This window comes from Gopherus flavomarginatus, chromosome 1, assembly GCF_025201925.1.
Source record: "Gopherus flavomarginatus isolate rGopFla2 chromosome 1, rGopFla2.mat.asm, whole genome shotgun sequence".
Taxonomy (NCBI): domain Eukaryota; kingdom Metazoa; phylum Chordata; order Testudines; family Testudinidae; genus Gopherus; species Gopherus flavomarginatus.
In genome coordinates this window covers 69,256,034-69,377,161 of record NC_066617.1, presented here as the reverse complement: position 1 = coordinate 69,377,161, position 121,128 = coordinate 69,256,034, and the positions used below count along the sequence as shown (strand labels likewise).

Sequence of the window (121,128 nt, the reverse complement as noted above, 5' to 3'; positions counted from 1 at the left end):
AAAGCAGGCCCTAACTGGTTTTTCAGAGACAAAAAACACATTGAGACTCCAGGCAGTTATCAGCACAATCAAATGTTTGAGCATTGGCCTGCTAAACCCAAGGTTGTAAATTCAATCTTTGAGGGGCCATTTAGGGAACTGGACTAAAAATCTGTCTGGGGATGGGTCCTGCTTTGAGGGGTTGGACTAGATGACCTCCTGAGGTCCCTTCCAACCCTGATATTCTATGGGGGGAGGGAAGGACTATCATCTAGTTAAGCAGCCATTATTTGGCAGGGAAAAGGGTGTGAATGAGAACTTTACATATTGGTAATGGAACAGCTGGGGGTCTTCTATGTAAACAGACTGACTGTTGCTGAACCTCAGCTGAAGGTAATCCTCAAAGAGGGAAGAAGGGTATAAGAATGAGAAACAGAGGCTGCTAAACCACCTCTCTCCACTCACAACATCAAGAACATTTGAAAGACAAAGGAAGCATTATTGAACTAGAGGTGGTTCTGGCTGAAGCAATCCAGCCAGACTGCTGTAAGCTTATGCTGAGACTATTATGCTTTTAAGTACACTTAGCTTGTTAAGTTAGGTATGTTTGCCTTTTATTTTCTTTGAACCCAAATCTGATTTTTATGCCTCATTACGTGCAATCACTTAAAATCTATCTTTCTGTAGTTAATAAACTTTTTATCTAAATCAGTGTGTGTTTGGATCAAGTGTTTGAGAACCTCCACTTGAGATAACAGGGTTTTGCATGCTAGAGGCTGTGAATGAACTGGCCACAAGCGGTTGTTCTCACAGCAAAGCAGTGTAAAAGGCATCCCAGATTGGGGAATTGAGGGGACACAGCTGTTCAGCCATCCGCACATGGTTCTAACTAATTAGTTAAGGATTTTTAAACTGGGTTAAGAGCCATTGTCACCTAAAAGAAATTACTCTAAAGTAACCTCATGGGCGACATGACTCTTGCAGTTGAGGCTGAGTCCCAGGGCTGGAAGCTCCCTAGAAGGGTGGTAGGGGCACCAGTGCCAAATTCAGCCTCCTGCCCCCCCTGGGTCCCCCGCCCCCACCCACTGACTGTGCTTCTCTGTCCCCTCCCCCAAGGGCTCCTCTTCCTGTGCCACTTGTGCCTCGGGGGCAAAGAGATGTGAATGGGAGGGACCACAGGGGAGGAGGTTGAGGTATGAGAGGCTGGGGGCCTCAGGGGAAGAGGCAACGTGGGCAGGGCCACAGAGTAAGAGTGAGACACAGGAGCAGGGCCTCTGGACGAAGTGCGAGTCAGGCAATGGCCCAAGCACCCTTTCAGCATCCCTTGGCTATTATACCCACTGTCTATAAGTAACCTTCTTACCCAACAGCCTCTTAGATTACTAAAATGGAAACAGATTTCATTATTTTTGTAGCTTTCATTTGTTTCTCTCTCTCAACTTGGACAAGCCACTTTTGCTTCTAATCATTTTACTTTCCAGTTCTGATACAATCATACTATGCTGGTATATAGCAGTTGAAAACAATGCAAGGGTTTTTGTTTAAAAACTGTTTCCACTGCTTGCTACCCTCTAATGCCAGCTCTGGCTTTTACACATAAAAATGAATTAAAAAAACCAACCACAAAGTGATTGTGTTATATCTGATGTTATCAGTCCTCATCTGCAAAGGAAACCTCAACAATTTTCAAAAGATGAGCCTGGGAGCTTAAAATTCTTAACTCTGGTAGACACTAAGGGTATGGCTACACTTGAAATTTCAAAGCTCTCCCAGCGCTGCACGTAAACCACATCCCTTACGGGTGTAGCTTGCAGCAGCGCTGTGGCACTGATTACACTGAGGCTTTACAGCGCTGTAAAGTGCCAGTGTAGCCAAGCCCTAAAATTCATGGCCTGAACAGACACTGGATTTATGGTTCATTACAACAATCTGCAATCCACTAACCTCCTCTTTTTGTCTTATGACTACAAGGTGTTAACAGGCCACTCTACCTTGAATGTCCCTTAGATTAGACTATGTGCTAACTACTTGTAGTAAACAATCTGTTCCAGCTTGCATTTAGCTGTGACACTAGGAGTACCTGTCTCACACCTGAAGAAAAACTGTGTGGCTTGAAAGGTTGTGACTCACCCCAACAGAAGTTGGTCCAAGAAAAGATATTACTTCACCTACCTTGTCTCTCCAGGTACCCACTCCCCACCTCCACCCCCTCCCACTCAATAAATTAAAACCAGCAAACATTGCTAAGTTTCCAAAAATACAAGAATATTTACAAGCGATAATAAATTAAGAGTTAAAACTAACCTGACATTAAATTAGTAGAATTTCCGAGAGCTCACCATACAAGTAATATGGCTGTGAACTTTGTTTTGCATTGATTACTGCACAAACTAAAGTAACAAAGGTGCATTTGCCAATAATTTATGTATATTATAAATAAGAGATGTACTGAAGGTTGGTCACCATTAACTCTGCTTCGGGTTTAATTTGCCTAGTTTTAGAAGAACTGGAGTATAATTCATGATGAACTCTAGGTCTTCAACATATGGGTCAGATACTTGTAAAAAAGTGAGTCTGGTGTAGATTTCAACCTGGGACTTCAATATAGAAAAACTGGCATTTGATAGAATTACTGAGGTGCTCCAATATATTTTTAAGACATGTTTATGAATGCCATTCTCAGACTCTGAGGCTTATTAGCAAAGTACTGGAAAATTTAATTTGGGTACATGATTTCTCTACTTCCTTTTAAACTCTGAACCTTGAAAGAAAGCCTCAAGACTAGAATGTTCAGAGGATATGATAGCAAACCCTGATAACCTGATTTCTTAGGACAGCTGCCATGTCTTAGGAGCATCTGTGCTTTCATGTAAATAGCATACATTCTGGGGCAAATCTTGGATTTTTACCTTATGAGGAAAGTTTATAAATTTTTTTGGTGATAAAAACTACTTCATATGCAGCACTCAAGAATGCACACAGTACTCCCGAAAGACTTAATTCAGACAAATATATCAATTTTCCATGACACAGGAGGACATGGAAGCCCTGAAATATCCAGCTCCACAGTGCTGTGACGAGGGTAAATGATTTTACTGGCCCATTTTCACAATTTGCACAAAAAAATTCTCTCTTAACTGTCAGAAGATTTCCTAGTCATAAATTACAAAATCACTTTGGCTATGGGCAGGTTCATAGCATTCCAAGGCTTACACAGAATAGACTATATCAGGAATCCAACTTTGTGGACTGCTTGTTTTATTCCTTTGCTAAAGTTGACAACTAAGCAAAGGATACTCTACTCTCAGGGGAGGAAAATATTCTTTATAAAAGGAAATTACATAATTGACAATTTTCCAAAGCAGGGAATGATGAAAAATACGTACCCACTGTGCTAGCTAGAGGTGCAATTCTTTAGCAAGAGGCAGCAATATTTTGTTATGAGAGTAGAAGAGAAGAGTTAAAACCCTTAGTAGCAATTGTATTTACTGCCTCTTTCTGAACATATGACTTTACATTTTTGTTTCCTTCTTCTCAATAGCCCCCACTACTCTTAATAGCCCCCAGATCACTTTGCTGTTTGGTTCTGATCTTCTGCATCCAACACAGGAGTTGTCTGCAAGTTTTAGCATAGTTATGTTTATGAAGTAACACACCATAATAATAAGCAGAAGCTGTGCAAGGAGTTCTTTATAAAAAAAAAGTTGTGGGTTTAAAAGTAACCCTCAACTACAAAGAAGCATCTGCCTAAAGATGGAAAGGTGTTTCTCTACTGTGACAAAACCAGCACCACAGAAATCCTGCAACCATCGCTATAGACTATTCCAAAATTTTATAGGTTACTCCATCCCTATTTAAATGCCTGGGCCCTTCTTTCCAATATGCATTGATTAGAAAAAGCTGTACATGACAGAGAGACAACCAAATCCTTTTGGAGGAAGGAAGCCAGGTTGCTCTCTTGTAAGCACATTCATGGTGTTGTTCCTCAAGTGACTAAGAGAAGGGACAAAACCGAAGGGACTACATGTCCACAGTTTTATCAGAGACTAGCTTTATCCTTCCAGCTAGCAAACTGCTGAAATTTAAGTGATTAAAAATTTAAAAAGGAAACCACCACAAAATGGTTTTGTTCACTTATTTGACAACTATAGTACAATATGAATTATTTATGTCCATAATTAAAAAAGTACTAGAAAAATGTAAAAATAAGTAAGTCTTAGTAAAATGAAACCTCACTGCAGTCCTTGGCAATTCAATCTTTTTTCAGAAATGAGGCTAGAAGAATACTTAGTGTGCAAACTGCACACAAATCATTGTGTGGTTTATTAAGATTTGACTGTATCATTTCTGGCTCTGTTAGTTGCTCTGTAATATGCTTTTCTATATTCCTGTCTTTAGTGTCTCTCAGGCCTGGTCTACACATACCAGTATAACTATTACTGTTACAGATATGATCTTTTACCAAACAGTTATAGCAGTACAGCCCCAACTGCGGACACAGTTATACCCATTCCCACGAGGGAATAATTTATAAGTATTATAATACTGGTACTGCTGTGTTCAACTTAGAGGAGATGTACCCCTTAGCCATCAATTAGCATTCATGTCGCATACCCCATCAGTACCCAGTCCATGCTGGGGAAGCTACTGATCCAACCAGCAGACCAAATTGGGTGATGAGTCCTGGCCACTTGAGGCACTTTGCGCATATGTTAAAATGATGACTGATATACTTAAAATGGTTCAACTTTTGTGTTTACCCCAGGCCTCAGTATTTGACATCACTAAATGAACGGTGCTCCCATTTTCACCATTCTTTACTGGTTAAACTACTTTGGAATGCTGCCCTTGAAATCAGAAAGCCCCAAAATCTGCACCTCTCTTCTCAATATTACACTCTGCAAGAGGACCTCATTAGGGAAGAAAAGAAAGCCACATTTTTGTACAATATTCTCATCAAAATTATCGAAAACCTTACATTTTTAATCCTCAAAATACCAGTAGAACTAAGTAACTTAACGGCATTTAAAAAAAAATTATGTAAATACACACTTTCACAGCATTCTTGGAATTCACCACACAAACAAAACATTCAGCAACATGTAAAGTACAGAGAAGTTTCACAAGACAGTGAATTTGGGGGTAGTGGAGGGTGGAGAGGTCAAGTACTGAGAGATTTTTTAAAATTCATTACTGAAAAGTGAGTTACCAAGGAACTGGACACACTAGTTTTAAGGATATTTAATTTTACAGATTTTTTTCCAAAGAAATTTGATCAACATTTTATATTGAAGTCTGATTTCAATATATAACTGGCCAATCTACACCTCACAACTCTTCAATATTCAGAAAAACCTTACAAAACAAAGAATCACAGATTCAATTTAAAAAAACTACTGAACTAAAAAACAACTCTTATGCAAAATATCACTGTGCTGCTTTCACATCTTTGGGTGATCTGAAGTAGTCTCAGAAATATTTCCCCCAATTTACTTTGATAAATAAATTTAATTCTCAGCAATGACGTCAACATTTTATTTTTCAAAATAGAAATTTTCCTAGGAATTTCTTAAGGAGTTCTGATTTTCCCCAATGACTTGACTAAGAAACAGATACTGGAATTTGTAGAAAGATAGGAAGGTTGAAATTATAAAATCTATTAATTCTTACTGAGCAAAGAAAAACTGATTTTCACAATAATGAAACTTGAGATCGCTCTCATTTCTCAAAAACATTACATTCACTATTTTAAAATGGATATTCTATATAGTTGTACAAGTGTCATTACTGATCTGCTTGTGATGTACAAGTCTTGTTGCGACAGATTCCCTAACATGGAAATAAGTTTCAGGCATTTGGGTATTTTAAAATCTCCCCAAATGCCTAATGAAGAAAACTATCAATTTCAGTGCAATTTTTTTAAGATCCACTTTTCATTAAAACCAAACGAAAAAAATAATCACCCAAAATATTATGTCTTTAGTTAAACATAGAAAAATAGCTCCTTACTCTCTTAATTGTTCAAGTCTATGGAAGTTTTTAAGAAAGACTGTTGAGGCTTTGTTGCACAGTCAGGGGCGGCTCCAGGCCCCAGCGCGCGCTTGGGGCGACATGCCGCAGGGAGTGCTCTGCCGGTTGCCGGGAGGGCGGCAGGCGGCTCCAGTGGACTTCCCACAGGCGTCCCTGCGGAGGGTCCGCTGGTCCCGCGGCTCCAGTGGACCTCCCACAGGCGTGCCTGCAGGAGGTCCACTGGAGCCGCAGGACCAGCGGACCCTCCACAGGGACGCCTGCGAGAGGTCCACCAGAGCCGTGGGACCAACGAGCGGCAGAGCGCCCTCTGCGGCGTGCCGCCATGCTTGGGGCAGTGAAATGGCTAGAGCCGGCCCTGTGCACAGTTATGCTGAAGTTCCTTCTAACTAAAATAAGTTAGCACAATCATCTGAATTGGCTGTCTACAGACTGGACAGGGTTTATCCCGCTTTTTCAGTTTCCTTGCACAAGTAAAACACGACATAAGATGTCCTGTCTTGCCATGAACTATACAGCCATTTTTAGGTCTGCTCTGACATATGACACAGGGCTCTATGCTGGAAAGGGGCAGACTGCATTCCATACTTTCCTCTTTGTCTTCTGTCTCTTTTTTCTCAGGTTCTTTGCAATCCTCTTGACTGCTACAGAAGATACTGCTAGATGTAGATGGCTGAGAGTGTTCCTTACTTTCCTGGGATTCAGAAGTTTGCGCTGTTGTATCCTCACTTTCTTCAACACTTAGTTCTTTATCTTCATTCATTTTCATTTTCTTACAGTCAGGAACATCAAAACCCTCTACATGCTCTAGCTGCGTGGAACTTTCCAATTTTCTCTTTTCAGATTTGTCATTCTTTTCATCAGGAAGCCAGTCCTCACGAAGAGCCCAGCATCTGGGGCAATGCCGTGGAAGGGGAGGGTTCATTTCATTGCATTTAGTGCACTTCCAATAATCCTTTAGTGAATTAAAAGTTAAACATTTATTTGGCATTCCTACTATTATAGAAAAAAATTTGAAGGTGATTATAGTTTCTTTATGTTATGGCTAAAGTATTTACTCAATATTTGTAAACAAAATTGGTCAATCATCACATTTTAAGATGGAAAGAGTTTTAGGAAGAGGAAAGTTAAAATCAGTTACACCACAATTTCTCAATCTTGCTTTTTTTTCTCCTCGCAATTAAAAATTTGAGTGTAAAAAATTTCTCTCAAAACTGAAGTAAATAACAATGCCAAAGAAAATGTGTTACACAGGCAATGTAACAAAACTGTATACATTCAGCACTGTCATTAGAGCTAGACTCAAATCTATTCCATGATGTGGTTTAGAAATTGGTCTTCTACCTCTTTAATGTAAGTCTGCATATTGCACAGACTATCTGCATATGTATTTACAGAAAAATAAAACTATGTTAAAGTGAAATTATGGTTGCAAGTACTTATCAGTAATTTAGGAAAAATATGTTACAGGGATGCTGTAATTTTTCTACAACCAAGCATTATAAACGCAGGATATTCTGAGTTAAGGTTAAACATAAAAGAAATCCAAACATGTTAAGGTATAGAAATGTACATTTAGGGCACTCAAATAGCTTTAGGTCTGCCTTGTAACAACACCATATACTAAACTCATTTACAGATTTAAGATTCCATTTTAGTTTGTATATGGTAGTACATCATACTGGAACCTCTCTTACGCTGCCTTCATGATCCCAGAACCTACATTTCTTTAAATAAAAGTCTCTAGCTGTTAGGTTACTGAGCCTTGAAAATGTGAACAGAGTGCAACTGATGCAAATATGTCAGTCTCCATTTGCAGAACTTGAAACAACTCCGAGGGGTATGTGACCTGATTCATTTATCTTAGTGGGTGATAATAATCACCCAATTATAATACTTTAAAACGTCAACACTGTTAACTCATTATTCAAAGCATATACAAAAGAAGGAAAATCATACTGTGAAGATCTGTAATTTACTGTGAGTGACAGCTTATTCTGGTGCCACCAGTTAGTGGCCGTGGGACAGTATCCCATTGTTTTCTGTCTCCAGTCAAGGAAAAAAAAGACTAGCAGACCCCAGCGGAGCATCTGGGTTCCTCCAAAAAGCCAGTGGAGCATATGCACCTCACTGAATGGATCTATTTTGAGTATCTGCACAATCTACTGAGAGTGCCATATCATGTGGCAGAGTTTATTCTGTGTACAAAACTTGAGAAGTATCACTGCCATTTCCCCACTACTCCCTCTCCCCCATCTAACCTGTTTGTGATAAAGCCATTTGTGTGTTGTCGTCCCAGGTCAGATTAACCTGATTTTCCTACCACTCCCAATGGTATTAGGAAATGTTTAGGATTAATGATCATTTTCTGCCATTATTTTTCTTAACTGAAAGTTTACACCTGCAAGTAGAGGCTGGTGCACACAATCTTCTTTGGAGAAACTCACAAAGAATTGCCCTGTTTCAAAATGGCTGCCATTACCCATTGTTCTTAATGTAAATGAGATCATAGGTCAATATCTTTACAAATGGCTATAGCCTCCCATTGTTCCCAAGGAGACACCTAGCTGCCTTTAGCAGGTAGCCCTGTGAGATCACAAGGCAGAGAATAATATTTGGCTGTACTGAGAACAATTAGCTCTTCTCAAAATCACGAACTGAGGAAGCCTGTGGCTTCAGTACCACTGAAAACAACTGAAGGTGGCAGCTATTTTAAAAGAGCACCTTTTTCTGAAATCCTCTGAAGTCGAACATTATTCTCCAGTATTTGCTGAAGGAAAAAAAACTTTCAGTTATGAATACTGTGAAAAAATCATTAATCCTAAAAAAAGTTTTCATGTGTAGTCTACGCTCAAGATTTCAATGAGTTTAAACTATATGAAATGTGTACATTATTCAAGATCCTTCCTCAAAAACCTCAGTCTCACTAACACTGGATGCTCAACTCCTTAAAACATATATTTTAAAATTCATTCTCACACCTAAAGGTATTTAACAAATTTATATAAATTCCACTCTCAGAGTGTTGTAATTCTGGGGAATGCAAAACTTAACCTTAACTATGGAGCTGCAACTGGCAATACCATAATTAAAATGCTTGTTTTAGAAGCCTTTGTTCTACTCAGACATGAACAGTGAATGAAGAGCAATAATAAAGGTATATTGCCTATTTAAATCTAGAAGTAAATTTAAAAATATTCTGTTTGTTCCAACCAACCAACCCCTCACCCCCACCCCACCAAACCAACCAATCTCCTTATATTCCCAGAGATATCATTACAGCTGGCTACACAGTACAAGCATGATTAAGGTAGCTCAGCTAGTGACATGTTCTGTATGACTAATTTTCCTATGCACTTCTGTGTTCATAACGACAATTTGAAGAAATTGTTCCTTGTTTTAATATTTAGTTTTCAAGACATGTCAGAATGTCTGAATTCAGAATTTGACAAGCCAATGTGCTGAAATTTAAAAAACTTTACACACACACACACAAAAATAAACTGGTCTTTTCAATCCTCTAGACAATTTAAAAACAGTTCCTTTATCCTTAGTGAATTTTCAATATACATTTTTTTTCTATTTTCTTTATTTCACTCAGATTGGACACTGAAATTAAAGGGGCCAGTTTTATTTTGTTTTTTTGTAGACAGAACCAATGCTACCTATTGGTTTCCAAAAAATTTAAAAGTTTTTTTTTTTTTTTAAATCCTTCCCTTCTATTTTAAACAAAAAGTTAGGTCTAGGCTCTAAACTGTGTGCCCCTTTCTCTGAGCCAGTAAAATTTGAAATTCCTGTGTCCACAACTTTAAAATAGCATAGAGAAAGATTGATTTATAGGTCGGTAACTGAAAGACCTCAACCTATAATTTTCTTTTTAATGAAGAAAGTCAGATTTTACTTTTAAAATCGTCCACTCAATTCATATATGTTCTCAGTCCTGGTCTTTCATTTCACAAGACCTGTGATTTTTTTATGAACCAAGTATTTACTCACAGCTAGTGAAATTTCAGGATCTTCATCGAATGAATCAGCATCACTCTCTTCAGTCTGATATATTGTCACCTGATATACCTGATGGAAGAAAATATATTTTAAAACTTTCCTTTACTTGGTTTTTAATTTTAAATGTTTTACTAAAAACACAACCCTGAACAAGTAGCAAAGCATACAGAATACTTTTTTAAAAAGCTTTTTTACCAGATAGAAAATAGTACTTGCTAAAGTTCTAGATGATGTGGCTATACACTACACGCATTTTCTTGGCATACGGAATTAAGAGGGAGCACTACTACTTACGGATACAGACAATACTGTAATCAATTACCAGCTCTAGAAACTTTTGTTCTCATTTGGGAACAGCCTCTTGGAAGATTTACAATATAGACAGATAACAATGGGCCCCCCTCAAATGGATAATGTCAATTGTGAACAAAAGCTTTAGCAATACAAACATTTCACTAGTCAACATAGAAAATGAAAGACATTAATTCTAATACTCTGAACCATAGAGCTCAGCATTTGTAATTTTTAAGGCTACCTATGCTGTCTCTTAGTGATAGAAGACAGGAGTGGCCAAACTGTGGCTCACAACCTGCATGCAGCTCTTTTACTGTTAAAGTGTGGCTCACGGAGCCACCCACACTCCATATACCAGACTTGGGGAGGGGAGATTAGGACCTCTGCTTTGCAGCAGGGTGGTGAGGGGTAGTGGCTTCTGCCCAGCAGGGGAGAGGTGGAGCTTTTGGGTTTCAGCCTTGCCAGGCATGCCTGCCAGGGCTCGGGGCTTCAGTGGGAGCGGGGCTGAAACCCAAAGCCCCGGCAGGCACCTTCCACAAGACTGAAGCTCCAAGCCCCAGCAGGTGTGCCTTGGCGCTGAAGATTGTCGTGTACAACTGAGGGTCGGTAAGTTTGGCAATCCCCGATATAAGATCTTAAATAGTTTTTTTAAAATGTATTCTAAAAATACTTCTATTCACTTTTAACTTTATGTCGATAAATATCATATTTAATGTCTTGCCTTTCAAAAATTATGAGGTTTTCTTCCAGTAAAGTTCATATATATATTCCAAGCTAAGGCCTTTATCCCGCAAAAAAACATGCATAAGTGGACTCCTGACCCTGCACTGAAGGCCAGTGACTTCAACAGAGAGCCAGTGAATTTTACTGGATGAAATTCTATGGCCTATGTTATGGAGGAAGTCAGATTAAATTACTGTAATGGTCCCTTCAGGCCCTATAAATGACCCCAATGGCGCTCTGCCTACAGGGAGCTTCTTGCAGAATCATGACTAAATTTGTACAAAGAAAACTCAGTATAAAGAATGGCAGTACATATTTGCCATACAGCACATGCAGTCATGGAACAAGACTATGGAAATGTTTCATACTGGATTCCAACAAAATGCTTCTGCTATAACATTTCAGATTTTTTTTGGGGGGAGGAGGGGAAGGATGGGGAATATACATGCCTCATCATCTTCATCTGTGAGCTCTTGTCCTTCTTCATTATGGCTATAATCTTCTGAATAAATGGACTCAACTTCAAACTCAACACTGAACTGGTCTGAAACAGAATTCTGGTCAAACCAATCATCAGAGTTTTCGCTTAATGAACTGGCATGAAGATCCTGAATAAAAAGGGGAGGGGGGAATATATTTAAACATCATTAATACACACTTATGACTCATACTGCTACATGTGTATTTAAACATAATAGTAAAGAGAAACACTGTTTAATTGGCTGCCAGCCAGAGATAACAGTCATGTCTCAGCTAAATACCTCATATCACTCAAGATGTTGGGATTTCTGCTGCAGTTGCACAATTTAGAAATGTATTATTGGATCTATAAAACCTTTAAAAATTATTTTAAGTGAATTAAAAGAACATTGGAACTGTCTCCAAAACTAGTATGCTGAAATACAATACAAGTGACATTTAACTTACATTTGCTAACATTTAAAATATACAGAAAAGCAGATGATATACTGTGTGAATTTAGTAACAAAATATTTCACTTCTGTGTACTGAATACTCACAGCATCTTTTATCAAATCTCAAAATGCCTTAACAAAGGTGTGTAACTATTAACCCACATTTTACAGATGGGAAACTGAGACAAGTGTAAATAAGTTACTCTAAATCACTAAACACACACATTCGCTGGGAATACAGATATTAATACACAATTCAGGGGCACCACTTCTTTTTCTACTGTAGCAAGCGCTAAGAATTCATTTGTTTTGCTTCCTTTTCTGAATATTCATGATGAAGATTTAAGAAAATTCCATTCTTAAGTTTTGTGATCCAAGCCACATAAAAACACAACACTCAGGTTCTCTGACATCACTAGAAGCATTATTTGTTTCTAATATTAATATGATAACCCACATGCATGTCTGGGAAATTTGAGAACTCAACATAATTAAAAATACATCTTGCTTACAGGACTTGCAGAGTCTATTGAGTCACTGCTGTTGCTTCCTTCACAGCATAGCCCACTTACAACACACCAAGAAAGGCTTTCATCAAATGTGAGCGAAATGCTGTCTGACTTATGCCGTTTTCTTCTTTCACTAGGTTGTTCATCTGAAGAACTTTCTTCTGTGTCAGAGAGAAAAAGCTTATTAATCCAAAGGCATCTATGAAGTGCATGTTACAAGCATTTTAGTAGGTGTTTAAACTGGATTTTACTTATTTAGAACTTCAATATTAAAATTATTCAGTGTTTTTCAATGGAAAATTAAATAAAGGCACCTGACCTACTTTAAAAAGACAATGAAACACATTCTTGCCATATTCCTAAAAGAAAATGGTGTAAAATGGGCAAAATACTGACATTTCTGAAGCTGTTTTTCGCTGACCGCCCCATCATTAAGATGTATAAATGGAAATTTCCCCAGGCAATAGATACTATGATTAAGGAATCATATGAACGAACTCCTGGCCACCTCTGGAAATTGAGGATTTCATTTTAGCTTTGCGTGCAATGGTATATTTATTGGTATCAGGATTTCTACTATAACCCCAATTTGTGGGGGTATAAAAATCCACACTAAAAATTCCTTAAAGGCTAAAACGTGATGTTCAAGATGTCAACTGTGGAAACATTGTTTTAAGCTGAAGAACTCAAAAACACTGCTTTTTGGATGTTTCTGATGTTTTGGATTCTTGTAGCATGAAGGAGGGCAGGAGTACGGAGACAGTATTTTGGGGATAAATGTATCAAAATTCAACTCCACTGACCTTAAGAAAAGGCATTATAAAAGAATTTGACAAAGACTTAAAAAGCAGCTGCCAAGTCAGTGTGTAATAAATGCAGTGGAGTCAAATTCCCTACCAGGATTGACAAATTGGTTCAATGACCATTCAACAGAGCCTGCTGCCGCCTACAGGTGCCTTTCACAAACTCGCTCTATTGCCCAATCCTTTCTTTGCACTGCAAAAAAAAAAAAAAGTTTGAAAAATCCACCCAGGGCCTCTAAGCCTGGCATCTTTAGCTTTAAAAGAAAAAAAAGAAAAAAAACACTTGTACATACTTTGTGACTCCTCTTACTTTCCCTTGATGCTTCTTGGCTCAGAACCTCTCTTTTCTTTTTTTCGCCCTGAGAGCCCCAACCTTCAAACTTAGATGCCCCCAGGCCCAACCGTTGCTCCTGTCCATCGTTGTCCTCATTAAGTTGTCATCTCTCCATGAGGTACTGATAACATGCCAACACACGGTTTCTAAACATTTACAGTGAAATAGTAGCGGCTCCAAAGGAGCCGCTACCATCCCAATGTAATGAGCGTGGTGGTTTAAGGGGAAGATCTCCTACAAATTCAAAAAACAGTGTACATAAAAACAATATATTAAAAGAATTTTAAGGCTGTAATAAACTGACAAATGGATGCAAAAACAGAGTTAATGATTAAGCTTGCAATAAGCAGGCACAACAGAACACCCGATTACTCTGGGTTGTGTGTAAGTATTACAAGTTATAAACATTAACTGTGAATTTTCATCCTTTCACCAGTTTGAGTTACAACATTAAAGTGTTCTTTTAATATAGTGTGAATGGCAGTACAGTTTTACAATAGGCTAGGACAGGGGTCGGCAGCCTTTCAGAAGTGGTGTGCCGAGTCTTCATTTATTCACTCTAATGTAAGGTTTTGCGTGCCGGTAAAACATTTTAACGTTTTTGGAAGGTCTCTTTCTATAAATCTATAATATATAACTAAACTATTGTTGTATGTAAAGTAAACAAGGTTTTCGAAATGTTTAAGAAGCATCATTTAAAATTAAATTAAAATGCTGATCTTACGCCGCTAGCCTGCTCAGCTTGCTGCCAGCTTGGGGTTGTTCACCGAGGCTGGCAATGGGCTGAGCAGGGCCTGCGGCTGGGACCCCAGACCTGGGTGGGGAGGTTTATGGGGTCAGGACAGAGGGCTGGGGGAGGGGGTTCAGGGCAGAGGGCTGGGTGTGTGTGTGTGGGGGGGGGTCAAGGGTCAGTGCAAAGGCCTCGGTGTGTGTGGGGGTGCATGGCAGAAGGCTGAGTGTGGAGGGGCAGGGCAGAGGGCTGGGGGGTATGGGGGCTGCAGGGCAGAATGCTGAGTGTGTGTGGGGGGTCAGGGCAGAGGGCTGGGGTGCTCAGCTCGTAGGGGTGCTCCCAGCCCCCTGCCCTGAGAGGCTCAGGGCAGGGGACTGGACGGCATATGCCCTGTTCCACCCCTTTCCCCAAGGCTCCGTCCCTACCTCTCTGTCTCCTCTAGGGAGCTGCCTGCACAATGCTGCTCTTCCCTCCTCCCCCTCACTAGGGCCATCAGCTGATTGGCTCAGGGATGGAGAGGAGGCGCAGCAGGAAAGCACCATGCTGGGGGAAGAAGCGGAGGAGAGAGAAGCTTGGTTGCCGCAGAACCAAGCTTCTGCCTCTTGCCCCTGCTGGGGAGAGCAGTGGGGGGCTGAGTGGAGCTGGAGGCCAGGACTGCGGCAGGCGGCTGCGTGCTGCTCAAAATCGGCTCGCGTGCCATATTTGGCACGCGTGCCACAGGTTGCCAACCCCTGGGCTAGGATGACTGCCCTAAATACTACAGAGATCATCATATCAGAAATACCTTACATAGATCAAACAACTGCACAAAATATTACCAAACACAGGAAAACAAAATAAAATATTGCATGCTATGATTTTATGTGAAAGGTTATTGTTACTCATCACCACTATCAAGAATCACCAGATAAGTAGTGATAAAATGCAGATTGGTGTGGAAATTACCAGTGTGTATTACATATAATTGAAAGTTATGAAGTGTTACCACCAAGAGGTTGAAAGTTACACATAACAAAAAAAAAAAAAACCCACACACAAAAAAACACTCAAAAATCCCCATTAATTACAGCTACTAAATATCAGAATCAACACCTCAGATTTTAAAAAGATGCATTAACCAATAAATATGAAGTTGCCAGGTAGCAGGGCGAGGAAGAGAAAAGATTCAGAGGGCCTGTTTTCGCAGGTATTTAGGTGACTAAATACTTTTGAAAATCTGGACCAAGATAACTGGATAAAATAAAGCCGTTCACCCCGTGTCACTGACTTAAATCCAATACAAGTAGGTTACAAACAGCAACCAAAAGTTAAAATCTGGTGACTGTCTGAAGAGTTACCTGACATCAGTTTGATAGTCTCAGCGGAGTGTATGAAAAGATGTCCACATCACAAAGAAAACACCACTGATACCCTTGTTGGTGACATCAGTATAAAGGCAGAGAATTGAACAGGCATGGAGACTGAGTTACCCTATCACCCCGCTGGTAGTCCTTGCAGATCATGGCTGTACCATGCTGGTGAGGTTATTACATATATCATAGCACCTAGAAACCTTACTCATGGACCAGAGCCCCTCTGTGGTAGGACAGTGGTTTTCAATCTGTGGTCCACGGATCCCTAGGGGTATGCTGACTATGTCAAATATTCCCAAAGGGATCTGTACCTGCAGTCGAAATTTTTAAGGGATCCACAAATGAAAAGAAGATTGAAAACCGCTGTGCTAGGAGATGTACACACGTGGGGAAGTCTGTATTGTCATTAGTCACATTGTATCTATTCTATGGATAAGCAGGGAAGCTCATTCTCCAGGGCTGTCAATCTGGTACCTTTCACAATGGCTAAAAACATGAAAATGTGGACTCCCCAACAAAAAACGACATGAGCCAGTGATATACAAGTTTGGTCTAGATGTACATGCTCTTGAAAGGTATGCAGGATTTTCAATATTTTATTATAGATGTGCACATACCAGATTCACTGAGCATCCTCCTAGATGAGGTAGTTGGTCTAGCAGTCAAATTTGGGGATGTCTGTTTTTCGTCAACTAACTCCTGCATGGATTCCTGTTTAACAAAAATACTAAGTAAGCATAGTATGAATGTGGATAGCATGAAATTAATTTTAACTTTCAACTGCACCCAAATCTCAATGGCAAAGCAAATGAAGTTGTGAAACTTGAAAGAGTGTATATGTTAGAATGTATCAGGTAGATCAATCACCTTTAGAACACTGCCTTTTTCAAGTTGACACCTGGTCTCATTTTCAGATGTGTTTGCTTCCATAGACTCTGAAAAAGAAGAATACGTAATGCAATGCATCAGAAAGGAAATATCTGCAGGCTCAAGGGACTGCAGTGAAAGTTGTAAAAAAAATATACTGCAAATATTTTGTACATATTGTTTTAAATCTTAATTTAGAGTATACTTAACATTTACAAAAATCACTTCATACTCTTAAGAAACGTTCAAGGTTTTCTTTAACATTATATACATAATAAGAAAAAATGTAACAGTTTTGGAATTTTTCATAGATGAAAAGATATTGGGAGAAAATATTCTTATAAATAAAACACACTTTACTACACTATTTACAAGAGGACACATACAAGATCCACTGGTTTACAAAAGACGACATCAAGCTCTGCAAGAGATGTTTACAGTCATTAATATACTACTAAGACACACAAATAATTGTTCTAACTACATTGTCAGAATGAACCCTGAACTACACAATGCAACTGGTTATTTTCATGACAAAAAGGTATCCATTTAGAATAGATTTAAGTATAGTAAATACATATCCTCTTTATTTAACTAGATTTTATCTTTGAGATCTTCTATCCTTCTACTCTGCTGTTCTAGCCAAGATTTTCAAAAATAGGAGCCTTACATTAAGCCCCAAAGCCCATATTTAGGGACTTGACTGATTTTCCAGTGTTGAGCACCCAACTGCACCCACTGAAGCCAATGGGAGACGTTAAGTGCTCCATACTTGGGAAAATCAAGCAGATTACATGTAGATTTAAGAGTCTTTTTAAAAATTAAAATTAAAAATTCATCCCCATATTTAACTTTCATTTCACTCATTTCTTAAATTTAAGTTACATCACAGCTGCATTATCCATCCTTCTCTTGCAGATATGAATAAACTGAAATAGACCATAGCCTATTTTATGAAATTATATATGGATTTATTAAACTCATAAGAACAAAGTATATAGATTTTTTTCCTGTTACTTTTATTGTTTATCGTGTCAACTATTACAAGACAAATGTTAACTCAAATTAGACAAGGTAGTTAAGGATGAACCAATTTTCAAATATTTTGTTTTTTAAAATATATTCCTTAGCCCGAGTTGAGTATGTAAAGAAAGCGGAATCAAAGTCTGCACATAATGTCTTATCCTGTTTCCACTGAAGCCAATGAAAATTTTGCCAGTGACTTCACTATGAGCAAGTTCAAGCCCATTTTCTGTGCTAGACCCATAACCTTAAAACAGTTTATTTGTAAAAGATGCAATTCACCTCCAACAGGGCTACAAGAGAGTGACAATAATTACATCATCTATCAATGGCTGAAGTTAACTGAATATCACCTATAAAGTAAGTTAATAGAGCCTTCAGAACTTTTGCATTAATAAAGACCTCCCCCCGTCCCCGTGGAAAAAAAAGGCCTTTCAACATTAACTTACCTTGTTGACTGACTGCTATCAAGTTTCTGGAAATCATTGAGTATACTTTCCTTGCAGGGAGACAAAACAGACATTTCATAGATTTAAAAATTATAAAATTAGAAGTTCCTATTTACTGTGGTAAATTTAGCCAAACTAGAAGAAAGACCAAGCTGAAAATATTGATTATTTTGCAGTGTCATGATTAGAACTGGTTGAAAAAGAGGTAAGTGGATTTTATGAAAAATTCAAAAGAAATGAAAATGTTTCTGTTTTGCTCAAAACTTTTCACAGCATTTTTGGATGTTTTCATTTTATTTTGGTGGGGAAACCACCACCAACACTTTGAATTTGCCTTTTTAAGCTTTCCACTCCTCTTTCACCACCCTGTTATAAAAAGGGAAAATAGTACAAAAAGTGAAACTGTTTTCCCCCTACCAAAACAAACTGAAGAAACTTTAAATGCCTTTTTCTAAAAAGTTGGAAAAAATTCCATTTTGAATTTTTCTCAAAAAAAAAAAAATTTCAACAAGATCAGGAATTTTCTTCTGAAAGTTTCAATTTTGCCAAAATGCCATTTCTCACTTAACCAGCAGTTGGGCCACCTCTAGTCATGATTCACAACATTTTTAATGGAACTTGTACAGCATTATTTCAGGGTTTAATCCAGAGAAAAATTTCTTCAACTTTTAGGGCAGTGGCAAGACCCAGGTCATGCATATTGGCTTTGCAGCAATATAACCTATTTCAGAAGAAAGTGTAGCCTGTTGCAAAGAAAAATCTTCAGCCACCATCACTCTGCACTGAGGAGTTGTGTAGCTGCCTGGAGAAAAACAAAAGAGTATGCCTCTTCTCTGCAACTCCCTTTACTGGAGTTGGTCCCCCATGCATAAGGAGTTCATAACGGGAAGAGGACAGTCTGAAGTGCTAGTGTAACATCTAACTTATGTTGCTGTTACCTCAAGTGGTAGAGGGGAGAATCTCTCTTCAAAGTAGACAGAAGCCCCTAAGGCAGGGGTCGGCAATCTTTCAGAAGTGGTGTGCTGAGTCTTCATTTATTCACTCTGATTTAAGGTTTTGCTTGCCAGTAATACATTTTAATGTTTTTAGACAGTCTCTTTCTACAAGTCTATAATATATAACTAAACTATTGTTGTATATAAAGTAAATAAGTTTTTTAAAATGTTTAAAAAGCTTCATTTGAAATTAAATTAAAATGCAGAGCCCCCCGGACCAGTGCCCAGGACCTGAGCAGCATGAGTGCCATTGAAAATCAGCTCGCGTGTCACCTATGGTACAAGTGCCATAGGTTGCCTTCCCCTGCCCTAAGGTTACTAAACCTCAGAAGTTTGTGTTGCTTCTGAGGTCTGGCAGTTTAAATATAAATGTGGCTGAATCGTGCCTCCCTCTAAAAAAAATTGGACACCTGCCCAGGGGGCATACAATTATGAGAATTCTATCTGTCAAGACTTATCCAAATAAAATACGCAACAAATTGCAAACCAACAGATAAGTTCAGAGTGTTACATACATTTCATACTGATCTCTATCACAAAGAATATGAAATGTTACCTGTGTTCTTTTACCGAAAAGCTTGGTACCCCAAATAGATCTCCAAGAAGATCATCGCCACAGTGGACAATATGCTGCTGTTTTTCATCATATAATTGTTTAGACATAATATATTGGCCAAGATAGAATATTACCTACAATGCAAGTCAAATATATTTATAACTTTAAAGTATAAAACAAATATAAAATAACCTATTTCAACCCCCCTAAGAGTCTATTCTCTTTTCAATTATCAGCTACAACTGAATAAATAAATACTACTTTACATAGCAGTTTTCACCTGTAGTTCTCAAAGCTATATACAGTACTCCATTTTACAGACAGAAAAACTATGGTATAGATGTTAAGTGACTTGATCGAGGTCACAAAGCAGGACTATGGCAGAGCCAAGAACAGAACCATCTCCCAGCTTCCACACTAATGCCGTTTCCAGTAAGCCACATTATTTTTCTTTCATTATGGGGTAACTAGTAAGTATGGTAAACTTGTAAGAGTGAAACTTAAATTTATTGCTACTCATCATTGTTAGTGAGAAGTTCTGATAATTTACCTCTTTCATTGTAAAAGTGTCTTTTTGGGCACCTGCAAATTTTAACAACTTCAACAACAGTGGCTTCGGCTTAACCTGGGGGGGGAAAAAAAGCAAACAACATATTTCATTTTTATAGTGCATGTCCTCCCGAAAGAACCACAGATTACTTGTGTATTACGCCCACAAAAACTATGTTAAAAGAGTGTTAATTTCGTTGAAACGTCAAGCATCGCTAAGTTGGGACATGGCAGATTTTGGTTCCCTGTGCAATCTTAATTTTGTCATTCCCCACAGTGCATTTATCGGTCACATCAAATGAAATAGGAGTGCTGTGAAAATCTGTGTGTCATCACGTAATTAAAGACTGTGACAAAATACATATGCACATGGAGGCTAAAGTAAGATTCCAGAGGCAAAGACAGCCTTTGCAACCTAAATAAAATTTGTTTACATGCTTACATAATTTCCCAGGCTTTTCTTTTTAAGAAAAAAGATAAACAAATCCTATTACAAGCAAATGTAACAATCCTCCCTCCCCCAAATCATACATCATCACTTGGGTGCGAACCTTGAACTTTCAGCAGTGTAGCACAGACTGCTCCCCCTTGACTACAAGGCTTACTACATTAGCTGGTAAGTAGAAGGCTGTTATCCCAAGGCGGGACCCAGCCTAGCTCTCTCGCACCACCAGGAGGTGTGGCAGCTCCTACCCCACAGTGCCCTCAAAGTTAACTAGATGGCTCATTAGAGCTATTTGCTGGTTTGGGGCATAAGCCCCTGTGTCTCTCTCCCCACATCTTCTTGTGCTACAGCAGCTCTAACAGTTCTTAAGTGCTCCCAATATAGGGTGCAATGCTGCTGTTGCTGGTTCAGCAGCAGCACGAACCTGGTCCTAACATGTTCATGTTTAGTTATTTCAACGAGACAAAATATTTCTGAAGAATGGGTGAGAGAAGGGAAATAGCTTTTTTCAAAAACGCATCTCTCAGCAAAACCTGAACTGAATGTCATGGGACAAAATGGACAGCTCTTCAGTCCAAGGACTTCCCTTCCACCATATTTCAAAGGTTTGATGCAGTTAGAGCTTCTAAAAACAAAAGGGCCACAAGAAATTTTTTATATGGAAAGTGTTAGGCAACCTAATTACTTGCTCAACCCAACAATACAAACATACCACTGAAATGCAACAGATGGATAGATATACAGCAGAAAGGAACAAACTACATCAAATCAAGTGTAAAAGTATAATTAGGGAGAGCAAAAAAGAATTTGAAGAGCAACTCGCAAAAGACAAAAACTAACAGCAAATTTTTTAAAGCACATCAGAAGCAGGAAGTCTGCCAAAGAATCAGTGGGGCCACTAGAGATCGAGGTGGTAAAGGAGAACTCAGTGAAGTCAAGGCCACTGCATCAGTCTTCACTGCAGAGGATATGGGGGAGATTCCCACACCTTAGCCATTCTTTTCAGGTAACAAATCTGAGGAACCATCCCAGATTGAGGTGTCAGTAAAGGTGGTTTTGGAACAAACTGATGACTTACTATGCGTACATTTGTCAGGACCAGATTGGCATTCACCCAAGAGTTCTAAAGGAATTCGAACATGAAACGGCTGAGTAACAACTGTGGTATATAACCTATTGTTTAAATTAGCCTCTGCACTAGATGTCTGGCAAGTAGCTAACATAACACCAATTTTAAAAAGCCTCAAGGCAATGCTGGAAATTACAAGCTAGTAAGCCTAACATCAGTACCATGTAAACTGGCTGAAACTGTGTGTCTGATAATTGTGTTCTTTACTACAGATCAAGGGTAGTCTTTTTTGTGGGGGAGGGGTCAAGGTCCAACTATCTTGGTCAAGGGATAGGCAAAGTTCAGACTCCAGAGAAAATTATAAAATAAAGTACAGTAACAATAATTATAAGTAAATAAGATTTTGGGGTCCATTCAAAAGCATCTGGCAGTCCAGATTTGGCCCATGGTCCACCTATTGACTACCCATATGAACACGATATGTTGGGGAATAGTCAACATGGCTTTTGTAAAGGGAAATCATGCAGAATCCAATCTAGTAAAATTATTTGAAGGTGTCAACAAATATGTGGACAAAGGTGATTCAATAGATATACTTGTACTTTCAGAAGGCCTCTCACCAAAAGGCTCTTAAGCAAACTAAGCAGTCATGGGATAAGAAGGAAGGTCCTCTCATAGATCAGTATTAAAATATAGAAAACAAAGGGTAGAAATAAGTGGTCAGTTTTTAAAATGGAAAAAGGTAAATAGCGGTGTCCCTCAAGGATCTGTACTGGGACAAGTGCTGTTCAGTATATTCATAAATGATCTAGAAAAAGGGATAAACAGTGAGCAGCAAAGTTTGTAGACAATATAAAAATACTCAAGATTGTAAAATCTAAAGCTGACTGTGAAGAGTTACAGATGGATCTCACAAAACTGGGTGACTGGGCAACAAATGGCAGATGAAATCCAATCATAGAATTGTTGGACCGGAAGGAACCTCGAGAGGTCGTCTAGTCCAGTCGCCTGCACTCATGGCAGGACTAATTATTATCTGAACCATTTCTGACAGATGTTGGTCTAACCTGCTCTTAAAAATCTCCAATGATGGAGATTGCACAACCTCCTTACACATTTTATTTCAGTGCTTAACTACGCTGACAGGAAGTTTTTCCTAATGTCCAACCTAAACCACCCTTGCCGCAATTTAAGCCCATTGCTTCTTGTTCTATCTTCAGAGGGTAAGGAGAATAATTTTTCTAACTCCTTCTTGTAAATTGTTATGTCCCCTTCTCAGTCTTCTCTTCTCCAGATGAAATAAACCCACGTATTTCAATCTTCTCTCATAGGTCATGTTTTTTAGACCTTTAATCATTTTTGCTGCTCCTCTCTGGACTTTCTCCAATTTGTCTACATCTCTCCTGAAATGAGGCATCCACAACTGGACACAAAACTCCAGCTGAGGCTTATCAGCACGGAGAAGAGCAGAAGAATTACTTCTCGTGTCCTGCTTACAACACTCCTTGCTAATATATCCAAGAATGTTCGCTTTTTTTTTTGGCGCAAGAGTGTTACACTATTGACTCATATTTAGCTTGTGATAAAGGCAAAGTTGATAAATGCAAAGTAATGCACAATGGAAAAGGTAATTCCAACCATACATACAAAATGATGGAGTCTAAATTAGTTGTTACCACTCAAGAAAGATAATGGAGTCACTGCAGATAGTTCTCTGAAAATATCCATTCAATGTGCAGCAGCAGTCACAAAAGAGAACAGTACGTTAGGGACCATTAGGAAAGGGGTAGATAATAATACACTAAATATCATAATGCCTCTAGATAAATCCATAGTAAGCCCACACCTTGAATACTGCATGAAATTCTGGTTGTCCCCTTTCAAAACAAGATCTTAGAATAAACATAAATACAAAGAGGGGCAACAAAAAATGATTAGGGGATATAAAACAGCTTCCACATAAGGAGAGATTAACTAGACTGAGACTGTTCATCTTAGAAAAGAGATGACTTCAAGGGAACAGGACAGAGGACTATAAAATCATGAATGGTGTGGAGAAAATGGATAAGGAAGTATTATTTACCCCTTCACATAACATAAAACTAGGGGTCAGCCAATGAAATTAGTAGGCAGCAGGTTTAAACTAAACATAAGGATATACTTCTTCACATAATGCACAGACAACCTGTGGAACTTGGTGCCAGAGGATGTTGTGAAGGCCCAATGTATAAGTGGGTTAAAAAACTATTAGATAAGTTCATTAATGGGTAGTAGCCAAGATGATCATGGATGCAACCTCACGCTGTAGGTGTTCCTAAACTTTGACTGCTGAAAGCTGGGACTGGACAAAGGGGGATGGATGGCTCACTCAATAAATTGCCTGGTACCATTCATTCCCTCTGAAACATCTGGCACCAGCCATTGTCAGAAGACAGGATTCTGGGCTAAGTGGACCATTGGTCTGACCCAATATGGCCATTCGTATGTTTTTACAACGGATTCACAAAGGGAATGAACATCTCACTGAAACAGAGAGAATGTATCATAAGTAGACAGAACTTAGGGCTAGTCTACACGGGCAACACTAAACACTTTAACATGGTTTGTGCAGTCATGGTAAAGTGCTCGGATTGAGCTCTCCCATTGCTCAAAAACAAAACAAAAAAAAACCCTCACTGTCACGATGGCCATAGCTACCAGTGCGGCTCCCAGCAGTGGTGCACTGTCCATACTGGAGCTTTATAACGCTGAATCTTGCTGTGCTCAGAGGGGTGTTTTTCACACCCCTGAAGGAGAAAGTGGCAGTGCTATAAATTGCCAGTGTAGACAAGCCCTTAACTATTTAAGCTCCGATTCTGCAACTGGATAGGTGTGGAAGCTTGTGCCCAATGGGACTCTATACTAACACAAGGATCCACCCAGGCATTGTAGATCTGATCGCATTTCAAGGCCTTATAATCACTGCTTTGATTTCCATGACAAAACCTCTAACTTTTAAGGTATTTTGATTTTAAATGAATCACTGTATTTTTCCATCCTAAGCGGCACGGTATATTTTCATGAACATCTGGCTTTTGTCATGTTTTCCTACCTTTTTAGCCTTTTAAACTATTCGTAACTATTTAACTTTTCTAACAAAGTAAATTCACTTGCAATAGCATGCCATAACTTTTTTAATAACTTAAGTCACATCTGATGTGACAGAAACCATAGGATAGCAACTAACACCATTGCTGCAGCACTGGTACAGTACTCAGACAGAAGAGTGACACACTTAATGAATCACCACACCCCTGGGCTTTTCATTGTAAGGTCTATGTCTCTTACCCTTGCTTTTAAGTTCCAATGCAGCACAAGATGATATGGACACATACTGAAAACCTATAGTTAAATGAAAACAACGAGAAGTCCCTATGGCACCTTAGAGCCTAACAAATTTATTTGCCAAAAAAAAAAAAAAATTGGTGCCACAAGGACTCCTCATTGTTTTTGCTGATACAGACTAACACGGCTACCACTCTGAAACCTGTCACCATAGTTAAATAGAATCAGTTAAATTCACACTCTCTCAGAAACAATACAAACACCATGTAGTGCTAGAACATACACCTGTCCCAATGCTCTAACATGATTCTGTCAAGATTTCCATTTTAAATGCTATTTTTATAGGTTTTATATTCTGAATGGATCTAGTATCAGAGGGGTAGCCATGTTAGTCTGGCTCTGTAAAAGCGGCAAAGAGTTCTGTTGCACTTTACAGACTAACAAACGTATTGGAGCATGAGCTTTCATAGGTGAATACCCACTTCGTCGGATGCATGGATCTAGTAATCTGTTCAGGGCTCAAACTTGGCATTAAAATCAAACATCTGTTAAAACATTTCTTTAAGAACACATTTAAAAGCAACAAAATCCCAGAAACACAAAGTTTAGGTGACTGTGCCATCCTTCACTCCCAACCGTGAAACATGATTTATTACACAAGTGTGCCATTCAGGGCTGGCTCTAGGCACCAGCAAAACAAGCAGCTGCTTAGGGCGGCACATTTGCAAGGGGCAGCCTTTGGGCCATCCTTTTTAAAAAAAAAAAAAAAAAAAAAAAAAACTCACTTCCTCCCCTCTCACAACCCTGCAGAAGCAGAGCCAAGGAGCAGCTGGGGATCCAGCATGAGAACTGAGAACCCATGGGACCCTGGGAGCTGTAGTTCCTTGCCTAGCTCCCTGCCTATAGAGTCAGCCCTGGAGCAGAGAAAGAACTACATTTCCCAGCAATCCCTTGGGCGCTATCAACAGGAAAGGGAGGAGTAGGGAGTGAGGTAGCTAAGCCATGCTGCAACTTGCTGTGAGTTGAAAGGGGTGGCACCATGAATGGGAAACAATTAGCCCAAGGAGTAGAAGGCTTTGCCCCAGATATCCCCTTCAGAAGGCTTCTCTAGACTGGATTAGGGATATTGGTGTGACCTCACCTTGCAGCCCCCAAAGAAGGAATTGGGTGGACTAAATGGACAGTGCCCCTCTCTATCTGAAGCCTACCAAGGGAGGTACATGGATCCCACTAGAATTTAAAATGAAAAGTAAGGGAGGGGAGGCTCTGGACCTGGGCAGCTCTTTAGATACAGTACCAGGCACTTAGGAGAATTTCCTCTTCTGAGCCATGGAAGCAGAAATTGACTTTCCTTTTCCAGATACAGCTAATATTCAGAAAGGGAATCTACCCCCTACCTTCCAGATCTGAACACCCTCAAAATTCAGGAGTGCTCAAGCTCAATTTGGGCAGCTGTTACTTCATTTCTCCCAAATCAAATATGCTGATCCACTGTAACTTACTGTAGAAAAAGTACGATAAAACTGAGCAAGAAATGCTTCCCAGCGGTTTTTAGGACTGGAATTGCTATTTTCAACAGCCACTGCCTTTTTTTTTTTGGTTGTTTAAAAGGAAGACAGTGACATTGCATTGCTAAATTCCCCATAAAAAGAAAAAGAGTGAAACAAAAGAATAATAAAGGCATATAAAGATTTCCTCATTTATGTAGGACAGTCTTATAATATGCATCTAGATATCCTCCAATCACAGAGGCTGAAAATTGTTCCACTTTACTGCAGTTCTGTAACTATATGGAAACCTAACCTGTCTGTATTCTGTGCACAGCTAAAATTCCTGCTGTATGACCCGCCCTGGGAGCAAGTTACCAGTGACCCAGGGCTGAGACAGCAGGAGGGTGCAGATTGGGGGGAGAGCCCAAGGCTGGGGCATCAGGGGGAGGGCAATGGTGGAGGGGAAAGGGAGGCGGACAGTGCTGGGGCAGCAGGGGGTGTGGGTGGGGCAGCAGGGGGGCAGCCAAAAAAAATGGTTTTGCTTGGGGCAACAAAAAGACTACAGCCAGCCGTAGTGCCATTGAAGAGAATCCACCTGGCTTTAATCCAGTATGAACATCTAAGTTTCCTGGCACTGATATAGGCGCAGTCACCATCCACATTCTCCACACCTGTCTACCAGCAGGTCCATTGGAAGCAAGCCCCGTAGCCAGCAGGAAAACCGCGGTGCCCCTGAGCCGGGCCAGGGCTACTCACCAGTGCCTCCTGCTCGGCGGGGGGAAGGGCAGAGGCGCCCAGGCGGTCGTCCGACCCAGCTGACATCTTGGTGTTGCACATTTGCCTGGAACAAGGAGAGCCGGTGTGAGCGAAGCGGGGCGTCCGCACGGAGGAGCCGAGCCCAGCCCAGCCCAGCCCTGGGCGCTCCGGGCGGGCGCGCGGCTGAGCTGAAGCGCGGCAGTGGCATGAAGCGGCGGGGCCGGGCCGCCTTTAAATAGCGTCGCCAGGCGAAGGCAAGTCGGGGCTTAGCTCCTCCGCTGGCCGCAGCCCGGCATGTCCGAGCATGACCCGGGGGTGACGCTGCTGAGTCACCGCGGGGGCCGCGCGCGCCGCTGCTGAGTCAGCCAACGGCTGGAGCGGCCGCCTCAGTCCGGCCCCTCGCCCCAGCCCCGCGGCCGCCCGTTCCTCTTTAACGGGCGGGCCCCCCGCGGCCTCCCTCCGCGGCGCCTGCCCACCAGGAGTCGGCGAGGCGCCCGGCCTACCCCGCCCGAGCCCCTCCCTCCGCCAGCCAGGCCCAGCGCCCCGTCCCCACGCACCGCCAGCCGCTGGGGAGAGGGAGGTGCCGCTACCTCCCGCGAGCGGCCGCGGCCAGGCCCGCTCCGAGCGCCGCCATTTCCCCGACACAACGCCCACGGGCCGGCGGCTTCCTAGCTGCGCACCCGGCGGGCGGGCGCCCCCTCGCGGCCACGAGAGCCTGCCCGGCCCGAGCTGCATCCGGGTCTCCGGCCTGGGCCTCGCTGCGCGTAGCACGCAGGCTGCGGGGGGAGGGAAGCTGCTTAGCCCGGGCTTGTCCCCAGCCCCGGCAAGACCCTGCCTGCGCCCGGCCAGACTGAGTCCCGCTGTTCCCTGGCCTGACCCAGCGCTTTTCACACACTCCAGGAGCTGCATTTCCCCAGTGTCCAGAGCGCCGCCTTGCCTGCTGCCCGCGATCCGTCCGCATTGCCCCCACTGCCCTATTCCCCGGCCATGCAGGGGGCAGTTGTCTCCCCCCCAAGCCAGACGTCCACACCGGCCAGCAAACAAGGAGCAGGGAACCAAGCTGCGGGGCTGACCAGCACATGAGCCATGCTGAGCCTGCTTGGTGAACTGGTTTGTAAGTGGGGCAGAAACCCTCTTGGGAGCTGCCAAGACTACCTCTGCTCCTGCTTTCCCTGCCAGCTCAGGACTCCAGCACCCTGTCTTGCTGACCCAGACACTCCTGTCTACTCCAACAAAGAGCCAGGGTCTGAATTACCTGCCCCAAAACTACAGGTTTACCTGAAAACAGCTCACAAAAGGGTGCTTGTCTTTAGCACTCAGATGCCCAACTCCCAATGGGGTCCAAACCCAAATAAATCCACTTTACCCTTTATAAAGCTTATACTGTACAGAGTAAACACAAAAATTGTAACTCTGATAGGTATGCACAGCTGTTTGCCTCTCCCCAGGTATTAATACATACTCTGGGTCAATTAATAGGTAAAAAGTGATTCTATTAAATACAGAAAGTAGGATTTAAGTGGTTCCAAGTAGTTACAGACAGAACAAAGTAACTCACCAAGAAAAATAAAATGTGCAAATCTATATTTAATCAAACTAAATACAGATAATCTCACCCTCAAAGATGCTTCAATAAGTGTTTTCCTCAGACGACACTTTCCACACAATTCTTTCCCCTGATACAGCTCTTGTTCCAGCTCAGGTGGTAGCGAGGAGATTCTTCATGATGGCTACTCTCTCCTCCTTGTTTTGTTCTACTCATTTATATATCTTTTGCATAAGGTGGGAATCCTTTGTCCCTCTGGGTTTCCACCCCCCACACACACTGAAAAAGCACCAGGTTAAAGATGGATTCCAGTTCATGTGACATGATCACATGTCACTGTAAGACCCCAAGCCTTCATTCCTCCCAGCCTGACTCACAGGAAGGCTTGCTTGCAAACAGAGCCATCCAGTCAATTGTCCTGGCTGATGGGAGCCATTAAGATTCCAAACCACCATTAATGGCCCACACTTTGCATAATTACAATAGGCCCTCAGAGTTATATTTCATATTTCTTGTTTCAGATACAAGAGTGATTTATACAAATAAGATGACTACACTCAGTAGAGAATAAGCTTTGTAATGATACCTTACAAGAGACCTTTTGCATGAAGCATATTCCAGTTACATTATATTCACTCATCAATTTTTTATAAAATCATATAGATTTATAAAATCATCATCCTCTCCAGTTACTGTTCTATAGATTAGGCTTTAACCATGCATATATAACATACGCCTGGATTTCTGCAGACAGCAGGATTACACCCATAAGGAACATATCACAGGATCGAGGCCGTGGTCATCTGACAAAAAATCCCTGCCTGGCCTGAGGTTACTTGAATAACTGTTTGAATCAAGTTTAGCAGTTTCAACTGCAAAGAGAAAAACAGTGGCACAGGAAAGGGAAAAGTTGGATGTAGTGATAGGTATTTCTAGTCATTTCCTTTCCAGCTTATCAAGTATCAGAGGGTAGCCGTGTTAGTCTGGATCTGTAAAAGCAGCAAAGAGTCCTGTGGCACCTTATAGACTAACAGACGTTTTGGAGCATGAGCTTTCGTGGGTGAATACCCACTTCCTCAGATGCATGTGACATGCATCTGAGGAAGTGGGTATTCACCCACGAAAGCTCATGCTCCAAAACGTCTGTTAGTCTATAAGGTGCCACAGGACTCTTTGCTGCTTTTCCAGCTTATGTTCTCTTCTCCCTCTTGTCTCACAAAGTCTACATTTTTTAGTATTAGAGGGATAGCCGTGTTAGTCTGGATCTGTAAAAGCAGCGAAGAATCCTGTGGCACCTTATAGACTAACAGACGTTTTGGAGCTCCAAAACGTCTGTTAGTCTATAAGGTGCCACAGGATTCTTTGCTACTTTTACATTTTTTAATAAAACCCTCTGTAAAAACTACTATTATTTCATTCAAAACTTATTGGGTGTAGAGGTGAAGAGTTAAAGGCAGACAGAGGATTAAAATTAGGGCCCATCAATAATAGCAAGTCTACTATGTAACCCTGTTTTTTCCCTGCAAATCTTTATTTCACCTTTTTATTTATTAAGAACATAAAATTCTCTGTACTATATTAGGTCATCCAGTGTTTCCTGTATAGCTGCTTGCTTGCATCATACACCCTGACAGTTGTGCAATGCCATAGAGGTAGGCTGGGGGAAAGAGAATTTTTCTGACCTCTGTGTCAATTACCTTAAACACTGACGTATAAGGTTTGATTACATTTATTTTAGTAGCAATTACTACTATTGATGTTAAAGTTTTCTAATCCTTTAATAAATCCAGCTACAACATATTATTTATAGAACAGTTGATTGTGGTCTATGGCATTTCATCCAGGTGAATAAAAGCAGAGAGCCTTTCATATCATTCACATAACTAATTCAATGCCAGATTAAAATAAATTTTATTCGGTTTGGTACTAGATGAAGACACTCTTGCTTGCTAGTTTGATTTCCAAACTCCCCCATAATAGGCATATGTATTACTGATTTTTACTAATGTATGCAAATCAGTGGTTAAAGTAGATTGAAACAGGAGGGGAATGTGTGGAAAACAGCTGTTTACTCAGTCCAAGGAGAGATGGGGAAGCTACCCTCTCCTTTAATCCCTGATTCAAATATTTTATAAGTATAGGGTCTTCAAATTAAAAAGATAAAATGTAAATTAATTTTAGTAATAGAATTATTTGTTTCTAGCAATTGTATTTACTAATTATACTGTTAATTGTAGGTCAGTAGAGCTGGTCAAAATTTTGCATTCAAAATCTTTTTTTAACCCCCCCCCTTTTTTTTTTTTAAACTGAAGCATTTGGTTTTTAACGTTTTCCACTTTTCCGCTGAAACCTACAACTGCCAATTTTTTAAATTGAAATCTAGGAATGGAAAGAACAGACCTGAATTATTTGAGAGTGGAAGCAGAATAAAGGTAAGAACTGCACATGTTTAATTCTAATCTTAATCATTTTAATAGCGTAATATAGTACAGCCTTGCTTATCAGAACATCATGGAGAACACAAAGTAAGTTTGGATAATTATGTTTTTGGATATTGAGAGAATTTTCATTGTCGAACATGATCCTGTTTCAGGTAGCGTTTAGAGATGTACCAAAGCTCAACAAAGCTACTTACCCATTACAACTAACATAGGCCTGGTTTATACCTAAAAATTAGATTGAACTAGGTATATTGCTCAGGAAAAAAAAAAAGTTTGCTCCCTGTTTGATATAATTAGGTCGACCTAATCCTCACTGTAGATACAGCTAAATCGATGGAAGAATTCTTCCATCAACCTAGCTACCAGCCACCTCTCAGAGGCCTTGTCTACACCACAAAGTTGCAGCGCTGGTGAGGGGGTTACAGCGCTGCAACTTAGGAGGTGTACACATCTGCAGGGCATTACCAGCGCTGCAACTCCCTGTTTGCAGCGCTGGCCGTACACCCGGTCGAACCTCGGGTGTAGAGGATCCAGTGCTGGTGATCCAGCGCTGGTCATCAGGTGTAGACACTCACCAGCGTTTTTCTTGACCTCCGTGGAATAAGCAGGTATCCTTCCCCGCGGTTTGCTCTCGCGTTCCCCGAACCCCCCCGCAAGCAGGTCTCCTTCCCCGCGGTGTGCTCTCGCGTTCCCCGAACCCCCAAGACAAGCAGGTCTCCTTCCCCGTGGTTTGCAGGGGGGTTCGGGGAACGCGAGAGCAAACCGCGGGGAAGGAGACCTGCTTGCAGGGGGGTTAGGGGAACGCGAGAGCAAACCGCGGGGAAGGAGACCTGCTTGCGAGGGGGTTCGGGGAACACCGGAGCAAACCACGGGGGAGACCTGCTTGCGGGGGGGTTCGGGGAACACCGGAGCAAACCGCGGGGAAGGAGACCTGCTTGCGGGGGGGTTCGGGGAACGCGAGAGCAAACCGCAGGGAAGGAGACCTGCTTGCGGGGGGGTTCGGGGAACACCGGAGCAAACCGCGGGTTAGGAGACCTGCTTGCAGGGGGGTTCGGGGAACGCGAGAGCAAACCGCGGAGAAGGAGACCTGCTTGCGGGGGGGTTCGGGGAACACCAGAGCAAACCGCGGGGAAGGAGACCTGCTTCCCCGCGGTTTGCTCTCGTGTTCCCCGAACCCCCCTGCAAGCCGCCCAACAGCGCTGCAGTGTGGCCACATCTAACACCAGTTGCAGCGCTGGTTGCTGTAAGTGTGGCCACTCTGCAGCGCTGGCCCTATACAGCTGTACTAATACAGCTGTAACAACCAGCGCTGCAAAATTGTAGATGTAGACATACCCAGAGAGGTGAATTAATTACAGAGACAGAAAAACCTCTTCCATTGATGTAGGAAGCATCTATGCTATGAAACTACAGTGGCACAGCTGTAGCCATTATAATGTAGCTATGCCCTTGTCTGCACAAGAGATAGACAAAAGTCTAGAGCCCTGCGTGGATACAAATTTATATCCATGACTGCAAATCGGTACCCATCCTGCGAAAGGGGCAGAACATGGGGCTGCTGCTCCTAGGAGCCAGCACCTCATGCTGGCAGCTCCTCCGGCACGGCTGTACCGCCCACAGCCCTGCCCCCGTCCCTTTCACATAGCTGTCTGTCTCCTGTCTGGGGGTGTGCGTTCCCCTTTAACATAAGAGCGCAACCAGGGACAGCTGCTGGAAGCCTGGTGCCCACCCTGGTGGGCAGGACTGGGAGCGGTACAGCCATACTGGAGGAGCTGCTGGTGCGGGACACTGGCTTTTGGGAGTGGCAGCCCCGCCCCACGTTCTGTTTCTTTTGCCGCTGCGGTTCCTGGGAGAGCCTTGCGGTTCCGCAGGTAACGATTTATATCCATGGGTATAGATTTGTATCCGCGCAGGGCTATACAAATGTCTGGGCTTGTCCATTGGACAAATAGTTTTTCAACAGGACCATGTAAAAAATTCCAGTGATCATTAAATCTAGGTATTTGTGCGTAAAGTACTTAGATTTTCAAGACAGTCTTGTTATCCTTCTAAAACACAAAGCTCAAGGTCCAAGAAGTTACACAATGAGCGGCATTTAAACAATTGCCAGAATTTTTGAGATGTGTTTACATTCCATTATCCCGAGAATTTCAAAGTGCATAAAGATTGTTTTCATGAGGACAGAATGTCCTAGCCTACAGCTGACAAGGCAAGAATCCTCTCAGATTTATCCCTCCCTAACCAAATGTAGCCAGAACCTAACTTGATACTCATACAAAAAGTATTAAAGTGTGCAGAGCTGAACTGCTAGAAGTTTTACTGTTGGACTTAACATAAAACAGCAGTGACAGTTTTTACCCTACACTAGGAAATGATTGAATTAACACTATTTTATTCCTGTACAGAATGCAACTAGTGAACTTGGGCAAAACAATTAAAAGCACAGACAGAGAACACCTCTTACATCAACACAACAGCTATTACATTCAAAACAGAAAGATATCATTTGCTTAGTCTTTACAAATGTATGTCAAAGTATCAGGACTTGTAGCTGTATTTGTGGCATAGTTTTGCTCAGGCTGTATATAAGTGACATGCCTGTTTAAATCATCAGTAACTTTTACTGTGATTAATATAGCCCATGCTCTTAAAAAACAGGCAGTTATGTCTATCCTTTTCCACTCAGCCAGCGAGTGTCTTGCTGCGACCAATGAGCGTGAGAGTGTTCTTCAGCTGATAACTACTGTTCCCAGACCTATCAACAGGGGAAAAGTTTCTGACCATGATTTTTATTAGCTTTTGGGCACAAATCTTTTTTCAGGCAGAATTTATAGTAAGCCAGTGGGTGATTGATCTAGTTTAAAAATCTGCTGTTCTTTTTTCACATCTGCAGTGGTGCAGCTGTAGCAATACTATGCCTCTGGTATTGATAGTTTTTTATGACATGATGATAAAGCAAAAGAGTGTGCTTCTCTCTCTCCCCCTCCTTACAGTGCTTACACTGTTGCTTGCTGCCACTGGTGCAGTTGCACCATTGTTGGCAGTTGCTGTAATACAAGACTGTTTTTATTGTAAGACTATTTTTGCTAGTGTAGACAAAACCAGAGTGTGATATTTTTAGGTGGAATGGCAGCTTGTGCCCTTAAGACAGCAAATATTCTCATTGTTCCAATGGCCCAGAAACAAAAGGAGGCCACCACCACTTTAAAGCCCTGCCCGGTGACATGATTAGAGCCATAGCTAACATGTCTGTGGTTGCTCATTAAGGACCAATACAAATTTAAACTCTGCCTAAAGACATGATTCATAATTGCTTCATTTGTAAGCTAGAAATAGGTTTTCCCCATACCTCTTTAGAATATGGGTCTGTACTACAACAGACATTTCCCCTATGGAAAAGCCAGGTTGCTATACCATATGGATGAACTCTGTAAGGCTGCAGCTACACTATAAAAAGGATGCCACCTTCAAGGAGTGTAGGGACTTGTCTAGCCGTTGTAGTTAAGTCAGCTCCTGCTGCATAAAATGTTCTACAAAGTTTAGGCACTATTTTAGTGCCACTAAGGCCTGGCCTGCACTTAAAAGTTTTGCCGACCTAGTTATATCTGTTCAGAATACGGGGAAAAAATGCACCCCTAATTAGGGTGACCAGATATCCCATTTTTAAGCCCTGCTGCAGGTGACCTGACTTTTTCCTTAAAATGTGCAAATTGTCCTGTATTTTCTGCCTCCTCCCTCCATCAGTATTGGCGGCTCCGGCTGCTGGCTGGATCTCTGCTTGCCAGCTGCACACCCACCCAGTGGTGAGTGGGGTGGTCCAAAGGCCAAAGGTGGGGGTTGGTGTGCAAAGCTGGTGGCTGGGCAAAGCTGTAGCAAGTGCGAGGCCAGGCCTCTCCCACTGCTGGTCTGTCAGCGCAGCCCCCGCTGAATGCCAGCTCTGGAGTGTGTGGGGGAGTGATTTCCAGCCTGTTTCCCCCTTCCCTCCCCTGCCCCGCCAGCTCCACGGCAGCCACCCGGGAAGGGGATTAGCACCCTCTTCACTTGCCCATCGCCCCCCCACCACCACGATGTGTGGGGGGGAGAGGGGAAAGAGATGAGCTCTGCAGAGACATGGGCCAGGTCATCTCTTCCTCCCTCCCTCCTCCCCTGTGGCTGTAAGTAGCTCCCATCCCTTCCCTCCTGCACAGTGCCGATAGGCTGCTGCTGGCCACATTCTGGTGTGAACTCTGACAGAAATCTGTGGAGGGGGGTATGTGACCCTGTGTGCCCCCTCCACGTGTTGCCTCAGGAAGACATGGTACCAGGCACTGGGAGAGGGGGGCCTAGCCAGGCATGGAGGGTGGAGAGTGCTGGGCAGGGAGCACTGGTTGGTCACCCTCCCATGAGACAGAGGGGTATGTGTGTGTCACCTCTCCCCATGGGGGGGGAGGGAAGGGGTGTGTGTATCACCCCTCCCTCGGTGAACCTTAAAGCCTTAAAGATAAAGAAGGTAAATAAAAAGAATGCAACTACGCAGTATTACTTTTTACCGGGGGCTCAGTCAACTTAATGTAAATTTGAATGTTTGTACTACATAGTTCTGATTGATTGCTGTTTAACTTGCTTGAATTCACGTAATTTTACCTGGTGTCCCATATTCAGCATAGGGAAATATGGTCACCCTGCCCATAACTCACATAGGTGTGTTAGCAAATCCCTAGCGTAGACACATTTATACTAGCAAAAAAAGTCAGTTTGTCAGCAGACCTTATTTTGTTTGGGAAACCAATGAGCTATACCAGCAAAAGCACTCTTGGTAGTATAACCCATGTTTCTACAAAGAAACCATTTCTAATGTTGACAAGACATACATCTTATTGTGTGTAAATGGAAAGTATGAAGATTCTGTCACTTCATCCCTCAAAAGTGGCCATTTCTGACCAGACGACATTAATAGTAGCAACCTTGAGATGAGTCATAGCGATGCCAGAAACCTGTCTCTGAGGGAGTCGGATGGCACAGTTTCTGCCAGTTACCTTTTTTTTTTTTTTTTGCTGCCTTAAGAAGGGGTGGATGGTGTCTTCCATCCTGCATGCTACTGTAAAAGGTCTCCAGAGGTGATCCCAGCAATTACAGGCCAGTAAGCTTGACTTCAGTCCCACGCAAACTGGTTAAAACTATAACAAAGAAGAAAATTGTCAAACACATAGATTAACATAACTTGTTGAGGAAGAGTCAACATGTTTTTTGTAAAGGAAAATCATGCCTCACTAATCTACTAGAATTCTTTGAGGGGGGTCAACAAGTATGTGAACAAGGGGGATCCAGTGGATATACTGTACTCAGATTTTCAGAAAGCCTGTGACAAAATCCCTCACAAAAGGCTCTTGAGCAAAGTAAGCTGTCACAGGATAAGAGGGAAGGTCCTCTCATGGACTGGTAACTGATTAAAAGATAGGAAACAAAGGGTAGGAATAAATGGTCAGTTTTGAGAATGGAGAGGGATAAATAGTGGTGTCCCCCAAGAGTCTGTACTGGGACCAGTCCTATTCAACATATTCATAAATGATCTGGAAAAGGGGATAAAAAACGGGGTGGCAAAATTGGCAGATGATACCAAACTACTCAAGATAGTTAAATCCCCGGCAAACTGCGAAGAGCTACAAAAGGATCTCTCAAAACTGGGTGACTGGGCAATAAAATGGCAGATGAAATTCAGTGTTAATAAATGCAAAGTAATGCACTTTGCAAAGCATAATCCCAACTATACATATAAAATGATGGGGTCTAAATTAGCTGTTACCACTCAAGAAAGAGATTTTGTAATCATTGCGGATAGTTCTCTGAAAACATCCACTCAATGTGCAAAAAAGCAAACACAATGTTGGGCATCATTAAGAAAGGGATAGATAAGAAGACAGAAAATAGCATATTCCCCTCTATATAAATCCATGGTATGCCCACACCTTGAATACTACATGCAGATGGGGTCGCCCCATCTCAAAAAAGATGCATTGGAATTGGAAAAGGTTCAGAAAAGAGCAACAAAAATGATTAGGGGTATGGAATGGCTGCCGTATGAGGAGAGATTAATAAAACTGGGACTTTTCAACTTTGAAAAAAAGACAAATAAGGGGGGGATATTATAAAGGTCTATAAAATCATGACTAGTGTGGAGAAAGTAAACAAGGAAGTGTTATTTACGCCTCATAACACACGAATTAGGGGTCACCAAATGAAATGAATAGGCAGCAGGTTTAAAACAAACAAAAGGAAATACTTCTTTACACAACACAGTCAATCTGTGGAACTCTGCCAGAGGATATTGTGAAGGCCAAGACTAAAACAGGGTTCAAAAAAGAACTAGATAAATTCATGAAGGATAGGTCCATCAATGGCTATTAGCAAGGATGGACAGGGAGAGTATCCGTAGCCTCTGGGTATGGCTACGCTTACAGTTGTACAGCACTGGGAGTTACAGCTGTCTTCACACAGCTGTGTAGGGAAAGCACTGCAGTGTGGCCACACTGACAGCTACCAGCGCTGCAGTGTGGCCACATTTGCAGCATTTGCAGCACTGTTGGGAGTGGTGCATTGTGGGCAGCTATCCCAGCGTTCAAGTGGCTGCAACGTGCTTTTCAAAACGGGGGTGGGGTGGAGTGTGACAGGGAGCGTGGGGGAGACAGAGAGAGTGGATTTTTGGAGCTGACACTGTTCTCAGCTCCCTGCCTTGCAAGTTCTAAGGACTGGAAGATACACAGCACCTACCTTCAAATCATTTTAAAAGTTTTGACCCCTTCCCCTTTCTTATTCACTAAATGCAAATTATGCACTCCTAAATAGCCTTCAGACCACATAAGCAGCTGCTCAACAAGGACTCCCCTCTCTCCTCAAGCAAACAGCTGTGAACATTCCAAAGCAATTCCCCTGCCTCCACTCACTAGCTGGAGCAAAGAGCAGCTGTGTTTGTTTTTTAGATAAGTAGCTCTGGGGAGCTCGGAGTTCAGCCATTCTTCCAGTTTGTTGTGGACAGGAATTCTGGGATACCTCCTAATACCCTGGAGGCCAATAACAGTACTTTTGGTGGCCACACTTGATGAGCAGCGCTGCATCACCAGCGCTGCAATCGTTACACCCCAAGCAGACCAGGTGTACAGCCAGCGCTGCAGCCAGGGAGTTGCAGCGCTGGATGTGCCTTGCAGGTGTGGACAGTTACTAAGTTGCAGCGCTGTAAACCCACCACCAGCGCTGCAACTCTCCAGTGTAGCCAAGCCCTTAGTTTGCCAGGGACTGGAAATGGGTAACAGGGAGTGGATCACTTGATGATTACCTGTTCTGTTAATTCCCTCTGGGGCACCTGGCATTGGCCACTGTTGGAAGACAGGATACTGGCCTAGATGGATCTTTGGTCCCCATATGGCTGTTCTTATGTGTGACGTGCAGTCTAAAATATAAGTGAATATAATGTAACTGAGATATGCTTCATGCAGAAGGTCTCTTGTAAGGCATCGTTACAAAGTTTATAATCTACTGAGTGTGGTCATCTTATTTGTATAAATGTACCACTCTTGTACCTGAAACTAGAAATATGAAATATAACTCTGAGGGCCTATTGTAATTATGTAAAGTGTGGGCCATTAATGGTGGTTAGGAATCTTGATGACTCCCATTAACTAGGAAGATTGTCTGCAAATGGCTGTGTTTTACCTGTAAGTCTTCCTGTATGTGTGCTGGCAAGTGGGTAATGAAGTCTTGCAGTGACATGTGATCATGTCCCCTGAACTGGAATCCATCTTTAACCTGGTATCTTTCCATTGAGAAGAAGGGGGTGGGAACTCAGAGAGGGACAAAAGGATTCCCGCCTTATGCAAAAGATATATAAAGGCATGGAAGAGAACAAAGAGGGAGAAGAGCCATCGTGAAGAATCCCCTAGCTATCACCTGAGCTGGAACAAAAGCTGTACCAGGGGAAAGAATTGTGCCTGAAAGGTGTCCAGTCTGAGGAAAAAGCCTACTGAAGCATCTCTGAGGGTGAGATTATCTGTATTTAGTTTGCTTAGACATAGATTTGCGCATTTTATTTTATTTTTCTTGGTGACTTACTTTGTTCTGTCTGTTACTACTTGGAACCACTTAAATCCTACTTTCTGTATTTAATAAAATCCCTTTTTACTTATTAATTAACTCAGAGTATGTATTAATACCTGGGGAAGCAAACAACTGTGCATCTCTCTCTATCAGTGTTATAGAGAGTGAACAATTTATGAGTTTACCCTGCATACGCTTTATACAGGGTAAAACAAATTTATTTGGATTTAGACCCCATTGGGAGTTGGGCATCTGAGTGCTAAAGACAAGCACACTTTTGTGAGCTGTTTTCAGGTAAACCTGCAGCTTTGGGGCAGGTAATTCAGACCCTGGCTCTTTGTTGGAGCAGTCGGGAGTGTCTGGCTCAGCAAGACAGGGTGCTGGAGTCCTGAGCTGGCAGGGAAAACAGGAGCAGAGGTAGTCTTGGCACATCAGTTGACAACTCCCAGGGGGTCTTCTGTGATCCAACCCATCACATTACAGGCAAGTCTTATCTTACGCGAGGGTTCCGTTTCGCGGTTAGTGCACAAAGCAAAAACCGTGTATACTCAAAATTACATCCCCAAGCCCTTTAAATCCCGCCTGCAGCTCCAACGGCCAGGCCGGGATGACATTTAAAGGGCTCCTCCGGGCTCCCTGCAGTACAGAGTAAAGCTGAAATCGCGTATCTTAAATGCGCGTAAGTTGCAACAGACATGTATGTTCTTGTTAGGTCTCATAAAAGTCATGTCAGTCCCTAGTCCAGAAAGCACGAATGGTAACACTTACAGAAGAACTGGAATACTGGACTATATCTTGCCTGCCATGTTCTCAGCTTTGTTACCATTAGCTGGGGCTCTCACAGCAGGTCTGGGACAAACTGACAATTCTGGCTCCCAAACTAGTACTTGGTTGCTATGCAAGTCCACAGGAGGCTTGGTGGATACTTTGGGCCTGAGAATCCCATCGAGCTCATTTCAGAAGGGACAGAAATGCCTTTGAACTGCAATGATCCAGTCAGGCCTGGTCTACAACTAAAATAAACGTTGACCTAAGTCCGATCTACACTACAAAGTTAGGACAATGTACGTCGCCTTGCATTGCCTGTTTGTATGTATACACTTAAATTTGTTTCAAGCTTATGGAACCATCTCATTACAGCAGGCTCCCTGCCTGCCCTGGCCCCGCGCCACTCCTGGAAGCGGCCGGAACCATGTCCCTGTGGCCGGTGTGGGAAGGAGGAGGCAGAGGGCTCCGTGCCCTGCCCTCGCCTGCAGGCACTGTCCCCCGCAGCTCCCATCAGCCAGGAACGGGGAACCGCAGCCAATGCTTCAGGGGTGGTACCCACAGGCAAGGGCAGCACACGGAGGAGCCACCTGCCCCACCCTCAGGAACCACTGCCGGACATGCTAGCCACTTCTGGGAGCAGTGCGGGGCCAGGGAAGGCAGGGAGCCTGCTTTACCCCCACTGTGCATTGCTGCCACCCCAGAGCTGCTCAAGGTAAGCCGTGCCAGGCCAGAGCCCAACCCCTCCTGCACCCTAACCCCCTGCCCTGAGCCCTCTGCCACACCCTTACCCCCTGCCATGAGCCCCTTCCAACATTGCGCATCCCGTCGAGCCCCCAAACTCCTGCCCTGAGCCCCTTGCCACATCCCACACCCCTCCTGCACCCCAACCCCCTGCCAAGCCCCCTCCTGCACCCCAACCCCTTGCCCTGAGCCCCTTCCTGCACACCACACCCACTCCCACACCCCTTCTTGCACCCCAACACCCTGCCTCAGCCCTACATTCATGGCCCTGCATACAATTTCTCCACCCAGATGTGGCCCTCGGGCCAAAAAGTTTGCTCACCCCTGCGTTACAGCAACTCAGTAAAATCACCTCCCCAAACAGTTGACCTATTGAGGTCAATGCAGTACAAGTATAAGTATAGATGCTATATGACATGTGTTGACCCTAACATTCCTCCAGTAGCTGTTCCACAATGCCCTATTCTCTATGACATGATTGTTCTGATCACAACTGTAAACTCCACTGCCCAAGGGGTCGTGGAGACCAGAAGCCACCGCCCCACCCCTTAAAACCTCCTGTGCATTTTGAAATGCCTTTTCTTGATTTCCCACCTAGCACTCTTCACACTTGGCATTGACATGAATATGCACACCACCAACACAAGCAGCCAAGTATGCATGCGCCCAAGTGACATAAACAAACTTTTGCATCAACCAAAATTTGTAGTACAGACAGACATGGCCCTAGCAATGTCATTTGGGCTCACTGAGAGACATAGTTAAGCCAACTTAAGCCTTGGTGTGGAAACTGCCGACGGAATAATTCTTCCATTGACCTAGCTACTGCCTCTGGAAAGGTGGAGTAACTGCAGCAACAGAAAAACCCTTTCCATTGCTGTAGCAAGCATTCTACGCTACAGTAGCATAGCTGCAGTTCCAGGTGCCGAATTTTCATTGTGTTGGGGGGTGCTCAACCCCCGACTCTGCCCCAGGCCCCGGCCCCACTCCACTTCTACTCTCAGTGCCACACCCCACCCTGCCTCTTCCCGCCCCTACTACCCCTGCCCCTCTCCCGAGTGCACCATGTCCTCACTCCTTCCCGCCCCCCCCTCCCCGCATGCTGCAAAACAGCTGATTGCAGTGGGCAGGGAGGGAAGGGGAGGCACTGATCAGCAGAGCCCGCTAGTGGGAAGGAGGCACTGGGGGGGGTAGAGGGGACCTCATGGGGGGGCTGCCAGTGGATGCTCATCGCCCACCATTTTTTACCAGCTGTGCTGCTGTACCATGGACATACTCTCACTCTCTGAAACCTCACGCTGCTTCTTCACACCCTTAATTTTGTCACAACACTGTCTGGCATTCTGTTCAGTGCCAACTGAGCCAGAAGCTGGGCCATCTTTGGTATACATTGAAGTGTTCTAAATAATGGAATTAATCAGTAAGAATGAGGGTCTTTGGGTCTGGCTCAGGCTAGCTGTCAGCACAATCACATGATGGCCTTCCATAAGGCATTGTGGGAAGCACAGTAGGGCAGTTGTTTGCACAGAAATTCAGCCATCTTGCAGAAAGGCATGCTGTGATTTCCACTTAGCATAGTCTCAGTTCAGGTAACTTGAATATTTTTTTAGGGGATAGGGCCTCAGAGGGAAGAGTGCTGGTTACTGAATCAACACACACCTCTTCTTATGTTTTCCTCATCTGTACAAGACATGACCAGATCCAACCCTGTTTAATATCTAAAATCTGATGAAACCACAGCCTGAGGTACCATGGCTTCATAAACACAATGCTAGCATAGACCTAAAAAAAAGTTTTTCTAACAAACACTAGTCATGTGTTCTGGACTCTTAAAAGGCACTCAGTTCAACTGGGGCCTTACTGGTTAGAGCATTATTTTATAATTAAGCACAAGCTGCCTCAAAAACACTCTTGATGTTGGAACAATTCTGGGTCAGTACACACACTTCCTGTGCTTGTTTTTTAATTGATTTCCCATCATACATTTGGGAGCAGTTTTTAATTCAGTCCCTGCCTGCCCAATTCTGATTCATGCTGGCTCTTGGTAACAGCTGACTCAACCACAAGACCAGAGTTAACAAACTAATTTTGTGAATCTGCCACTAAGACTCTAACTGGCAAAGAAAAATTAAATAAATAAAACTAATCCCTCAAATTTGTGTTGAGATCACCAGCATCTAGCACGCAGCTGAGTGATGAAATTTAAGCCCCATCTATACCAGATTCCCCCATGTTAGGAAATTATTTTTAAACTGATAAGTTAAATATAAATGCCAAACAAAATTATTCTATCTGATGTGGAGTGGCCAGGGCATGTTTTTTTTTTAAATGGCTGTCTCAAGACAGGGCCAAGGAGTGTTTTTATGATGCTGCAGCAGAAAATCCCAGGAAAAGATTTTTCTGATGAGGTTCATTATAGCTTTGGCTAAGACATCACTGAGTGGGGAAATAGAATGTATTTCTTCCTCCTGAACTCTTCCCTCATTTTTTTTGTTGCTAAGAGAGATGGGTAAAGTCTGTAACTGTAGTAACAAGTTCTACTAATCAGCAACTGTGAAAATATATTTTTCCAGTGATCTCGCCTGCAGCGAAAAGTCGACTGCTTCATATCTGCTCATATATATCCGGTCTCAAATTTATGATGGGTTGTGTGCCTGAATTAAACAAAGTAGGATGATACTATTTGCTACCAGGATTGTTTTATTCAGTGCTTAGTTGTCTTCCCTCTAATGCACCACTTAAACTAGCACAAAGCATCTTTCTATGGCAGGGAGTGGCCTAGAAGGGAATAGTATCAACAAACTAACAGGATTAATGTAAGTGGCAGCAACACATTGTTTGAGATTTGGGACAATGAGCAATCTGAAGAGCCTAACTAACAAAAAAATCCAGCCTCCCGTGAGACACCTATTTAAAAACCAATGGGAAATGCTTTGAATGTATGCAAGGGGCAATATATCCCTTAGAATGACTGTGAACAGCCACCACAAAATTTGGATTCCCATCCTGTTGATGGTAGGGTTAGGCAGAGGTTCACTAGTAAATTCAGTCTGCAATTTGGAGGCAGGGGGGAGAAGACAGATAAGAGGTAGCCCTTAATTGAATGTCTGGAGTCTGCTTACATTTCCATTTGGTTTCAGCAACAAAACCCAGCAGGATTTTCTATTCAGTAAGGTCCTTCTCCATGTAGTGCCATCCTACTTATCTGTTCTTGTTGCCCCTGTGGTGCTCGCCTTTTTTGTCCAGCTCTCCTAGAAGTGCTTTTATGCTTCTTTCCATGTTTTCCCTTATGCATCCAACTAGTTCATAAAGCCACTACCCTATCCTCCCTTCTAGGTTCCCATCAGGTCCACTACGGTGCCAACTGATAATGACTAGGCAGGCAGCTTAGAGCAGGGGTGGGCAAACTTTTTGGCCTGAGAGCCACATTGGGGTTGCACAACTGTATGGAGGGTCAGGTAGCGAAGGTTGTGCCTCCTCAAACAGCCTGGCCCCCACCCCCTATCTGCTCCCTCCCACTTCCCGCCCCCTGACTGCCCCCCTCAAAACCCCCAATCCATCCACCCCCCCTGCTTTGTCCCCTGACTGCCCCCTCCCGGGACCCCCGCCCCCATCCAACCCCCCCGCTCCCTGTCCTCTGACCCCTACCCCCACCCCCGACAGCCTCCCTGGGACCCCCACCCCCTATCCAACCTCCCTCTGCTCCTTGTCCCCTGACCACTCCATCCCGGGACCCCCCCCACCCCTAACTGCCGCCTGGGATCCCACCCCCTTATCCATCCCCCTGCTCCCTGTCCCCTGACTGCCCTCCTGACCCCTATCCACATCCCTGCCCCAACAGGCCCCGTGGGACTCCCACTCCCAAGCCTCCCTGTTCCCCATTCCCTGACTGCCCCCCCAGAACCTCCGCTCCATCCAACCACCTTCTCCTCCCTGACTGCCCCCCAGGACTCCCCGCTCCCTTAGCAACCCCCCCGCCCTCCCCCCGCCCCCTTACCAGCAGCAGGAGCTCACACCCGCTCAGAGCGGTGGGCCAGAGTGTGGTCACCACAGCGGTGTGGCTGCGGGGGAGGAGGACTAGGCTCCCCAGCCGGGAGCTCAAGGGCTGGATGTGCAGTTCTTGGTTTTGTTCTAAGAAAAAATTCTTTCCACTTACTCTGAAATAGAGAAATCACAGGGGGAGGCCCAAATCTTGCTCTAAGCAGGTTTCAGCAGATTGGAAGTATTGTTGCAAGACTTATGAAACAGAGGTGGCTGGGGAGCAACTGAAGAAAAGGCAAGAAATAAGACTTCTGGGGGAAAGGACAGTACTAAAGGAAAGAGGTGGGGAGAAGGGGGGAAAGAGGTTGCAAACTGTGAGACTTCATAGTTACTAGAGAAGAGCATTGTGCTGCTGTTGCCAAGTGACTCCTTTAGGGTAAAATATGTTTAGAAAACCATTCAAGAGGTCTTTGTTGTAGAATCAGAATTAGCTCCATGCTCTGCAGCAAACTATCAGCAGAAAATTTGTTTGCCAGCAACAGTGCCATCTCGTGGCCAAAAAAAGCTTTTAAAAACCATGCAAAATAGGATCATAGAAGTTAAAAATATCATGTTTTTTGGATCATCTAGTCCATAGGTTCTCAACCTTTTTCTTGCTGAGGCCCCCCCTCAATATGCCATAAAAATGCCAGGGCGCAGTAAGGGTTGGGGGCTCCGGGCTGAGACCCTTGGGCATAGGCATAGTTTTCAGGACTGGGGCAAGGATATTTGCACCCTAGACGAAACTTCCACCTTGCGCCCCCCCGTAACATCGGTTCATTGAGGGGCAAATCTCAACGAGCCTTTATAGACCCCAGGGCCAGCTGTGCCCAGGGGCTGCTCCCCAGACCAGGTTCCCCCCCTCCCTGCCCCTGAACACCCCTGGAGGGTGCACAGCCCCCCTGTGAGCCCTCCCCACCCCAGCAGTGCCCACCTCGTGTCCACTCACTGGCTTTGCCAGGTTTGGGCTGCTGCAGCAGCTTGGCAGGGAGGAACTGCCTTCTGGGGGCTCCTGCAGAAGATGCATGTGAGCAGAGGCCCCTGTGCGCCGTCCCCCCCACCCCAGTTCCCCTCTTGCCACGCTCAGGCTCTGCGGTTCCTGGGAGTGTGAGCCACCGCCCCTCCAGGAGCAGGCTCAGGGTCCCACACCCCACCAGCAGCTCACAGGCCCAGGAGCCACAGAACCCGAGCGTGGCAAGGGGGAGCTTGGGGGCGCATTGAGGCCTCTGCCCGTATCCATCTGCTGCAGCCTGCAGGAGCCCCCTGGGGAGGTGCCAGGCCGCAGTCCGGACAGAAGGGGTGGGGGGAGAGGCTGCTCCCTGCTAGAGGCGCTGCTGCCGCCTTTGCAGGACTCCTGCCCCCCTGCGCCGTGCCGGTTCCTCCATGGCTGGGGCTCGCTGCCACCGCAAGCGGGACACTCTGGCTCTGGAAGGCAGCTCCTCCCTGCTGAGCCAGAGCACCACTTTTTGGCGCCCCCAGGGCCGTCCTTAGGATTTATGAGGCCCTATGCAGTATTATTAAACTGGTGCCCCTATTCCCAACAGCAGCCTGAGCTTGCAGCCAGGCAGAGGCGGAAGGACAAGGCAGAAAGAACAAGACACCTGGCCCACCTCACAGTGGCGGAGAGTCACAGTTCCCCGCAGAGGTCTCTGTACCCTCTCCCTCACACAGAATGGACATGCAGAAGGTACCTAATTAAAGGCACTAAACTTGGAAATAAAAAATGTCAGTCACAGGTTTTTTGATATACCCTGAAGTTTCTGAGATTTATTTGCAAAAACTTTGTAGTAAGGGTGAGTCAGCTGTCTTGCTAAATACAACATTAAATATTATGGAATACATGATGCAGCTCTTCTCTGTTTTACATTTTCATAATCAGTATTTCTAAGCTGATTTTATATTTTAAATGTACTCATAGACTCATAGGTCAGAAGGGACCAATATGATCATCTAGTCTGACCTCCTGCACAAGGCAGGCCACAGAACCCTACCCATCCACTTTTATAACAACCCCTAACCCAGGACTGAGTTATTGAAATCCTCAAAATTGGTTTGAAGACCTCAAGCTGCAGAGAATCCACCAGCAAGCGACCCATGCCCCACGCTGCAGGGGAAGGCGAAAAACCTCCAGGGCCCCTGCCAATCCGCCCTGGAGGAAAATTCCTTCCCGACCCCAAATATGGCGATCAGCTAAACCCTGAGCATGTACTCAAGCCTTCGTAAAGTAATCATTCCAGATTAATCAGTCACAGAGGTTTAGTGTGTTCATAACGTTAATTGCTTTTAGAAAAAGGGACACTAATCATACTACGTGTGATCTCCATAACAATTTCACCAACTTTAAAAAAATATGTTTCCAAAGATTTTAGGCATAACAAAGGATTTTATATCTTACTAAGGTACTGATTTTGCTTAAAACTAGTTCATCAGATAGTCAGAAGTAAAGAAAGGGAAACTCTTTGTCCAGCTATCTAGAAGCAAAGGGCTGTTGCTTCCTTCAAGGTGGTGCGGGTGTGTGTGTGTGAAGGGAGAAATGGATGGACAGAAAGGACAGGAAGACTTTGGAAGTAAGTTTTTTTACTATAGTAATTAAAATGTGTATTTTAGATAAGGGTGGTCTTTTGAAGAATTTATTTAAAAAACCATATGTCTGAAGATCCAAGCATTTAAGGCTAAAGATGATTGTGCATCTAAAAATCTGTGCAAGGATTTCTTAGAGATGTGATTTTATAATCTTCACCAACTCACTAATGAAATATGTTTAAAGCAAATTTTAAACTAAGGTCCTGTAGACTGACATGTTCTGAGTAAATATTTACAATCATGCACAACTGTTTTTGTCAGTACATTCAGAAACTGACAGTAGATACCTGGGGGTTGGCAAATGCCTGTTAAATGTCTTCATTACCCCTTGAATGGCTCTTTTTTAACAGTTTCAGTGTTGTGCTAATAGGTCTGGCAGGCTGGAGACTCCCTCTTTTAACTACTAGATCCCCTTCCCAGGAAGACTCAGCTTGTCTACATCACAAAGTTGCAGCGCTGGTGAGGGGGTTACAGCGCTGCAACTTAGGAGGTGTACACATCTGCAGGGCATCACCAGCGCTGCAACTCCCTGTTTGCAGCGCTGGCCGTACTCCCGTTGTGTCTCGGGTGTAGAGGATCCAGCGCTGGTGATCCAGCGCTGGTAATCAAGTGTAGACACTTACCAGCGCTTTTCTTGACCTCCGTGGAATAAGCAGGTATCCCAGCATACCTGAGGAAGCCTCTGGTAATCAAGCAGGTCTCCTCCCCGGTTTGTTCTCGTGTTCCCCGAACCCCCGAGCAAGCAGGTCTCCTTCCCCGGTTTGCTCTCGCGTTCCCCGAACCCCCGTGCAAGCAGGTCTCCTTCCCTGCGGTTTGCAGGGGGGTTCGGGGAACGCGAGAGCAAACCGCGGCGAAGCTGGTCTCCTTCCCCCGTTTGCTCTCGCGTTCCCCGAACCCCCGAGCAAGCAGGTCTCCTTCCCTGCGGTTTGCAGGGTGGTTCGGGGAACGCGAGAGCAAACCGCGGCGAAGCTGGTTTCCTTCCCCGGTTTGCTCTCGCGTTCCCCGAACCCTCCTTGAAGCCGCCCAACAGCGCTGCAGTGTGGCCACATCTAACACCACTTGCAGCGCTGGTTGCTGTAAGTGTGGCCACTCTGCAGCGCTGGCCCTATACAGCTGTACTAATACAGCTGTAACAACCAGCGCTGCAAAATTGTAGATGTAGACATACCCTCAGAGCCTGCAGGAACAGGGATAGGAAAACCAGGGGGTGGACATTAAGACCCAGTGGTGCCCCAAATTTTCAAGTGCCCTACCCAGCTGCCCATGCCTAAGGACAGCCCTAGGCACCCCCAACCACTTGCCGTCCTAGGCCACTGCCTATTTCGCCTAGTTCAAGGGTCGGCAACCTTTCAGAAGTAGTGTGCCGAGTCTTCATTTATTCACTCTAATTTAAGGTTTTGCATGCCAGTAATACATTTTAATGTTTTTAGAAGGTCTCTTTCTATAAGTCTATAATATATAACTAAACTATTGTTGTATGTAAAATAAATAAGGTTTTTAAAATGTTTAAGAAGCTTCATTTAAAATTAAATTAAAATGCAGAGCCCACCGGACCGGTGGCCAGGACCCCGACGGGCCCTGTGTAAACCCAGCTGGCCAAACAGTGCACAGAATACAGCTTCTTTTCAGAAAATTATGTTGACTCTGACAAGAGCCTTTGGGTTCTCATGTCATCCACAGAGGAAAAAAAATCAGATTCCAAGGATGGGTCCAGTTGGAAACCTGGGTACACCACCAGACACACGAGGGACATGCTCACACACCTGGGGTAGGGGGGGGGAAACCTGCACAAAACAGAGCAGTGGGAGGCAGCTGGTCTGGAAGGAACAGGGATACTTGGTGGGGCTGAGTAGTGGCGGGGAAGACGAGGAAGGGGGTAGGGTCAGAATCAGTTGTCCTCTTGGCCTGCATGCTATCTACAAATGATGCCACAACCACCAGTAATTCCTACCAACAAGTTTTCTTTCTGTTAAAAAAGGAAGTTAAATGGCAAAAAGCTTGATTAATGGAGAATTAAGAATTCCTGATGACAGCTCATCTTCTTCCAGAACGTCAGCTTCAGCAAAATTCAAATGTTAGAAAACCAGGAAAGACAGAGTTAAGGTATACACCCATGTAACCTTACCTTTGCCCTCTTTGTGCGACACCCATAACACCCTTACTTGCACTCTGCTTTTTCACTGTCAAGGAAAGGAGCTATATTTTAAAGAATATATTTTAAAGAGTCCTTATTGAGCTTGCAGGACCAAACCATCCCGATATGAAGAAAGAATAGTAAATATGGCAGGCCACCAGCTTGGCTTAACAGTGAAATCCTTGCTGATCTTAAACACAAAAAAGAGGCTTAAAAAAAGTGGAAGATTGGACAAATGACCAGGGAGGAGTCAGGCATGCAGGAGTGAAATCAGGAAGGCCAAATTATACTTGGAGTTGCAGCTAGCAAGAGATGTTAAGAGTAACAAGAAGGGTGTCTTCAGGTATGTTAGCAACAAGAAGAAAGTCAAGGAAAGCGTGGGCCCCTTACTGAATGAGGCAGTGCTGCCCAGGGGATTCAGGGGGCCTGGAGCAAAGCAATTTCGGTAGCCTCTTCCATAAAAAAAGTTGCAATACTATAGAATACTATATTCTCGTGGGGGCCCCTGTGGGGCCTGGGGCAAATTCCCCCACTTGCCCCATCCTCTGGGCAGCCCTGGAATGAGGGAGGCAACCTAGAGACAGAGCATGTGGAAAAAGCTAATGTACTAAATTCTTTTTTTGCCTTTGTCTTCACGAACAAGGTCAGTTCCCAGACTACTGCACTAGTCAGCATAGCATGAGGGGGAGGTGACCAGCCCTCTGTAGAGAAAGAAGCAGTTCAGGACTATTTAGAAAAGCTGGACAAGCACAAGTCCATGGGGCCGGATGTGCTACATCCGAGGGTACTAAAGGAGTTAGTGGATGTGATTGCAGAGCCATTGGCCATTATCTTTGAAAACTCATGGCGATTGGGGGAGGTCCTGGATGACTGGAAAAGGGCTAATGTAGTGCCCATCTTTAAAAAAGGGAAGGAGGATCCGGGGAACTACAGGCCAGTCAGTCTCACCTCAGTCCCTGGAAAAATCATAGAGCAGGTCCTCAAGGAATCAATTCTGATGCACTTAGAGGAGAGGAAAGTGATCAGAAACAATCAGCATGGATTCACCAAGGGCAAGTCATGCCTGACTAACTCAATTGCCTTCTATGATGAGATAATTGACTCTGTGGATGAGGGGAAAGCCGTGGACATGTTATTCCTTGACTTTAGCAAAGCTTTTGATACGGTCTCCCACAGTATTCTTGACGGCAAGTTAAAGAAGTATGGGCTGGATGAATGGACTATAAGGTGGACAGAGAGCTGGCTAGATCGTGAGGCTCAACGGGTAGTGATCAATAGCTCGATGTCTAGTTGGCAGCTGATATCAAGCGGAGTGCCCAGGGTTGGTCTTCGGGCCGGTTTTGTTCAATATCTTCATTAATGATCTGGAGGATGGCGTGGACTGCACCCTCAGCAAGTTTGCAGATGACACTAAACTGGCAGGAGTGGTAGATACGCTGGCGGGTAGGGATACAGAGGGATCTAGACAAATTAGAGGCCAAAAGCAATCTGATGAGGTTCAACAAGGACAAGTGCAGAGTCCTGCACTTAGGACAGAAGAATCCCATGCACTGCTACAGACTAGGGACCGAGTGGCTATGAAGCAGTTCTGCAGAAAAGGACCTAGGGTGACAGTGGACAAGAAGCTGGATATGAGTGAACAGTGTGCCCTTGTTGCCAAGACGGCTGCCGGCATTTTGGGCTGTATAAATAGGGGCATTGCCAGCAAACTGAGGGACATGGTGAGGCCTTATCTGGAGTACTGTGTCCAGTCTGGTGCCCCACACTACAAGAAGGATGTGGAAAAATTAGAAAGAGTCCAGCAGAAGGCAATAAAAATGATTAGGGGGCTGGAGCACATGACTTATGAGGAGAGGCTGAGGGAACTGGGAATGTTTAGTCTGGAGAAGAGAAGAATGAGGGGGGATTTGATAGCTGCTTTCAACTACCTGAAAGGGGATTCCAAAGAGGATGGATCTAGACCAGGGGTCGGCAGCTTTTCAGAAGTGGTGTGCCGAGTCGTCACTTATTCACTCTAATTTAAGGTTTTGCTTGCCAGTAATACATTTTAACATTTTTAGGTGGTCTCTTTCTAGAAGTCTGTAATATATAACTAAACTATTGTTGTATGTAAAGTAAATAAGGTTTTAAAAATGTTTAAGAAGCTTCATTTAAAATTAAATTAAAATGCAGAGCGCCCCCGACTAGTGACCAGGACCCGGGCAGTGTGAGTGCCACTGAAAATCAGTTTGCGTACCACCTTTGGCTCGCATGCCATAGGTTGCCTACCCATGATCTAGACTGTTCTCAGTGGTAGCAGATGACAGAACAAGGAGTAATGGTCTCAAGTTGCAGTAGGGGAGGTTTAGGTTGGATATTAGGAAAAACTTTTTCACTAGGAGGGTGGTAAAGCACTGGAATGGGTTACCTATAGAAATGGTGGAATCTCCTTTCTTAGAGGTTTTTAAGGTCAGGCTTGATGAAGCCCTGGCTGGGATGATTTAGTTGGGGATTGGCCCTGCTTTGATCAGGGGGTTGGACTAGATGACCTCCTGAGGTCCCTTCCAACCCTGATAGTCTATGATTCTATGTGCACTGCCCTATACTTGCCTTGCTCTTCCGGCAGAATACCACATTTGTGAAATTTAACAACCACTTCACACTCTCAGGATACCATCAAAACCTGCATTTTCCCTTACCCATCAGCAATGTTTCCACTAATTTTTTACATCCATGCACAGAATGAATTTTGTTATGTACAGCAATATGAAGGTGAGGGGGGGTGGGACCGAGGGGTTTGGAGTGTGAGAGGGGACTCAGGGTTGGGGGAGAGGGTTGGAGTGCAGGTGGGGTGAGGGCTATGGCTGGGGGTGCAGGCTCTGGGGTGGGACCGGGGATGAGGGGTTTGGGGTGCAGGCGGCCCTGGGGCTGCAGCGGGGAGAATGGACTCCCCCCAGCCCTCTCTCGCCACAGCATCCCAGGGCTGGGCGAAGAAGTGCCTCTTGCCGGTTGCGGCAGCTCCAGGGCCGGGGGAGAGGCACCTCTCCCCCCTACGTGCCTGCATGGCCCTTGATAGCCTGCTGCACGGCTGCACAGCTTAGAGGGAACTTAGCCCATCAGTAAACCCACAGACTGCTCTCATATTTCACCTCCCTACTGACAATTCCCATGTCAAAACCCTTCTAGTGCCTTGCTACTGAGACAACCTACACAATTTTGCAATAAAATGATGCAGGCTACATCCTCAAGGTACACATACTTCCCTTTCCTGTTTTCACAGGGTGGGCACAAATCCTGATCTAATATCACAATCACAGCTCTGTGATGCTCCTCAAACTAATCCTCATCTCCTCAGCTCACAAACACACCGCTGCCATTCAATACAGCTACAACTCATTAAACCCACAGACGCTTGATTTCCTGAAGTTTGAATTTTGCTGCACTCAACATTCTGGAAGAGCACAAGCTGTCATCTGGAAACCTTAACTCTGCATTAACCTAGTTTTTGCCACCTACCATAGGAAGACAGAATTGGATTTTTACACTCATGAGAGAGAAAATGAGTTGCTGTGGAAACCAACATTCACATTATCTCCAGCCCTCATTTTGTTTACTTACCATTTTTTTCCCTTCTCTCTCACTAAGATGACAGAGAGTGGGGGAATGTTCTGATCCGTAAATTTTAAAAAACCCTGACAATGTAAGCCGTAATTCTGCTCCCAGTAAAATCCCTGCTAACGCACCTATTGATTTCTGTGGGAGTAGGACACACTTTTGGAGAATGACTGCCTCGTGAAAGGTCACAATCTGCTGAAGAACAATGTTTAAGCTTCCTGCCTTGTTAGGTTCTCTATTAATGTCAATAATGCAATCCTAAGTTTGACTTGAACAACACTGAATTAAAAGCCCCCCTCCTTTCAGTGCTTAAAATGAGAGCCTTCACTTGCCTCTTTTCTGTCCTCCCAAACATGCTGACAAACTTCACTAGCACCTGTCTATATCGTTGTCAGAAGTATTACTACTAACTGGACAGTACCACAGCTATACACAGTACTTTATAACATATTAATCAAGAACAAAATCCCTGATCATTTACAACCCAAGCACATAGACACAGCACAGTTAAAACACAGATGTTGGGTGGAGAGGGTTTATTGCTAGTAGGTTTTATGAAAACAGATGTGCTAAACAAGTTCTTAGAACTAAGTTTTACTTCAATATGCTTTAAATATTTCTGCAGCTCCTACTGTCCATAAGTCACTATGAATTCAGTGATTTTTATCATTAGAGCTTTACAAATATTCCCTAGCTAAACAGAAAGGTTTTTTTCCTGTCCTTCCTGTAGAGTAAACCCCTTATCAAGGGTAATCTACCTGCCTACGACTATTTCAGAGAAATTTAATAAAACTACAGGCAGACTGAATAAGGCCTCAGTGTTCCTTTCGTCTTGTGCTACCATTGTGCATTCATTTAGTGTGAGCAGAGGCAGGATAAATTCCTGCTGAATGGAAGCTCTGTCTCGAAGGTAGACTTCCAAAAACAACCCCCCTTTTCATACATGGAACAGCAGCAAAGCACATCCCTTCAGCCTCCAGGCTGACAAGGAACTGTTTACCATCAGCAGAAAAAGCTCCCCTGGCACAGTGCTCCCAACCTTTGCCATAGTTTATCAAGTCGTAGAAGATCAGCAAGTACAAATACTGCCAAACATGCAGAGGTTTTATCAACGTTATTTCAGTGTTCTCATTTGCTACAAAAAACGTCTGTATAGTCTGTGTATAAAGGTGAAGCACAGTAAGAAGCAGGCCAGGACAACAGTAAAGGGTGGGAGAGATTGATGACAGCCACTTTATATAAGGCCCTGGCCTGGAACAGAGTGGGTGGGCTTGGGTTCCTCTACCAACTGGGCTTCTTAAGGGACTGAGCAAATGGGCCACACTCAAGGAGGCCTGGGTCTTCATGCCCTCAAGCTAGGGCAACTGACCTCCTGAGACGCTCAACCTTGTAGCACTCTGAAAGGGAAAAGGACTAACACCAACCCAGCTGGAGGGCTGAGGTCATGGGCGGAGGGGCAGTAAGCAAGCTCAACAGCAAGGCGTGCTGTGATGTTTAAATTTGTCACAAGAGAACACCAAAGACTGAAGCTGACCAATTAACACACACAACAGGAACCATACGTATTAAAAAAAAATTCTAATTCTCTGGTTTACTGTTAATGAAAAGCAAGATGACTTAGAATCTTAAATACAGGCAATTAGCAGGAATAAAGTATTAAAACAACATTTGAATGCATTAGAACCAGTTACTTCCTAATGAACAAGCATTTGGCAGAAGAGCATTAATTTGTAAGAAACCCTTTTAGTATATGTGGCAAAAGATGCTATTATTGCTTTTCCCTCAGGATTGGAGAGCTTGGCTACAAGTTTTATTGCTTTCCTGTCAGCACAGAGAACGAGAGAGAGAGAGATACACACACACACACACAGGCACAAATGAGGAAACATGCCAGATCCACCAAATCCACATAGTTTAGAAAAAGGAACAGAGACCTGTATTTTCTAGGGATTTTTTTTTATATGCCTCTCCCTCTCCTGTAATTACAGTTTAAAAGTAATCCTGTTATGTTTAGCTATGAGTTGTCCAGTGACCTCAGAAGAGATTGAGAGTGTGAGGGTAATAAGACTGGATCCTAAAATAGTGTAATTTTTCCTGGTCTGATTTGGATACAAAAGTGCTTAATATCCAGCTCTTACAAGCAACTTTCATTAGTAGATCTTAAAGCGTTTTACAAAGGAGGTCTTGATTGTTATCTCCATTTTACAGATGGGGAAAATGAGGCACTTCCCTCCTGTAACTCATCCGAGGTCAGAACCATAATTGGCTGAATGAAATTAGGCCCCATATTCAACACAACAGCCATTCGTTGTTTGGATCTAAACACAAAACCTTTTAAATGCTGTGGTCAGTCAATTCCAAAATTTCAGGGAATGCTGTATCTAGGCATCAGTGGGCAGAACTCTTCATTTTGGTGAAAACCAGAAGGTGGAAAAATGGGACACACATGGAGCTTTTTACAGCTCGTCGGCCTTCAGCTGTCAAGAGCTCAAAGAACCTGTTGATGGCTGCTATTAACATCTTCCAGTATATTAAGTCCCCTATCTCAACTCTGCCCACCTTCCCATACTCCAATTCAAAAGGTGGACACCCAGAATTACTTATCTACCAAAAAGAGAGAAAAGTAGTAATGGAAGGATGGCAGGGAGGATAAAGGGACACACAGACCTCGACGTAGCTGGGACAATAAAACAATAGGAGAGGGACATGGGAGCACAGACCACTGACATGTAGTGGAGAATGATGGACATTTATGTGGAGAAAGGGGAATGGAGGGAGAAGAGGCTAATGGGGGGGAGGGGAGAAGAGGAGTACAGAGAACCTTTAATGTAAGGGTGGGGTTGCAGTGAGTCCCTGAAATATAGAGGGATGGGAAAGTGGCACATGGGAAGTCTGGGGGTGGGGGAATGGATTCCAGGAGCCTTTGAATGCAGTGAGATTGCCCCACAAAAGCAATGAAGTGTGACACCTTGAGCATGTATATTAAGTTTATAAAACCACAAGTGGTGTTTGTCTTATATTGTAGATGCCACAGACATTTCATTCAAAATGCAGTCAATTCAATCAGAAAAAAAATCCAGCGACCCTTCTTCTGCACCTCTAGCTATTGTTATGTTTTGAGTACAGGTCACATAATTAAATTCAGTGTCCTCCCTAACTATGTATCAAGGAATCTCTTTAGACCATGATTACACAAGTCTTCCCTGTTTAATATTTTGAAACATTCGACAAAGAAAGACAAGAGAGAAGTTCAAGAATTATTTTATTTATCAGTCATACTAGGTAAAACCCAAAGTAGAACTGTTAAATATGTGAAAAAAATCCAGTCACTTCAGTGTCCTACAGGACTTGTACATTTTCCAGCAACAGATTATATTTATAATGTATCCTTTTCAGTCACCAATGCTTTTGAATTACTTTCTTAATTTACTTTTGCCATTTTGAAGATCAGATGCTGTGGTGAAAATCATTTGCATCATATGTTTTTATTCAGTTCTTTTCTCGTTATGTACATCAATCCCATCTCAGATTTTGTCATCACACAGGCTTTTCAGGCATCTTATTTCTAATCCTAAGAACGTCCTCATGGTCTATTTACATTTTAGGAGAGCTTGTGCACAGCACAAATCAATGCAAAATGTTTTTCCAGTGCATGTACTCAAGAATATGCACCTAAAGACTGCACTGTTCTTCACATATTTCTCAGCAGTCCGTATGTCTTTAAATTCTAAGAAATTATAGATTTATAAAAATGTATACAAAAGAATTTTTTCTTGCACCTGTACAATGCCTCAGATACCAGTGGTAAAGAAGTCAGCTGTTTAGAATACTGAAACAATACAGAGTAATCTGATGTAAATGTAAGCTACACAAGAGAAATTGTTTTTAAAAATTGAACTCCGAAAACTGAACAATGTACAAGCCTGAAAACAGGCCTCATTGTAAAAATAATTTGATTAAGATTGCTTTTTGCACATAAACATAAGGTTTCTAATCATTTCATCTGTAAAAAAAGCTAAGAATTAACTACCTAACCATTTATGTTGGTGGCTGTAAAACCTATACACATTTCTGTTCACATGATTTTCCTCTTTAAAGCGACTATAAGTAAATGAAGATAAAAACAACAAAATGCCAGTGAAGTAATGCAAATGAATTCTAATCACTTGCCAATTTGGCAAATGTATGTTTCTACCGCGTTTACTGAAAGTACAAAAATTGACATAACTTTCCATTTTTTACAACATGGCTCTCAAAACTGTCTTTCCAAATGGCCAAAAAACCACACAGCTCTGGCCTAAGGTAATCTTCAAAGCACCTCTAATTTACTGTAGAACCTGTGCCCGTCCCAAGGTCATCATCTGCTGCAGATTCCCCTGAAGAGATTGTCTTTCCAGCATATTATGGGCAGCATGAAAGAGATTAAATTTCTCAGCAACCCACTGGCGTTTCCCTATACGAACAGCAACAACAGTGGAACCTGTGAATATAGGATGCACCTTGCCCTTCTGAGAGAGCTACAGGGCAGAGGGCAGGAGGGAAGTGCACGTGCACATTAGAGAATGAATTAAAACAACAGGAGGTTCAACTCCCACATCCCACCTACTTAGTTTTGTTTTTGTTTTTTTAAACTTAAAGATGTCTTTGGACAGAGTCTTGGCATAGTTTATCTGCTGCCCCAAACAGGTGGGTGTTTGTGTTCTTACTTGCAAAACCATTTTCACTTGGCAATTAAAGCAACTATGTAGGTTTACTAAGCCCATACAGGTTCAAAAGGTCTTGTGAAAGTCCGTTTTTGACACTAGAAAATCATGAAGCAGAAACCGAACATTTTCCAAAACACTAGTGATTTACTAAATTTCCTGGCAGATCTACAGATGAACTTGAGCTGCAAAGTTCAGAGCTGGTTTCCAACTTTCCCAAAGTTTGGGGCATTCGGTTTTAGTTCAAATTGATAACTAGATAGATCAGTTGCCTGAGTCTCCACTCCACTAATAATTTTATCCGATCCGTTCTACTGAAAGTTATTTAGGTAGTTACCAGACTCGCAAGCAAGCACGTTGGAATCAGAATGTTTGACAGCTTTTTAAAAAAACATACCAACAAAAAAGCAATTTGCCTTTTCATCTACCAGACAAACAGGAAGCATGTGCTGTCATGTACCAGAATATCTGCATATAAGTGTCTCGAACAAGATTCTTTACAATAGTAACACGGGCATATCACTACAAAGGGCAAAATTAGTTCCTTCAGCATTTACTGTAACATTAACCAAGATAAGCTCATTTGATTTCAGTATGAAAGTCTAATCACTTCTACAGAATTTTCATTCTAATTTGACTTACACCAGCTGATCTTTTTTTTAAAATGTTACTATTTAAATATAGTCTAGAGTAAGATGGAAAATATGTTTTATGTAATGATTTGTTTTATTTTGTTTCAGCATGATGATCCTGGTGTTAATATTAATACAAATTTTATTTCAGCTAGTTTGCCCTTTCTACAATCAGTGCATATTTAATATCGGTTTTCATTCCGTCTGAAGGTTTATCATCTCCAGAAGATCTTGATTTATGGACGCTGAACCAGTTTACTCTTACTCCCTTCCTGCTCACTAAGTTTGAAATGAGTATAAGCTAAAATGCCTAACAAAGTACACAAAATCCCAAGGACCTGATTAAGCGACAGTGGATCTTTAAACAACAGGTACCCTCCCAACAGAGTGATGCAGAACTTGAAGTGTCCAAACATATTATATCTACACATCTCTGTTAAGGATCATAACAAATAATCAAAATATTAAAAACAAACAGTGAATCTCTTATGCATTCCTATATCTATCCCCAAAATGGACTACGGTCATTCACATCAATTTTTATTCACACAACTTTTCAATTTTATCTGTGCAATTATAATTAACTTGCATTTATGTAACACCTTTCGCACAAAATACTTTACAAATTAACTGATATTTGATATACAAACAGGAATCACTTTACGCATTTACTATAGTCACCAAAACATGTGTAAATGTTTTAATACTGTTAATATGGACATAAAGTTCTTACTACTAAATTAACCAGAACTGTCTATACATACTGTGAGAAAGAACACTGAGAAACTGGATTGTGCTTTTCCAGTTTCAACATTCACAATAAAGCAGGTAAATAGCAGCCTATTTGTCCAGTGGGCTTTTTTAATTGTGAAGTATACTTGACTGAATACTGCCATTCATCTGAAAACAATGGGAGTGGCCAATAATAAAAAGGATACGTGACAGGTGATGTGTTTCCAATGATCCAGTAAATGGACAAGTTTACCATAAAAGCTATTATACCAGACAGCAGCACCATTAACTGTGGATTAATGGACACAGTCAGTAATCTAACATATATTTCTGACCATCTCTAGTTACACCCCAAATTGTTTAATCAGGTTTCTTTACTGTCAAATGCAAATCAGCAAGATATCACACAAGAGAAGAGAGCAAACAGAACAAAAAAAGGCAAACATGAGTTCTAATTTAACGTAGACACTTAGGATTTAAGTAGCTCAGAGCACGGTCTCAGAATGTGAATTGTGCTACAAAATGCGCATCTTCTTTCTCTTTACTTGCTATGTCTGAGAAATGGCCCCAGATATTCAACTGCTCGCTCACAAAAATGATGTTCCATAACCATATTTAAGAGATCACAGCTTTTAGATGCAAAACTTAGTTAAGATTACAGAAATAATTACAAGATATCTGTCCCATTTGTTGTGACTATTCATTATTCCAGTCACTGATTTCAGTACCACTAGAGAGAGATCTTGCATCTATCATTGCCTGACATATCACTAACTGAGTAACTGGCACTTTCTAAACTAAAGATACCTTCCACCTTAGACAACAGTATGTAATGAATATATATTTGAGCCCTGATCCTGTTGAGGGACATCAAGAAGATGAGGATGAAGAAGGAGATTAGAGCCCTCCCAGTACAAAACAGCTACTGACTGCAGAAAGTAACCACTACCAGTTTTCCTCCGCCAGAAGTGAAGTCAGGGAGCAGTGAAAGCTTTTGTATCGTTCCCACGGTGGAGAGCGACTGCTAGCTCCAGGGTCATTTACATAATTTTACTTTAAAAAAAACTAGGACAAACTTCTAGATTTTGTAAAGTCTGTGCGGGGGCGGGGCAGAATAGAAAGGTTAATTTCTTTGTCAATTCGAATCTTTTGGCTTTTGACTTGTATTGTTAATCTATTTTAGATAGTCTAGAGGAGTGCTTTATTATTTGATTTACATATGAACTCATGGTTGGTGGCTCATCTGGGGGGTTATCTGTCACTATGTTTAAAATATTAGGTATCTAGTAACACTGGTGGACATTTATTACTAAACGATCCTTTGTTAATCCTGCTGGGGCTTCCTGTCAGAAATGGTCACACAAAAGGAAATGAAGAATTAATCTACCTCTCCTTGGGAAAAGAAAAATGGCCGAACTCTAGAGGAATGATTCACAAAATATGGGAGGCTGTCATGGAAATATTAACACACCAATTATGTACCCAGCAAAACACACAGAGGACAAGTAGACACTTAGATATTTGGTTACCATTTACTCAGTACTCAGACAAAGTGCATTCACCTGCAAATAATCAGCACAACTGTCCATTTTTTTTTAATATTAACATTTGACAGATATATGTCTGGTTTGTTAAATGTGTAATCAGAGATTTTACTGAATTTAATAAAATCACTAGAAATGACACGTAAAGGATGTTGTAATGATGCTCATTATGAAAGTAACACCCTGTAAGAGAGAGAAATCTGATGACTATATTACTATATATACACATTATACTCTAAACAAAAACTCACTGTTGTAATGATTGTTGCGTTTCTAATATTTACATGGCAACTAAAGCTTCCTAAATAGTTTAAAAAGTTGCTTATTCCTGAACTTTAGAGGGAGCCAATGTCTACTTTTTTCCTGTTACTAAAATGCCCTCTAACCAGAAACAAGACTAAGGAGAGAACATTCTTAGGCCACTTTTACACTACACAGACTACAATGACATAACTTGAGAGCATAGATGCAGACTACAAAAGAGGTTTCTCTGTCACTCCACCTCCCTGACAGCTAGGTTGAGGGAAACCATCACCCATCAATCTAGCTACATTTATGTTGGGCTTAGGATGGTGTAGATTTTCACACCCCCGAGTGCTGTAGCTATTTTGACCGAAGGGTAGACCAGGCCACAGGCAAACCTGTTGACAGAGATACTCCTCTCTCACACAGTGGGGCTTAAACAATTAAAGGGAGCAGGGACTGATTCTCTTTCCTCACAACCCGTCGCATTCACTGTCAATGACTGTGGGTGAAGTTGTTATATTAAGTGATAATGCCACTGGTGTTAAATTAAAGAAATAAAATATAAAATCTTACCACAGCAGAAGGTGTCCAGGGTCCAAATATCCCCCCTTCTCCAAATACTGGCTCAAAGAAGGGTACGATACACAACAACATGGCAGAGGACATTGGTGCCTGATAGTACAGCAACTGCATAGAGTTAACCTGCAACTCATGCTGCTTGGCTCCTACCCACTAAAACCAAGAGATAAAGTTGTTAAACATGAGGAAAATCAAGTCCTCATATAAAAGGAACTTGGTTACTAATAAGGAGAGAGACTCATATGGCCGGCACTACATAATAAATAGGTTGACTTGTGTTTTCCACTTCCATTTACTGAACACCAAATATTTTAACCAGATGAATGTGTGTTAGTCTTCCCGCCCTATACTGAGTAGACAGTGGTATGCCACTGGCTGCAGGCATATGAGGAAGGAAGAGAATTGGCTGAAAGAGCTTTTTCATTACAATGTCTGATGGCTAATGCTTGAATTTTCCTCCCTTTATCTTCTCTCTATTCTTCGTCTCCTCCCATACTCTATGAGAGGGTCTGCCACTTGAATAAGAACAGTTAAATAGTGGGGGGCTGGAAAAAGCTGGCTCCTTTCATTCTCGCACCAATTCTGGATCTACCCAAGTAAGGGTTCAGTACCTTATCCCATAAGGGCAAGCAGTATTACAGACACTACCGATCTTTTCAACTTTCTACTATTATGGGATGCCTGAGCATGATTATTAAAGCCATAGCTGACTGCATCAAGTTAACTTGCATGCCGTTACCACAAATGTGTGAGAAAGCATGCAACAACTGAACTGCATATTTTAGGCAGCTCTTTAAACCAGTGGCTCTCAACTTTCGCAGATTACTGTACCTCTTGCAGGAGTCTGATTCCTCTTTGGTACCATGCCTTACTTAAAAAGTGCTTGCTTACAAGATCAGGCATAAAAATACCAAAGTGTCACAGCACACTGTTACAGAAAAAAAATGCTTACTTGCTCATTTTTACCATACAATTATAAAATAAATCAATTGGAATGTAAATATTATACTTACATTTCAGTGTATAGTATACAGAGCAGTATAAAGTCATTGTATGAAATTTTAGTTTGTACTGACTTTGCCTGTGTTTTTTATGTAGTCTGTTGTAAAACTAGACAAATACCTAAATGAGTTGATGTACCCCCGGAAGACCTTTGCATCCCCCTGGTTGGGAACCACTGAAAAGTACATAATAGACAACAGCTCTGTAGAATATTCTTATGCCAGTCACAAAAAATAAATTCTAGTAGTACTTTAAAGCAGGCCTGCACAACATTCGGCCACCGGGCAGCATGTGGCCCATGTGGGCTCACTGTGCGGCCCACGGGGGGGGGGGGGGGGGTGAGTAGGCAAGCGGCAGGGTAGGGCAAGCCAATGGCTGACTGGCCGGCTGGTGGGTGGGGTGGTGAAGAGGCCAGTGGCAGGCTGGGGAGTGAGGGTGAACCAGTGGCAGGGGGCTGGGGCAGCAGCAGAAGGTATGAGGCCAGCGGGGGGCAGGCAAGTGAGCTGGCGGTGGGAGAAGACGGCAAGCTGGTGGTGGACAGGCAAGTGAGCTGGCAGCAGCGGGGGGGGGGGGGCGGGGGAGAGTAGGCTAGCCGGCGGGCAGTGGTGAGGGGGCAGGTGAGCCAGCGACAGGGGAGGTGGACTGAGGCAGCGAGCAGGGAGTGGGGGACTGAGGCGAGCTGGCGGGCAGTGGCGGGGGGCAGGTAAGGGGGGGACTGAGGAGGCAAGCAGGCAGTGGTGGAGGGGCTGAGGAAGCAAGCGGACGAGCAGTGGCGGGGTGGCTTTATACTGGGGGGGGGGTGAGGAGGCAAGCATCGAGTCGGTGGATGACCTGTTCTATTGATCTTGTCGCTCATAAAAATTGGTCCTTTTTGCTGCTTTTCTTTGAGGAGGGGGTTGTCCCAGTGCTGCAAAGAGGGTGTTCCCAAAGGAAAGTGCTTGCTTCTAACCCCCGAGGCCGTCAGTATGTCTGCTCTTCTCTAGTCCACTTGACAAGGGGTATGGCTACACTTGAAATTTCAAAGCGGCAGTGAGTGTGATCGGAGCGCCAGCGCTGCACGTAAACCACATCCCTTACGGGTGTAGCTTGCAGCGCTGGGAGCCGTGCTCCCAGCGCTGCGGCACTGATTACACTGAGGCTTTACAGTGCTGTATCTTGCAGCGCTCAGGGGGGTGTTTTTTCACACCCCTGAGCGCAAAAGCTGCAGCGCTGTAAAGTGCCAGTGTAGCCAAGCCCTAATTGTCCTTGGTCTGGCTCCCAGCCCCTCTCCAAGGGTTGCAGCTGTCTAGAGGTGCTGCCTTCCACGCCTTCCTCATTCACACCTCATTCATTCAACAGGGCAATTGATTACAAAGTTGGGGGAAGATCTTATTCTACTTCTAGCAAAAAGACATTTTTCTTTTACCTTAATTATACTACCTTAGGGGCCTATTGTAACATATTACAAAGGTTCAATACCACTGTTTCGGCAGGGTGGCGCTGGGGAAGGAGGGTTTGTTTCCGCAGGGTGGGTAGCGGTGGAGGGGGGTTGTTTCAGGGGGGCAGTGGGTTTCGGCCCTCAGCTGTTTTCTTTGGAGAAACATGGCCCTCGCTGCTTTACAAGTTTTGCAGGCCTGCTTTAAAGTATGTTTAAATAAAATCTACTCCTAACTGCTGTTACTTTCCCTATGCCCCCACCTCAGTTGGCATTACGATATATATGCTAACAAGCATGACTAACATTTTTATAATTCCAGGGTTTTCCTTCCTTTAATTATACATTTACTAAACTTCATTTTGATATTGATTACAACTGAGATTTTCAGCATGTATAATTTAATACAATTACTGTTATCTTTGCATCTATGATTAGTAAAATGAATGTTATAAATGAAAAACCTTAGACAAATTATTTTGAAGGCATTAACTTAATATTTTATTGCACTTAACTATAATAATGCTAACATTTAATAAAGAGCATTATTTTTAAGGTCAAAAAAGCCTATCGTCATCATCTAGCGTGAGTCAACAGAACCTCACCTAGTGATTCCTGCCTCAAGCCCATAACTTCTGTTTAAGTGATAGTGCATCTTTTAGAACAGTGGTTCCCCAACGTGGTGCCCATGGGCGCCATGGCACCCGCAGGGGCATATTAATGCGCCCGCGTCCTGGACCGTGGGAGAGCACCCGCCGAAATACTGCCGAATTTCAGCAGGGACACCTCTCGATGATGATGCTTGTCGCTGACAAGTGACATCATCGAGAGGTGTCGCTCCTGAATTTCGGCAGGGATGCCTCTCGATGACGCCGCTTGCCATCGACAAGCGACGTCACTGAGAGGTGGCACCACCGAAATGTCGCCGAAATTCGGTGGGTGCTCCACCTCCACAGTGGTCCTTCGTCTGGCACCCGACAGACGAAAAGGTTGGGGACCACTGTTTTAGAATGCTATCCAGTTTTGATTTAAAGACTTCAAGTGACAGAGATTCTACCACATTACTATGTAAGTTGTGCCAGTGGTTATTACACTCACTGTTACAAATGTGCGCCTTAAAATTCTAGTCTGAATTAGTCCAGCTTCAGCTTCCAACCACTGTATCTTGTTATGCCCTTTTCTGCTAAACAGCTATGTAGTACCAGAAATCTCTTCTCTACTACTTACAGCCCACAACTAACCTAAGGCAGACTATTTCGAGACCACTTACCTGCCTCTATTACTTTCTGAAATTTGAAACAAGGTGTCAAAAAGTTATTTCTGTTATGAAGCATGCACATAGAGAAGAACAAGTTACTAACCACTTGATAAAGGGATGTAACTAGAACACCAAAGGTAGCAAACACCATTCCAAGGAAGTTAAACTTCACGTCATAATAGGAATTTAGGAATACACCTACAGTTATGGGAATCTGTAAGGAAAGAAAATGTTGGCTATTATTTACATTTGCTGCAGATGGAACTCAATGGATCAAAACTTGTTCTCCCCCAATGTTTTGGAAAGATCTGCACACACAACCTCACCCTTTTATCCAGAGTTGATCTCAAGCTTTATAACTAGAGATTGTAAAGTTATATTCCGTGATTAAGACATGGCATGAGCTATACACAAATTGTATTTGGAAGTAATAACAACTAGCACGTGTCATCTTTATAGAATTTTACAAAGATTGACTTGCACTTTCTTCCCTGCTGTGCTGGTAAACAGGCCAGAAGCACCATATAACACTGTTACAATCCCTTGATGGTATGAAAAAAAAATCAAAATGACGTGAAGGCCATAACACTGACCCACAAAAATTAAAATTCCATTTGAGGCCCCTAGTAGCTAGAGATGGGGTGGCAGCATTTGGTGATCGTGGTGAAGTTTTGCTCATTACTGGCTATTTCAGAGGTTTCCCCGCAATCCACACAAACAGCACCTAGACCCCCGTCACCAGCACACGAGAGAAACATATCCACTAACCCACCGCTTCTGCCCAAGGAGCCACAGACCCATCGAAATCCTGGTGACTCAACTAACAGATTTACTAAGCCAGTGAGCGGTAACGTGCCTGGAAAGGGGGAAATAACCCTTTGGCAAGGGGCAAGCGGGAGAGGGGAAAGTCAGAGGGAGCTGCTGCCTCCCCCGGCCGGGGCCTCCCCGATCCGCCCTCCCCGCTTCGGGTGCCCAGCGGGGGCTCCCCGCTCCGGTCCCTCGGCGGCCAGGCTGAAAGCGGGGGCGCCGGGCGCTCACCAGGGTCAGTTTGATGCGCAGGGGGAAGCTCTTGCCGTAGAAGAGGCTCTGGATGGCCACGATGGCCGGCGTGGTCATGGCCTTGGCCAGCTGGTAGGTGCCGATGGTGTTGCTCTGCAGGGACAGGTTGGTGAACACCACGAAGCCGCAGAAGCTGAGCGCCAGGGGCAGCAGCTGGCGGGGCCGCAGGCTCTTGGGGGCGAAGACGCGCAGCGCCTGGCACAGGGCGAGGCCGAGCCAGGTGGCGGCGAAGTGCACCAGCGTGAGGCTCAGGTTGGGGAAGCCGAGCCGCACGTAAAGCCACTTGTTCAGGAACACGATGCAGATGGAGGCGGCCAGGTTCACCAGCAGCCCGGCCGCCAGCCACCCTCGCCCCGGCCCCGGCCCCATGGCGCCCGGCAGCCGCCTCCGCGCTCAGCGGGGCCGGCTGCCCGGCCGACGAGTACAGCGCCCGCGCGCGCAGGAGCCGCCAGCTCGCCACCTTTCCCCGCCCAGCACCACGCCACACGGGGGCGGGGCGAGGCGCGGGAGCTTCCGCTTGCGGAGCCAGAGGGCGGGAGGGGCCGGGCTAAGCTCACCCAGCGCGGTCCCGTGGCGGTCGCTAGCCAGTGCAGGGAGGCGAGCCAGCGAAGCGGGGATGTCGGGCCCGCCTAGGCAGGGATCGCTGGGAACTGGCCCCGGAGGAATGTGCCCAGCTGGGAATGAGGTTTCTGGCCCTCAGAGGACCGAGGGTCCGACGCAGCCTCCAATAGTGCTTGTGCCCCCAGTTTGCTTGGTTAAGGAACAGGCCCACACCATAGTGTTGCCTGGTATCACAGAGGCCAGACTTCATGACCCAAAAGGTTTCAGAGTAGCAGCCGTGTTAGTCTGTATCAGCAAAAAGAACGGGAGTACTGGTGGCAACTTAGAGACCGACTAAATTTATTTGGGCATAAGCTTTCATGGGCTAAAACCCACTTCATCAGGTGCATGCAGTGGAAAATGCAGCAGGAAGATGTATATACACAGAGAGCCCCAACTAAAACCTCTCCAGCAGCAGCATCAAAGATCTACAATCTATCCTGAAGGACGATCCATCACTCTCAGAGATCTTGGGAGACAGACCAGTCCTTGCTTACAGACAGCCCCTCACCAGGAGCCACACAACAAAAACACTAACCCAGGAACCTATCCTTGCAACAAAGCCTGTTGCCAACTTTGTCCACATAGCTATTCAAGGGACACCATCATAGGACCTGATCACATCAGCCGCACTATCAGAGTCTCAGTCAACTGCACATCTTATCAATGTGATATATGCCATCATGTGCCAGCAATGCCCCTCTGCCATGTAGATTGACCAAACCAGACAGTCTCTACACAAAATAATAAATGGACACAAGTCAGATGTCAAGAATTATAACATTCAAAAACCAGCTGGCGAACACTTCAGCCTCCCTGGTCACTCAATTACAGATCTAAAAGTTGCATTTTTCCAACAAAAAAATTTCAAAGGAAACTGCAGAATTGGAATTAATTTGCAAACTGGACACCATTAAATTAGGCTTGAATAAAGACTGGGAGTAGATGGGTCATTACACAAAGTAAAAGCTATTTCCCCATGCTAATTTTTCCTCTACTGTTACTCACACCTTCTTGTCAACTGTTTGAAATGTGCCATCCTGATTATCACTACAAAAGTTTTTTTTCCTTCTGCTGATAATAGCCCACCTTAATTGATTGGTCTCATTAGAGTTGGTGTGGCAACCCCCATTTCTTCATGTTCTCTGTGTATATATATCTTCCTACTGTATTTTCCACTGCATGCATCTGATGAAGTGGGTTTTAGTCCACAAAAGCTTATGCCCAAATAAATTTGTTAGTTTCTAAAGTGCCACAAGTACTCCTTGTTCTTTTTGATGACCCAAAATGTCCTTTCTAGTCCTATCACCATATTCAAACAAATTAACCCACAGCAAAATCCCACAGCCTCTCGAATCTGTGTCCCCACGATGAGATGCAAAAATGCCTCTAGACTACCTGATCTGCAGAGAACGGAGAGTAGCCCACTAACCCATATAGCAAACTCCTTTCCTGATAGAGAAACAGCTAGAAAATAAAATCTTCCTGAGGGACATTGGGCAGCAGAAGATCTGAAAGTAGCCTCGTGTTGGAGAGCTGAAGTTGGGTTCTATCACCCTAAACCATCAGTTCTCAAACTATGGGTCAGGCCCCAAAGTGAGTCGCAATCCCATTTTAACAAGAGTCACCAGGGCTGGCATTAGACTTGCTGGGGCTGGGAGCTGAAGCCCAAGCCCCATCGCCTGGGGCTGAAGTCAAAGCCCGATGGCTTCAGCCCTGGCTGGTGGGGATCAGGTTACAGGCTGCCTGCCTAGGGCTGAAGTCCTTGAGTCCCCTCTCCACGGGCAGTGGGGCTTGGGTTTGGGCCTTTTCCCCCTTCCCCACCCAGGGTGGTGGATCTCAGGCTTCAGTTCCCCATTGTGGGGTCCTGTAGTAATCTTTGTTGTCAGAAGGGAGTCGCGGTGCAGCAAAGTTTGAGAACCACTGCCCTAAACATTGTACAATCTCACTGACAAAAACAGGTTGTTAGTTTCCTTGTCCATAGAAGACAGTTAAATAATTATTTTGCCAATTCAAATACAGCTTCTTAAGGTGCCAAATGAGCAGCACTTTGAACAAAACCATCCAATACCTAGCCAATCAAAATGGAAAACAGCTTCAGACATTGTGAGGAGTGATACCTAGCACAGTTCCTCCCCACAGACACTAAGATGTTTCAGGTGTCCGCCCCCACACACACTCCATTACATCTTTTGGTAGGCATTTGTGCTTCAAAAACGAGTGCATTAAGAAAATGTTTAATAAGTTCCCGTCAATTACACCTGTACAAACTCATTCAAGGTACAGGTGTCACTAAGGACCTAATTAAGCCTGCAGAATTTTTATTATTAGTGGTAACATATGCTGTTCTGACATCTTTTTGTCTGTGAACTGAATATAGTCAATGCAAAAAATGGATATGTACACAAGCACCCAGAAGCAGTACCTCTTTTAGAAATTCGGTTTTTGTGGTTGTAGTGAAACTCCTTGTTAAATGGGGAAATCAGTTGATCTTAATAAAAAAGCAGAAGTATATAGGATTGGCCTGATGGTACTGTGATTAGTACTCAGAGCTGACATGCTTAGGTTCAGTTTCCCACCCATCTTTGTTTCAGCTGGCTCTACAGCATTCCCAACTCTGGGAAGGAGAGAGTATCTTGTTCCTCTATATCCACTGTTAGGAGCAGCAATGAATTTCAAAGGGAGTTCTATCTTGACCAGCCCATTAGAACAGCCTCTTGATACAAACAGAAAGGGTCTGTGGCATGGACACTGACAAGAGGCTTCCCTTTCAAACTCTGAGCTGTTGCTAGACCAGGAACTACGATGCTCGGGTTACTAAATCAAAACCTGTGTGTGCAATAGTCAGCTCTAGCCTCTTTGCTCTTCTCCATCTAGGAGAGAGGAAAAAATACGCTCCAGGTTTTAGTTAAATGTGTAATTAAAATGATGGCTATAAACATACTGAAAGTGGGGTTTCTAAAGGAAATGATGATTCTGGCACAAGAATTTTCAAACTTTTTCAAAACATGGACCATGTCTCCCCTTTTGAGATCACACCATCCCTGAAGCAACTACACTGATTGTTTACATGAAATGAGAGAGTAATATCAAGAATATATGCAGATATTTTAACTGCCTTTAAAGCAATAGTCTTTTTTAAAAAAGGGTTAGTAGTAACTCCTTTTTGTGTTCTTAATTTAATGTCCCTTCCTCCCACTTCTTTTCACACTTCCCTACACACATTTCCCTGCAGCCTCATTCCCTTCGTCACTGCACTTCTTAGCTTCCAAGACTAAAATGAACCATTGAGATCATGTAATCTGACATCCTGTATAATACAGGCCTTAGGACTTTCCCAAAATAATTCCATATCCATAGCATGTATTTTAGAAAGACATCCAATCTTGATGTAAAAAATTGTCAGTGGAGAATCCACTACCACCCTTGCTAAGTTGTTCCATTGGTTAATTATTCTCAGTTAAAAATTTACCTTATTTCCAATCTGAACTTCTAGCTTCCACTTTCAGCCATTGGGTTCTGTTATACCATTCTGTTAGAGTGAAGAGCCTATTATTAAATACTTGCTCCCCACAGAGATACTTATAGATTGTGATCAAGTTACTCCTTACCCTTCTCCTTGGTTAAGCAAAATAGATTGAGCTCCTTGAGTCTGTCCCTATAAGGTGTATGTTCTAATTCCTTTAATCATTATCATAGCTCTTCTCTGAACCCTCTCCTATTTAACATTCCTCTTGAATTGCAGGCACTAGAACGGATGCAGTATTCCAACAGTGATTGCACCATTGCCAAACAGGTAAAATAACCGCTCTACTCATTCAAGATTCCCATTTATGCATCCAAGGATTGTATTAGCCGTTTTAGTCACAGTATCACATACAGCTCACATTTAGCTGATTATCCACCTCAACCCCCAAATGTTCCTTCAGTCACTGCTTCCCAGCATAGAGTCCCCCATCCTGTAAGAATGACCTGCATTCTTTGTTACTAGAGGTATTCGTTTAGCCGTGTTAAAATGCATATTGTTTGCTTGAGCCCAGTTTATCAAGTGATACAGATCGCTCTGAACCACTAACTTCATTATTTACCACTCCCTCACTCTATGTGTCATTTGCAAACTTTCACTGATGATTTTTTCTTCCAGGTCATTGATTAAAAACATTAAATAGCATAGGACCAAGTACCAATTCCTAAGGGATCCAACTGGAAATACATCTGCTTGATGACGATTTCCCATTTACAATTACATTAATCAGGTTTTAATCCATATTGTTGTAGTGTTTTTTTTTAAATGAAAATCTCACATCACCAAGTCAAAGGCCGTACAGAAGTCTAAGTATATTACATCAGTGGTATTACCTTTATCAACCAAACTTGTAATCTCTTCAAAGATATCAAGTTAGTTGGCAGGATCTATTTTCCATAAACGCATCTTAATATGCATTAATTACATTACCCTTCTTTAATCCTTAATTAATTGAGCCACTCCATTATCTTGCCCAGAATTGATGTCAGGCTGACATGCTTATAGTTACCCGAGTCATCTCATTTCCCCTTTTTTTAAAATGGCACATCATTAGCTTTCTTCCCGTCTTCAGGAGCTTCCCCAGTGCTCCAAGACTTATTGAAAATCAACATGAACAGTCCTGCAAGCTCCTGAATGAGCTCTTTTAAAACTCTTGCAGGCAAGTTATCTGGACCGGATTTTAAAATGTCAAACTTCACAGCTTGAGTTTAACATTCTCCCAAGAGACTAGTGGAATGGAAAGAGTTATGACCATATGATAAGATCTTTTTTTCCTCAAATACAGAACAGAAATATGTATTGAACACTTCTGACTTTTCTGCATCATTACTGATAATTCTACCATTTCTATCTAGTAATGGACCAATACACCATTGTCAGGATTCTTTTTGTTCCCAATATATTTAAGAAACTTCTTTTGATTGTCCTTAACTATGCTGGTCACAAGTTTCTCCCTGTGTCCCTCTGCTTCTCTATCAGTTTTCTAGAATTCCTAACTTCTGATTTATACTCCCTACCATCAACTTCCCCATTATTCCATTTGTTTTAATCTATATTATGTTTATAGCTGCCTCCACTTAGTTTCTAACCCAGGTCAGTTTGTTAACCAGCACAGCCTTCTTCCTCAATTGAGGGATCATGGCTTCTGGACATTCTTCTTCTGCTGGCGGCTGACCGTTCCAGTCCACAAGTGGCTCCTGCGGAACTGCCTGATTAAGCAAGGTCAGGGGTCTGTTCACATATCTGGAGTCACTTGCAGCATTGGGGTCTTAATGTACACTTTTACGTTAGAATCAACAAACATTAGGGTTTCTGCTTACAAAGCAATTTTATTGGAAAAAACATTTTAAAAAAGACTGTATATGAACTTACATCAAGTATTTAGTCAGCATTTTTCATTACAGATATTCAAATCTGAGTTTAATTTTACAAAAGACATTATTACCCCAAAAGTTCATGTATTTTTCAAACAGAACAGGATGTCCAGACTTCCCATTCATAGTGCCATTCAAAAGTTCCTATCAATAACTAGAATGGCAGAACTATGACTGAATTTCATATCCCAGAGGATCAAGACCCTGGTCCAAAAGCATTAGAGAAGACTCTCTCAGCTTCTGTAGCAGCTTTCTGAGTTCTTCCTTAGAAAACACCTGAAAATAAAAGAGAGATATACATGAAGTCATATCTTCTTTACAGATGAGACAGATTTGCAAGTAAACAGTGGTTTAAGTACGCTGCTCAACTTATGTCTAGGCAGTCTCAACAGAACTCCATGATCAGGTGTCAGGATTGGAAGAGAGTGACTGAATACACAAAGTCATCCAGCCAACCTCAAAACCTACTCACTAACCCAGAACAGCCTGATGTTTCCACTAAAAAGATCAGCAGGGAAATAGGTAATATTAACATATATGTTTGTTGTCATTAGGCTTCAGAGTCAATGCCTCTTGAGTTGGGCAGGTCATAGCTCTTACATATGATGGTTTACCTGCAAACTCTGCAAGACAGTCCCTTACTGATTCACACTGGAAAAAGATTTTTTCACAGCCATAAGGACTAGAAACATAAAGGTATTCAATGTACAAATTGTATCAGCGAGTACTGCTCTATAAGCTCTCTACCAGCAATGAAATGTAATGGCAGGGCAATAAATCTCTTATTACAATTTAAAAAATAAAATAAAACCCCCAAACCACACCAATGGCACCATGCAGAAGAATGAGATACTGTTTATCTGAATATTTTCTGTGTAATTCTCATGGCCCTTATCAACTTTGAAATAAAGTATAGCAAAAAACTCGCATAAAAGGTTAACTGTGTCAAGAAATCCTTTACTACTGCAGTAACAAGATTAAACCATATGACCTAGTGTTTGTTTTTCTAACTGTAGCTTCATGTCTTCGTTTACAAAGACACACTCTGTAGTTTTAACTATACTAAGCAATTGTGGATTTCTTTACATTAGATTTAAAATGCAAATAAATAAGTGGTTTTGAGCTCTGTCTCACCACATAGAGCTTGTGTCGCTCTGAAGCAACCACATCAGCTAGTCTCAGGCATTCCTGGTACTGTCTGGTGCTGTGTAAAACCGTATGAAGTAGAAAGCAAATCATAGGCAGGCACAGTTTTCGCAACAAGATCATCTGATGTGTTCGTTCGGGGTCATCTTCAGCATCCTTACCATAGAAAAGTATGCATTAGTTACAAGTACATTCCTTTACTAGGTTTTATTATATTGTCCTCACAAAGCAACAGTACTTCTGCCCAATTCTAACTGTCAGGGGGAAAAAGTCATGCAGCAAAACATAGTGGAAACAGCTATAACACATATTTACAAGTTTGGAAGACTTAAAAACAATCTACAAATGGTTATTGTATTGCAAAGAAAATGATTTTCCTTAAAAAAATTAACACAAAAGGAAATAAGGTTTCATAATAGGGTATTTTTCCCTAAGTGCTGTCAGACTGGTTGCTAACTCCACATTTTGCCTATGTCCAGTTAAAGCAGTCCATGTTTTCCAACCATATTTAATGTAGTTTGTAAACTTCTTTCAGATAGATTTGTCCTGAAAATTCACATTTTGATCTCAAGCAGGGCAGAAGCCAGACACTAGCTGAAGAAGTTTGGAAGAAACTACTCCTGTCAGCACACTATTCTTTAGATGTCCACTACATGGTTTCTTATACCTCCTTTGATGAATCTGGTACTAAACACTGTCAGAGACAGGACTCTGGACTTGGTAGGGCAATTCTCATATTCCCAATCATGGTGGGAAAAAAATCCATGCATGGTGATAGTCAAGTCACCAGAGTGAATTGTAACTGAGCAGCAACAGCAAGTGAAACTTGGAAGTACTAATGTCTCTTATTATTGGGTAGAAACAGCTTTTTGGAGGCCTGTTCTGAGGTACAAGAGTGCATTTTACCTCTCTGACATCAACCATCCATCCTCCATCAACAAATAGCAAGACATTGTACATTTTCTCTTTCACATCAGCTGTTACAGCATCCAAAAGACCTTTCCAAATACCATAATCCATCTGAAGGAGAAAAACAGAGTAAATTGAATATCCAAGGCCTATTTTAACAGAACTGATATTTGAATCTAATGTATAGACATTGACAGATCTAATTCTAAATAAAAACATTAAATTTTAGCTGCTCGCTGAAATGCCAGCTGCTAATAGACACTGTCATGCATGTTTAATTACCTACATTAAGAGAGTTAAACAGATAGTTTCGAAGCAGACAGACACAGACAAGAGGAATATTCTGACAACTTATTTTACCATATCTCCGGAACAAGACTGCACGTTTCAATTAAACTACCTACAGTATATTTTGTACTTGCCAACATGTGAAGTCTATAAAGAGGGTCTTTAGGTGAGAAAAACCTGCAACATCTTTTATAAGAGGAGATAAGAGGGTAGTAAAATACAATAGATCATCACACAAAACATCAGTCTCCCTCACTGTCCAGTGAAGATTTATTAGCAGAATACAGTAGAGAGGTCTCGTATTACTAAGACCGAATATTTTTACAAAATTATACAAGAGAATATTTACTAGTATATTATGAAGTACTATAAATAAAGATTAAATACAGTTTTAAAATATAGGAGCACTTTATAATGCAGTAGCCTTACTATGTTTGATTTTTTTAAAATTTATTTTCAGTATTCAAAAAATGGATCTCCCAAATCAATGTGAATTAGTACATTTCTACTGTATTAAAAGTGGACTGTCCTGAACAGGGACTATTGGAATGTAGAGTATTTGTGTGATCATTTTTACATTTCAACATATTTTGTCAACAAACTTTGAGACTAACATCTACACATTCTGTATACCTCATACTTCTTCTCTTTATGTTCATGGGCCACTCTTTCAGTGAAGCTTGCTTGTGGCAGCAAAGTAGGCTTCTGTGGAGCTGAGTTCATGTGTTTAAACCACTCATTGAATGTTTCATGGGCTTCCTAAATTGCATTGGAAAAAAACATTTGCTAAAGATTCAGAGGGGTAACCGTGTTTGCTGCTTTTACAGATCCAGGCTAAGAGTCCTGTGGCACCTTACAGACTAACAGACGTTTTGGAGCATGAGCTTTCGTGGGTGAATACCCACTTCGTCGGATGCATGCAGTGGAAATTTCAGGGGAAGGTATATATATGCAAGCAAGAAGCAAGCTAGAGATAACATTGCTTCTTGCTTGCATATATATACCTGCCCCTGGAAATTTCCACTACATGCATCCGACGAAGTGGGTATTCATCCACGAAAGCTCATGCTCCAAAATGTGTTAGTCTACAAGGTGCCACAGGATTCTTTGCTTCTTTTGCTAAAGATTGCTACTCAGACTTTGATTGATCTGTGAATTGCTCTGTTACATTGATCTCGTTAAATTTTTACAATAGAAGAATTTAGCACATCTTGCTTCTCCAAAGTTATTCAAGAGAATCAACATTTGTCAACAGTGCAGAAAAACCACTACCACTTTGTAACATTTCAACTACAGTGCACATTTGCTCAAATATGTACATGCTTCTCCAGAGCCATTTCCAATCCTAATATAAGAGGCAAAAACTATAGTTACCCATAAGTGATTTCAAGTACCCAACGTTTAGTGCATTTGATTCTCACCAGGTATGCTCTGATACATAAATGCTCTCTTATAGCATTGTCATCTTCGGCTGGAAGCGGACTATCCATTCCTTGTTCCTCCCACTGATTGTATATTTCTGCTATGGAATCTTGTGGAATCTTCACAAACACATCTTTTGCTGCTTCATGTTTTTTGGATGCTGTGACAATTTGATTAAGAATTTCAGTACTTTTATAATGTTATTACAAAATTGGTTAATGCTGGTGACCAGCTTATGATACAATTTTGATAGAATTTCAAGATGGAGGATACTTGACCCTCTTCACTGTCCTAGTCATGTTCTTTAATGAGCTATACGATTTTAATCCAAATCTAATGTTCTTAGATTGCCAAGACTAATTGGCAATGAGACTATGTTAAAATCTACTACACAAATAAAATCTGTAAAATTATAGTACCCAAGAACTTCCTCATTATAGCATTGCTTTGCTTAAGTGCTTCAGCCCTTTGTGCAGGATCAAATACCAGCCAGTCAATCACATCAATCTTCAAGCGATCTTCCTGTAAAAGCATATTTATTAGACTTAAGTTCTTTTTCAAGGATAAAGCAAATGTTAAATACACTTGGTTCTAGGCATTAAATAGTGTCCTACCAAGAAGTCTCCACACAGCTTTATGGGACGCTTATGGTAGACTGGTTTAATCGCAGTTCTACTACCAAAAGATTTGGGAAAAACAAATATTCTCTGGTAGCCTAGTTCCACCCAAAATCTATTCCAGTAAAAGTTTCAGTTAATTACTATTCCTGTAGCTCCACTCGGCCAGTTGCTCACAAACCATACTTTGGGAAAGTGAGTTCACGGCTAATTACAGTATCATGATCGCCAAAGTACCGCTTAGCTGCTGTTGAGTGGTGTTGACAATGACCCTAAGGGAGGAGGCAAATTTTCATTTTCCACCTTAATTTGCTTGAAAACAGAAATATGGACACTGTCGGTAAAGAGAGTCTTGTTCCTGAATATTGCACACTGGAATCTTTGTACTGCTGGCTGAAATCTGTACATAGACATTTACCTCTGTTGTGCCTGTACCTAGTGCCAGGTCATGGTGAGTGAACTCGCCAGTATCTTTCTTGCGAATGTTTTCAACAACAGTTTTTGTTATGGTTGCAACATCCAGACCTAAGTTTAAGATAAAATTATATATCAATATTTAATCAATTTTTATAGGAAGTGTTGATCATTTTATTTTAGTGCTAGTCACTTATATGACTGTGCTCACTGCAAGACTGACCCATATGATTTTGAAATGCAAAACTGATTATCAGCATTAAAGAGAATGACATTTGAGTTTTTAAAGAAAAAAATCACAAACAGTGGGAAGGGACAGTAAAACAATTAAAGTTTAAGTATGCTTTTCCATCTGTCTAGTAGGACTGATATATAGGCACATATTTTAAGACCCAGCTATTCCCAGAACCCTGGACTGAAGAAGGCAACACAACTGATTTAATAGTCTAGAGACTAAGGGAACCTCACAGCAGTGCTTTTGTAGATTTTGTATCAGTAACTTGCTTGGCAAGAGATGTTATCTTAACTAAGTTGTATCTGGAAGATGAATAAAAATGCTAAGGAAAAAATAGACACCCTTCCAATTATGAGTATAAAGAAAGTATACTTATATTGTCATATTGTCTTGTTTTCTAAACAAAAAGTGTACTGTTTCAGAAAAAAAACAAAACAAAACAAAAAGGAGGCAGAATATTGCCTAGATGAAAGGGTATTTATGAACCAGAGAACATGCATAGAAGCTGCATTGACCAACAGATTAGACAGCCTCACAGTAAAGATACTTCTATGCAAGAGATTCCAGTTTCAACGTGATAGTAGAGCCCCTCCCAGGCAAGCAGCAAAGCTGGCCATTTAGCTGGAGTTTTGTTCAGTGGGAAGAGAGGAAGGGAAAGGTTGTACGTTAATTTTACATCCACAATGGAGGATTAGAAAGCAGCACTGTAAGCAGGAAGGGAGAGGGACAGTGAGCTTCACAGCTCTGCCAAATCCTAGAGTCAGTACATGGGTCTGACAACAGCCTTCGTTGCATGCTCTTTAATTCGGGCCGGGGTAAGAATCATGAAAGCCTTGGCCAACTCACTGCAAAAATAAGGATACGTGGATCAGTCAGGCAGTTAACTTGGCATTTGTTTCCCTTCTGGTTCGGAAGTGACTGCATGTTAAAAAATTTAACAGGTTAATTTAGAAAGAAAAATCCAATTCCAGGAAACAGTTATAAAGAGACTGATCCTCCTGAAACATAGGCCAGTCCTAAAAATGTAACTGTTCACAAAAATGATATAAATTTAGTGTAACTGAAAATAGTGAAAACTGCCCAACAACATTTGTGTAGCTGGGATTAGTAATAATGGAACTAATGTTTCTGAAAGGTAACATCAAAGGCAGAAAAAGCTTATAAGGCTAACCTCAGCATTTCTTACCTGCTTCCTTTGCTAGTTCAAGGCAGTGGTGACGTTGCTCAGTTTCCGTGACATCTTCCAAAAATACAGCATATTGAGCAACAGCTAGCTCCTGAGGTAAGTGGCTGACATAAAATGCTATTAGATCTGTGTGCTTCTCACTCACCAACCGCTGCAAAATAAAAATATTAAATACAACGATAACGAATATGCTTCTGTACAGAACCCATTCTATATTCCATTTCTATTTTTTACATATATACACCGCCCAGCATCATGAGTATCAGAATGCAGAACACAAATTTCTAAAAGGCAAGATTAGACAAAAAGATTCAACTGAATCTTCATTTACAGGCAGGAGTCTATCAAACTAGTTCTCACTCAGGCCTTGTCTACACTACAGGGGGTAAGTCGACCTAAGTTACACAACTCCAGCTACGTGGATAAGGTAGCTGGAGTTGGCTTAGCTTAGGTCGACCTACTGCAGTGACTATACCGCACTGGGTCGACGGGAGGCACTCTCCTGTTGATTTACCTTATGCTTCTCCTTCTGGTGGAATACCGGAGTCTACAGGAGAATGATCTGCATCGATTTAGCCTCAATCACCACAGCATCAATACCCGGTAAGCGTAGACATGTCCCTAGGCATTGCTAACACAAGCTCTAGTATGTGCAAGTGAGTTCCTGTGCATCTAGTAGGATTCATTAATTAATATTTTTCTTAGCTCTCCCTCAAGCGTTTCCATTTGTTGCATTAAAATATGCTACAGTAACTTTAAAGCTGCCTTTTATTCCCCTATCCCCAACCACAGCTGAGCAGAGCAGAAAAAGCCCCTATACTTTTGAAAGCTTACCTGAATGTAGGTTTTTAAGATTTCAACAGAGACTTCCTCCTTAATTGGAAAAAAAAGATTTCAATTTTAAGTAAAATAACATAGTGAAAGCAACTATGCATCTCTTTTTGCCATTTTCCCCATTGCACTTATAAGATTGCCAAGGTTAGATGCAGACACAGAGCTAGCTGAATATCACTGCTTCAGTAATTTACTCACTGCAGCAAGCTCTGGTGGTGGACCCATTTCTATGATCTGCTCTTGGAGGCTGGCGGTCCCCTGGTCCCAATGAGGTTTTGAAAATGCTCTGGGGATTTTAGTGCTCAGCCTTTAGACCACACACTGTTTCTGTCCTATGGAAAATTATAATCATCTGTTGTCCACACAACCACTAATCGAAGGAACAGGCAGCTTTTACCTCTGCATCATATTTTTGCATTACCATGTTCTGCTCATTATCTCCTGCTTCTTCGTATCTTAGATATAGTTGGTGGCTGAAGAGTGCTCCAAGTATCAGTGCCTGCTACCCAGAGACTTTTTACAGTCCTATGCTATATCCTGTTTAGATCTTGATGTACACAGTCTCTGCCTCAATCATTTCCATATCACAGAACTGCATCTTATATCTTCGGAGTTCTTAGGGGGCACAGAGAAAGAAATTGAGGCAGGGCACTGCAGAGCCACAGTTAGCCAGCAGGGGGCACTACTGGGCAGGTAACGTACACATTTCCTACACCACCACGGGTCTGGTTTCTGACCTTGGACTGACTGTATTGCTATTGAGGGTGGCTGATCTCATCCTGCTGACTGACTAGGCTAAAGCTCAGAGGGGTAGCCATGTTAGTCTGTATCCACAAAAACAACAAGGAGTCCGATGGCATCTTAAAGGACTAAAGGTGAAGCTGTACATGTGAATTTTATTCAATATCAGTAGCTTTGGATACTGCTGATTGAGGTTTTGACATCTCCAGTATTCCCAACCCAAAAGAGTTCAGAAGGGACCTACCAAATTCATGGCCACGAAAAACGTATCACAGACCATGAAATCTGGTCTTGTGTGTGCTTTCACCTATACTAGAGAGGGTTTTGTTTTTTTTGGAGGGGGAAGAGATCACGGTATTGCCACCCTTACATCTGTGCTGCCTTCAGAGCTGGGCAACTGGAGAGTGGCGGCTGTTGGCTGAGTGCCCAGCTCTAAAGGCAGCACTCTGCTAGCAGCAGCAGTGCAGAAGTAAAGGTGGCAATACTATACTATGTCATCCTTCTGCTCTGCTGCTGGCGGTGGCTCTGCATTCAGACCTGGGCTCCAAGGCCAGCAGACACTGCTCTCCAGTTGCCCTGCTCTGAAGGCAGCGCCGCTGCCAGCAGCAGCGCAGAAGTAAGGGTAGCAGTACCACAACCCTGCCCTACAATAACCTTGCAACCCCCTCAACTTCTTTTTGGGTCAGGACCCCTACAATTACAACAGCATGAAATTTCAGATTTAAATAGCTAGAATCAAGAAGTTCACAATTTTTAAAATCCTCTGACTGTGAAATTGACTAAAATGGACCATGAATTTGGTAGGGTCCTAGTTATGTATGAGTCATGCCCCACAAAAGTCATAAGATTAAAAAAAAATTGAGTTTTTATATTTGCCTTCAGTATTTTGACCTTTTAGGATACACACTCAAGTCACATTTGCAAACTTTTCTCTAAAACCATGAAGTCAGAATCTCGTGCTAAAAACATGCCTCCAGGAGCTGCAGCTTTAAAAAAAAAAAAATCACAAGAGTTTGCAAAACTGCATCTTCCTTGTGGGATTCAGTGATGGTTGACGGAGTGGCCCTTAATCAAGTTCACTCTTTCCCCTCAGAGTGTAGTATTCAACTACTCATTTTTCCTTCTAGTGTACTCGTGTGAAGTTGCCCCTGCAGTAACTGTAGTAGGTTGATACCTAGTTCAATGCAGCTTTAGATCTGCTTTCACTACTTTCCCAGCGTCTGGCTGAGAAAGATTTAGCTGAATGCAAACTGGCTTTGACTGAAATCCTGACAAGATTAAAGGGATGATTGTAGTTATGAGAAAACCTCTAGAAAAATGGGATGGAATGGCATCTACATAAGTTAATAAGGATACACGACTGTCTTTTGCCAAAATGGTTTGCAGGCTAGAATTCCTACATTTGCAGGCAGCAGTTCACAATGCCTTTTATTATCTGAGACTGCATATGACTGTCAGAACGACTGATGTCTAATGTTCACTGAAGTTAGGACAAGAAGTCATGGGCTTAATCTGCAGCAAGAGAGATTTAGGTTACATACTAGGAAAAACTTTCTAACTATAAGGGTAGTTCAATTGTGGAATAGGCTTCCAAGGGACATTGTGAAAAACCTCCAATGATGGGGATTCAAGAACAAGATGGACCAACACCTGTCAGGAACGGTCTAGGTTTATTTGACCCTGCCTCAAAACAGGGCTGGACTTGACTTTTGAATCCCTCTCAGCCCTACATTTCCATGATTCTGTGAGGTTACAACTACTCCTTTCTTAGTCAGCCCACATCTTGTCTCACCCAGCCTCTAGTTGACAATGTGCTATGCTTAGGGCTACACTTGAAAAATACCTGAAAGCTTCAGCTGGTGCAGAATGAAGTAGCTCACTATTTAAGCAGAGGTTCCCTCAGCCCATAGCACCAGGTGCAATTCCAGCTGTTACTCATTGTCTTTAAAACACTGAATGGTCTGATACCAGGTTCTTGGAGAGACCTCTTCTTGCTTCATACTCATAGTAGCTGAGATGCTCTTAATGCCAATGCCTAAAACAGTGAGTTTGGCAGTAGGGTCTTGACCGGTAAATGGCTCCTATGATTGGCATTTGTTCTCCTTGGACAAAAATTTGGCAAGCACTGTAAGATATATTAATTTTATTTAGGATTTGGTTGTCTTTTTGTACCACTCTACTTTTTTTTGTTTCAAGTGTTACTTTGGATTCTAGGATTAACTCCTCCTCTATTCAGGTCAATTTATTAGCAATTTGCCATAATTTGTGTACTTCATATTTGTGTGTGTGTTAATTCAGTGAGCCTAGGTTTCATGACAAGAGGCAGAATATAATTAAATAAAACAAATGGAATTTACCTTTGTCTGCAGTCCCACAGTGCGGAAAAACAGAATAAGATGCGTCATGAACCGAAGGAGGTGCCCAGGGAGCACACTTCTGTCTTTGGAAAGCCATTTGTTAAATTCATCCATCAAGCCTGTAGCCACAAAGTACATGTCTACATTAGCTTTACAGTGGGGGAGAAGATGACAGCTGAGAAATATTTCAACCCAATGTATTTGGGAGAGCTAGAATGTTCCAACAGGACTCATCTATATGGAGATCTATCTATCTCATAGAACTGGAAAGGACCCTGAAAGGTCACTGAGTCCAGCCCCCTGCCTTCATTAGCAGAACCAAGTACTGATTTTGCCCCAGATCCCTAAGTGGCCCCATCAAGTACTGAACTCACAACCCTGGTTTAGCAGGCCAATGCTCAAAGCACGGAGCTGTCCCTCCCCCATCTTATTAAAGCATAGCTCTCAACATGCTGTTCTAGTCTGAACAATGACATTTTTATTCCACCAGTCTTCTTCCCAAATGTAGTCAGAAGAATCTGCATGCTTTTCTGACTAAATTATATTTTACTACTTTTTACTTCTGCTTGGACTGTTGAGGTCAATACTAGTCGAGGAGGCAATGCTAAAGTTCTGATTGTAGAATCTTTATTGTTGGCATCATGTAAGCCAGATTTGAAATCAGCTTGATTTTCAGACTGACTTTGCATGGTTAGAAGTTAGGAAACATTTTCACTTGTAAGTTCCCATAAAAGTCACTATAAATAATAAAAAGAATTGACCTTTGGAAAAAAAAAAGTCACAGAACAAAGCTTACCATCCACATCTCCCAAAATAATGAACTTCTGAATCACATGATAGTGTTCCTGGTTCTCCTCTAAAACTCTCTGAAAAAAAGTTCAAGTTTCCTGTGAAAACCATATATACCATACAGTGTAACCCATAATATAATAGGATCCCTCTCTGATGAGGGCTAACCTGAATCAAATAACTATGCTGAGAATAGGGTATTGTGCAAAGTGCAGGAGAGTATACACCTGACGTACTGTCAGATACTAGGGATGCCACATAAGAAAAGAATGGCAGAATTGGGGCAGGGGAAGAAAAGGTGTCTAAGAAATTAATAAAAGTAGCAAAGAGTCCTGTGGCACCTTATAGACTAACAGCAGAAATTAATACTGTTGGGGGAGGGAAAAAAATCTATGTTTGTGCTCTTAGTGAGAATAAAAGAGCATGATGGAGATGTATACAATTTGAAAGGTAAGAGAAAATGGATGCCACAAAACTACTACGCAACAGACAAGAAAATGAAGCCCAGACATATATACACAAAGAAGAGCCTGTGTGCTTTTAGGAACTAATGCATGGAACATACTAGAGATGCAACTGTAAAGGTCTTAAACACAAATTTGAAATTATGGGGATAACTAGGTAGGAGCATGTGTATGTATATATATGCGTATGCTTGTTAAAGCATATTTCTCTGCATGTTATCAAGTGAATATTTAACAGGGTAAATACATGTGTCTTCAGTCTATAAACAGGCCTTCAGTTTAATCTTGTGCAAAAAATGTAATTAATACCCTAGATGTTAAAGGTACTATGGATGGGTGACCTACTCAAATTAATAAAATCTTACATTGTTCAGATTCCCGCTATGTATTAGTATGCAAAAACTGAAACCTCTTAAAAGGACACTGAATCAAATCACAAATGAAAATTTTATCTAGTATTAGTACAAGAAACAAGATTAGGGAAAAATTCTCTTTTTTCATTTTTCCTACTTTGTACATTTGAGAGCACTTGATAGTCAGCTTCACTGTTTCTTCAGTATAGTCAGCCAGTTTGGCAGAGGAAGTTGGGGTCAAGTGTACCTCATTTTTTGAATTTTTCAGGTTTTTAAGTTGCCTGTATTCCTTTCATTGTCAAATGGGCTGGCAGTGGGGGCGAGGGGAAGAATTTTGAAACTTAATTCATTTGCATTCAAAAAAATATCCACTATGGAGGCAAAAAAAATTCTTAGAAATCTATAATAGAACCTTTCAGAAGGAGATTAAAACCAAATGACTTTTTTTTAAAAAAAGAGCTTGCCATTGATTTCTTCAGTCCCAGTGCATATTTGAAATCATTCTGTTAAATACTGGATTAAAAGCAGTTCCCTGGGACAATATAAATACACAAAAATGTTGACTGGAAGTTCTGTATTAAGTATTTACCTTTTTGTCTGTAGCCTGGAGTTCTTCAAAAACCTTTTCTAAAGTCCAGCTTCAAAATAAGAGAAAAATGAAGGTACAGAAACAGTTAATTTGAATGACTGCAGATCACATATGACCTTTATTGAAGTTAAAGTGCACAACAGTACTAAAGACTTACTTTGTTTCTAAATACTCTCTAGGGAGCTCTTCCAGTTCCTCTGTGGTCATTACTGATGTACGGATTTCCTGCTCTACCAACGAATCCACCATGACCCGGAAATATGCCCAGACTGTATCTTCCCAGGTATCACAAACTGGAAGAAGCTTCATGTTAAAAAGAAAAAAGTCTGAATTAAAGAGCTAGAGAAATATCAGAAGATGTAATGGCCATATGGGATCCCATCTATGGTCTATATAGTCCAGTATCCTGTCTCGAACAGTGGCCTCTGATGCTTCAAAGAAAGGCACAAGAAATCTTGCTGTAGCCGAATCCCATTAGTTAGATGCTGGTTTTATACGCCCAGAATCATGAGGGTTTCTGTATCTGCCAAAACACTTAGCTTCTTTTAGATTTTTAATCCTTAGTATTGTACCTCTGGAAGTTCTTCCTACCTATATTACACAGATTTTCAAAAGGACCTAAAGGAGCAAGGTACCCAAATAAGAGTCAATGCGATTTGTACACTAAATCCCTTAGGCTCATTTGAAAATTATAGCCTTTATGCCCAATCCTTTTCTGAATCATGCTAAGCTCTTGGCATCAGCAACATGATATAGCAATGAGTTCCACAAGCAAATACTACATTGTGTTAAAAAGTTTTGCCTTTTATAAATTTTAAATTTGATGCTTTTCAATTTTCTTGAATATCCCCATTCTATTATACAAAGAGTTAAGACCAGGGCCCAATCTACCTTCTCTATGCCATCATTATTTTGTATACTATCACATCCCCTTTTCTTCATCTCCTCTCCAATGTAAACAATTGCCAGTCCATGCCTCCATTCATTCTTCTTTTCCACTTTCTGAATGTCCTTTATTTAGACTCAGACTTTAAGGCCAGAAGGGACCATCATGATCTAGTCTGACCTCCTGCACATTGCAGGCCACAGAACCTCACCCACCCCTGCAACAGGCCCATAATCTTTAACAGAGTTACTGAAGTCCTCATATATTAAAGACTTCAAGTTCTAGAGAATCCACCCCTTATGCTAGTTTAGACCAGCAAGTGATTCGTACCTGATGCTGCAGAGGAAGGCGAAACCCCTCCCCAGGGTCTCTGCCAATCTGAGCTGGGGGAAATTCCTGCCTGACACTAAATATGGTGATCAGCTAGACCCTGAGTATGTGGGGAAGACCCCCCAGCTGGACACCTGGGAAAAAATTCTCTGTAGTAACTCAGAGGGCTCCCCTCTGCCTCCATCCAGTGGAATATCTCCAGCCACTGGAGATATTTGCTAATAGAAGTCACAGGTAGGCCATATGAGATTGCCTGCAATAGCAATACCATCCCCTCCATAAACTTAGCAAGCTCAGTCATAAAACTTTGGGTTTTTGCCCACACTATTCCCCGTGGAAGGCTGTTTCAGAACTTAACTCCTTTGATGGTTAGAAACCTTCATCTAGTTTCAAGGCTAAAACTTATTGATGGCCAGTTTATATCCATTTGTTCTTGTGCCAGTATTGGCCTTAACTTAAATAACTCCTCTCCCTTGAGTAGAGCATGAATCCCTGATATTCAACCACCAAAAGCTTACAATGTTTCAGAGCAAAAAGGTAGGAACAGATGCAAAGAACAGATTGTCACTTCTGTATGAAGATTATACAGAAGTGACAATCAAAACTAGTTATGGGGCCTGGACTTGGGGCTTGACTGTGCTCATGACTGTCACAGGGTGCACTCCCTGGGCGGATCTCATGCCTATATAGAAGGGGCTCAGTCACCTCCAAGGCAGCTTCCCATTTGCTTCCTTTGGGCTCAAGGAAAGGGTGGACAGTGGAAATAAAAGGGAAGAGTGCATGGGACATGCAGCAATCATGGACATGCTTCTATTTAAGTCATGGATTTCTATTTAACTTGCTGATGAGAAAAATGTAAGTAACAGAGGAATCATGGATGCTCCAATATTACTAGCAAGCCCTTGACAAGATATCCACCCTTCCCCAGCTGCTCAGTCTGCCTACAACCCCACTGAGAAGTGCATAGACCCAGCTCTTCCTTTTCAGTTGCTGAACTGGAGTTCAATCACCCTTCCGAAATGCCTTTGCAATCTCAACTGCTATACTACACGCAAAAATCCTCAAAACAAGCACTCATTCCCCTCCCAGATGGTGAATGTGCCCAGTGTAATCCCACATTCAAAAATCAGCAAAAGTTTTCTACTATATCTTTTTGAGACAGAGTGACCAGAACTGAACATGATATCCCAGATACAGTCACACAATTCCATTATGTGAACAAATAGTAATATTATCAGTACTACTGTCCAATCCTAACATCTTGTTTATTTTTATTACAGCTACACGCTGAGCAGAGATTTTTGTTGATGTTAAATGTAGAACTTAAAGTTGTCTTTTCCCAGGTCCAGGTGTCTCAGCCAACGTACTTAGTGCTCTCCTTAAGGAATTGGAAGGATTACATTTTGAAGAAATGAAAGAAAAAATAATATGTATAGCTTAGTGTTAAAAGATGAGGGTGGGGAAAACATACCAAAGATATGTGAAAGGTCTAAAACCAAGGGGGGAAAAAGGAAGATAATTGAAGGTGTTAAAAGGAGTAATGGGAAACAACTGAAAAAGGCACAATTTGGCTGAATATAGGAAAAGCCTGACAGTGAGATCAGATTGTAGAATAATCTCATCAAGTGGTGAGGGGCTTATTGGTTAAGACTTAAGACTAGAGCACACAGACAGTGAAGACAAATGGGAAATACTCTTGCATCAGCAGGGAGGTGGACTAAATAGCACATTAGATCCTTTTCCATCTCACACTTCTGTCATATGAAAGCTAGTTTAACATAGCTATCAAAAGAATACTAGAAATCTGGACTGACCAAAACAGGAAAATCTGAATTGGCTTTATTGATAGAAGGCAAAACAAAAAAACCTATAAAGTTTGATTGTGCTAGCTTAATTTAGATATGATAATGATGTAAAGGTGTCTATCATGTTTACGATCTTCTTGTTTACTAGGTTTTACAAACATTACACAAGTGACCGTACTAACTATCTAAAATTCTGCTCTCAGCTATGAGAAAGAAATGCATTTTTACCAAGAGAAATAGTACTTATCTGACATGAAATATCACATACCTGTTTGAGGTTCCCACTGAGTGCTGCGTAGATTGCTCTCTCATATCTATTAAACTGCTCCTAATACATATATTTAAGAAAAATCATCTCTATTAGAGTTCTTGCTCAACTTCATAATCACTTGAAATTTTACTAGACATCAATCCATTATAACAGGGTCGATTCAGCAGCTTCCAAGAATAGTTAATGACTGCTAAATATACCTCCAACTCCCAAGATACCTTATTAGGTAATACTATACTGAGTTGGGAGAAAGCGGAGATTTTTCCTGACCCCAGGAAAAATTTCTTATGCCAAGAAGAATGAAGATCATCAGTCCCTGTAATGATATCTTAGCTAATATCTACAGTTTCACTCTTATTCCTGAAAGAGAACTAATCCTTTTTAGATGTTTCCTAAGCCATTTGTCTCAGTTGTGATGCCAGTTTCACAGATTAATTAGGACACACAAATATACTACCCACTTGAGGAATCCTCTCAGAAACACTGAAAAAAAAAACCCCTGAGATGTAAGCACAAAGGGTAGATTCAACTGTGTGGAAGTGAGTGTCAGTATCACTTGATTTCAGGAAAAAAGTTTACCCATTAACAATACCAAGCAACTTAATATTTATCTTACATCTTCTGCCATTCGCCAACAACTGATTTTCCAAATGCATCTATATGGATTCCCTTCCACTGGTTCCAGCTCTGTTCCTATATGTAAAAAGAATAATTTTTAAAGCAATGGGTATTTGAAGTTTCATAGAATCAGAGTTCAAGGCCAGAAGGGACTACCAGATCATTAGTCTGACTTCCAGTATATAGCACAGGCCATCAACACCACTCAGCAGCTGTACACTAAACACAACTGAAATTGGACCAGCCCATAGGGAATTAGACTACTATGTGCCACAGATGGAATAGGAGGTTGTTTTTCTCCAGTGTGGTGAGCATGTTTTAAAGTTACAGTACTTCAAAAGTTTAGCTGCAGTTTTATCCTTAAACAAAAGCTTAATGAACATAAACAGACCTTTTTACTCCCACCGCTGGGCTAAGCCAGAGGTAGGGACATGGATTGAGGAATACCTCACTAAAAGGAAATATGGCAAGGCAGGGCGCCAACTGGCACACGGATCTGTGCTCACTCATCTTGGAAAGGGTATATACACAAGAGGAAGACTCGGGGGTGGGGAAAAAGAGGCTATATACAGGGTACACTGGTGGGACATGGAGGAGAAATAAGGAGGTACAGGAGATTCAGATATGGAAGACTCAATCCTGTGAGAGATTGGGCACTCTGGCTCTAATTCAGTAAAGCACCTAAAGCATATGCCTTTTATTTTATTTTATTTATTTATTTCAAACTGGACTGGGTCCAGATAGGGCTCGATCCTGCAAGGTACTGAGAATACAGAAGAAGAGGCAGAGAACTTAAAGCATTCCATGTGGCTCAAAGCATCCGTTTTCCTCCATTGTACACCATCCCCATTACACCAGAAAAGGGAAATTTTTATCACCAAAACTTTTCATTGATTTGTTAACAGCTGCAGGAATGGAGTCCTGCTTTGGTGAGCTCAGGGGGGCTCAGTGCTTGGTTAGCTGGGATAAGTTAGATAGCACAAAAGTGTGTGATGAAAGATTAAAAGGCAGTGGTGAGGGGCTGTCTGGAAACCTTAAATATATGTTTCCCAGTCATTAAGGTTTGAAGCTTTAAAGAAATGTAGATGAGTGAGAGTATCTTGATAAAGTGATTTTTGGAGTGTTAGCAGGATTCGGTTGAAACGCTTTCAAATTTAATCATTTTTAAAGAAATTTCAGCGTTAAAATATTCATATGGTGTCAGCTATAAAGACAAAGATGGTTCCTCTCCATCATACACCTGTGAAAGTGTTTTCAAAACATAAAAATGGCAGCTGAGAGCTGTGCTTCCTTTAGACAGATCCAGACAACAAGAAAATCCTAGGCCTTCTTTCTGGGTCTGCTTCAGATAAATATTGATCTAGGTACCTCCATTTACATTTGGATCATGATACAGTTTCCACCCTTCAAGAGTTGCAGCTCTCCAGGCCTGACCACATCGTTTGCACAGGCGTTGTGCCTGTAAAACAGCAAAGAACATTCTGATCAACAGTTTTCAAGGCAGCAAAAGCACATGTATTCTCCTCTAGCAATGCATAGATGTTAGAACATGGTTAATCATCAACAGTGTTTCTTTGCACAAACTAATGTGCTTATATTTTGGAAAGTCTAAATTCAAACTAAAAGGATCTTAAAATAAAAATTCCAGATTTTATTTTTTCATTGGTTTTATTTTCCAGTGATGTATATAGGACTTTTCAGTAGGGATTTTTAACAGTGCAAGAGAAGTACTATAGTACAACTATTTATCTTTTTCATCAAGAGCTTTGCTGGCTTAACCCATTGTCATATATTCTTCACTTCTAACTAGTTTTTAGGGCTGTCAATTAATCGCAGTTAACTCATGCAATTAACTAAAAAGAATTAATCACGATTAATCTCAGTTTTAATCACACAGTTAAACAACAGAATACCAATTGAAATTTATTAAATATTTTGGATGTTCTTCTACATTTTCATATATATTGTATTCTGTGTTGTAATTGAAATCAAAGAGTATATTATTTTTATTACAAATATTTGCACTGTAAAAATGATAAAAACAGTATTTTTCAATTCACCTCATACAAGTACTGTCGCGAAAGTGCAATTTACAAATTTAGGGTTTTTTTTTTTTTTTGTTACAATGAAACTTCAGAGCCTACAAGTCCACTCAGTCCTACTTCTTGTTCTGCCAATTGCTAAGACAAACAAGTTTGTTTATATTTGCAGGAGATAATGCTGCCCGCTTTTATTGACGTCACCAGAATTGCAAGGTATTTATGTGCTAGATATGCAAAACATTCGTATGCCTCTTCATGCTTCGGCCACCATTCCTCAGGACATGTTTCCATGCTGATGATGCTCGTTATAAAAATGTGTTAATTAAATTTGTGACTAAGCTCCTTGCGGGATAATTGTATGTCCCCTGCTCTGTTTAACCTGCATTCTGCCATATATTTCATGTTATAGCATCGTGTTCGTCTGTATCCACAAAAACAACAAGGATTCCGGTCGCACCTTAAAGACTAACAGATTTATTTGGGCATAAGCTTTCGTGGGTAAACAAAACATTTCTTCCAATGCATCTGAAGAAATAAATCTGTTAATCTTTAAGGTCCCACCGGTCTCCTTGCTGTTTTCATGTTATAGCAGTCCTAGATGATGACCCAGCATACATGTTGTTCATTTTAAGAACACTTTCATTGCAGATTTGACAAAACATAAAGATACCAATGTGAGATTTCTAAAGAGAGCTACAGCACTCGACCCAAGGATTAAGAATCTGAAGTGCCTTCCAAAAATCTGAGAGGGATGAGGTATAGAGCATGCTTTCAAAAGTCCTAGAAGAGCAATGCGGAAACTACAGAACCCAAACGCCAAAAAGAAAATCAACTGTCTGCTGGTAGCATCTGACTCAGATAATGAAAATGAACATGCTTTGGACTGGATTGCTTTGGACTCTTATCGAGCAGAACCAGTCATCAGCATGGATGCATGTCCTCTGGAATGGTGGTTGAAGCATTAAGGGATATATGAATCTTTAGCACATTAGGCACATAAATATCTTGCAATGCCAGCTACAACAGTTCCATGACAATACCTGTTCACTACAGGTGAAACTGTAAACAAGAGGTGGGCAGCGTTTATCTCCTGCAAATGTAAACAAACTTGTTTGTCTGAGCAACTAGCTGAACAAGAAGTAGGACTGAGTGGACTTGAAGGTGCTAACTTTTTACACTTTTATTTTTAATGCAGTTTTTTGTACATAATTCTACATTTGTAAATTCAAATTTCACAATAAAGAGATTTCACTACATTACTTGTATTAGGTGAATTAAAAATACTATTTTTGTTTACAAGTATTGCACTGTAAAAATGATAATCAAAAATAAAGCGAGCACTGTACACTTTGTATTCTGTGTTGTAATTGAAATCAATATTTGAAAATGTAGAAAATATTCAAAAATATTTAAATAAATGGTATTCTATTATATTTTTAATCACACAATTAATCGCTTGACAGCTCTAGTTGTTTTAGATGAAGTCTTCTATAGTTTTTGAAAATATGCCACTTTCTGGGTGAAATTTTTCAACATTATTGAAGGAATTAGGTACCCAACTCTCAGGTGCTTTGGAAAATTCCATCCTTTGTGCCAACAATATAAATCAGGCTATATACTGCCATGAATAGTCTTACTCAAAGAGTCTGCTTCCATCAAAGCCAACTGTAGTACCTATTCTAGCTAGATGAATATATAGCAGGAGTAAAAGCAATAGGGAGAAAAAAATAGGCTTGTGTGGACTGTAAGCAAGCACACACTGTTCAAGGTTACTCATCTCACAACCAATTACTTCCTTATCTAACTGATGTATCAATTCCATGACTGACAGAACTGCCAGAATAGTGAGGCAGACGGTGTTAAATGGTCATGCTTTCTTTAGTCTTTTCAAGCCGCAGAGTCTGCAATAACTTGTCACTTTTGGGCATGACGATGGAGGGAAGAAAACTGAAAACGCTGGTAGCTAGGAACAGTGGGATAATACTTTCACCTCTAACAAGTGACTATATTCCTATGTTTCTAAGATTGTAAGATCTTTGGAGTAGAACTTCTTCCCCCTTATTATGCAGGGGTACAGTGCCTAGCATCCTGGCAGCCCCTACCCCACCACAGAGACCTTCGGATGCTACCATAATACAAATATTCAACTATTAATCATGAAAACCACTGGCACAACGGGGAGCCTCTACTCAAGAGAGGCCGTGTCATAAACAGATAGTAAGAGTTATTAAAACAGAAGTACTTCATATCTCTTTTGCCTGCTTGTAAAGGGTTAACAAGATCAGTGAGCCTGGCTGTCACCTGACCAGAGGACCAATCACGGGACAGGATACTTTCAAATCTTGAGGGAGGGAGGTTTTTGTGTGTGCTGTTAGTGTTTGGTTGTTGTTCTCTCTGGGTTCTGAGAGTGACCAGACGTGCAACCAGGTTTCTCTCCAATCTCCCTGATACAGGTTCTTATAGATTCAAAATAGTAAGTACTAGGTGATAAGGCGAGTTAGGCTTATGTTTGTTTTCTTTATTTGCAAATGTGTACTTGGCTGGAAGGAGTTCAAATGTGTACTTGGCTGGAAGGATTTTAATTTGTACTCGTATACTTAGGCTGGGAGGGTATTCCTAGTGTCTATAGCTAAAAGACCCTGTAACATATTCCATCTTAAATTTACAAAGGTAAGTTTTACTGTTTTTTCTTTCTTTAATTAAAAGCTTTTCTTGTTTAAGAACCTGATTGTTTCTTTATTCTGGTAAGACCCCAGGGGACTGGGTCTGGATCCACCAAGGAATTGGTGGGGAGAAAGGAGGGAAGGGGGAGAGAGAGGTTAATTTTCTCTCTGTGTTAGGATTACTTTCTCTCTCAGGGAGAGTCTGGGAGGAGGAGAGAGAAGAAGGGGGGAAGGTGAATTTTCCTCTCTGTTTTAAGATTCAAGGAGTTTGAATCACAGTGATCTTCCAGGGTAACCCAGGGAGGGGAAGTCTGGGAGAGGCAACGGTGAGGGAAAGGGTTTTCTTTCCTTGTGTTAAGATCCAGAGGGTCTGAGTCTTGGGGGTCCCCGGGCAAGGTTTTGGGGGGACCAGAGAGTGTACCAGGCACTGGAATTCCTGGTTGGTGGCAGCGCTACCAGTACTAAGCTGGTAATTGAGCTTAGAGGAATTCATGCTGGTACCCCATCTTTTGGACGCTAAGGTTCAGAGTGGGGAATTATACCATGACAGGCCCAGGATAGGAATTGCAAGGGTGCTGCTGAATTGAGAACACAGCACATACCATGGCAGGCTGACCTCCAAGTGACAGTGTTGTAATTCCCCTCAGATTTGTGGGCAATAGTAGATTTACAACACAAATTATGTAAGGTATTTAAAAAAAAGGCAGAGCTACCTTCAGCCAATGGATTAATGAAAGAGAAGAGTAACCTCTTTGTGCTGGTCAAAACCACAAACTCCTACTATCCTATTCATGCCTATCCAGGAGTTCTTCAGAGAGATTTGACTACTGAAGCATTTATGGCTTGCCAGGGACAACAGAAAAAGGAGAAAAAAAAAGAAATGAAGTAGTCATCTTTCTCCTAGTAAACATGAAATCTGAGTGCTATTTTCATAGCTTCAAATCAGAGTCATCATTAAGAAAGGAAGCCATTCTTAATGTTTACTACAGCCAGGTAAAACCATCATTAAATGATTACATCAGCAAAGAGCAAAAGCATCCTTGCAATTCAGTACTAGATGGAAACCCAAGAAGCATCAATTCTGCTATTTTTCAAATTTGTACAGCACTCATATGCGAAAAAAGGAGGTGCACAGGATAATTTAATGGTTTTGAAAGGCCTAGCTTACAAGCTCTTTCAGATGGTCTAACTGTACCATACAGCACTGAGCTGTCAGTACTAAGCTACTTTAGTACCAAACAGTGCTACTAATGTGCTGGCCTGACAGCCCTAAGTCCAATTTATCTACCATAATGCCTGCTCTCAACCCAAAGTTGCACTGGTTTAACTAAAGGTATGATTTTAAATTCAGTGCGGACACTCATATCAGTTAAAACCTGATTTATTGCAGTTGAGCTAACATGTGACATCAGCAATCAGCACCTGTAGTTGGATGAAAGCTGAACTAACATATGGATGTCCACACAGAAGTTTGTACTGGTTGAACTAAATCAGTTTTTAAAATGTTTGAACAAGTCCAAAGGAAAGGGAAGGACACTACAGGTTCTGTGGCTTACCTCATCCGTCATCCCAGCTCTGATAAGAGTGAATAGGTACTTGAGTAACCTGGCATCATCTTCTCGATCCAAATCATCGAGTGGCATTTTCTGTCTTATGGGGGCATCTGGGTCCTACAAGAAAAAAAAGAAAAAGGGACAATGAATCCTCCATCCCCTACACTGCAGATATTTCCCTCTGTATGAATGTCTCAAAGGTTATGAATGATAGTAAATCCATCTGTACTCACTTTCCCATGTTGACAACAGTCTGACTAGTCTGCATAAAAACTAGCATTACATTTCTGGTCTCTCCTCTTCGCCTCCCCAGTCACTGAGCCCAAGAGATTACTGTTCATCAATTTCAATCCTTTCGCCTTCTCAAAAGCCCTGTCCTCTTGCTCCTTTCACCACAAACATTTCCCCCTTGTAATCTGTCTCTCCAGATAGCAGACCTTTTCCTTTCCTACCTTTACCTTTGAGTTCTTTGAGAAGGCCTTTTACAACTGTTACATTGACTTCCTCTCTTCTCATTTTCTCGTGGATCCACTCCAACCTATTTTCTGCTTTCTTCAAAACACTGAAATTGCTCTTAATGCCACTAATCACCACCACCTCACCAATTCTCAAAGCCTATGCTCATCTTTCTTGAATTTGCCTCTGCATTTGATACAGTTGATTACTACTCCTTCCTGGACAGCACTCTCTTGGTTTTCAATACATGAGAAATAATAATGGGAGGAAACCAGAAGAGGATGGTAGCACCCAGAGGCTCCAAACAGAATGGGGGTTTCATTGTGCTAAGTGCAGTACAAAAAGTGTGTCTTAGAGAGCTTACAAATAGTGCTTCACATCCAATTCAAACAAACATTTTGTTCTTACTTTTAGGTCCTTACACCACACAGCCCAAATCTAAATTTGACATGGCCTTCTTTCATATTCACCACTGTTTTTCTCCACTCTTCCAATGATGTCAACCTTGATACCCCATTTATTACCTTGCTCCATAAGCATCTGTCCCTTACATTTGGCATGCCCTCCCCAAATCAGTTCATCAAGCTAACCTCTTTTGTCACACAAATTATTCTTGTAAGGTTTTCGGAAGTGAGGTTTTAAGTGAAGGGCCAAAGGTAACTAAAATTAAAAAATTAATTTTAAAAAGGGAATCAGAAAGGCACTTGCACAACAACATGATGGTTTGAGTAATCATGTTATTTATTGCCACTTGTCATTAATCCATTTTATCCTCCTTTATCCTTGTTAATTTATGATTTTCACATGTAGTATCAAGTTAAATCAAGATAATTTGCTCTTCTGGGTAAGGATACTGTTTGTTTTGAAGCACCTAACATTTTGGAGCACTTAAAAAAAAAAAGTACCAATAAAGCCACTCATCTCCATGAATAGCTAAGAAGCACTTCTGCTGAAAGAAAGGGGAAGGTGGAAAGAAAAACAAAATCCATGATGGACTAAAGTCGGATGCCCAGAACAATAAAGACAGTGTACATAATTTTCCCAGATGGTCAGGGCTGTTATCATGAAAATGAAAACAAATAAATAAAATCTACTGCAGGAGTTATTCCATTTTTAAGACTCAGCTCCTGAACTTTTGGGGAAGTTGTGCTGGGTAGGAAAAAAATATACTAATTACCCCAAAAATCCAATTTACACCTACCATGAAGCCAAACATTTTAAATTATACTTACTAGTTCAGTTACCAGGGGACGAGTACTTCCAATGTATGTGCTGAACTGTCGCTGCTTCAAAATATGTAGAGTGTTCTCCCTAAAAGCAATGAGAAGTGTTCTCTTTAAAGAAACATTTAAGATATCAATTTTTTTTTTCCAAGATGGCACATCAAAACAAAGTAATGGATACTTTGATTCTTCATAACATGGGTTCTCAGTGTATCAATTTCTACAGTTTCCTTTGAGACCTGTCAGCTATAATTCTGTTGTGTAAATATAATTCAGCTAAAAACATGAAAGAAAACCACCAACTGATATATGATCAAATTCACCTCGACTTGTTTCATTCATCCAAATAATGGAATCATTTCAGTGTGGTAAACTAGACTGTATATTAAAATTCTGAAGTCAGTCTAGCACACTCAGTTCACTTCAGGATTCCAGAACGTATCATTGGTCAAAGTCTGATTTAAAATCCATGTGGGATTTGGTATTTTCTGACCTGAACTCATTGCTGAGAATGAATACGACAAGAACTACGGTTGCCAAGGCGTTATAGACAGAGTAACAGCAACAGGAATTTGAGCAAAGAAATAATAAGGGACAGATCATTGTATTAACACACACTATTTAATCCATCTCAAGTAATAAAATTACTGTCAGGTAGCTACCTATTAATTATGTCTATTTTGGTAATACTTAATGACCTCAAATAGTGATTAAGGTACTATTGCACTAGGCATTGGATAAAGAAATGCACTGAATTCTCTTTTTTGGGAAGTCACCGTGTCAACAGCTGACCAAAAAACATCCTTAGCTTTTAAAAAGCTGGCAACTCCTTTCAGTTTCTTTTTTAATTCTTAGAGGTTTTTTTAAAAACTAACAGCAAGTTGTTAAAACAGCTTTATCATCCAGTTTGCTTTAATACTTGTAGGAAGCATGCAGTGTAGATAAACTTCTGCATGACCCTTAATGATGATTCAGTAACTTACCAATATACAGATTTTGCATAGAACTCAATGTTGTCAGAGAAATCTCCAATTTCATCCTTGGCAATGCTCTCTAACCAATCTACCACCAGCTGGAATATAAAATTAGGCTGTTTTTAAAAACACTCCTGTTACAAATATTATACCAGCCTCCCAGCCCAATCCTAGCCCATTCATGATCTGTGTATCCTAAAATGTATATACGTCTCTAGATTACTGCACCCATATCTCTCAAGTAACCAAGCATGACTGATTGTGTGTTCAATCCCCGCTTTTGTTAGCCATTCATGTTACAATACTGATTAGCAGCTTATTTTGCTCCATATGTTGGCTAGTAAAGGAGAGGCCAGATGAAGATAGCTCTAAAGACTCCTAATCCTCTGCCCTTTTCATACTAACTTCAAGAACATATCTGGCCTCCAGCAATGCAGAAACTAAGAAACTTTTGCCTTCACAAAAAGAACCATGCATGCAATCTCTAATGAGGTTATATAACCCAGGAAACCCATTTTAGAGAAATACATAGTGCTAGAAGCAGTTTAATATACTCTACATAGCATTTGCTACAGATTATAATGGAGTATAACAAGTATCTAAAGCTTGTTAGCTTATCTACTCCTATATCTTTAAAATCATACCTGGCTTTGTCGAACTAATGAGTCTTTCTGAAACAAGATGCCTACAGCCGTCTTTTCACTAGCATTTAGAACCTATTTAAGAAAGAGCTTTTATTTTTTAATAAAGAAATAAACAGAGTATCAGAATGTAAATCGCAAAAACAAGAGAATTCAGGGAAGACCAATTAATATCATATCCACTGACCTTCTACAAGTTTTATGTTGGTAGCTTAGAAAAAAATTATGCATTATATCAAGATATGAAAGTATATCTGTTCTACACCATAAAATAAAATTACGTTTAAACATGAGATTGCAGAATCAGTCCATAGGTGACATGTTACAAATTAGATAATGATAGCAGATACTGGTATACTTTGGATCCCAGTCAGGTTATTCAAGTATTTATTTTAGATTTATATGAAAATAAAAATGGGCACTAACTCAAGATTCTAAGTGCCCTTGCTATAAATTACAAAATGAAAAATTGGTCAACACAACACAATATTCTCCCTTTGCCAGACACATCTAACTCTCATTAAACCCTCACCAAAAATAGGAGAAAGAGGCTCTTGCTAAAACCTGGAGGATTTTTTTTGGGGGGGGGGGGGCGGGGCGGGAGTGTGGAGCAGGGCAAAGGGGGTTGATTTTTGGTAGAGTTAAATTTAGAAATATTGACAGGCTTCTCCTCCTCAACTAAAGCAGTACTAGTTGGAGATATCTTATGACAAAGACTATCTGTAGTTCGCATTTTACAAGAAAAGTTACCCCTCTTCCTCTTTAACCTTCCTAAATATACTCTACCAGCACAGGCTGCAAACACTGCTTTGTATTAAAAAGAGCAAAGAGAGAAATAGACCAAGAAAGCTTTTCAAAACTCTTCAGTCTGCATTCATAAGAGAAATCAGGATGACAAGACGCTAAACATCCCTAGGCCTCCTAGATCATTCAAATTTGTTCCATCTTCAAGTAATTCTCAACTCTTCACTATCCAATACGAACACCAATATCTGTGCCAGTGGAGCTTATAAGAAATGGACAGATAACCACTTAGAACAAACTTTCCAACTTTATATGGAGTGGTTATAGAGATACAATTTAATCATATTTTAAACCAATTCCCATGTTATTAATATTAAGAAATGAACATTTAATCTGATTAATTTTTCATAATTTATGCAGTCAGGTCTTTGATCTTAGACAATGAAAATCAAATCAATTTAATTTTTGTTTACAGTCAGTTTTACTTTCAAGTTTTGAATGGTGCAATACTTGGGTTGCAAACAATGAAGACAAGCGTATTTAGATTTAAAAGTTGTCCTAAAACAAAATAAAAAGGCTCTCTATAGCACAAAGCTTACCGTAATTTCAAACATTGTTTCATCTTCCAGGGCAGACTGTATTCTATCTCTAGAGACAAAAGTACAAAATTTTATTAATGGTTAATATGAAAAAAGTTAAAGTTATGTGTTTCCCACTGTAAGGCCTGGTCTACATTATGCGTTTAAACCGAATTTAGCAGCGTTAAACTGATTTAACCCTGCACCCGTCCACACAATGAAGCCCTTTATATCGATATAAAGGGCTCTTTAAACCGATTTCTGTACTCCTCCCCGACGAGGGGAGTAGCACTGAAATTGGTATTGCCATGTCGGATTAGGGTTAGCGTGGCTGCAAATCGATGGTATTGGCCTCCGGGTGGTATCCCACAGTGCACCATTGTGATCCCTCTGGAAAGCAATCTGAACTCGGATGCACTGGCCAAGTAGACAGGAAAAGCCCCGCGAACTTTTGAATTTAATTTCCTGTTTGCCCAGCGTGGAGCTCTGATAAGCACGAGTGGCGATGCAGTCCCAAATCCAAAAAGAGCTCCAGCACGGACCGTACGGGAAATACTGGATCTGATCGCTGTACGGAGAGACAAATCTGTTCTATCAGAGCTCCGTTACAGAAGACGAAATGCCAAAGCATTTGAAAAAATTTCCAGGCTATGATAGAGTCCACAGCACAGTGCTATGTGACAAGTGTAACGGAAAGCCAAAGAATCAAATGGACGCTCATGGAGGGAGGGAGGGGGTACTGAGGACTCCAGCTATCCCACAGTCCCCGCAGTGTTCAAAAAGCAATTGCATTCTTGGCTGAGCTCCCAATGCCTGAAGGGTCAAAAACATTTTCCCGGGTGTTTCAGGGTATATGTCATCAATTTACACCCTTCGCCCCCACCCCCAGAAAGAAAAGGGAAAAAAAAAACATTTCTCGCCTTTTTTCCATGTTGCCCTATGTCTACTGCATGCTGCTGGTAGATGGGGTGCTGCAGCGCTGAACACCAGCATCCCCTTCCCGGTGGCAGACAGTACAATATGACTGCTATCCATCGTCATCATCAGGCTGTGAATGCTCCTGGCTGGCCTCGGTGAGGTCAGCTGAGGGCGCCTGGGTAAAAATGGGAATGACTCCCGGTCATTCCCGGCAGATGGTACAGAACGGCTGGTAACCGTCCTCATCATAGCAACTGGAGGCTAAGCTCTATTAGCCCCCTCCTTTCATGTCTAAAGAAAAGATTCTGTACTGCCTGGACTATCATAGCAGCTGGAGGCTTCCTCCTCCTCATTTTATCTCACTAAAAAGCCAGTGTTTCTTATTCCTGCATTATTTATTACTTCATCACACAAATGGGGGGACACTGCAACGGTAGCCCAAGAGGGTTCGGGGAGGAGGGAAGCAACGGGTGGGGTTGTTGCAGGAGCACCTCCTAGAATGGCATGCAGCTCATCATTTCTGCGGGATCTCTGGGGCTCTGACATAGAGCAGCTGTGCTCTCTAGTTCTCTAGTACACTTGCCCCATATTCTAGGCAGGACTGACTATTTTTAGACAAAACATAAAGAAGGGAATGACCCGGGAAGTCACTCCCATTTTAGTCCATGCGCCCCTGGCCGACCTCAGCGAGGCCAGCCAGGAGCACCCATGACAGCAGCAGACGGTACAAAACGACTGATAACTGTCATCTCATCGCCAATTTACAATGGCAGATGGTGCAATAGGGATGGTAACCGTCTTTGCTACCATGCAAAGGCAAATGAATGCTGCTGTGTAGCACTGCAGTACCGCATCTGTCAGCAGCATCCAGTACACATAAGTGACAGTGACAAGGCAAAACGGGCTCCATGGTTGCCATGCTATGGCGTCTGCCAGGGCAATCCAGGGAAAAAGGGCGCGAAATGATTGTCTGCCGTTGCTTTCACAGAGGAAGGACTGAGTGACGACATTTACCCAGAATCACCCGCGACACTGTTTTTGCATTGGGATCTCAACCCAGAATTCCAATGGGTGGGGGAGACTGCGGGAACTATGGGATAGCTACGAGATAGCTACCCACAGTGCAACGCTCCAGAAATCGATGCTAGCCTCGGTACAGGACCACACTGCCAAATTAATGTGCTTAGTGTGGCTGCGTGCACTCGACTTTATACAATCTGTTTTACAAAAATGATTTATGTAAAATCAGAATAATCCCGTAATGTAGACATACCCTAAGTCTTCCCTACAACTACAAATGAAAAGACGACGACACTCACTGGGCAGGTCTTCACTACCCGCCAGATCGGTGGGTAGTGATCAATCTATCGGAGATCAATTTATCGTGTCTAGTGTAGACGTGATAAGTCGATCCCCGATCACTGTGCTGTCGACTCCGGAACACCACCACTGCCAAGAGGCAGAAGCAGAGTTGACGGGGGAGCAGCGGTAGTCGATCCTGCTCCGTGAGGACACGAGGTAAGTCGATCTAAGATACGTCGACTTCAGCTACACTATTCTCGTAGCTGAAGTTGCGTATCTTAGATCGATTCCTCCCTTCCCCCCCAGTGTAGACCAGGGCACTGATAGATCTAGCATTCATGTTTATTACCTATGCAATGACAAGTCAATTGTGACTCTTATGAACATTTATGCAGTATGTTTACACTAAGCAAAGCTGCTTAACTATTTTTCCTTGCAGAATATAAATCTGGTCGTCTGTATATCTAAGTGACTAACTCATTGCAAAAGTAAAACCAACATACTTTAAAAAAAAAAAACTACCTGTAAAGTGAGGACAGTAGTCTCCAGGTTACCATCTCTTGCTTGAGAAGCCACAAAACACTAGCAGTCTTTGAAAATTTCTGCTGTCCAGGAGTCGCTCGGTAAACTATTTTCCCCAGTATATTCACCTGATGTAAATAATGATATACAGTACGTTATCCGTTTTCTATTGTGTGTCAAGCAATTTTTGCATTACCCTGAGTACTGTCTGTTAGCTAAGATAGATCTTAAAATAAGCAAGCCCCTTTCATTTCATTAGTTAGGAGCAGAAGCACTAATGTTATAGCTACAGTACAGAGCTTGCAGCTGTGCTGCTGTAGCACTACTGATGCAGATGATCTAAGCCAACAGGAGAGCACCCTCCTGCCATGAGCAGTGGTAGCTATAATCAGAAGAAGCTCTCCCACTGACACAGTGCTGTCCACACTGGCGATAAGGTCAGTGTAACTTATATCACTCAGGGAGTAGCTTAATCACATCCTTGAGAAACATATCTTAGGTCAGTATAAGATGAAGTGTACGCATGGCCTAAGCCTATCCTCAACTGCCTGAACAATTGCAAATAGTCAGTTCTAAGCACCATGACTCATTAACTGAAATGAAACGTACTAAGTCCTTGTTACGAGCTGCATGAAACACTTATGGGGCCACATGTAAAACAAGACCTAATAGAATCTGCCTAGAAATGTGTTTGTACGTGCAGACGAGAACAGAGGCAAAAAAAAGGCAAGGAAGCCAAGATCTAACCCGTGAGCATAGTGTGACCCTGGGAAAAGCTAAAGAGCACTTTTGGGTCTCATGTTGCAGGGCTCTACTGGGAATGCACTGGTGAAAGCAGCAGCATGTCAGGTCACCGCTCCCAGGAGCTAGTGCCCCATGCTGTTACCAACTCCGGCATGGCTGCATCGCCCCCAGCTCTGCCCACTGGCAGCTGTCCCTGGTCATGCTAGTGCATGCGAGCAGCACGTACACCACCAGACAGGAGAAGCAGGCGCTGCATGGAAGGGACTTGTGTCTGGGGGCCTACGAGCCGCTCGCACACACTAGCACGACCAGGGACAGATGCTGGTGGGGCTGGTGCCCACCCCAGTGGGTGGGGCTGGGGCAGTACAGCAACGCCAGAGGAGCTGCCAGTGCAGGGTGCTGGCTCTCAGGAACAGCGTCCTAACATGCTGCTGCTTTCACCGCTGCAGGTCCTGGTAGAGCCCTGCAGCTTCACGGATACCAATTTATATCCGTAGATACAAATTTTCTATCTACACAGGGCTCTACCAGTTTCCAAAAAGAAATTGTAAGCTTGTCTTCCTGTTGAACCAAGATGGAGCAAATTATGGTGATGCTTGAATAAAGATGGATAAAGGAATTTAAAACAAGACCTGGAGGCTTCACAAAAGGAAATAAAGCAGGATCTGGAGAATTCTCAGAAAGGGCTGAGGGTTGACCTGCAGGTGACGGTCAAATCTCTGTTGGAGCAAGAACTTCAGTGTCCAGACAGGTTGTGAAGCCCAGCTGCAAAGCTCCAGGCTGGAATGGCAAAACAGATCATAGTGGTGACCAGCAACCTGACTGCCACAGATCAGAAGTCTTTCCATGAAATCATGGAGACCAAGTAAGCTTTAGCCCACTTGGAAAATTCAGCTCCAGAAGGAAAACAAAGTGCGTCAGATGACAGTGGAAGGCAGCTGTCTGGATGAGGAATTGAGCCAGCCAAAGGACTTGGGTAAAACTGGACATTCACAACACTTTCCTACCCAATTTGTAAATCAGAGGCCCAGAGAGGAGAGGTCCAGCTGTCCCAGCTCCAGTGATGCAAAAACTCATTACCTTTGAGGGAATGACTCCATGTGAGGCTTATGTGGTTCACTTCAACATTATACATCAAAGTAATAGCTGGGAAGAGGGAAAGAAAAGAGAAGTACTAGCTGCCAATTTGAGTGCTCAAACTTTGATTATGCAGAACTTAACCCAGAAAATAGTTATCCAGAACTGGTACAAGTCCTTGACATGCAGTTTGGCGTTAGCCATCAAGCTGCGCTGGCCAGGGCACAGATAAGAGCTAGGACAGGGAAAGAAGAAACCCCACCTGACCTAGAAGAGGACCAGCAGAGACTTGTGTTCTTGGCATACCAAGATACCAATGAGGCCCTCCAGGACAAATTGGTGATGGACCAGTTAGATGCTCAGCTGGACTTGGATTTGCAGAGCAAGTGAAATTTGCCACAGAACTTGAATCTTTCCTTGCAGCAATGCATGCTAGCTAAGAGGAAACAACCACTAGCGAGGAAGACAGAAGCTGATTGCCATGTGTCCTGTAATCACAGCTCTGTGAAAGAGGGGATTCTAATCTGGTTCATGATTTTAGTGAGCGACTAGAAACAGTGATAAATTTGGTTTCTAAAAGAAGAGAAACTGACAATGACACAAAAATTAAAGGAAACAGTTCAGTTTAATGCTGGTAATGTTTTAAAACTAGACACACAAACACAGAAAGTTGCTATAAAATTAACACCGGGCAAGACAGACTGTTGGAAGTGTCTCGTGAAAGCCTCTCGTTGTTCAGGAAATAGGAGTACAGCAAGGTGATGGGGATAAAGTTTCATGGAGGAGTAAGGATTAGCCTCACAGTTTTTGGTCAGATATGGGAAATTACACAAACAGTAACTGGAGTCTGGCTAGTGTGTGTAATAGGATCCATAAATCAAGCACATCGGTGACTGATGCTGGCTCAAACAAAGTTATTAAACCAGATGTTTTTAAAAGGCTAGGGAATCGAGGCTCCAACACTGAACCACCTAACCAGTCTTAATGGAGACAGTGATGGGGGCAAGAGCATCCATCCAAAAACAGGACTTTGGACCTCGAGCAAGAAGTCTGGGTGGCAGAAACAGTGGATGAGCTTGGATTTCATTAGGGTTAGTAACGGTAATGGTGTAATCAATGCCAGGAAAGAAGTCTTACAAATTCCCTTTCACGATATGGCCGAGGTCAGACTAATGTCTTGTAGACAATTGTTTTGCAGTGACTGAACTATCCAGCCTCTAGAGGTAGAAATCATTTTAACAGCTGTATCAGTGGCTCCCGAACTGTGGGTGATGACCCCATCACCAAGTGAGGAGGAGAGTGGGTGGAGTTGGGGGTGAAACCCGGTTTGGTTTTTTTTTGGTTTTTTTTTTTTTTTGAGTTAAAACCTCATTCAAACCAATGTGTTAATGCACCCTTCACTTAAAATAGCTCTGAGAAACACTTCCGGGGGCATACCTAAAATAAGGCCTAATAGAATTAGCCCAGAAACTAGCACCAGGTGGATAGTGGGGGCATTCCACTGGGTGTTGTGAACAGGTGTGTGGGGGTGTATGAGAGAACACAGAAAGTGAGAACAGACAAGAACAGAGGCGCAAAGGCAAAAAAAGAAAAGAAGCCAAGTATTAGCCATGAGCACTGTGACACAGGGAAACAAAACCTAGATGCAGCTACTACAAGGTAGATAAATAACTGGTTGGAAAACCATTCCCAGAGAGAGTAGTTATGAGTGATTCACAGACAAGTTGGAAGGTCATATTGAATGGAATCCCACAGGGATCAGTGCTGTGTCCGGTAGTGCTCAATATTTTCATCAATTATTTAAATAATGGCCTAGAGAGTACACTTATAAAGTATACTTATCAAGTTTGAGGACGATACCAAACCAGGGGGAAGAAGGGGTGTTACAAGTACTCTGGAGGATAAGATTAAAATTCAAAATGATCTGGATAAATTGGAGAAATGGCCTGAAGTAAATAGGATGAAATTCAATAAGGACAAATGCAAAGTACTCCATTTAAGAAGGAACAATCAGTTGCACACATGCAAAATGGGAAATGACTGCCTAGGAAGGAGTACTGCAGAAAGGGATCTGGGGGTGATAGTGGATCACAAGCTAAATGAGAGTCAACAGTGTAACACTTGCCAAAAAATGAGAGCAAACATTCTGGGATGTATCAGCAGGAGTGTTGTAAGCAAGACACAAGAACTAATTATTTTGTTCTACTCCACAGTGATTAGGCCTCAACTGGAGTAGTGTGTCCAGTTCTGGGCACTACATTTCAGGAAGGATGTGGACACATTGGAGAAAGTCCAGAGAAAAGCAACAAAAATGATTAAAGGTCCAGAAAATGACCTATGATGAAAGATTGAAATAACTGGGTTTGTTTAGTCTAGAGAAGACTCAAGGGGGATATGTTAACAGTTTTCAAATCCATAAAAGGTTGTTAGCAAGGAACAGGGAGAAAAATTGTTCTCATTAACCCCAGGGATAGGACAAAAAGCAATTGGCTTAAACTGCAGCAAGGGAGGTTTAGGCTCGATATTAGGAAAAACTTCCTGTCAGGGTGGTTACGCAATTAAATAAATTGCTTAGACAGGCCGTGGAATTTCCATCAACGGAGGTTTTTAAGAGGTTAGACAAGCACCTGTCAGGTATGGTCTAGATAATGTTTGAGTGGATTAAAAGACCTCTTGAGGACCCTTCTAGTCTTATGAATCTATGACTACTCTATAACCCTGGGAAAAGCTACAGAGCGCTTTTAGGTCTGGTGTTGGCTAAAAAGGCCTGGGGTTGCAAGCTAAGAAACTGCTCCTTTTGTTTTTGGTTCTCGTGCTCAGAGGAGCAGGATTTTGTACATTACTTGTAAATAAACAAAATGCCCAACTCCTTCCAAATGTAAAATTTAACTAGCAGTTCTGGTCGGAAAGGAAAAACATCCCTAGTTTCAGCAACACAACCTCTTATGAAAGGAAATACAATGTGAAATTTTTACAATAATTTACCTGGTTATTACAAGTATTCTCATACTCTTCTACAAGTTCAAAAATGGTAGTTGAAGTGTGCTTCAAAAACGAATGCAGAAAATCTGAATACATACTCATAGTAGCTAGAACACATTAAAGAAAAAAAAGAGTCATGATAGCATGCCATACTTTGAAAACTGAACACACAGAAATTCTCCTGATAACAGATAAATTTATATTCGACATTTTCAAGAACTATACAAAGTACTATTTTTCAATAGTACGCGTTTTAAGTTTGAAGGCCAGCCTAAATAATTTCAATTTCAATAAAATCTCATTGGCAGCTCTTCTTTGGCACAGTCATGATGAAAATAAAATGCAGACACTTACATGAACTATGCACACGCTGCAGAATGTCATGAAAACTTACCACTGCAACTAAGAAAGTGAATTACGTAAGGACACAGCAATTATACCACATCTTTTGCTATAGAGCTGGTTGTATGAGAGAGCTTTAAAAATACACCAAAAGTGCCTAGCTCCATAAGATGCAGCTGTTCTACACCTTACATCTCTAGGACTGACAGACTATTTGTGACTCCATGTTCTAAAGAAGTCTCTTTTCTCTCAATGATTAACTCACAAAGTATCGTCTCCAGACAGCAAGTAGAAGGGGGTGGGGGTGAGGAGAAGAGTCAGGAAAGGACATTCTGGAAAAACATTACAATAAGGAAGTGGAACATACATCTAAGAATTGCACAAAATAATAATTGTTTCATTTTATTTTGTTGTGAAAGCTCAAAGTCATCTCACCAGCTTCTCCGGGATCATCCTCACGCAAGAGAACAGCACTCATGGTGACATCTTCTGTCACATTGGACAAGTCTAGGTTTGTGTACATTCCTGTATGCTGAGGTGTGAGTGCAGCTGTCCAATTGCTGTCATCCAACTAAAACACAAACACAGAACAACATAGGGAAAAATAAAGGCAATTTTAAACTGTCAGGAGCTTTCAAGCTTCTTCATTCTATGATTATTTCTTATGGATACAAGCAAAGTACGTCTAGACATTAAAAATGACTCAGCTTTTAGATACGACAGATTTGCCTTTAAAAAGGTACAAGTCTGGATGTATATGATTTTCTAATGTAATGGGAAGGATGAAAAATTTCACTCACTCTTAAACTACATATCCTCCTCTCTCCCTAAACTGTATTATGTCAAACCGTAACTTGGACTGAAGTTTTAAATTGTCCGAAATGGGTGAAAACAGCAGAATAATTTTAACCTACAAGCACGTTGAGAGAGAGAGAGAGAGAGAGAGAGAGAGAGAGAGAGAGAGAGAGAGAGAGAGAGAGAGAGAGCGCGCGCGCGCGCAGAGCAGAGCCAAAAATTGACATAAACCAGTTTGAATTAAAATTGTTCATTAGGACTTTTCAAGGCTTCAGGTGAGGTTATGATAAAAGGTATGTTTTAGGAACAGCAACAAAATGAGACAGGGTACAAACCAGAGGTGCGGATTAATTCATGCAATTAACTCAAAATAATCACAATTAAAAAATTAATCACAATTGCAACTTTAATCACATTTAAATAAAATACCAATTGAAACGTATTAAATATTTGTGGATGTTTTTCTACATTTTCAAATATACTGATTTAAGTTACAACACAGTATACAAAGTGCAGATTGCTCACTTTATATTATTTTTATTACAAATATTTGTATTGTAAAAATGTTAAACAAAAATAGTATTTTAATAATATTTTGTGATGCTGGCTACAATAGTGCCATGTGAACACCTGTTCTAACTTTCAGGTGACATTGTAAACAAAAAGCGGCATTATCTCCTGCAAATGTAAACAAACTTGTTTGAGTGATTGCCTGAACAAGAAGTAGGCTCTAAAGTTTTACATTGTTTTGTTTTTGAATGCAGTTTTTTTTGTACATAATGCTACATCTGTAAGTTCAACTTTAATGACAAAGAGATTGGAGTACAGTACTTGTACTAGGTGAACTGAAAAATACAATTTCTTTTGTTTTTTTACAGTGCCAATATTTGTAATAAAGTGAGCACTACATACTTTGTATTCTGTGTTGTAATTGAAATCAATATATTTGAAAATGTAGAAAACATCCAAAAATATTTAAATGAATGGTGTATTCTATTATTGTTTAAGAGCGCAATTAATCATGATTATCTTTTTTTTTAATAGCTTGACAGCCCCAGTACAAACAAGGACTAAGGAAAATACTTACATTTGAAGGGACATGACGATCACTCTTTTTGGTTATTTCTGGGGGACCATGTGGTAACTTACCCAGATGAGCATAGCAGCAAGCCGGCTGAGAGTGACAGAGACTGGAGCTATCACCACCTCACAATGACAAGCATCCTAATAATCATCACCATGACTACCATCACCAACACTACACACTAGGTCCCACTGATTTGCCATTAGGTCTTTTCCCTGACCCTGAAGGATACTCTCACTGAACCAGTGAAGACAGGGAATCAGACATCATCATCTTCATGGCAGTATATTAAGCACCTCCTGAAATGTGAACATAGGTCCTTGCTGTTCTCCAACCTGTTTTTCAAATTCCATTCCCACATTATTCCTACTGCTTCTCTTCTCTCTTAGCCTTTTTGCCTTCTAGCCAAATGCAGAGGGAGGGATAAGACCTACTGGTTTTAAGTTTGACGGTCAGCCTAAATAATTTAGAAGACTGTTGTCTCATTTTTAAGAGACTTTGGTGAGTGGGAACTTATGCTTCAATCACTTTCAGTTGTGCATATTGAAAGCTTTCCCAGGCTGACCTTACATAATCAGTTTAATTCCCTGACTACAAACAATCCCTCCGTTCCTTTAACAGTTTAGTTGTAAATATGAAACATGTTTTGATGAGAAGTTTATATATCCAAAACATTTAGGGTTGTTTTGTTTAAAAAAATAAACTTTATATTTTTTGTGTTTAATTAAATACTAGTTATCCTAACGCAGCTTGATACAAAACATGAGCAAAAACATATTAATAAGCAAGCAACATTACCATTTTCTAATATTCAAAATGTACAATTAATAGGAATCTGAAAATATTAAGCAATGAAATAAAACCTTGTCATAAGGTTCATATGAGCGAAGAAGGGAGAGCAACATGCCCTATAATCTTCATACCATAGACAGATGGCCAAAGAATCCAGGAGTATGTGTAAATTGAGGCGATTTCCCTCCTGTTCCCAGGATGGTAGATATATCTAGCTGCTTTGTGGAACATCGTGTTTGTGAAGTAACTGAAAAGCAAAACAATATTTTTCTAAAAAGAAAGTTTAAAGCTATGGAGCTCTGTTGCCAAAAAAAAAAAAAAAAATCAGTAACTGAGATTGTAAATGTACTTATGAAGTCCTACATTCAGTTAACTAAGGAAAGAGCTTAACTGTTTCTCTCTCAAAGTTTAGGTAACATTATCTTTACTATTATCATATGGGCTTTGTCAGTATGCCTGTTGCTACACAGAAAGAAACATTGTCTCAGCCTTAACAAACTTTAAGACAATTACAGAATAAAGTCTTTGAGGTAAAATAGAATAGTGAGAAATAAAAATATAGAAAACAAAACATTTAATGTTATCACAAACTACAATTTACTATTCATGGAAGTGGAGAAGGAAGAGGGTGGGGCGCACGCAAATAAAAAATCCCAAACGACTTACCGGACTGGCGAAGCAATGACCCTGGAGTTCGGGGAACTATCTGGCCTCTTGATACTCCATTACCAAGACTGTCATCCAGGGATGCAAGAACTGGTGGACACGTTAAGAAAGAATGCCCTAAGCTCCATCTCAGGTCCATTACAAAACTATTGTGAGTGATTAATAATATACATGAACCATTGCTGCTAATAGCATCTTTAGAAATCCTTAAGATACCAAAAGGAATGTACATCTAGTCCACTAAATTTAACAGGGCTAAGAGACAGTCCCTGTTAGATAAACTTGAAATATTTGCCACAGACTTAATAGCTAGAGGACTAAGGTTAAACCTAACAACTTTAGGTAGATACTGAAGATGAGTGTGTGGATGGAGGGAGACTCACAGTGAGGAGTCTAGAAGAAACCCTCTGGGAAGTATTCCAGACCCACAGGTGCTGGGATTGAGGAGGGTATTAGTAGTATTACATTCTAGCCAAAGGCTGATGTATCTGCTTAATCTGAAATTCCACCCCTCACAGAAAGAAGAAAGAAAAGCTTTCTACATCTGCTCTCTAGCCACATAAGCCTGCTAGTTGCTTTGGAGAGGGTGGGGGAGAAGAATTCTCTTCTCCTCTACCTTTTCCTCAATTTGTTTTGTGGTTCCTCTTACTCAATACATAACTCCAGTGTGTGATTGCTTCTAGATTTGCCAAGCAGCATGAAACTCGCATGATTCCTGTCAATTTCCCTACTAGATTCCCTGCTGTTCTTCAGAATTCTGAACAGGACCAGCGTCTTGTTAGTTTTATTCTGTAGTTGCTTAGGACAGCTACCAGCAACAGACTCCCTTGCTCTCAGTTTTAGGAAAATATTACTGCATTAATTCACACATAGAAAATTGTTCTCTCAACCATAAAAACTATTTTTGAAAGTAAACCATTCAATTCTGCAGAAATTGATAACTTATGCCCATATACACTCTTGCAGAAGCTTCCCACCTGTCATGGATAAATTAATTATTCAATCCCTGATCTAAGCATAGTATGAAAATAGCCTAGATGATAAAACATATTTTGAAGTTTAAAACAAATGTAATGGAGGAGCTAGGGGAACTCTACAAGACAAAACACAAATTACTGCAAAACTGTCTTTCAATAAATATACAACTGTCTTTTAGTTTAGTCCTAAAGAATCACTTGGAAAAGTTCTGCTAAACAGGCAAGGTGGTGTAGTATGCTGCTAAATACACAATAATATTCATTTTCCAAATCAAACTAACCTGGATTTTCTAGTTTCACTGAGTTCTTGAAGGGAGACTTAACTGAGAACCAAGTCAAATTAAAAATAAAATATGGAGTCAAGATGTTCCAGGAGCTTCACACACCCCAAGCCACCCACCCACCCAATCTTTGTGCTTATAAAATCACATTTTTTAAAATATCCCTCCTCTTCCTCTATGAAATCCTACTGCGAGCATGAGGTAAAACTGAAGGACTACATAGGGGAAACAGTGAAACAAATTGCTGTTGAGTGCACAAGCAAATTAACTGAAAGAGTAGAAAAGTAAACTCTTTCAGTTATAGAAGTTACTTTTAAAACAGTAGGTATAAAGTTCTCAGAAATTAGATTTTTAACATATACTTCAATGAAATTTGTGACTTCAAATGTGCATGAAATTAAAGGAATACATTTTACAGTACTCTTCACCTGACAAGAATTCCATTTTTGGGAAGTCTTCATTTACTATACTCAAACCCACGAAAAGTTAACTGCTGCATTCAGCGATCACAATTTTTATACCCTTTAAAACAGGCAGAAAAAAACCTTGACAGAAAAAGGATACTAGAAACTCTTTTTTTAGCGCTCTGTTTCCGAGCAGGTCTGGTCACGTCTACATCTTGTGTGGATGACATCTCTCCAAATTCATTCCTACAAAATAGGAAAATAGTTGCTATAAGTAAACACATTCAGATTACATTTCCCAAAACAATGAGAACTGTAGCCAGTAACTTTATGGCACTAACTCAAAAATTCAATTAAAAAGAAAAAAAATCAAAAAATAAAAACTTTAAAATGGAACTCCAAATACTGATATCTATCCAGCAACAGCCTTTATTTAAAAAGTTCTTGTGGAGCACTTGATTCTCATAACGCTGTTGAGTCTGCAGTGTTTAAGCCAGGGTGGTCAAACTTATTGACTGTCCAAGCTGCATATGACAATCTTCAGAAGTCTGAAAGCCAAGGCACACCTGCTGGGGGTCAGGGCTTCAGCCCTGCAGGGAAGGGGATCTCAGGGCTTTAGCCCTATGGGAGGTGCTTCTCAGGGTTTGCGGCTTCAGCCCCATGGAAGGTGACTGTTGTGGCACAAGGTTTCAGCCCCGTGGTGGGGTTTGGGACTTCTGCCATATGGGGATGGAGGTCTCGGAGATTGAGCTCTGGAAGGTGAATGCGGGGCTTGGGGCTTCAGCCCCACTCCTGCTGAAGTCCCGAGCCCTGGAAGGTGCACCCCATGGGGCTGAACCCTAAGACCCCTCTTCCCCACTGGGCAGAAGCCAGAGGAAATGGGGGGGCACATGGGGGTCACATGCTCCCCCAGATTTGTGAAAGGGTCTGCTGTCCCTGCTCAGTCACATGGTGCCAACGCTGTACCCACTCCCTGAACAGCAGCTGCTAGAGCTGGCAAGCTGGAAGCTGAGGCCATGAGGAGAGGCAGCAGCAAACAGCTAGGAGCTGCAGGGGCACCTCTCTATAGAGCTAAAGCAGCAGCCCCACCCTGCAGTTCCCAGCAACTTGCTACTCCCTCTCTATGCAGAGCTAACACCTGGGAGCTGCAAGGAGGGGCCAATGAGGATAACAGGAGGGCATGGGCGGGGGAGACATGACTGGAGCTGCAGGGGGGGGCTGAACCTTTAAATTGTGCCCTTCCACTTCAGATGCTGATTAAGCTTTTGTGGGGCCCTGGGCCAGAGCATGTGGGGGCCCTTCCCCACCCCTTCCACCTGCAGTCCCCCTGCCTCTCCCCCCCCGAGAAATGGGTTTAGGGAGCGGGGGCTTGCCCCATCCAGCACTCCTGCTGGGGAACAGGGGAAGCCCCCGTGCCTCAACAGGAGCACCAGGCAGGTGGACAGAGCAGGGCAAGCTCCCCTGGGCCCTGATCCCACTGCCCAGCAGGAGTACCACACAGGTAGGCGGAGTGGGCTGGGGCACAAGGGCACCCCTGGACACTGGCCCCATTGGCCCAGTGGCTAATCTGCCACTGCCCCACTCTCAGCAGACACTAGTCATCTCTGGCAAGCACCCAGCCCCACCACCCCACTGCAGGACAAAAGCCCCAAGCTCTGTTCCACAGTCTGGTAGGCAGAGAAATGGGGGGGGGGATCCACGAGCTACACTTTAACTGTAAAAAAGCGGCAGAGGGCTTGTGAGCCACGGTTTGGCCACCCCTGGTTTAAGCCATTAGTCAGAGTACTTTGAGAAAGTTGTGCAGAAAGCCTTAACATGGCACATTTGTGCAAAGAATTTTTAAAATCTATTTCTTATGCAAATGTTCTATATAATATTTAGAGACACTACAGATGGAATACTAAGTAACTTTAATTGTTTTAGACTGTTTCCTCTTCAAAATGAATATATAATTTTTCTTAAACCCCACAAATCAGAAATTGAAACTAAGACCTGGTCTAAACTATAAAATTATTTGTGCGAATTATTCACACCACTGTGCAACATAGTTATACCAATGTAAGGGCTGGTGTACACAGCCCTATGTCAGCAGGACAATTTCTCATACCAACGTAACTACCACCTCCTGCAGCTTCTCACACCAACATAACTACCACCTCTCACAGAGGTGGAGGAGTTAAGCTAAGGGAGAGCAGCAGCCATGTCACTATAAATTTGTAGTGTAGACCTGCCCTAAGTTGCACTAAACCCTCTTTCTAATACTATTATAGGCAGATGCTAGTCTCTTTCATAGTCAAAATTAGACTGGCTATCCTCAGCAAAACGGAACAAATTTGCCTGAAATTCCAAATCTTGCTGATCTTACAGTATGGCAGTTTTTTTCTGGGTCAGTTTAAGCAAATCTGATGTATTCAAGAACTAGGAAGTTTAAAATAAAAAAAAATAGTGAAGTGATCTCACTTCTTGTATGTTTTCCTAGATATCTTAGTTCAAATACGTACAAGAAGTTGACCAGTGTTTTGGGGAGACAAAACACTTTCAGCAGAAATCTTGTGCAGTGCTTAACTCTACATAGGGTCCAAAATATCTCATGTGCATGGGGTTCCTAATCTACGTGGAAAACCGCCAAGGCTACAGAGCCCCAGAAGTCAATTTACATGCACTGGGTAGCATAGAGATTCACTTAGATTAACAGATTTTAAGGTCAGAACAGACTACCATCTAGTCTGAGGTCTTGTATAACATAGGCCCAAGAACCTCATCCAGTAACTTCTATTTGAGCTACTGTATATATTTTAGAAAAATACCCAGTTTTGATGTAAAGACTTCAAGAGATAGAGAATCCAGCATGTCCATGGATACGGTGTTCTATTGATTAGTTATCTTATTTCTAGCTGAAGCTAGAAAAACTCAGATTTACAACCACTGGATCTCATTGTACCTTCTTCTGACAGATTTAAGACCCATCATCAGATTATTCTTCCCTATATAGATATCTGTAGACCAGGGGTAGGCAATCTGCGGCATGCAAGCTGATTTTCAGTGGCACTCACACTGCCTGGATCCTGGCCACTGGTCGGGGGGGGAGGGGGGAGGGAAGGGGGCTCTGCATTTTAATTTAATTTTAAATGAAGCTTTTAAAAAAATTTTTAAAATATTATTTAATTTACACACAATAGTTTAGTTATATATTATAGACTAATATAAAGAGACCTTCTAAAAACATTAAAATGTATTACAGGCACACAAAACCTTAAATCAGAGTGAATAAATGAATACTCAGTTCACCACTTCTGAAAGGTTGCAGACTCCTGCTGTAGACCATGATTAAGTCACCTCTTTACCTTCTCCTAGATAAACTAGATTTAACTTCTTTAGCATCTCACTGTAAGGCAGATTTTCCAGCCCTGAAATTATTCTAGTAGCTCCTTTCAGAGTCCCTGATTTGCACAATACAGACCTGCATTCTTGGTCCTAAATGCATGACATTGCATTTATCTGTATTAAAACATATAACAAGATCTAATGCAGGGGTCTCAAACATGCGGCCTGCAGGCCGCATGCAGCCCGCAAAGTTATTTTCTGCGGTAGTGAGCTCCTCACAGTCACCCCCACACCATCTCCCAGCATTTACCTAGAGCGGCTGGGCCAGAGCCTAGCAGACTAGATGGTAGTCTGTTCTGACCTTAAAATCTGTTAATCTAAGTGAATCTCTATGCTACCCAGTGCATGTAAATTGACTTCTGGGGCTCTGTAGCCTTGGCGGTTTTCCACGTAGATTAGGAACCCCATGCACATGAGATATTTTGGACCCTATGTAGAGTTAAGCACTGCACAAGATTTCTGCTGAAAGTGTTTTGTCTCCCCAAAACACTGGTCAACTTCTTGTACGTATTTGAACTAAGATATCTAGGAAAACATACAAGAAGTGAGATCACTTCACTATTTTTTTTATTTTAAACTTCCTAGTTCTTGAATACATCAGATTTGCTTAAACTGACCCAGAAAAAAACTGCCATACTGTAAGATCAGCAAGATTTGGAATTTCAGGCAAATTTGTTCCGTTTTGCTGAGGATAGCCAGTCTAATTTTGACTATGAAAGAGACTAGCATCTGCCTATAATAGTATTAGAAAGAGGGTTTAGTGCAACTTAGGGCAGGTCTACACTACAAATTTATAGTGACATGGCTGCTGCTCTCCCTTAGCTTAACTGGACTAACTACCAGGAGCTTAGCTGCTTTGGGAAGTGGAAAGAAGGTGGTGGAAGAGAGGCACAGGGGCATGTGTTAATGTTACTTCAGGCACCGACCCCAGCAGCTTCCATTGGCTGCGGTTCCCCATTTCCGGCCAATGGGAGATGCTGGGGGGCGGTGCCTGAAACAACAGCAATACATGCTCCTGTACCCTTGCTCCCCCACCTTCCAACCACTTCCCAGAGCAGCACAGGCACAGCCTGCCCTGCCCTCAGTTCGCACTGGGCCAGAGCCTACCCCCTCAAGCCCCTCCTGCAGTCAACCCCCCTGCCCTGAGCCCCTTGCAACACCTGCACCCCATCACATCCCTCCTGCACCCCAACCCACTGCCCTGAGCCCCCTGCCACACCCCAACCCCCTGCTGTACCCTGAGCTCCTGCTGAGTAACCTGCTGCACCCTGCACCCCTCTTGCACACAACTCTCTTTCCTGAACTGCTTGCTGCACCCTGCACTCCTCCTGCACCCCAACCCCCTTCCTCAAGCCGCCTGCACACCCTGCACCCGACTCTCTGCCCTGAACCCCCTGCTGCACCCTAATCCCCTTCCTTGCACCCCACCACCCTCTGCCCTGAACCCACTGCCATACCCCACACCCCTCCTGCACCCCAACCCACTGCCGATTCCCTTGCCACACCCCTCATGCACCCCAATCCCCTGCTGACCCCCTGCTGCACCTTCACCCCTCCTGCACCCACCAACTCCCTGCCCTGAGCCCCTGCCACACCCCTCATCCCTCCTGCAACCCACCCCCCAACTCCCTGCCGTGAGCCCCTGCCGCACCCCTCATCCCTCCTGCACCCCTGGGGAAGAGATAGGGAAGGGGCGGGGCCTCATGAAAGGAATGGAGTGGGGGCGGGGCCGAGGTGTCAGTAATGCAGCCCTTGGGCCAATGTACTAGTCCTCATAGGGCCCTCGTGGTCATTTGAGTTTGAGACACCTGATCTAAAGGCTCGAAGTTGAAACTAGACCAGTTCAGACTAAAAACATCCCCCGTGTTAAAAGCGTGTGCACTAACTGACCATTACAACAATTTACCAGGGGTTACGGTGGAGACGGATATTTTCCCCCACAAAATTACTCTAGTTCAACCTGAGCAACTGGACTTGAGGCAGCAAGATTTATTTGGGAGAAGTCCCGTGGCCCGGCGCAGGTTACGCAGGAGGTCAGACCAGAGAGCACAACAGCCTTTTCTGGCTTTATAATCTGTTCCCGGGACCCCCCGGGGTCTGTGTAACTGATCTGTCCCCCACCGCCTGCCGTCGCTCCAGAGCCTCTCGGGGAAGTCTGCGCGGGGGGGAGAGCCGGTTCCCGCGGCGTTTCCATGGACACCTCCCCCGCACTGCTCCCCCGACGCAGAGGGCTCCGAAGGCGGCGCCGAGCCAGCAGGCGAGAGGGGAGGGCCGCGCTCGCCGGCTCTCGGGGGCTGTAACGCCTCAGGGGAGGCGGGAGAAGCGAAGCCACCGTGACAGCGGGGCGAGAAGACTGGGGGCCCCGATTGGGGCCTTGGCTCCCTTCGAGCCAGGCCCTCCCTCACCCCGGGCCCCGCTCGGCTGCCGCGCTCACCGCTCCATGGCCCGGGCCCGGCCGCCGCTTCACGCCGGACTCTCCAGCCCGCCCGGCCGCTTTCCGCCAGCGCCTGGGTCCTTTGAACCGGAAGTTGAACGAGACCGGATTTGCCGGGGAAGGAGCGAGGCTATATTGCGCATGCGCATAGCGGCTGCGCTGGGCTGTACGGTCGCGTTTGAGTTAGGAGGAGGAGGGCGGCGCGAGCGCCCAGGCCTTGCGCGCCCACCTCGAAGAGGCGCAGGGGGCTCCCCCTCCCCCTCCATCGCGCGCGTGGCGCTCGGGGGCTGCACACAAACGTTCCCGGGTGCGCGCGGCCGATGGCGGGGCTCTGCAGCGAGATCCACCCCTCGGAGGAGCCTGCGCGCACCCGGTGCCTGCTGCTCGCCCAGCTCAGCCCCGCCCCGCCCCGCCCCTGCGCGGGGAGGTGTTATCCTCGCCGGCCGGCGGGAGCACAAGCGTGTGCCGGGCTTTCCCGTCCTGCCGGCATTTCGCCCATAGCAATGCGGGGCGAGCGCGTCAAAGTTGCCCGCTCGCCGGGCTTCCGGCGCCCGCGGAGCGCGACTGACAGCAGTGGCGGCTTCAGGCGCCAAAGGCACCGGACGCTCGTTAATTTCAATCCGCTGCTGCTTCCTGGCCCTGGGGGAGCATCAGCAGAGGCGCTGGAGCTGTGCGGAGGACAGCAAGGGCGTTACCCTTGTAATGCACAGGTGGAAGGTTCTTTCCAACAGCAAAGGCATGGAATACCGTCTATTAAAAATAAAAGTTTCAGAAAATTATCACTTACCCGCCTATGCTAGGGAAAGCGTTTTACTTATCACCCACAAATGGGAGTTAGCAGTCTTCCCTCGATTACTGTATGGGAGATTAATGCTGCTTCAAGGAAAATACTCCACTGCTGAACAGAAATTAATTGGTAATTCTGGCTGACAGGTTCTGCCCTTATATCCAAGAGAAAAGTGGAAAAGTAATGAACTAGTGTTGGAATTATGATGTATACTTAGTGTCTTACTACGACACTAATTTAACCATAAATTCTTTTATTAAATCCAGAGGCCAAATGGTATTTATACAATTGCGCTAAACATGCCTAACTAATAAGCAATTTACTACATCCAAACAATAACAAAACAGTTATAAGCATTTGATCAAGATTCTTAGAGACGGACTAAACCCAGGGATGCTTAGACACATATTGGTCAGCTCCAACTTGGTCATGCAGGTATTCTCAGTGAACCCTTTAAAAGTTTACTTTTTTTATGCCTTTTATCAAACAAGTGATGTCACTGCGAATTATCGATACAAGTGAAAAAATTTTTTGAGACAGTTCACCCTTAATTCCAGTTATAAATCTTGTCCGGATTAAAACCACCTTTCTCTTCAAGGCCATTCCTCCCTATCTTTTCCCCTCCTTTCTGCTGACCAGTTTTTCCACTGCACCTGGCTTCACATAGGTGCTAATTTTTTAGGCAACATTGATAAGGGGGGTAGAAAGGGCCATGTTGGTTCTTTCGAAGATACTCTGGCTATGTCAACACTACACACCTTTTAGTGACACAGCCCTCCCGCTAACAGGTGCGCCAATGTAGCTGCTCTTTGGCGGAGGGAGAGAGCAAGATCCAACAAAGCACAGTCCACATCAGTGTTTTTTGTCTATAAAACTTTTGTCATTCAGGGACCTGTTTTTTCCACACCCCGAATGGCAAAAGTTTTACCAACGAAAGTGCAGTGTAGACAAAGCCTAAGTCTTATTTAAAACCATCTACAGTCACCCCTATTGGTCAGAGCCCTTCTTAGAAATTTCCCATTATTTAGTTATTTTTTTAACCAGACATTTTCTCTACTTCATTCCTTCTGGCCTTATGACTCATTACTTTCAAGGCCTTCCTTCTTCTTGCTAGTCAGGGACTTTCTTTACAACACACATATTTCCTTACTCAAATTTAAGATAACTCTTAATTCTTTAATTTCCTATTTATTCTATAACTAGATTTCAGACACTTCACTGAAACACACAGCAGATAATTTCTGTCCTCGCATTCCATAAGTGAGGGCTAGGAGAAAGACTTACCAGTCTATATATTTATAGAGGAGCGCTATTCATTACAAACCATTTCCTGAAAGTTAGCAGAGACTATATTTTGTCATACCTGTTCAGAATTCAGTGATATCAATCTCCTTCCTGAGGGTTTGGCTACACTTGCAGGTGTGCAGCATTGGGAGTTAAAGCTGTCTTCGTACAGTTGTGTAGGGAAAGCGCTGCAGTGTGACCACAATTGCAGCATTTGCAGCGGTGTTGGAAGTGGTGCATTGTGGGCAGCTATCCCACAGAGCACCTCTTCCCATTCTGGTGCCGTGGGTTATGGGAAGGGGGCGGAGGGTGCGGGTCATTCTGCTTCCTGTCCCAATGCTCCGTGATGCATCGCTTCACATCCCAGCAATCTCTGTTTTTCCGTCCATGTTTAGTGCCATCTTGCCTCTTTTAACGGTTTCTGTGCAGCGCGATTTCTGTGGGAAATGGAGCCCGAACTGCTGAAGAGTATGCTGACGAGTCTCGCCAGCACATCATTTTTGGCAGTTGAGCTATTCCTTAAGATCCAAAGTGACAGTGAGGAGTCCGATGATGACAGCGAGTCGCGTAATGCATATGACACAAAATTGCTTGTGGCCTTCATGGACATGCTCAGCACCATGGAACGCCACTTTTCGGCTCTGGAAACAAGCACTGAGTGGTGGGATCATATCGTCATGGAAGTCTGGGATGACGAGCAGTGGCTGCAGAACTTTTGGATGAGAAAAGCCACTTTCATGGGACTGTGTGAGGAGCTTGCCCTCACCCTGCGGCATAAGGACACGAGATTGAGAGCTGCCCTGCCAGTGGAGAAGTGAGTGGCTATTGCAATCTGGAAGCTGGCAACTCCAGACAGCTACCGATCAGTCGGGAACCAGTTTGGAGTGGGAAAGTCGACCGTTGGAATCGTGTTGATGCAAGTTTGCAGGGTCATTAATCGCATCCTGCTAAGAAGAACTGTGACTCTGG

General features: G+C 42.4%; 3 protein-coding genes across 10 annotated transcripts; all 3 read right to left on the bottom strand.

The window, feature by feature from the left end:
* Positions 1-5,205: 5,205 nt before the first annotated feature.
* MDM2 (MDM2 proto-oncogene) lies at positions 5,206-27,868 on the bottom strand. Of its 3 annotated transcripts, XR_007771629.1 has the most exons (12): positions 27,751-27,868; positions 27,194-27,278; positions 20,111-20,185; positions 19,561-19,694; positions 18,010-18,059; positions 16,538-16,605; positions 16,288-16,381; positions 12,455-12,612; positions 11,478-11,636; positions 10,003-10,080; positions 6,252-6,961; positions 5,206-6,199 (listed from the first exon to the last, which is right to left on the bottom strand). XR_007771629.1 is itself a non-coding variant. In XM_050935578.1 (11 exons), the coding sequence occupies exons 2-11, from the start codon at positions 27,272-27,274 to the stop codon at positions 6,392-6,394; spliced, it is 1,467 nt and encodes a 488-aa protein (XP_050791535.1). In that variant the 5' UTR covers positions 27,275-27,278; positions 27,751-27,868; the 3' UTR covers positions 5,206-6,391. The 3 variants fall into 3 exon arrangements, 2 of the variants coding, with proteins under 2 accessions (XP_050791535.1, XP_050791542.1); XM_050935578.1 differs by having other exon boundaries at positions 5,206-6,961; XM_050935585.1 differs by having other exon boundaries at positions 5,206-6,961; positions 12,455-12,609.
* Positions 27,869-32,520: 4,652 nt separating this feature from the next.
* Positions 32,521-66,697, bottom strand: SLC35E3 (solute carrier family 35 member E3). 5 transcript variants are annotated; one of them, XM_050935841.1, is made up of 6 exons: positions 66,236-66,692; positions 65,301-65,411; positions 61,518-61,676; positions 59,361-59,443; positions 58,761-58,845; positions 32,521-36,336 (listed from the first exon to the last, which is right to left on the bottom strand). In XM_050935841.1, the coding sequence occupies exons 1-6, from the start codon at positions 66,623-66,625 to the stop codon at positions 36,331-36,333; spliced, it is 834 nt and encodes a 277-aa protein (XP_050791798.1). In that variant the 5' UTR covers positions 66,626-66,692; the 3' UTR covers positions 32,521-36,330. The 5 variants fall into 5 exon arrangements, with proteins under 5 accessions (XP_050791798.1, XP_050791802.1, XP_050791791.1 ...); XM_050935834.1 differs by lacking the exon at positions 32,521-36,336 and adding an exon at positions 38,511-38,603; XM_050935829.1 differs by lacking the exon at positions 32,521-36,336 and having other exon boundaries at positions 56,333-58,845; positions 66,236-66,689.
* A 5,494-nt stretch (positions 66,698-72,191) lies between these two features.
* Positions 72,192-118,192, bottom strand: NUP107 (nucleoporin 107). Of its 2 annotated transcripts, XM_050923421.1 has the most exons (28): positions 118,089-118,192; positions 112,431-112,516; positions 110,609-110,698; positions 110,074-110,189; positions 107,707-107,842; positions 106,933-107,036; positions 102,127-102,254; positions 99,406-99,454; positions 98,066-98,137; positions 97,431-97,519; positions 96,457-96,535; positions 94,772-94,885; positions 89,879-89,969; positions 88,509-88,585; positions 87,890-87,949; positions 84,758-84,903; positions 84,601-84,649; positions 83,202-83,271; positions 82,406-82,524; positions 79,308-79,346; positions 78,474-78,624; positions 77,057-77,163; positions 76,441-76,543; positions 76,021-76,181; positions 75,233-75,358; positions 74,309-74,422; positions 73,391-73,558; positions 72,192-72,532 (listed from the first exon to the last, which is right to left on the bottom strand). In XM_050923421.1, exons 1-28 carry the CDS (start codon positions 118,094-118,096, stop codon positions 72,425-72,427), a joined length of 2,760 nt encoding a protein of 919 aa, XP_050779378.1. In that variant the 5' UTR covers positions 118,097-118,192; the 3' UTR covers positions 72,192-72,424. The 2 variants fall into 2 exon arrangements, with proteins under 2 accessions (XP_050779378.1, XP_050779386.1); XM_050923429.1 differs by lacking the exons at positions 110,609-110,698; positions 112,431-112,516; positions 118,089-118,192 and adding an exon at positions 109,154-109,449 and having other exon boundaries at positions 110,074-110,167.
* Between the last annotated feature and the right edge of the window lie 2,936 nt (positions 118,193-121,128).

What these genes read in the sequence shown, in the direction of transcription:
- SLC35E3 (XM_050935829.1), bottom strand. Translation starts at nt 66,625, where the DNA reads ATGGGGCCGGGGCCGGGGCGAGGGTGGCTGGCGGCCGGGCTGCTGGTG. An exon ending in TGCGCATCAAACTGACCCTG is followed by an intron (nt 65,412 to 66,235) that starts GTGAGCGCCCGG and finishes CTTTCCTTACAG; the next exon opens with ATTCCCATAACTGTAGGTGT. An exon ending in GGAAACACATCACCTGTCAC is followed by an intron (nt 58,846 to 59,360) that starts GTATCCTTTTTA and finishes AGAGATGTGTAG; the next exon opens with ATATAATATGTTTGGACACT.
- NUP107 (XM_050923421.1), bottom strand. An exon ending in CATTAGTTCGACAAAGCCAG is followed by an intron (nt 97,520 to 98,065) that starts GTATGATTTTAA and finishes TTTATATTCCAG; the next exon opens with CTGGTGGTAGATTGGTTAGA. An exon ending in TCTTAAAAACCTACATTCAG is followed by an intron (nt 78,625 to 79,307) that starts GTAAGCTTTCAA and finishes TTTATTTTGCAG; the next exon opens with CGGTTGGTGAGTGAGAAGCA.
- MDM2 (XM_050935578.1), bottom strand. Translation starts at nt 27,274, where the DNA reads ATGTGCAACACCAAGATGTCAGCTGGGTCGGACGACCGCCTGGGCGCC. An exon ending in GAGGATGCTCAGTGAATCTG is followed by an intron (nt 12,613 to 16,287) that starts GTATGTGCACAT and finishes TCTCTGACACAG; the next exon opens with AAGAAAGTTCTTCAGATGAA. An exon ending in ATCCTGAAATTTCACTAGCT is followed by an intron (nt 6,962 to 10,002) that starts GTGAGTAAATAC and finishes AATTCACTAAAG; the next exon opens with GATTATTGGAAGTGCACTAA.